This window comes from Orbicella faveolata, unplaced genomic scaffold (genome assembly GCF_042242905.1).
Source record: "Orbicella faveolata isolate gen_17 unplaced genomic scaffold, um_ofav_v1 contig_50, whole genome shotgun sequence".
NCBI lineage: Eukaryota > Metazoa > Cnidaria > Anthozoa > Scleractinia > Merulinidae > Orbicella > Orbicella faveolata.
This window is the reverse complement of record NW_028301581.1, coordinates 2,274,305-2,417,545: the sequence shown is the minus strand read 5'-3', so window position 1 is coordinate 2,417,545 and position 143,241 is coordinate 2,274,305. Positions and strand designations below refer to the sequence as shown.

Genomic DNA, 143,241 nt, shown 5'->3' with positions numbered 1-143,241 from the left:
GCACGTCCATATTGTTTGCTGACCGCTGACACAAATCACCTCAGCTATTCGTGCTTATCTCAAAGGTTACGCATCAGTTCATATGGACCTTGGTGATCTAAATTCAATTTGCAAAAACTTCAATTTCCAACTGTCTAAAGATATCACTCTCAATTTAAAGAAAACTTTTTGCAAGCAGTGTTGTAAACTTTTTGTAGGGGAAATCAAAACAGAACCTACTGCTATTAAGTCATAGCAGACAAATTGTCCTGAAGTTGCTGACAATTGGGTGAACTGTATCCAAAACAATTATAAAATCACTCGGGATAGTAAGTTAAGACAATTCTATTTCAAGTTGTTGCACAGAATACTAGTCACTAATAAAGACCTTAATTGATTTGGAATAACTGACTGTGTCTGTGTTCTGTGCGGTAAAAATGACTCTATTGAACATGCATTCTTTGACTGTCAATCTCTCTTGAAATTATGTGACGAGTCTCTTCAATGGTTCAATAGTTTACACCAAATCAATGTCAGCCTAACCCTGCTACAATGCTTTCTCAATTTACCAATACCAAACACCAATCTTTCTGATAACCAAACAAAGGATTTGCGTCCTCTTCTGTTATATGCAAAGGAATACCACTATGCTTGCAAAACAATGCAAAAGAAACAAGATACTTCTGAATTCATATCTAAATTTATTATCCAGCTTGAAATAGACAAATGACTTGACGTGACTATGTTGCCCTTTCCCCCAGCTATATACACTTTTACAAAGCTAGAGAGACATATTTTTTGTAATATTTACTGCCGTATACATTATTGACTATTTTTCATTAGAATATTATCAGTTGTAACAACCCTCTCTTCTGCACTACTTTTGTAATTTGTTGCAATATTGTAATATGTTTTTATAAATAAAATTAAATTAAATTAAAAAATAATAATTTATAAAACCTACTTTCACAGCAAAAAGATCAATCTGTTTGTTAGTTTTGATACGGAAGATTGCGTGACACTCACATCACGCCAATCAGCTGTCGTTGACAAGTACATGTATACACAATGAATATCTATCGACCGATGTTTATCTTGTTTATGTGACGTCAAAAAGCATGGGCAGTGTTGAGAAGTTGAAAACTATTTATTGATAGGTTACAAGAGTTGTTAACTTATTATCATTGTAAATAGTGCATATTTGTTATGAAGACAGAAATTATTCTTAAGAAGAAAACAACAATTAAGCTGTCTCTGTTTATGATAAGAAGCTTTATTCTTGGTAAAATGCTCAATTGCTCACACAACACTTACATGCAGTGTAGTAACACTTGTGCTGTGGTCATCTCGGGAAAGTGAACCAACGAGTGGTCAGTTCAAAGCTTGGTCTGATATTCTCTTTTGTGCTCGGAGTAGAACCAGTGGGAGCAGTTTAGTCTTTCTAACTGTTATGCTAGTTCAGGCAATCTTCCTGCAGGTGTCTGCAAGCCACAAATAACTGTGGCTCCTTTCAAATTGCAATGTGATGAGCTCCTAGAGCAGTTTTTACAATCCTTGCATGGATATGGCTTTGCTTCTTTCTGCTTCAAATTCTGCTTCAAATCTGCTGCTTATGGTTTCCTGTTCAGGTCCTGCTTGACAAGAAATAGATGATAATGTTTCAACTTTGGGTACCCTTTTCACAGAGTTGTCAAAATAATTTCTCATCTATTCTGCTAAGGGTAGCACTTGGTTTTACCTCATGGTTATTTTTTCACCCATCCAGTTGTTGAAGAAATGATCCATGCTCGACACGTGGAGGTTCTTTTGGTACCAATCTTCCACCCTCTTCCTCCCACAAGAAAAAACATTCTGTACTAAAAATTACAGCTATTCCTCCTCCTTGGAATCTCTACTGACCCTTTGGAAAAGGGTATTGCTACATGTATTTCTTGAGTTGCAGATAAGAAAAGAAAATGAAAGTTAACATTTGGTAATGACCATTTTGCTTCTCTTCCGAAGTCCCTCCAATGATAGGTAGCTCTTTGTCACCTTCTAGGTTATCTGAAAGTGAAAAGAGGAGGAATTATGAGAGATATTTCTTAAGTTTTGCCCCTATTTCATTTTCCCCTAAAGACCATTGTCTGGTCTCTATGTAGGTAAAAAAAATTAAAGTGTGTTGCAAGTCAACCACTAAACTGAGTTTCATTCCCAATGGTAAGTTACGGCTTCTTAAGTTTGGGCACACAAAAAAGCATAAAGTTTGGAGTTTCAAGGTCTAAGGCCTTGTAAATTAAACGTCCTATAAATTATTAGACTCAGTGTGGTTTGAAGTGAAGGTGAGTTTGGGTTTGTGGCGAAGCACTTGCATTGGAGATTTTCATTTTGATGATTGACACTAGACATTCACAGGACCAAGTGGTTTGTGGTTTGACAAATTTACTGGCATGAATTCTTTTTTGTTTGCAGTTAATGAAAAGGACGTTTTTTTTCTACAATTTCGTAAAGCTATTATGAAATGGAACCTTGCAGCAACAGTATTTTAAAAACATAATTTGCAATTTATGTTTTCTTAACATTATTTACCCTTGTCCATCTTGTTGTTACACTTTGGTTTTACATTCCTGAAAATCTTCAACCTACAAGTACAATAGATTCAGAAATTAACACATTCTAAAAAATACATTACAATAATTCTAATTGCATTTTGATACTCTCTTCGTTACAAATTGGGGGACATTAGGGGGTACCCAATACTGCAAAAACGCAAAACTTAGCAAATACCAAAATACCACATCAAAAATCGACGAAATACTGATACTGCATTTAGAGCCCTTTTTAATCAGTCATGCTTAATTGAAGCTGCATCCACCTAGCGTGTTTATTTAGCTCAAGCATGTATGCACCATATGTCCCTGTATTGTTGTTATTTTGGTAGTTCTGCGGTGAAGTTATTCACCACTTTTTTGCTATTTTTCACAAAAAGAAAACTGCATTCTTTCAACCTTCTGACTGGTGAATGCAAAACAAAACGCATGGAGTGAAGTGTGAGCTCTTATAAAGAAGGGTATTAAAGAGGATGTTGTTGCTGTTGTTATGTTGTTGTAATCCTTTCGTAAAGCTGAAACAATAACATAGGAAAACAAAACTAAGCAATTTAATTTACAATGGCATTGGGTGACTTCTTTCAACTTTGCGTTGTTGCTGACTCCTCAACGAGCTTTCTCTGTTTCAGACTCTTGTTTAACAACGTTTGCAGGTACACAATGTATATCAGCACTTCATTCCTGTGGGTAAATGTCCATGCTCTTGCAATGTGATGAGCTCCTAGAGCAGTTTTTACAATAGTTGCATGGATATGGCTTTGTTTCTTTCTGCTTCAAAGACTTATCAACCTTTATAGCTTACTTAATCTTGTTTTCCATAGTGTATTGACTCGCACGAGACAGGAGAGTGCTGAATCTACAGCACACACAGATAATTCATGTTGCAGGAAAAAGAGGATACATATATCACTTAACACACTTACCAAACCTTGTGCACCTCTTCCTGCATGGCAAGCTTGTTCCCAGGGTCTCTCTTCCCACCCCCAAGAGCAACCGAAGAGAGACCCTGATAGATTCTTAGGTCACATTAAGCGTGTCTTTTAGACCAAACTAAATCCTTAGTAGGTTCCCTTTATCTGAAGGTTTGGTCGCTGCTTCCTTTTGTCCACGTCAAAGCGAGGCTTTTCCAAATCGTGACATCTGCCTTGTTTTTCAGTAGTCCTCACTTCGCTATCATTAACAGTGGTTATTAGAACATCAATCTTAAAGCAAAACAACTGAAGAGCCTGGAGGAAATTTATTTAGGAAGAGACTCGATTGGCCTACTGCCAGCATGATATGGAAAATCTATTAGTTTTATCTTCTGCCGGGGTTGTTTTGTTAACATGAACACAAAACATAACAAGCACAAACACAAAGCCGAAATTGTACTTACCAAAGCTTCGTGAGCCAGGTTTTTGGTACACTTTCGCTGAGCTCTCTAGTCAATTTCTCCATTACAATAAATAAAGCTTGGCTAACTTAACTAAACAAAAATGAAATAATAGTGCAGTCCTTGATCAGAGGGTCAAAGTTTTAACAGCATTATGTATTGGGCAGCATAAATGACGTTAATTTGTCAAAACCGTCTTCTTTATACAATATGTGTGCTGGAATGCTCCAGGGTATGAAGGCGAAGATCACGTTTGGCTTTGCTTTAATATCAGCAAGGTAGGTTTTGCGAATGGTACCACGATCTCCATGAACCAATTTCGAGAAATCATCTGAAATGAAAATTGGCAAGTCTTTGTAATAGTTGTTCTTAAGCTTTCTTGATGCCATTTTTAGAACTTTCTCCTTGTCGGTGTACCTCAGTAAATAAATGTGTATTGGTCTAGACTTGGTGATGCAGTTTTTTTCTTAACATTTGTTCTGTGCTCTCTCATAATTTCGATCCCATCATTGGGTGTCTACAAAACGAAGACCTAAGACCCAAAAACGAAGACTTGTTTTTTCGCAGGCCTATCAAACCACAGACAGTCAAACCGGGTCAACGCTTTTCTTCAGACAACAACTGACACAAAATTAATGGGGTCTTGGTTTTGTAGATAAGACCGGCTCAAACTACAAAACGAAGACCCTGGCTTAAATGCTTTTTTTGTGTCAGCTGACGTGGAATCAATGGGGTCTTCATTTTGTAGATAAGACCGGGTGGAACTACAAAACGAAGACCCTTGCTTAAATGCTTTTTTTGTGTCATCTGATGCGGAATCAATGGGGTCTTGGTTTTGTAGATAAGACCGGGTCGAACTACAAAACGAAGACCGTCGCTTAAATGCTTTCTTTGTGTCAGCTGACATGGAATCAATGGGGTCTTCATTTTGTAGATAAGGCCAGGTGGAACTACAAAGCGAAGACCCTCGCTTAAATGCTTTTTTTGTGTCATCTGACGCGGAATCGATGGGGTCTTCATTTTGTAGAAAAGACCAGGTGGAACTACAAAACGAAGACCCTCACTTAAATGCTTTCTTTTGTCAGCTGATGCGAAATCAATGGGGTCTTCGTTTTGTAGATAAGACCGGCTCGAACTACAAAATGAAGACCCTTGCGTAAATGCTTTGTTCGTTGTCAGATGACTCGAAATGGGTTCTTGTATAATGTCGACAGTTTTTATCGGCTAATCCCCTGTAGACCCCACTTCTTGACAGTAATTGGAAAACAATAAAAAATAGAATAAAATCATGTAAACTTGCACACCTTCGGGGACGGTATGGACGCAAAACCATCGCCGCCCCCAATTTCAAAGGGGAGACCCTCTTTAAAATAAAGAAAATCAAATACTGTTTTATTTGCAATTGGAGGAAAACGTACAAACAGAGAATTTCTGCGATTCCCAATAAAATTTACAAACGGTTAATCTTCATATTTATAGCTGAATAACATTAACAAAGATCAAAATGGACACCAATTAAATGAAATAATTAGCTGACTCCCTTTTTATCCCTTTTAATACATTTGCATTGAAATGCAGGCGTGCTTGTTTGTAAAAATAAGGCATGACCTAGAATATTTTGCGTATATATGATTTATAAAATGTAAATTTGAACTGGAACAAATTCAGCAAAAAAATTGAAAGATAATCAAATAACTCGAAAAATTATGCAATATATAGAGATCAATTTCATTTCCTTTCATTCCGTGATCTGTATTGACAACAGGAACAAAGCGAATGCCTATAACGTAAATCCAACGAGTCCGCGTCGGGTGACACAAAGAAAACATTTAAGCCAGGGTCTTTGTTTTGTAGTTCCACCCGGTCTTATCTACAAAATGAAGACCCCATTGATTCTGCGTCAGCTGACAAAGAAGAAAGCATTTAAGCGAGGGTCTTCATTTTGTAGTTCCACCCGGTCTTATCTACAAAACGAAGACCCCATCGATTTCACGTCAGATGACACAAAAAAGCATTTAAGCGAGGGTCTTCGTTTTGTAGTTCGAGCTGGTCTTATCTACAAAACGAAGACCCCATTGATTCTGCGTAAGCTGACACAAAGAAAGCATTTAAGCGAGGGTCTTTGTTTTGTAGTTCGACCCGGTCTTATCTACAAAACCAAGACCCCATTGATTCCGCGTCAGATGACACAAAAAAAGCATTTAAGCGAGGGTCTTTGTTTTGTAGTTCCACCCGGTCTTATCTACAAAACGAAGACCCCATTGATTCCACGTCAGCTGACACAAAAAAAGCATTTAAGCCAGGGTCTTTGTTTTGTAGTTTGAGCCGGTCTTATCTACAAAACGAAGACCCCATCGATTCCGCGTCAGCTGACACAAAGAAAGCGTTTAAGCGAGGGTCTTCATTTTGTAGTTCGAGCTGGTCTTATCTACAAAACGAAGACCCCATTGATTCAACATCAGCTGACAACGAACAAAGCAATTTAGCGAGGGTCTTCGTTTTGTAGTTGGAGCTGGCCTTATCTACAAAACGAAGAGCCCATTAATTTCGCGTCAGTTGTTGTCTGAAGAAAAGCATTGACCCGGTTTGACTGTCTGTGGTTTGATAGGCCTGCGAAAAAACAAGTCTTCGTTTTTGGGTCTTCGGTCTTAGGTCTTAGGTCTTCGTTTTGTAGACACCCTCCCATCATGCAGTCTAATGTAATTTTTAAAGAGCTCAATCTCAAGGAACTCAACCATTGAATTGAAGCTCTTCTCGCTTTTCTCTTTGACTCCCCAGATAATGATATTGTTACACTTCCAGCAATTTTCCAAGTGATCCACCTTCATCACCAGGGCATCCACCTCTGTTTCCTTGGCTCTCAACACCAAGTCCGAGTTCAGCTCCAAAATTCTTAGGTCTGTATCTTTCAAGTAGTTCTTTAGTTCATTCACGTCCTTTACTACGGTTGCCTGGGTTTGCTCCAGCGTGTTCAACTTTGTCAACATTTCAGTCTTTGCTTGAAGCAAGACATCCATTTTGGAAAGAAGATCGTCAAGTTTACGGTTCGAATTCGCTTCATCGCCCAGCATAACTTGTTTACAGGATTGTGACCTAGTTCATACACTCATATAGCACAGAAAGACTTTTCCATTAACATTAATTTGTGCAAATGCAGAGAAAAAGGTAGAAAGCACAGAAAAGCTGTCTACTCCCTGACAAGTCTGTGCATGTCTCTATTATAACTTAATTGATCATGAGTCTCTTCTCCATCACTCACAATTACCACATCAGTAGTTCTAAACACAAAGAGGAAGCAACCAAGTAGTTTATAATTCTTTGCAAGCTTGCAAGCTTTAATTAGTTCAATGCTACTGTTCCAGTGATCACAGTTCTGGAAATAAATTTTTCTTTCCTATTTTGCCTGGACATATTACCTATTGGGTCAGTCGTTAGGTAATCTGCATACACAAATAACCTGATAACTCAATCCATAGGCATACATGAGACAAAAACGGTGCTTAGCAATGCTTTATATGTGGGGTTGTAATTTCCATTGGCCCTGAAAAGCTCCATTGGGGGAGTAGTCAATTATGATATTTATTTATTCATTTATGTATGTATTTATTTATTTATTTATTAGGGGGCAATTTTTAAAAGCGGATGTTCTGTTCATGTTTGTGCAACTCTAGAGAGTCTACTCAAGCAAAACAAACCAAAGATCCAAATGATTTGTAATTTTAACATGTTCTGGAAACAAGATCTTTAGGACTAAAAGCTAAGTCATTTTGGTTCTTTGTCACTGATGCCAAATCATGACATAACATTGGTTGGACAAATTCACAAATTTGGTTGGAAAAGTCCAATGACCAACTGTTATTTCCAGCACCAAATGAATGAACCACATGCTCTAAGAGCATTTACTCGGGCTTCGTACTGCAATACCAAATCATACATTACAAGTAAACTTGTTGAACACAGTGATAACAAATAAAAGAGTCAGTGCTGATATTTTTACTCAAGAGTTCCACTTAGATATTTACTATTCAAGTTACTTTGTTGAGTATCCTCTTTGTCCTATTGCATGTTGTTTGCCTCATCTTCGAAGTTCTGTTTACAACAATTCTTGATTTTTTCAACATCTGAGGTGTTTGTCCCAGCATCATAGTTTGTTTTTGAGTCAGCAGTCATAGTTTTTTTGCCAGTGTTTTCGTTGTTGGAACTCAGTTGTACATGGCTCGTTTGCTATCTCGTAAGAATGAGCATGAACTTTGCTTAGTTGGCAGGCTTTCAAGCAAGATACTTCATGGACTGTCCCATTCAGAAAACGATCGTCATCTTTGTGAGATAAACGTATTAGGCCTGGTTCTTTCCAAGACCTACTTCACAAAACACTGCATTCTGTATATTACGCAGTTCACGAAGAGAGATCACATGAGGTCGCATTCTCATCTGTAGTTTTCACTCTATGCATGGAACATCTGGGACCATGACCTTGACCCCCCTTTTGTCAACCAAGAACAGCTTGCATGTTATGACTTGGCTTTCCTACAGAAGCCTGAGTAATTAATTAATTAATTAATAATAAATGATGATAAATTTAATCATGATAATGCGGCAAAAGCTGATCCTCCAAGATGATTCCTGGAGAAACTAACACTGATCACCGTATTTATATTGATAAAGTTCCATGTAACATGTGCTCTGATTGGCTGAAACAGCGTGCTTTATCAGAGAAGAGAGCACGGGCTGATGACAGTAAGCTGGCTTTCAAATTTAGGCTTCACAATTTTGACAAATTTGACCCAAATTTAATATCCCCTGTGACTCAGACAAACAAAATGGAAACAAGCTCTTTGTCTGTAGTAAATATGGCTCACACAGACCATTTTTAGCAACAGTAGTGTTAAAACTGGACTAAAATAACAAGTTTTGCTAGATTCCCGCCGACAAACACATAACAAAATAAACAAATTCTCAACCTAACCAATGCTTTGATAAAAGACATATTTGTTATGAAGACAGAAATTCTACTTAAGAAAAAAACAACAATTGAGCTGTCTCTGTTTATGATGAGAAGCTTTATTCTTGGAAAAATGCTCAATTGCTCACACAACACTTACATGCAGTGTAGTAACACTCGTGCTGTGGTCATCTTGGCAAAGTAAAGCAACAAGTGGTCAGTTCAAAGCTTGGTCTGATATTGTCTTCTGTGCTCGGAGTAGAACCAGTGGGAGCAGTTTAGTCTTTCTAACTGTTATGCTAGTTCAGGCAATCTTCCTGCAGGTGTCTGCAAGCCACAAATAACTGTGGCTCCTTTCAAATTGCAATGTGATGAGCTCCTAGAGCAGTTTTTACAATCCTTGCATGCATATGGCTTTGCTTCTTTCTGCTTCAAATTCTGCTTCAAATCTGCTGCATATGGTTTCCCATTCAGGTCCTGCTCGACAAGAAATAGATGAAAATGTTTCAACTTTGGGTGCCCTTTTCACAGTTGTCAAAATAATTTCTCATATATTCTACTAAGGGTAGCACTTGGTTTTAACTCATGGTTATTTTTCCACCCATCCAGTTGTTGCAGAAAAGATCCATGGTCAACACGTGGAGGTTCTTTTGGTACCGATCTTCCACCCTCTTCCTCCCACAAGAAAAAACATTCTGTACTAAGGCCCCGTCCACACGTATCCGGATATTTTCGAAAACAGATTTTTTCTCCGCTTTAGCCTTCCGTTCACACGTATACGGCGTTTTCGATCACTGAAAACGGAGGTTTTCGAAAACGCTCTCCAGAGTGGAGATTTTTTAAAACAGAGATTTATCGTATTCGTGTGGACAGGCGAAACGGAGGTTTTCAAATACGATGACGTCATACTTAAGATCCAGTCCTTCCCGCTTAAAGTTTGGATCTTTAAAACCAATATGGTGTCCACTAAAGCTTTCCTCGTTTCATCGTTGCCTGGGCTTGTTTCAAGCCTAATAGCATACTTACAATTACAGGTCGCCTATGTAGATCTGCAAGCTGACTATACAAGGAGGCGACTCGGTATAATCAGGCTACTTTCGCTGTCTGTGTCAAAAACGGCGGCTGTTAAACAGCTCAGAGGATGGCCAGCTAGACCACGAAGGTTCTGGATGAGACCCGGGCGAACGAGTGCGTAGTGGGACAACTTTGTTAACAAAAGTGTCGTACCAGAAGAGTGGAAGGAGAACTTTAAAATGAGCAGAGACTCTCTGTACTCATTGGCAGAAGAGCTGTGACCACATATCAAAGGAAAAGACACAGTTATGAGAACGGCAGTCAATGTCGTGAAACAAGTGGCAATCACCCTTTATTACTTGTGTGACGAAGGTCGAATATGCAAGACAGCTAATGCTTTTGGGAATTCCTGTCAAGTTGTATCCAAAATTGTCCAAAAAGTGTGCAAAGCGATTACGGTTCATCTCGGAAGAAAGTATATCAAGCTTCCATTCACTGAAGAGGAGGTTCGTGATTTGGTTCAAAACTTTCACAAGACTTATGGGTTTACTGTCACTTTGTTCCATGGTCACTTCGTTCCAACCACTTTGTTCCATCAAACAGTCACTTCGTTCCACCAAATAGTCACATCGTTCCAGAGGCAAACTAAGCTATTAGACTTTTATTCTCAATAGATTTTCCCGAAAATTTGAAGTTAACGAATGCTTGGTGTGTTTTATACCTTTCTTTGTGATCGAATTACTCCGCGGCACAGCTAATACACCTTTTGCTGTTCATTTACAGAAAATAAACATTCATTTGTGTCCAAGTTTCTTTCATTATGATTATTAAACTCATTAACACCAATATGACCTTCATTTGCGCGTAAGGAACGTTCAAGAAAAACATTTACATATGCATTAACATTCAAAATCATCAAAAGAGAAACAATACCTTCATTTGACATTCATTGAGTGTAAATGTATCTTCATTTTGGTCGAAAAAAAATTGTTGTCACGAAACGACAATCATTTACTCTTTAGCACAATCAGTTTTCAACAAAAGACTTTCAATAACACAATTTGCATGAGAACTAACATTCAATTGCATTATTATGCAACCATATCCATGAAGGTAAAAATCTTTAATGCGGCGAGACAAACATTACAGCCATAATAACATTTATTTTTGAAAGGTAGAATATCAAATTCGCTGAACGATTTATCCTTCAACTGCCTCACTAGTAAATAGTAAATAGTCTTTGTTGCCATCTTCAAAAGCCCTGACTATCCCTTCGCGGTGTTCAAGTGCGATTCTATTTCTTCGTGGCATTTCTGGACAAATTGAACTGTCACTACATGTACATGTATGTCACACGGATACTGTAGTGCGCCCTCTGAGTTGTACGCAAAAAGTTTCGTAAGTGGCCGAATTTATATCTGCAAGGGGAGGATTGTGAAATTATGATTTGAAAAAAGTACATATGGTCCCTTGTTCTATAATCAAATTTTCGAGGAAAATTGGGCGAGATATCTCTGTTCAAAAGAATTACGCTAATGAGCAATTGATTTCTCTTCATGTTAGGTGAAAACACGGTAATGTATGTCTCTCTCTTGAATGAGTACCCTCCGAGTACCCTCCTTATTTTCTTTCCTTCTTTCTCATTACAGTCTGTTGAGAAGTTATTTGGGGCCATGGCTGGTTGAAAGTGTTTGTCGTAATCTATGGCAGCTGTAACCTTTTGTTCCCCAATTCTCTCATTCTTTAGCTCACAGAATTGTGTAACACAAAGCAGGCATAAATGATGTATGGCAGCTCATCCAAATTTATATCCATAGCTCTTTTTAAAGCACCAAATCCAGCTTTCAGGCGGCCAAAGGAGCACTTAATTACCATTCGTGATTGGCAGAGGGTCATGCCAAAGTATTGTTCCTGCACAGTGGATCCACCATTTGAGTACTCTTTCATAAGGTAAGGCATGAGGGGGTATGCAGGATCCCCTAACAGAAAAACAGGAACAGGATCCTCATCAGGCAGTAAGTTGCGTTTGCATGGAGGTATTTTCCCATTTTTAAGGGATTTATTTAAGCTAGAATTTGAAAACACTCTAGCATCATGGACACTGCCAGGCCACTTTACCACAACATCCAGAAAACAATATTTATAGTCACATGCTGCTCTCCTGATCCTGGCTAGGGCTCTCACTCTGTTCAGCTTCATTATCAAAGCTACTAGTCAATTCTGAACTAGCAGGACTGTTACTTTTAGCTTCTATCTCCTCTGGAATCTCTGTAGACTCTATTCCAGAGGCTATGGTCATAGTGGGAGGAGAGCCACCCCATATTTCTTCACAAGATTCAAAGTAAAGGAGGACAACCTGCCTGTGCCCACTCTTCCTACCAAGCGAAATTTTTGCCATATTGCCTTCAGTTTTGTTGTAAGAATCACCTTGGTTATCTCCTCCTCTTTGTGAGAGTAATCCTTCTCCATCATCTTAGCATTTTCGGGTGAAGGGTATTGTTCTAGGAAGAGATCTAAAATGTCTGAGTATTTCGTTTGACACGACTCCCAATCGATATTTTCGTATTCAAGTGGTACCTTCAATAACAGCTCCACCTCGTCATCTGTCCACACGAATGACTCTACTTTCCCCTTCCCTTTTGATTTTGATGTGGTGGTGGCTTTTTGACCAGACTTTGACGACATTTTGAAAGAGTTTAAAGTGGATAAAACAGTAGTATAGGGGGAGTCAAACAAATACCGTTTCGCAGAGGGAGCTTTATTTCACCTTATCGCAGCCCCCACCATCAAGTCCGGCCTCACATGCTCAGGCCGGTTGAACCTGGGGGCTGCGAAACGGTGAAATTCAGCTCCGTCTTTGAAACAGTATTTGTTTGACTCCCCCTATACTACTTACAACAAAGGAGGGCCCATATTAGAAACAAGCAAGCCCGCTGTTACACCGCCCAAGCTGCAATGACTCAAGTGCCAAACAAGTGCGGCTGGCTGATGTGGGGCCAGAAAGAAAGCTGGACACTTTCCGAGGCCATCCAAAATCTCCCTCCAGAGCTTCATGAGATGATACTCAAGGAGTACATCACGATAAAAATTAAGGAAAAAAAGGAAATGGGTTGGGATAAGGTACACAAGCATATTCCAAAACTGGGTTGGGATAAGGTAAACGGGCATATTTCAAAACTGCCTTTCTGCCAATACAGGCAGCGGATTGTACTGATGGCAATTTGCTTTGAATATGCAAACTGCCATTTCGAGGGATGTTGTTTCCCTTGTTACGAAAGTGGAACTATTCATAAAGCGACTCTAAACCCTCCGATGGAGTTAATACCTTTCATAGAAGCCACCCATGAGTACAAGAATTTTTTAAAAGTATGCTCATGGGATGGTTATGATTGGCACGAGTGGTTCCTTTTTGGCAGGGAGTGTTAGCGAAAAAGGCGGCGACTAACCTCCGTTTGAAGCAAAAGTTATGTTTTGAAATCTGCGAGTTGCGTGACATTATTTCTCAGAAAGACTGCAACCAAATATTCCCCAGGCCCCTTGGACGAGCAGTACTGAAAAACATGGAGGACAACTCAATATTTTTTTGTTTGGGCCAAAAATAACGAACCAGAACAGAATTTACCAAAAAAATACGCTCAGGCAATGCACTGTAAGTTATTTCTTCACCACAGAAGCTGCCGAAGTGAAGCGAGCAGGAGGAAACGAGAAAATAGCAAGATTTGATCACAGCGTTCAATCGCTCATAACATGTGATATTCCTTGAACAAGGCCTCGATCGAGCCTGTTTAAGTCTTCTCGGCTTCTCGCATGGCTTCAACAACTTGATATGTTATCTGTCTGATCTCTTTCTGCCAAACGGGTGTAGAAAGTTCCGTGAAAATGAAGCAAAAAGCGTGGAACAGCACAATCATTTTGGCCTTCAGAAGTGCTGTTGGGATATAATTTATTCATCCAATCTCTAAATATATCTCAAGCATGACATCATCTCGCCACCCAAAAGCGCATGCATATGTGTGAAAACCTGCAAATTTAGGCAAAGGACAGAGAAGCAACACCACAAGTGAAAGGAGAGGTGACTGGATCAATGTATATAGCTTGAGTAATTATGCAATTTATCAGCGAGCAAATGATGGTGCTTTTGGATGTGAGGGTGGCCACCTCTGATTCCTAATACGGCACGTACACGCGCTTGTCAGGGGTATGGTGTGAGACCGTCCACGGTGACAACCCCGGGTGAACCCGCCCCAGCCCAGTGGTGACTGGGGGGTGCTCAGAGGTCTCTCGGGATCTCAAACCTCTTCCAGAGGTAAAATGGGACAGCCGCCTTGTCAGCGGCGCAAAAAGTCCTAGCCGGGGCTAGGCAAAAGAACAGCCAACGAGCACCCCCCGACAGGGTTTTGGCTTTTTTGTGTGACCTGTCACGCAACATCACGCATGAAGGTAACGCGGTGTAACACAATCATCTGTTTTTAATAAGACTGAGAGAAAGTTTTGTGTTTTTTCTCTCAAAATTTAGTTCAAATCTGCTGTTTAATCTGCAAGTTTTTTTCTATATTCTTCCCGAACCTGGTTTCTTATTTTTTCAATATCTTGCTGGATTGGATTTGTTTGTATTTGTGCAAAGTTCGAGCGTAAAGTCTCTTTAAGCTGGTGATATTTCTGCATTTCATGTGTGATTTGTTGAAACTCCGTGTCAGAAACCCGATTATCATTAAGAGCCTGTGAGATGGTGAGGTTAATCGAGTCATGTTTTGCAATAGCCAGAGAATGGATTCTCGAGTGCTTATTGACTTTGCTTCTTGTTGACAACAGACAGGCCAGTGGAAACTGTGCCAGATAAAGCGGCTATCCCGGCAACAGGTGCACCGACAACAATTCCAACACCAGTGAGTGATGTTGCGACAGCCCCAGAAGACAGAACTGCAGTGACGGCGCCAAGGCCAACCAGGGAATAGTGAAGCGCTTTCCGGGCTTTTTTGTATTTTTTCAACACAAGCCTGTAATGCTCGACCTCAGCAGATATTTCTTTTTCAATTCTGCTTATCTCAGTTAGCCAGAAATTCTCGGCATTTGTAGTTTCGGGAAGGCTTGGGTAGAGTCTTCTTTCATTCTCAGCAGGCGGCACGCTTGGTGGCAACAGATTTGCTGAAGACATCGCGTATATATAGAAATTTAATTTAACTCTAATTCAAAAAGAAGAGGGAAGCCTTTGAAATCAAAGAGTTCGCCATTTTCATCTTTGACGCTAATGGGGATGCTATTTATGAACTCGTCTGTAGAGCAGTCTCGCGAAACCTGTTGCGGAGAACCCTGGTAGCTTACCTTTTCATAAGGCTTCCCTTTCACATCAAACAGGGCTAATACATCTGACCTTTTGCCATTGAACAGATTCCATTCTTTGTCGATCAAATTACAATGAATAAAATGTCATTGGAGCTGTAAGCCTTTTTACGAAGGTTATAAGACTCAACTTTTGCCCAATACCAAGCAAACCGGCTAAATCGCGATCAAGTTCTATCGGTTTTGCCCCAAAATTTCTGATTACAAGCTGGCCAAGACGTTAGTTTATTTCTGTTTCCAACTATTTATAGTGATATTTGTCAAACAGACTGTCTATTTGTTTTGCAAAGCTTTCTAAATTATAATGTCCTGGGAGTAATTTATTAACTGTCAAAGCTTTATCTTTGTTTTTATCTCCCAAGGAGGCCGAACCTTCTTTCTTCAAAGTGTCCCAGCTGTTGTACAAACTGCAAGAAATGAGTTTCATGAAATGCACTTTCGGTATCGGTTTTTCAAAAGATATTGTCCCTCTGTTCTGTTGCGTGACAATAGTGAGAACAACCATTTTTATATTCAACAAATAAAATTGTGTTTAAATACAATGCCGAATGTGTGGAAAAATCCCGTGCTTGTGATGGAAGCGGCAGTTGCCAAGGAAAAGGCCTGGAAAAACTTTTTAAACCACTTCCCCAAAGCGGACAAAAGCCATTTCATTTTGCAAGAAAGAATCGACGAGAAAAACCACGCAACCGCCGAGGTGTTCTTCAAAGAAAGCGAAGGCTTGTTTCAAAGCATCTTCGGCTCAGACAGAAAATATTGGAGCGCGGAAATGAAAAAGGCGCTTGGTTTGGGAGACAGCAGGGGTTTTCCTTACCAGCTGTCACCACTTGGCTCAAAAATTTCTTTTCCCATCCCTGCGGTACCTTTTGACAGCAAAGCGCCAAGCTTGAAAAAAATATTCAACGCAATCCAAATCTATGTCACGCCTGACTAATATTTCACGACAAAATTCCGAGAAATCTTTCAAGAAACCAAACTCAGGCACACTTCTGCAGTTGAATCAAAACACTGGTTAGGAGGGCCAGACATGAAATATTGACCGCACGAGCTCAACTTCACGCTTTTCTGCATGACACAAGGTTGCGGAGTTTCTCACAAAATCTGTGACAGCGGGGTGAATCTCCCCCCGCAGAGAACAGCTTTCTACAAATTCCACGTGTATTTCACGGTCAGGCGCATTTTGTACCAGCTAGGAGGAATTCAGAGCATGAATGCTTTGCCCGGAGACCTGCCATTGAACCAATTCAACAATCATTACGACGTTGCTTCGTAGAAAAGGATATGCAGGGAGTTCGGCATTGACCCCTCAACCGATTTCCGCTTCACGCATGGGCCAAACCACGGTCTGGGAAGCGTTTATGTCTATCGGAGCGGCCCGGGCGTGTCAAAAACTAACTACCTATAGCCAGGATGGAACAAATTCAGTGATGAAGGTGGGAAAGCGATTCAAGGAAACCTGATTTATTACATTGAGCCAGGGGCCGCTTCTGATACCCAATCAGACTGGTTCGCGCCAAACACAGCATCAGGTTTGACGCAGGCGGGCTTGGTGCGAATCAAACAGTCAATCAAGGCTTTCGTTTACTGCATCCTGGGCGCGCAAGTCAATGTCCGCAGCAGCATTCTCGGTTCTGGTGGCCAGGCGAGAGAAGCCCAAAGCGAGTTCCTGGTGCTGATGGAAAGTGCGATCACACAGCCCGACCTGGCCGCGAGCGTGCAAAGGTACCATCTCGCGGTGGATCAAGCGAAGGTCAGGCTCAATCTCGCTGTTGCCCCCATGGCCTGGTTCATGCCCGCGCAAATGATGATAAACACCGCAAGCACAATCGGTTACAACAACCAGCTGAAACAGGTGGTCTCCAGAATGAAACTGGGGGTGAATAACGAGGTAAACCCGGGGACAAAAAAAGCTGCGCTCAAACTAATGGCAGGCGGCCCATCAAAAATTAACCCTCCCAACAGCCACCCGTCTAACCTGATTCACAAAGCCGCAACAGCCGAATCAAGGAAACCAGCTTCGTCCGAAACTCAGCAAGCACAGCCGACGGTGCAAAAAATTGAGCCCACGGCTCCAGATAAAACACCGCAACATGAAATTAACAAAACGGCGGTAATTGTCGGTGTAGTTGGATTATCGATGTTGCTGTTCATGGCTTGGAGGTAAAGTTAACGCTGATTCTTAAAATATTGTTCGAACAAAAAGGCCACCATGGCAAGAATGGGCAGCCGGGTGTGCTCAGCTAGAAACCCGACGACTTGGCCCACAGCTCTGAAAAGAAAGCTCACAATCAAGCCAATCAGCCCAGGCAGCAGAGAACCAAGTTTCGTGGCAATATCTTTGAGGCCATTTCCCAAAGCCTTACCGGTGGCTTTCAAAGCTCTGGTGAGGACCCCGATGACAGCGCCGATTCTGGTCCCAGCAGCGAGAAGAATAGCGGCCAATGTCACGCCATGTTTTTTGAAGATTTCCTTGACCCTTTCCAAGAGAGGCTGCTCCCTTTTCCTTTCCACAATCTGAGTTTGCAAACACGCGATCTCGTTTCTTTCTGCCACTCTGTCTTCTGCGGCTTCTTTTTCGGAGGGCGAGGCATTCTCATCTTGGATGATTGCCTGGTCTTCCTCGTTTTGGCACTGCAGCTCGCTTTCCTGCTCTTTCAGGTCGTCCAGTGGTTTTGTTTGGTTTAGCCTTTCTTCGACGGTGTTTCTTTTGCTTTCTTTTGCCGCGAGGCTTGCTCTAAGTCTGTCGACCTTTGCTTGTTCTTCTTCTTTGTTTTTTGCTTGTTTTTCAAGCGCAGCCACCTCTTTTTTTGCGTTTTCTAAATCTGTTCGTAAATTCTTTCGCAGTTGCTTCAGCATGCGCAGTTCTGCTTCACTTTCAACATTGGAACCATACTCATCATGAAATGCATCAATCTTTGTTTGGTTTCTCTCTATTCGTTGCCTAAGCTCCTGCAACTCTTGTGAGACTTTTTCCCTTTCCGCGGCGAGAGTTTCTGCCTCTTTCAATTGTTTTTCAGCATCTTTCAAATTTTGTCGGACGCTTCTTAGGGCCTCATTTTCTTGATCAATAACTTCTTGTGCCATCGGGCAGAGAGAGGCTTTGATCTCTTGTAAAAGATTTGGGTTTAGCCTTGTCCTGCCTGTACTCTTTTCTTTGGTGAAGAGTTTATGAAGTTTTTTGCCAACGCCCTTCATTTTGACATTCAGTTCGCCCTTTCTGTATTCAGTTTCTAGATTTATTGCGCTTGCTTTCAGAAAAACCTTTGTTAAACTGTCCCATGATCTTTGCTGTTCACCTTCCGCTCCTAACAAAGGGGTTTCTTCATAAGAAGTGTCAGGCAGGCCAGACTGCTCGTGCTGCATTGTACGCATTTCTGTTTGTTTGCCCCCATGGTAGGGGTCGCCAGGTTGGTAGGGAGTGGACGCCACGCCTTGCTGAAAAGGATGGGTTGTGTCAACCTCTTGTTCTTCATGATCATCGTCGTGGTCAATCTGGTTATCAAGGCCCGTGTCTTCGTAACCGAATTTGCCGCCTTCCGCCATAGCGATATATTTGAAGCCTGTTATTTTTTAAATTAGAAAATTACCACAGCATTTTCTACCCCCAGGCCCTTTACAACGACTTCACCTTCGATGTAAAACTTGCCGAAGCTATACACGTGGTCAAAGGCACCGACACAACCCAGCTGAAATACAAGCTGAAAAACATCCAGCTCGAGTACAAAATGATCCGCAGCAAGACTCTGGCAGACGAGGCGTGGAGCATTCACTCCAGCGGCAAAGAGTTCCTTTACGACCATGTGATGCATAACAAAGAGGTGGCCTTCAAAAAAGACATTGACCCAAGGCTCACCATCAAAGTCAACGCCCAAAGAAGGTCGCTAAAAGCCCTCCTCCTCCTGTTTGTTGAGCCGTATACTGCTGGCAACAGAGATTCGGAAAAATTCATCTTCCCGGATCTGGTGAAAATCAGCGTCACGGTCAACGGCTTGCCCAACATGCTTTACAACAACGGCATCAAAGGCAAGGATGTGGGAAGAGGCCCGCAACTTGTTTGTGAAAGAAAAAAATAAAACGGAGAACATGGATATGACAAAGTTTTCCACCGGTGTAAGTTCGGGCTTGTGATTGATATGCGCTCCATGGTTAACCAAGACATGCACGGCAGCGGCACGCAGATTGTGAACAGTACGGACAGCATCCAGCTGGAAATTGAGCGGAAAACCGAAGGCTCAGGCGACGTGAAATGCCATGTGTTCATCATCTCCAACTACCTGTTCAACCTTAAGGACAGACAGCTGGAATCTGAACAGAATTGAATATGAACATGGACCTGAGCAAGATACTCTTCAACGCTCTCATTGTGGGGCCGACTAATTCTGGCAAATCAAGGTTCGTGGTGGACCAGCTTTACGGCCTGTTCCGCGGAAAGTTCAACTACATTGTTCTCATCTGCCCAACATTCACACACAACAAGACCTACCACCAGGTTGGCGAAAACGATCCAAGAATGGATGTGATAGTCTGCGAACAGCACTACGTGGAAAAGTGGTTGAAGCTCATGAGATGGCTTTCCGAGGGCACCAACACGCTCATAATCCTCAACGACTGCGCAGCCTCCAAAGATGTGAAAGGGCGTACAGGCAAGCTGGTGAATCTTGCCTTTTCTGCCCGACATATGGGCATCAGTGTTTGGGTGGTGACCCAGAAGATGACCGGCATAACATCTTCCTTCCGGGAGAACATGGCGGCGATCGTCCTCTTTTACATCCCCTCGGCCAGGACAACGAAAGCCATCTTCGAGGATTACGCCGGCGAGCTCTCCCCAGATGAGTACAAAGGTCTGGTTTCAAAGCTGAAAGAGCGAAAGTTCTCTTATCTTGTGTTCTCGCTTCGCCACCCCTACGGGGTAAAGTTATTTGAATAAAAAAATGAAAGTTGTATATAGCCTTGAACAATGGCTAGAGAAGATGCTGCGTTAGCAGATGTTATGAACCTTCTTCAAACCGAGCCTGAGCCGTCGACTGGTTCCGCAGGTGGCCTTGTTCCAACCGCCCCCGGACCTGACATTCCTGCTCTTCGCGAGCAGCTGGCCGTGCTCGTGTCCACAGGCAAAGCCAAAGAGGCCATCGGCGTGCAGCTAACCCACGAGCAGGTGAAGCGCCTGAGCGACAAAGAGGTCGAGAAATTCACCAAATGCTATGAGACGTACGTGGGCTCAAAGACAACGGAAAGCCTGATCGACAGCTTTATTTTTCTTGAAACCAAAGTGGTCGGAATGACCGTCAAAATCAAAGACATCGACACTTAACAAAAAGAGCTCAGAAATGACTACATTTTGAACAAAGAGCTCTCCAATCTGGCCGGCAACCTTGCTTTAAAGTGCGGCCGGTTTCTTGCTGCGGTGAACGTGGTGTTCATCACCACTAAACATGTTGATTTTAGTCCACAGTTGCTGGAGCAGAGCCATCCTTCTCACGATGAACACGGCTATCCGCTTGAGGGTGTTGATGAAGTACCTGGCTCAGCAACTGCACAATAACCGGTCAGCATTCATCAACAACTGCTGAGGGCTTGCTGACAAGTTTAAACAATTAAACTTTTTTCATTTGCTTAGAATACGGTTCGCTTCAGAATGTCAACCGAACAATCTGAGAGCACACCCGCTGTCACGGCGCCTCAGGTCGAGACCCAGGCAGCACCTGCCGCCAATATCACACAGCAAGCGACAACTCCGACTGCAACCACGCAGCGCATAAAAAATCCAAAGTGTGTGGTTCCTGGAAAAATGGTTGCCGAAAGAATGCGGCTGGCCCGGGAAGAACAGAAGAAAGCAGCCAAGACTTATCATGTGGAAAATAAAGCGAAAGCCACCACAGTGGCCGCTGAGCCAGCCCCGACTACAGAGGGTGAAACCCCAAAGAGCGAAAGCCCAAAGAGCGGCAGCCTCAGCACCAACCAATGGATTGCTATTGGCAGCATAGGCGTTTCACTGCTCGGCATTTATTACAAACAGGAAGAGCTCAAGGCAATCGCCAAGCCCGCTTTCAACAAATTCAAAATGCCAGAGTCCGAGCCTGAGCCCGCACGTGTTGAGCCAGAACCTGCTCGCGCGACACGGCCAAAGGATTAAAAAAAAATGCTTTGAACATTTGCGTGCAATGTATATCCACGATGTCTGACTCAACCATTGCTCATACTCTCATCCATGCAGCCACAATTGGCAGAATTGGGATATTTTGGCTCCAATTTACTGCAAAAGCTGTCAGAAAGGTGGTACAGCTTTCCAACGAAATGTTTGCTGATAAGGGCGCAGAAGAAAGAAAAAGACAAAGAAAAATACAAGAAGTAAGAAGAAGACTATCAGAAATAATAATAAGAAGAGAAGAACAAGAAAAAGAAGAAGCTGCGGGGAAGGAAGATTAAATGCACACAGTGCACTGTGTGCGGAATCACCAAAACAAAGTTTTTGCCTGGAATTCCTAGAAAGAAGAATTAATTTTGTTTTAAACTTTTGTTCTTTTCATATATCAAATGTGCCATGTCTGACAACAAGCTTGTCAAGACTCATTGACGCCGCAACTCTCACGGGATTAGCCGCGGGCATCGGCTGGGTGGCAAAAAAGGTTGCGAAAGAGAATTTCACTTCTGATCCCAGCAGCAGTTTTATGAATTACGTGAAGTTCACAGCCGTCATGGCAGGCAGCATTGTGCTCAAAAAGTACCTCGAGGACCAGAAAATCCTCCCCGATAGCATTTGAATAATGATTTGAAAAAAGCTTCCGATAATATATAACACCATGGCGAGCATCGCGATCATGATTGGCGGGGCTGTGTTGAACCCCACGTGGCGGGGACAACAAAGCCGCGCTTGAAGAAAAAAAGCGCCACAACAAAGCTCTTGAAGATTATCAAGCGGCTTATCCCACATACACGTGCGACCGAACACAACTTCTCAACTGGATTGCAACCAACGCCCAAGAAAAGGAGCAGGCCAAGCAGAACTTCACCAACACCGACTATGCCTTCAAACTCTACAACCAGGCGCATCCTGACGAACAAATGGCACCCCTGAAGGAGCCCAGTTCTCAGATTTCTATCAGCCAAGTGAGCAGCAGAAAAAGGGTGAACTCGTGTTAGTGGGTGCCGGGGCGCTCGCTCTGAGTTATGCGGCCTTCCGGTTCCTTTAAACTTTTTTACGCCTTACTTATATGGATGCCAAACTCACAAAGATTTACTACGGCCCCGGGGGCTACTGGAAAAGCATCGCCGCAATCAAAAATTTAGCCAAGGCCGCCAAGGTACCTGAAGAAACTGCAAAAAAGTGGCTGATCAGGCAAGCGCTCTGGCAGATATTCCTCCATGCGCCAAAGCGAATTCCTCGGCCGAAATTCGACGTTCCAACACCCAACAAGGTCCATCAGACGGACCTTCTTTTTCTGTCGCATAACAAGCTCCCTCGTGGCTGCAAAGTTTATAAATATGCTCTTACTGTTGTCGATGTGGCCAGCTGCTACAAAGAGCCTAAACCCCTGACTTCGAAAAATTCTGATGAGGTCGCCAAGGCCTTACAGAAGATTTACAAGCGCGGGCCTCTCAAATGGCCTGAAATGCTGCACGTTGATCCTGGGCGCGAATTCATGGGCGCTGTCACAAAAGAGATGGACAATCACAAAACATTTATCTGGTGTGGGCGCGTTCACATTCATCGCGACCAGGCCATTGTCGAATGTTTCAACCGCACCCTGGCAGAGCACTTGTTTGGCCACCAGTACAACGTGGAAATGCGACTCCCTGAGGGCCACTGGTCCACTACCTGGGTGAAAAGACTTCCTGAAGTTGTTTCGGCTTTGAACAACGAGGTCATAAGCCTTATTGGCAAAAAACCCGCCGTTGCCATCAAAGAAAAATCTGTTTATGCGAGGCCGTCGACACCTTATTCGAGGCCTGTTGGGAAAAGCAAAAAAATACTCCCCTCTCTTGTCCAAGTTCGTTATTTCTACCAGCCCGGCGAGCTTGAAGGGGGCGTGAAAAGAGCCACAGATCCAATCTGGTCTTTGAAAGTTTTCGGCATTGAAAGATCTTTTTCCAAACCGGAACAACCTGTTGTCTACTATCTACGTGACGGCCCCGAGCGTGGCTTCGTGTATGAAGAGCTGCTGGTTGTCCCTCCGAACACTACTCTTCCTCCGGCTGATGTGAACTAGATGTGATATTCGATTGCTTCGGTGTGTATCCCGTCGGACAGCACCCACCACTTGTCATAATAAGTGCTCAGCCCCAGCTTCTGCTGACGATCTGCCCGTCCCGCATCCTGAAACCTCTGTTGGTCGCCATGTCCTTGCTTCCTTCCAGCGCTTCCTTAAAACGCTGCCACATTATCTCGTTCTGCTTCTTTGACATCCCCTTCATGCTTAACTTCTTTTTTTCGCCCTCTCCTTCGTCGACATAATAACACTTCGAGCAGAGCGTGATCATCCGGCTGCCCTCGCACTCAAGCTTGAAGAGACCTGGGCTGCGGACGCTCCACTTGTCCCAAGAAAGCCACTGATTTTTTTCCACCTTGAATTCTTGCTTCAGCTCTGGCTGGACGACGTCTTCGAGCCGCTCACCCGAGATTGCCATGTAGTTGCTGTGTGTGTCCATCTGGATCAGCTCGAAATCTCTTCTGTCGACGTACTTGTCGAGAAAGTCGTAGTAGAATTCCAACATCTGCAGCTTCGTCAGCTGGTAGACAGCGATTCCGATCTGGAAAGGCCGCCTTATCGTGATCCAGGGCTTGCGGCTTTCCAGCTCGTAGGCCTCCCCGATTTCGTCGAGGTCTTCGAAATAAGCACTCCGCATCACTCTGTCGACAACCTTCTCATCTTTCGTGTATATCACATTCGTTTGTCGCTCCTGCGCTTCGATGATTTTCCCATACACACTGTTTCCGAGCACTTTGAACACTTCGGCAAGCAGCGCCTTGCTTCTGTCCACGTCTCCTGTCCGGCGCACCTCTGTCACCTGCTCCACGAACCAGGGAAAATCTTGCCTGGTTCGTAGTCGATTGTTCTGGAAACCTTCGTGACAACCGCCCCATGGTTCACGTACCACCGAAGCAGAGGGGCGTACACCAGCATCCGTTCTGCAGACAGAGCGCCTACAAGCTTTCTCCCATCTCCGTACTGTCTGCCCGTTCTCGCCAAGTACTCTTTCATATGTTGCGGCACAGCTTTGGCGGGAACATGTTTGTTGTAAAAGAAAGGGCACATTTCCTTGAACATTGGCCTCAAATGTTCTGGGATCTCTCTGCGAACTTCGGTGAAGCCAAACCACTCCCCGGCTTTCAACCGGCGAATCAGAACCTCAGCCGCTTCTGCTTGGTGGTCATCGTCGTAGTGCACGACCTGGTCCTTCCCGCAAGGCATTTCTCTGAGCAGGGTCGAGAGATAGGGAGCGCTGGCATCGAAACCGAGAATCTTTTTTCAAAGACGCGGTTCTTCGAACTGATGCGCCCTTATCCGTGTCACACCGGCCTCGTGCTGTCTTGTTAAAACCAGGCTTGGTCCGCCAACAACTGCCCCTTTGAGCATTTCGTAAGCCTCTCTGCCGGGGCTATAAAGGTCTATGCCGCGCTCAATTGCTCCGCGGAGCAAATAGTGAAAACTGATCCCTAGCATGCCCACCGCGTCTTTCAGAATGTCGATTCCCTTTTCGGTGTAAAAGTTTCTCATCTTTTTGAGCGCCTCGAGGCCGGGCTCCACATCAAGATTGTTGTAATAAAGCAGCCAGTCTTTGAAGGTGCACATGCCGTTTTCTTTGAAGAGCCGCTTGCACCCCTCCCACTCTTCCCGCGTGAGAACGTAGCCGCCCTTCAGCTTCAAATACCAGGCCTCGTATTCAGGGAGCCCGTGGTAATCCAGCTTTTCGTAGGTGTCGAACCATTCGTAGGGGAACCACGATTTCACTGTCTTGCATCCGTAAGCTTTCACCCATTTGTCATAGCTCGTCCCCGGACCGAGATAGTTGATGATGTTGAGGAAACGGGCCCCCCTGCTGAGCAAGAACATGACTTTGTTCCCCTTTTTGCGACCCTGATCTTCTTTCCTTCCTTGGCAAGAACGCTGGCAAAGTAGTTTTTGATCAGATTGAGGTCATAGGTGCCCGAGTTGAACCCCAATATTGGTACCTGGTCGCACCATTCGCGAATTTTTTCCCACTGCTCTTTCGGCAGCAGGTGCACGTCTTCTGGAACGAGCTCCGCGCGCACCTGGTCCTGGATGTCTTTCCCGCGCCTCTCCAGCTCTTTCATGCACTTTCGGACCAACTCCACGGGGTTTCTTTCGCAGATGTGGGTGGGCTTTCTTTCAAGGGTGTTGCCAATGTTGACCGAGATCGGGATGTGGGCGTTTTCGATTGTCAACGCTCCTGTCGGCTCTTTTCAGTAATTTTTGTCACCATACGACTCGAAATCATAAATTATCGCGTACGGGTACGTTTTCGTTTCCTTCTTCGGGAGTTCCCCCTTCAGATGCCCAACTTTGCAAGACCACGCCTTGACTACTTCATAGCCCATCTTCCGCAGAAATGCAGTACGGTTCATGGTGGCTTGGTACAGTTCTTCGGGTGTTTTCCCACCATTAAGAATCATTTGTTCTCGATAGCACGGGTAACATTTTGGGCATCCATGCAAGGGGCAGCCGCGGTATTGGAACACTGTCCTCGTTTCATAGTTGTACCCATCAACAGGAGAGGCCTTCATTTTTCCATTTCCCTGCTTTAGCCATCTCTCACCCCCATGCCCGCACATCGCGTGGTGGATGTGGATTCCCCAGCCCTTCGCTTCCTGCTCCAGCCACAGAATTGCTTGTTTCAATACTGAGCCCTTCGGGGGGTACATCACTTTCTCGAAGGCCATCAGTGCCACTTCCACTTTTGTCCCCGGGAAAAACATTACCGTTTTTCCTGTGCTGCAGGTTTCGTGATGATGTTGCAGATTGCAGGTTTTTGTGAATCTCTGCCCGCAATGGGCGCATGCATATGTTTTCGCCAGCTTTGCGATGTCTTTTATCAAGAAAGCGTGGACGTCGTAGACACCTACTGTCAAGATGTTCTTGATTTTGGGGTTCGAGTTTATTCTGAGATGCCACACCACTTCACCGCCAACCAAACGCTCAGGCTCGTAGACACATATTCCAAACCAAGATGAGACGGGCGAGCCCTCGTTCAGATGGGCTTCCACCTTGTCCAACTCATCTAGAGACGTTTTTCTGAAGTTTGGTGGAATAGCATTGAGCTTGTAGAAACTCTGGGCCAGTCTTTGGACTACTTTTGTGCAACGGTCTGTGTGCGCCCCTCGGTGCACAGCGAGGCACCGCCATAGGCACAGGTTGCCGTTATACACGTCCAAAGATACCATCAACCAGCTATGGGCAAGGTTGTGCAGCCAGTCAGGCAAAGGCCCTGTTCCCACCAACGGCTGCCTGTCAAGCACAACCTTCACATCAACGTTGAAAAAGTTCTCAAAAACCCACTTCGTGCTGGGCCTTTCAACTCTTTCATTGTCGAGACGCAGTTCTTCCTGGGTGATAAGCCATTTTTCCTCATCTTCCAGTTTGTTGAACCACTGTGAGCTCTTAGGGTTTGAGTAGAAAACAATTATCGTTCCATCCTGAATGTTGTGCAACTGGTACGCGAAAACGTGCCTCAGATAGAACGACGTGCTTACTCTTTCGCGTATCTTCGCCATAAATCTGGTGTTAGGTTTCTCCCCAGAACTCTGATGATGCGCCATCGAATGTAACGTCAGCCTGTACTCTCTTTTCCTTCGTTCTCTGCATCGTGGAACAGATCCAGAATCTCCTTCTGGTAGTCTGTCACTGTTCTGGTTTTCCACGCATGGAAGGGGTCGTACTCCCTCAGAAGCTCCTGCATTTTTCTCGGCTTTCTTTGGCGTGGAGGGGCTCTTGGCTGGTAAGGCTTCGGAAGTAGTGGCTTTCGCAGACGCGCCTGCGTTTCCTCAGAAATTGCTTCTTCCAGCATGTTCTGGACAACCTTTCTTACTGCTGGCGAGTTTTCCGCAAGAAGTTGGTCAAAATAACGCAATACTGCGGGATCAATTTTTGCAAGTTCTTTTAGTCTTTGATTGTTGGAAGTCATTGTTCCTTACAATATCACCAAAGGTTGCATTTCTCTAATCGGTGTTGTTTTGCTTCTTTCAGCTCGAACAAAACCTGTTGAAAAATTCTCTTTGCTTTTTTGCGCTTGCGGATAAGCCGCTGTTTTAGCACGTTACTGCTGCAGGACTTGCAGAGACGCTAGTCGCACAGAAGACCGACTCTGCAAACTCTGCAAGGCTCTGGCATTTTCATTCCTTTTTTCACTTGATAGTTGTGGTCACCGTAATAAACCCCGTAACAATGCTTCCCGCAGCATTCTTTCCGGCCCCGCATCAGCCACCCGCACTTGTTTGGCGCTTGAGTCATCACGGCTCGGGCAGTATAACAGCGGGCTCGCTTGTTTCTAATATGGGCCCTCCTTTGTTGTAAGTAGTATAGGGGGAGTCAAACAAATACTGTTTGAAAGAGGGAGCTGAATTTCACCGTTTCGCAGCCCCCAGGTTCAACCGGCCCGAGCATGTGAGGGCCGGACTTGACGGTGGGGGCTGCAATAAGGTGAAATAAAGCTCCCACTGCGAAACGGTATTTGTTTGACTCCCCCTATACTACTAAAACAGGTTACAACCCACACGACCCGACGAGAAACAAACAAAGATGGCGCCAAGAAATGAATTTCGCGGGCTCCAGTCTCTTCCACAGAACATATTCTATTGGTTACAGCGCATGCTCTATAGAGAGAGCTAGCATATTTACCTGGCTTTAGCGTATTTGTGTGGACGGGCGAATACGATTTCAAAACGCTACATGTGGACGCGTATTTTTTTGAAAACGAAAGAAAAAATCTCCGTTTTCAAAAATATCCGGATATGTGTGGACAGGGCCTAAAAATTACGGTTATTCCTCCTCCTTGGAATCTCTACTGACCCTTTGGAAAAGGGTATTGCTACATGTATTTCTTGAGTTGCAGATAAGAAAAGAAAATGAAAGTTAACATTTGGTAATAACCATTTTGCTTCTCTTCCAAAGTCCTTCCAATGATAGGTAGCTCTTTGTCACCTTCTAGGTTATCTGAAAGTGAAAAGAGGAGGAATTATGAGAGATATTTCTTAAGTTTTGCCCCTATTTCATTTTCCCCTAAAGACCATTGTCTGGTCCGTATGTAGGTAAAAAAAATTAAAGTGTGTTGCAAGTCAACCACTAAACTGAGTTTCATTTCCAATGGTAAGTTACGGCTTCTTAAGTTTGGGCACACAAAAAGCATAAAGTTTGGAGTTTCAAGGTCTAAGGCCTTATAAATTAAACATCCTATAAATTATTAGACTCAAAGTGCGGTTTGAAATGAAGGTGAGTTTGGGTTTCTGGCGAAGCACTTCCATTGGAGATTTTCATTTTGATGATTGACACTAGACATTCACAGGACCAAGTGGTTTGTGGTTTGACAAATTTACTTGCATGAATTCTTTTTTGTTTGCAGTTAATGAAAAGGACGTTTTTTTCTACAATTTCGTAAAGCTATTATGAAATGGGACCTTGCAGCAACAGCATTTTAAAAACATAATTTGCAATTTATGTTTTCTTAACATTATTTACCCTTGTCCATCTTGTTGTTACACTTTGGTTTTGGATTCCTGAAAATCTTCAACCTACAAGTACAATAGATTCAGAAATTAACACATTCTAAAAAATACATTATTACAATAATTCTAATTGCATTTTGATACTCTCTTCGCTACAAAGTGGGGGACATTAGGGGGTACCCAATACTGCAAAAACGCAAAAATTAGGAAATACCGAAATACCACGTTGAAAATCGAGGAAATACTGATACCGCATTTAGAGCCCTTTTTAATCAGTCATGCTTAATTGAAGCTGCATCCACCTAGCGTGTTTATTTAGCTCAAGCATGTATGCACCATATGTCCCTGTATTGTTGTTATTTTGGTAGTTCTGCGGTGAAGTTATTCACGAGTTTTTTGCTATTTTTCACGAAAAGAAAACTGCATTCTTTCAACCTTCTGACTGGTGAATGCAAAACAAAACGCATGGAGTGAAGTGTGAGCTCTTATAAAGAAGGGTATTAAAGAGGATGTTGTTGCTGTTGTTATGTTGTTGTAATCCTTTCGTAAAGCTGAAACAGTAACATAGGAAGACAAAACTAAACAATTTAATTTACAATGGCGTTGGGTGACTTCTTTCAACTTCGTGTTGTTGCTGACTCCTCAACAAGCTTTCTCTGTTTCAGACTCTTGTTTAACAATGTTTGCGGGTACACAATGGATATCAGGACTTCATTGCTGTGGGTAAATGTCCATGCTCTTGCAATGTGATGAGCTCCTAGAGCACTTTTTACAATAGTTGCATGGATATGGCTTTGTTTCTTTCTGCTTCAAAGACTTATCAACCTTTATAGCTTACTTAGCTTACTGTATCTTGTTTTCCATAGTGTATTGACTTGCACGAGACAGGAGAGTGCTGAATCTACAGCACACAGATAATTCATGTTGCAGGAAAAAGAGGATACATATATCACTTAACACACTTACCAAACCTTGTGCACCTCTTCCTGCATGGCAAGCTTGTTCCCAGGGTCTCTCTTCCCACCCCCAAAAGCAACCGAAGAGAGACCCTGATAGATTCTCAGGTCACATTAAGCGTGTCTTCCAGACCAAACTAAATCCTTAGTAGGTTCCCTTTATCTAAAGGTTTGGTCGCTACTTCCTTTTATCCACGTCAAAGCGAGGCTTTTGCAAATCGTGACATCTGCCTTGTTTTTCAGTAGTCCTCACTTTGCTGTCATTAACAGTGGTTATTAGAACATCAATCTTAAACCAAAACAACTGAAGAGCCTGGAGGAAATTTATTTAGGAAGAGACTCGATTGGCCTACTGCCAGCATGATATGGAAAATCTATTAGTTTTATCTTCTTCCTTACAATATAACCAAAGGTTGCATTTCTCTAATCGGTGTTGTTTTGTTTCTTTCAGCTTGAACAAAACCTGTTGAAAAATTCTCTTTGCTTTTTCGCGCTTGCGGATAAGCTGCTGTTTTAGCACGTTACCACTGCAGGGCTTGCAGAGACGGTAGTCGCACAGAAGACCGACTCCGCAAACTTTGCAAGGCTCTGGCATTTTCGTTCCTTTTTTCAGCTGATAGTTGTGCTGACCATAATACACTCCATAACAACGCTTCCCGCAGCATTCTTTCCGGCCCCGCATCAGCCACCCACACTTGTTTGGCACTTGGGTCATCGCAGCTCGGGAAGTATAACAGCGGGCTCGCTTGTTTCTAATATGGGCCCTCCTTTGTTGTAAGTAGTATAGGGGGAGTCAAACAAATACTGTTTGAAAGAGGGAGCTGAATTTCAGGTTCAACCGGCCCGAGCATGTGAGGGCCGGACTTGACGGTGGGGGCTGCAATAAGGTGAAATAAAGCTCCCTCTGCGAAACAGTATTTGTTTGACTCCCCCTATACTACTAAAACAGGTTACAACCCACGCGACCCGACGAGAAACAAACAAAGATGGCACCAGGAAATGAATTTCGCGGGCTCCAGTCTCTTCCACAGCACATGCTCTATTGGTTACAGCGCATGCTCTATAGAGAGAGCTAGCATATTTACCAGGGTTTTTTTGTTAACATGAACACAAAACATAACAAGCACAAACACAAAGCCGAAATTGTACTTACCAAAGCTTCGCGAGCCAGGTTTTTGGTACACTTTCACCGAGCTCTCTATTCAATTTCTCCATTACAGGCTTGGCTAACTTTACTAAACAAAAATGAAATAATAGTTTAGTCCTTGATCAGAAGGTCAAAGTTTAAACAGCATTATGTATTGGGCAGCATAAATGACGTTAATTTGTCAAAACCGTCTTCTTTATATAATATGTGTGCTGGAATGCTCCAGGGTATGAAGGCGAAGATCACGTTTGGCTTTGCTTTAATATCAGCAAGGTAGGTTTTCCGAAGGGTACCACAATCTCCATGAACCAATTTCGAGAAATCGTCTGAAATAAAAATTGGCAAGTCTTAGTAATAGTTGTTCTTAAAACAGCATTCAGAATAATTCCGGAGCTTCAAAATAAATCCGGACTCCAGATTAACATTCGTATGATGCGCTATGATACCGTTATTATACTTACTATTCATGCCTTTTCAGGTTAATAATCGTATAATGCTGTGTTTTCAGTTTGTTAAACTGGAAACCACGCCTCTTACGAATAATAAACGTGACAATGTACGAATAATATCAGTATGTGGCTGTATTTTCAGGATATTATTCGTACATGTAGCAAAGTTTACCGACGAGGAATTTACGATCTTCATGCCGCCATTACAGTCAAAAATGTAATGGGTTAGAACTTCTAAACTGATGGCGTTTACGGCCAAAAAGTTATCTTCGTTAATTGACTTGGCCTAAAACCATTGATAAATCTAATCAGTGAGTTATATTTTCCCTAAACAACTTTTTCTTGTTTGTAAAATAGTTGTAGCCACAAAGGATACACGATCGATGTGAAGCCATGTCACCGATCGACCCGCTGCGTATTTTGGTATTTCTTCGAGCAGTGTTTATGGTTTCATATGAGCTCTTTTTACAGTTAGAAAGTATTTCATAGTGTCCCAAAAATGAAAAGTAAAAGGAACAGTCAATTAGTTAAAATAAAATGTTCAGTGGCCATGGGTTATTTGAAAGCGAAACCAACAAGAACAGTCAATTGTTTAGCTCGTTACCGCGGGACATGATCTGGCGTTCGTGTTTCTTCTAAAAGTTATAACTTGGAACGGACTTTTCTCATTTGCAATCACACAGGGAAAATACATTTCATGTCCTACCGAAACTTAAAGTGAACAACAACGGTTGATTTCATGCTTTTCAGGGGTTCATTCGTAACGCAATCAAATTAAAACGAAATCAACAACTTTGCAGCAAGTATGCAAGTTCGATGTGTCAAAACATTGGCGGTCAAAATTCGTCGTGTTTATGCGAATGGTTGGCAAATAGTACGATTTAAGTGTACCTATGGAAAGTATGGCTTCTTTGGTAAAGGTATTATTTATTGAATTCCTTAGCAAAGCAATGAACAGGCATTTCCGTGAAAGATAATTATTTCGTTCAACTGGCTATTTGTTACTATAATAAATAGCCAGTTGAACGAAACGTGCAATGAGCGAAATGTATTATGGAAATAAGGTTGGAGTTCCCAAGGAACTGCTGGTGCTGAGTTGGCCCAATTGGCTCAATTCTTTGTTTGTTTTAGAAAACGAAGTACATCGACATTGATAAACTGAAACACTGTGATAAATAGTCAAATATTTCTAAAGCTCTTCTAAAGCCACAAACGTAAACGCTTACAAGTCACGTTTTTTACAAACTCAGACGATATGATCGATCGCAAATACTTTGTTCACTGTGTTTTCAGTCCAAGCGTGCAACATACGCCGCGGAATAATAAACATTGCATTGTACGGTTAACATCCATATCCGTAGTTTCCTGGTTATTTAACGTATGTGAAGCAAATTTATGTGGATCCGATGACAGTAATTTAACGGCGGGGAAAAAAAAGCGTGACAATTCGATCGCTGGAGCTAATTCTTCGACTTTGGAGCACAGCTGAGCCCAAAAAAATTGCAAATAAAAGTAACCGTAGAACAAGCTTTGCTGAAATCATGTTATCTGAGATCTTGTGATAAATTCTCCTTGACACTACCGACAAAGATTGGTATAAACTAAAAAGCAAAATTGTCCCACTTTTCGCCAAGTCACAGCGATCGATATTGACATCGCAATGCCCCGTTTTGTGAACTCACAGTGTCTGAAAACACAGTTTCAAAAAACTAGAAAGACCAACCAAAAATTAACCAAAGCGGGGGATTTCACTTAAGCTTATATACCTAAAAGATGTAGCTTGTCCAAGATCATGATTTAAGCTCGCACTGTAAAAACACGGCAAAATCAACAACTCCCAATCGACGGGTAAAATTTAACCATTCTGCAAATGTTTTTAGGCGCCAGAATTAGATTTTCGACGGCAAGCTATTGTGTTCCGGTGACAGTATTTGAACTTCTTGAGCATGCTCAACAAATTGAGCAAGGTTATTTACAAATTTCAAATTGTGACGTTTCAGTCTATACCTTAAAAGAGATTTGCAAGCAATACAGAACAACGACATTCTTATTTGATCATTGTAGTTCAACCATGGATGATAGATTCAAGTCCATTCAACCGCACGTCAAAATGGCGGGAAAACGGTCTCGAAGATTCGGGGTCGGACTAATCAAACTGCAGATGAAGTTCACAAAAAAAACAAACGTACCAGTATATTTGTGGAATGAGTTTCTTTTTTAAACTTTTCATTTTAGCATCTTTAGCGAGACCACTCAGACCACAACGTAATTTTCTTGTATATGAGAAACAGGTTTTCCTACTGACTTCTGACTTTTCCCGTTGATTTTGTGATGAAAGACATGAATAGCGGTGCCAACTATTTTAGATGTTCTTTGTTCTCATTTACGTGTGACCTTTTCGAGGAAGCACAGGACAAGATAGCATGTGGGAACTGTTCATAGGATGTTTTGATTCAAACCCCGAGCAAGAGTATTTTGAAAGTGTTCCATCGGCATCAGTGAAATCAACAAGTCCGACGCGTAAAATTAGTGTGGGTTCAGTTCAAGAGCCTGAAAATGTTATAAGCTCAATTATCGCCGAAAATGGCTATGTTTTTGGCGTGAAATTTAACATCTACGGTTCCGAGTCGTTAGGGTTACACTTAAAGTTTTTATTGTTTTTAATTCGTATTCACTGAGAGACACAATATTGAATATAACTTGCTCAAAGGCTGGCGAAGGTGCCGCGACACGACACCGTAATCTAAACCCAGTTGGGAAAAAATACTCCAAACCTCCTCATGATATATTCCCCTTTTCTTTGTAAGATTTAATTCCTTAAGCCTGCAGAAACTCCTTGCGAGAGTGAAGAACTTTTAGCTGCCATTAAAACTCGGAAAACCAGTTAACATTCCAGAATTAGACCCTTGCTAACATTTGGCGCCTTTTTTTCGCGGAAAAAAATTTCCCCAGCCTTTAGGGGCACTACAGTATCATTTCAACATCGCGACATCCACCTTTCTAGAGTATTTTTAATAGATTTAATCTCACCTCTATGAATTCTTTATGGCATATTGTGCGGCATATATTCCAGCAGAAGCAAAATCAAAGCTAACCTGAACGTCCATGTTCCCTCCGATAATATTTATCAAGTTCTGCACTCATGTCATTGTAAACCCATCTGACAATCATAGCAACTCCTGGAAAGTTCTGTGCTGCTTTGAGCAGCCTTGATTCAGCAGCAATACCAATTTTTGCCGTCGTCCACTCCACGTGGTCATCATGGTGAAAGCCTTGTGTGATCGGGAATAGCAATTAGCGAAGAGAATCACTGTCACATAAATAAGCGATGAGATCAGTTCTCAGTATAGCATGAGCAAATTTCATTTCAATTCCGTCGAAAAATACAAAGGTAGAAGGTACAAAGGTAGAAGGTACAAAGGTAGAAGACTTGTCAAATGTTTCATGTCACTGAAATAGCCAATGATAGAAATGGACGTTTGACAGCTGTCAGAATTGTTTTCTTTTAAGCCTACACGAGCGTTACTCCTTAGCGTAACGCGACACTAAAACGTGACAACTGTTGTGGACAAGTGGAAAGCAATAAAGCCACCATTGGCCTAAACCGGAAGAAATTTATGATTAATAAGCGTATCTTTACCAAGCGCTCTTTGTACTCTGTGATCAATAATTTCATTTTATTGCATTCCATGTTTGTTGAGGGCTTAAATCTCTTTAATTTCACCTTATGAAAACGAAATTCAGAAGTAATAGATTAACACTGCAGATGCGACTAGCTGGTAGCCATCATTGCCAGACAGAAATTATAACCTGAAGGTACTGAGTACAAAAATTGAAGGGAGCATGTACGATTATTAATTGTACTTAGTTTCAAGTACGATTATTAAGCGTACTGATCACTTAGTTACATGTTTGCATGTATAATCTCTTTAATTTCACTTTATTAACAGGAAATTCAGGGAGTGATAGATTGAAACTACTGGTAGCCATCATAGAAATTAGAGAGAAGACTACAGCGATAGATATGTCAAGGGTGGAAGTGCGATATATTTAGGTCACTGTTGTTTATGGACTTAACGAGGGCCAGGTGATTACAAGGAAAAATTACCCGATCAGAAGGGGGGCAACACATTGTTGGAATTTTTCAGACTCGCTCATAATTCTGCTCCTCAAAACAGCTACTGCGTAGAACGAAAATTGATCTCTGCCTTTTCCCGTCCACACATTTTGGTAGGAGAACAGCTGGATGAAACGGATTACATGCAGCAGTCATAGTTTAGCAAGCGACTTTTTAATGGAAATAATGTATCTCCTTATATCATCAGTTGATCATTGACTTTTCGGTATATGGTGGCCTAAAGGAGCCATTTTGTTGTTGTTGTTTTTTTTTGTGAGTTTTTATTTTTATTTTTTTTGGTAGTTTTTGAATTTTTTGATAACAATGAGGACTTGCACTCCTTCCTGATACGTCTGACACTCTGTTTAAAGAAAAAAAGTAATGAAATTAAAATGCAGTTTTTCTGAATGTGGAGTTTATGAATAATTACTGTAAGTTATACTTGTCATTTTTTTATAGCACTACTCCCTAAGGCAAGACTACTAGAAATCTGGCAACCAAGGTGTCGTAAACCAGAGGTTGCACTGGTAGTCAAATACTAAAGTATGATCGTGATCACTTTATTGATCAAAAATACAGCTGAACACAGCTATCTCCAACAAAAAAGCTAATGTAGCTTGAGATGTTCAAGATGACAAGGCTTCGGTGGGTAAATGACTAAAAACGATATCAGTCCAAGTCTACTCATCACTTGCACTGTCTTCTAATTCAAGCTTGCTTTTTCAGTGTACGTTAATACACCTGATCCTTTATCTTGCATTTTGTTTTTGCAAATTGCCTCGCAATTTTGTTGCAGCGTAGGTTGCATGAAGAATGGCCTAGTGTAAATAGTACAGTGTAGTAACGTGCACGAAGTAGAACTACGTTCTAAATTTCGCAATGATAAAAACGAAAATGTTCAAAGTTCATTTCAAGGCTTGCTAGGCTATGATCATTTCATGCAGACTTTAACGCAACATTAAAACAAAGTTTCTAGATTCTAACAAGATATGAATTACCATGATTTTTTGGTCCTTTTGGTCCCCGTTTTCCCTTGACCATTGCCGCTTTTCTTTCTCTTTCGTCCAGCACGCACCTAACATGAAATTAAGGTACATTACTTAGTGTATGAGTATACGTTTAAGACATTTTTTTCATTTACTGGCCTCGTATAATGTCTATAATTCCTGGACGATCGATGAGTAATTAAGATTTCTTTTCATGTACCAATCTACACCAATGTTATGAATGTGAAAATGCCCCCGTCTATAAGGTGAAAGGTTTTTTGCTTCAAACTTCGTTGACATACCGAGTGTTTTTAAAGCATGTGCCACCACGGTTGTAGTTCACTAAATCTTATTTCTGCAGAGAAAGCCTAGCCCCTCTGTATGACCTTGTGCTGATCTTTAAACTAGTAAAGCTTTTACCTCTTATTTAAAGCTTCGAGTGAAGAGCTGCGTACGTATGAAAAAGTCGTTATAAATTTTACGACATTTCAGTGGACTTTGGATGAAAGCTCGATTTCCAGCCGCTGTTCGGGAAACGAGGTGCGCTCCTCCCTCGAACAAAAGACCGGACGTGAGAGGACGACGAAAATCGAGCCTATGGACTCAAATTAATGCGATGATTATATATTCATCATGTGTTTCAATCACGTTTTGGTTTTACATCCTAGCACTTTGCAGGCTGTCATGCTAAATTGAGCATGCTAAATTGAACTAATGAATAGAAAATTACCTCTACATCCCTTTCTTCTCTTTCAATTAATCGAAAGAGTTCATCGGTCGTGTCGCTGACTTGCAATGGTCTGTTCGGGATCTCTATTTGCTTTTCCAAAAGTGGTAAAATCCATTTTGGATTTACTTTTCCAGTCATTCCTTTGCATTTCAGGAAGTTTTCCCACCATACCCTCGTGTCTTCGTTGAAGTGGAGCCTAAACTTCAGTAGATCATTCTTGATATTTTCCAAGTTTAATTTTGCTCTGTTTCTTTCAAGAAGCTGTTATCAAGAAAAAAGGGGAAAGAACATAATTCAGGAAGCACGATGACAATGCTTTCAGTATTTTCTTTGTTCTTCATTCCACAATAACTCAGTACGACTGTGGGCCCAATTATACCTACAATGAACAATAAGTCACACATACGAAAAAGGTGGATCCATTTGCCAAGGTTTGGACATTGTGCTGTTGTTGTTGTTGTTGTTGTTGTTTTTATAGTGGTCAATGCACTTAGCTACACCAAGCTAGTTCACAGGGATGCCACTTTAAACGAAGGAAACAAATATATCAACTAAACGTAATAGGCTTGAAAATCCAAACCGGAGGGAGGCAGACTAGTTGGCTATTTACAAGCATGACCGAGGAGTTGAACTAGGGTCTACCGAAAAACAACTCCAGCTAAGTAGTCAGAGCGAGACTTGAACCCGCGACCTCCAGATTTCAAGCCCGGCGCCCTAACCACTCGGCCACGCTGTTAGGTAGCGGTGCTTCATGATATTAAACCTTCATACCTTTGGGGCTCCTCTTGGGAGACCTTTTAGGAGTTCGATGCCCTCTGAGTCCTCGGGGAGCCAAGTTGGAGATGTGGACCACTTTTTGTATTTCATTTTGGCCTTTCCGTCTGACCTTCTGACGATCTGAAGTTTTCGAGAGAAGATATTATTTAGTAATTAATGAAAGTTCTCTATGCTTGTTATGTCTCGCTTTAGTTGCAGTACCAAAACAGTATGTGTAAAGCAGTTAAAGTTAGGAGCAAAAAAGGTTAATAGGAATCTGTTCATGTCTAACAGCAGCGCATTGTCATATTTTGAGTCACTATACAAGTCACCGATGCAAGACTGGACATGATACCGTTATTTACGTTGATGTAGGTAAATCAGGAGGGTTTATTCTAGGAAATAGTATCTAGGAAATGACGAGAAGAGAAGCAATTGGTTATGATGAGCTTAGGGCACCTCAGGTGGTGGTAGAGTGACCCTAATCATACCGTATAGTACCTTGAATTGGTGCTGGTTGACGTGACCAGAGAGACTAGTCTCAGTGAAACCCTCTATCCATTGCTTCACGTCATACATGAATGTAAGAAGTGAAGCTTTTATGGATGGAGAGTAACTTCAGCCAATCTCTCTGATCAGCTCCAGGAGGGTCAAGACGTTGATCTTTGCCAGATGCCGTGAAATACATGAAAAAAGCTGGTCACTATCTTCATGGGTGTGACCCACCATTAGGAAACACAACTTTATCGAAACGAAAAGGAAAAGGTTGTTAACTTCTGAAAGATTTCGAGTAAGGAAAAGCTTTAAAGTAGATCATTGGTCGGGAGTTTTCAAGCTAGTCATTGGCATTACTGCGGTAAGTTCCACACATTGAAAAAGCAACTCTGAGACCGTAGTTATTGGCTGCTGTAGGACCGTTGTTGTAAGGTTTTAGTTTGTATGAGGTGAAAGCTGGGATCAACAGATTCTAGTCGTTGGGGACAGGTAATAGCCAAATGGAGGCGGCCTTTAAGGGTACGTTCTAATGTTACACCAAGTAATCAAAGCTCCCACGGCTTAGATAATAAATTCAAAATCTTTCTATTGAAAAGCTTGGACAGTATACGAGACGTAAGGGCTTACCTTCTTGAAAATTCTCAGCTCCACCAACAACGCAAGAAAGGCCAGCACGAACCTATTTTTGCATTCCCTCCAGCAGTTGTCCATCTGGAGGTAAAGCACAGGTGGTAAATGTCCAAGCTACCAATGTAATAGAATAGAAAAAGGGTTAAATTTTGCTGCCTTCATGTTTTGTATATTTGTGATAGATTATTTTCGGTGAGTCTATCGCTCATGCATTGCTTTCCTTTTTCTTTAATCCCCACTAGGTGCGTTGCGCATTGCGTACCTTTGCACTTAGACGTGAGGGGAAATACAATTAATTTTGCCGATTTGATGCTCATGCACACGTGATCACGTCAAGAAATAGTATTTATAGCCTGACTCGTTCTACTAAAAGCTTGCTGTTATTTCCTATATATATCATGGTTATTAATTTAGAGTGGCAGGCAAATAATGGCTGCGGCCACATCTGGCCTACTAACTACAGTTAAGATGGGGATGAATATAGTCAGCTATTTCAGTAATGTGATCGCTTTTCTGTTCGCTCTTAACTATAGTCAGTTAGAAAATTCACACCTCGGTGATCCATAACAATACAGACTAACTATAGTTATACCTAAGCAAGGTTCATGGGTTAATCTTAAGTTTACAAACAAACAACCAAACAGAATGTCAGTGACAATTCTTTTAGCGCGTGCGAGATGTGACCGCAGCCAATGTATCAGACTAGTCCTTTTTCATTGGAACCACTCCTTTTAGAACATTAAGTGATTTAATTTGAAATAAATTGTTATCATGGTTATTATTTATGCGGTGATAAAAAATAATGGCACTGAAGTTTTAATGACGGAACTATTAATATGTTCAACTGGACCATGGAATCTCACCGTTGTCTGCATCCACAAAAGGACGTACAGCAATATGTTTATTGTCAAATTTGAATCATGTGGCCATTCACACATGTCAACATAGGCAGCACCGTCGCTGTGGTGGTTGATCAACGCGCCTGTCACGTGCGTCTTGAGGCGCCACGCACTGCTATCGATCTGAACAAAAAAGTAACAATGACTGCAAGCTCTCATTAAAAGATTTTTTTCAAACTATTCAATTTTACCTTTGTGCTCGTACTGAGATGGGGAATGTTGTGTTTGTTTTGGTCCATGCCGTCTAGTGTTACAGACAAGTACTTTTTGGGATTGTTTTTTGCCTTGAGGCCGTGTTTGTAGTACTTTCTACGTTCAGCCCTGTGGATTCAGTACGAACATAAATAGTTAGCCAGTGCCAGGTACCAGCCGCGTCTTAAGTGTGAAGAAATAATAGGAAATCTGTATTTGAAAGAAATTTATTTAGAATTCTGCAACATGGTTGGATTTTCACCCTCGATATCAATAACTTTAACTTTCAGACTCGTAAACTGTCTCCCCTCTTCGTGAAATTCATAGTCAAATTGTTCAGTAATCAGACTTGCCGCGAGAAGGAATATAGTCCAAAAAACGTTCCGGTTTTAATTTCTTGATTTAAATGTTGAACTCCGTTTGAATTCTGAGTCACTGTAAAATGGAACGTTATGAATTAAATGTTTACACTTACATTTGTTGTGTTAGGTGGATCTTTCTCATGAGCCCAAGCCGTTTCCTTGACTCCTGGTCCAGATTCGACCCTACCAGTTTATTTTTGATGTGAACACACACAGCACATTTACTGAAACGACTTTGCTGTAAAAATAAAGAAAAAGGAATAGGAGAATGTTATTTTTTTATGGTGTGAATAACAACTTCTTGTCCTTGGCTAAAGCCACCCTCCCCCTCACTGTTAACCTTTTTATAATTCCATACTTTGGATAACAACTGAAGTGACACGTGTCCAGTGTGAGTGAATTCAGGTTAAGCTAACCTTAGGAATGATGACGTTTGGAAATTTGGTTTTCCACAGGCTGTATAAAAACGTGGTTTTCGCCAGCAAAGGTTTCCCTGCCAACTGCTCTTTGTAAATTTAATACACTGCCATTTTGGTTAGGCATGAAGGCAGTGTCTTGGTTCCGCAATTGGGCATACTGTCCGCACTCAGAACGAAGCCTTCAAACCACTTGTAGGCAATATCAAAGGACAGACTTCCTCCCCTTCCATTCACATCCTCTCCGTCTTCTCTTAGTTTCCTTGCTCTCTCATAAAAGCTAAATTGAAGCAAAGTATTTGACATTCTTAGAAACGTTACACCCTTATTGCATTTCAAGCGCGTTAATTTTGATGCGGACATGATGACTTGATCTTGAATACCCGCAAAGATGCAGTGATAAATACAATGATATAACTGATTACGCGTCAACATAATGCAAACATGCTGGATTATTTTCCTGGAGTAAACTAGATCATCGATGATCGGTTTCCTTGCCAATAGTAAAACAGGCTAATGACAGTTATAAACTCTGTCACAACGGCATTCTCACACCTATTTGGACTGTTTGCAACCTTTATTTTTTAAGCGAAGCCTCGCTTTAGTTTCTAGGTCTTTCACTTTTCCGCTAGTTTGTTAAACAACACAAGGAAAATAGGCCTTCTAACAATCTTATGCTATTATGATAACAATCTTATGATATTAGTATTTATTTTGTGTCCCCAAATTACAGGCTACAAGGCATTGATACGTTAATAACGTTTCTATCTATCTACGTACCAAGAAAACGTAATGCCATAAATCATGCACCACGCATGAATACAACATGGCACACCATCAATCATGAATCTTTTCACAGACGGGCTTCTCCCTCGATGCGATGTCTCTATCGAATGACTGCTTGCTATAGCATTATCTAAAAATGCCTTGCAGTCATTAAGGTTCCTCCCCCAGTAGCTTGTCCTTTTTGACTTAATGCTGCTGAGGGCTATCTTTTTAATGCATTCTTCTCTGCAGCCTTTCTCAACATCAAGCACTATCTTGGCAGCATTGCATTTTTTATTTAGGCTTGTTTTGGTAGACTTTGAACCTAACAAAGGTTTCACCAAAAATTAATGCCTCTGAAGAAAACTGAATAAAAGAATCTAACACATGTCAGCTACTGAGAATAAGTACCTGCTACGCTTTCCTGCTGGTCAATGACTGCATGATCCTAAAGTTTAAAACAAAGAGATTTTGTAAGTGTACACTCGCACTCAATACTGTATGTTAAGCACTGGTCTTAATTCTTCGGGGCCATGCTATATCATTTTTCTCTTAACATGACCAAATGGATGAGTGAGTACGAGAAACACAATGCGCGCATATGTTTATTAATCGTACAATTGCCAGCACGCGTACAGTTATTAAGCGTACATCTCAACATGACCGAATAGATGAGCGAGTACGAGAAACATTGCACGCATATGTTTATTAATCGTACAATTGCCAGCACGCGTACGGTTATTAAGCGTACATCTCAACATGACCGAATAGATGAGCGAGTACGAGAAACACAATGCGCGCGTATGTTTATTAATCGTACAATTGCCAGCGCGCGTACGGTTATTAAGCGTACATCTCAACATGACCGAATAGATGAGCGAGTACGAGAAACACAATGCGCGCGTATGTTTATTAATCGTACAATTGCCAGCCCGCGTACGGTTATTAAGCGTACATCTCAACATGACCGAATAGATGAGCGAGTACGAGAAACACATTGCACGCATATGTTTATTAATCGTACAATTGCCAGCACGCGTACGGTTATTAAGCGTACATCTCAACATGACCGAATAGATGAGCGAGTACGAGAAACACATTGCACGCATATGTTTATTAATCGTACAATTGCCAGCACGCGTACGGTTATTAAGCGTACATCTCAACATGACCGAATAGATGAGCGAGTACGAGAAACACAATGCGCGCGTATGTTTATTAATCGTACAATTGCCAGCCCGCGTACGGTTATTAAGCGTACATCTCAACATGACCGAATAGATGAGCGAGTACGAGAAACACAATGCGCGCGTATGTTTATTAATCGTACAATTGCCAGTGCGCGTACGGTTATGAAGCGTACATCTTAACATGACCAAATTGATGAGCGAGTACGAGAAACACAATGCGCACGTATGTTTATTAATCGTACAATTGCCAGCGCGCGTACGGTTATTAAGCGTACATCTCAACATGACCGAATAGATGAGCGAGTACGAGAAACACAATGCGCGCGTATGTTTATTAATCGTACAGTTGCCAGTGCGTGTACGGTTATGAAGCGTACATCTTAACATGACCAAATTGATGAGCGAGTACGAGAAACACAATGCGCACGTATGTTTATTAATCGTACAATTGCCAGCCCGCGTACGGTTATTAAGTGTACATCTCAACATGACCGAATAGATGAGCGAGTACGAGAAACACAATGCGCGCGTATGTTTATTAATCGTACAATTGCCAGTGCGTGTACGGTTATGAAGCGTACATCTTAACATGACCAAATTGATGAGTGAGTACAAGAAACACAATGCGCGCGTATGTTTATTAATCGTACAATTGCCAGTGCGCGTACGGTTATTAAGCGTACATCTTAACATGACCAAATTGATGAGCGAGTACAAGAAACACAATGCGCGCGTATGTTTATTAATCGTACAATTGCCAGTGCGCGTACGGTTATTAAGCGTACATCTTAACATGACCAAATTGATGAGTGAGTACGAGAAACACAATGCACGTATGTTTATTTGATGAGTATGATGGCAATGATAGCAAGAAAGGAAATGAAATGTCATTTTGTCGTACCTTTTTTGGTACTGCATTCCAGAATTTGTCGTGGTGGTCCGCCTCCGTAAACTTGAATGAATCAGTTTCATCTTTGTCCTGTGATAGGAAATATGAAACTTAAAACCTGTTTTTTGTAATGGAAGGTAAAGAGAGTTTGTTCGAAGTTTTTCTTACCCAAGAAAGTTCTCTTTCAAGTATTCTAAGTGACTCTTCTGCCTGGCGTACACACTTGCAGTTTTCTGCACTAGGCCCCAGAGTACACTCGCAGCTGTTCTCCCACATCTGAACATCATCATCGTAATCCTTGTCATCCAACTTAAATAAAAGGATGTTTGTTATTAGTTTCTTTATCTGTTTTTTTTTTCTCGTTGAGACCGACAGTATTACCTCAGTTGTAAGAGCAGAATCCTTGATGTCGATTTCCATTTTTCCCGCTTGAAACTAAGCTTCGGCAAGGAAAAATACTCTGCGGAGAGTACCTGCACGGGTAGTGCGCGCGTTAATGGGCGGGAAGCCAAACCAGTTATAACCGGTATAACAGGTTCTGATGAAATTTTCACGTTTGGGAAATTTAATGCCCATGAACCATTTGAAACCAGTATAACAGGGTATAACCGGTTCTGATGGAATTTCGAATCCATGTTTGAGCTTTGCACTTTTTGTCGTCTAGCTTTGTGAAGCATGGAGAATCCGACAGGCATAGATGAGCGCTCGTGGTTCTTAGCACCAGACGACGAAGATTGTCTGTATCTCTGTTTCGTAGACGGTGAAAAATTATTACTTCGTGGGTATGAACACGACGAAGAAGAGAAAATGGATTGTGTCCAGGTAATGTTATTCAAATGAGTTATTATACTTAACTCAAGTTTACGCGTACTGAAAAAAGGGCTTTGTTCTTTAGTTTACCATAGAAGAAAACCTTATCATTTGGGTAAGGATAAAAAATGTCGCAAAAGAACACCCGTTTGCCAGCCACTTCCAAGAAGAAGACTTAAACAACAGCCGTGATTTTGTAGATAAGCTTGAGGAAGTGCTGAACGAAGAAAGTTTAGAATTTGTGGCACAAAGCGGGAAAGACCCTGAAGACCGCATGGCGAAGGAAAGCAAAAAAAGGAGGCGGCGCGCAGGGGAGTTTTCCGGCAGGCAGCTAGCCTTAAAAAAATTGGAAAAGGAGGGAGATGGTGCCGTCTTAAACACAGGGACATGGCCTCCCCCATTCTTGACTACTGTTAAAAGTTTGCGAGGAGTACTGTTAGAATTTGCAGAAGGCAAGGAGGACAGCTTCACCGAGGATAACGCTACAGCCATGCGCGTATACTTCTCCAAGAAACTCAATGTTTCAGGGAAGGTGAGAACATTTTTTTATTCGTCATAGAGCACTTTTAATAGTTGACGTTAGGAATAAATTTGATAAGACTATGGATATTCAGATTACCCCTGAACTAGAGCACTATCAGCTCTTTTATCAACACCTCAGGGTGGGAGGACGGAGCAGGAAAATAAGCTTAATATCACTTTGCTTAATTAGAAATAAACGCAATGTGTCTTGTAGATAATTGAGGGTGAATAGGGGCATTTGAATTCTTCGAACTGTCAAAATGTCCACCCACCAATGGCATGTCTTTTTTTATAAGTCCGACTCCGCACGCAATTACTTTTCTATCGCTAGGTAAAAAGTTAGGCATGAATTATGCTTCTCATAAAATAAAACGGGTTGGGCGCACCGAAATCGCTCCCAAAATTTGCTCCAACAAAAAGATTTGATGGCCCCTCACGAAAAATAGTGACTTCGTTCAGCAGTTAGGTTCATTTTCCCCAATTAGATCATCCCTCCGCTATGGTTCCCAGACGCGAAGTGACTTTGCCTGCAAGAGAAGTGACTTCGCCTGATCCACCGCATGGAGCAAAGTCAGGCGAAGTCACCCCTTGAAGGCGAAGTCACTCCTCGTGTGAGGCGATCTAACTTCCAATAGGAGCAACGAAAAAGACAGACATAAGCATATAATCGATATCAAAACAGGTGTTCTTTTCTTTATAAGCTTGTCATTACGTATTCGTTGGTGAAGAATTTTTTAGTCTTAAGCTAAGTGGCGGATGTCAACTGTTCCCAGGAGTGTTCTTTAGTTTTTTTAGACTTCTAAGGATATGTATGGTGGAATGTTGTGACGCGACTGTCGTCCCGTAGTTAGTGCTAAATGTAATGCCTGAAGAGAAATTAAAGAGAAAAAAGAAATTCTGTCTCGCTGCAGAGTCTCGCTGTGTAATTTTGTCCTCACCAAGCTTATGCAACTTCTATTTTTTTATGGAAAATATTGTTATTGTTGTTGTTTTTATTGATCCTTGCAGGTTGCTGGCGCCAAGGAGTAAGGTGGCTCTGAACCCCATGTACAGAATTTTTTTAAACTTTGCCAAAAGTTGCGTCTTATCATGCTTATCAAAAGTTGATAATATAAAAAAATTTCACCGTGCCGTTTTTGAATTATAAGCCCCTAAAGCAGTAATTAAGGGTGTTTTTAGGAGGTCATACTGTTGCTATGGTAACCTATTGTGTCACGAAAATGATAACAACGTGTTCACCAATGATTCAGCAGTTTTTTGATACCATGATTATTGCATCAAGTGATAAAGAGTGGTTATAACGACCCATCCAAATATAAGTGCTAGAAACTCTTTTGAGCCACCTTAAACGTAAATGCTCTGGATACCCGTGCACATAACTTACTGTGTCATCTGCTCATAAAACTCTTTGCTAGCTGAACCATGTGGTAGTAGAGGTACAAGTTCTGGAATCTTTTGTTGTACACAAACAGAAAATGCAATCTGCAGTTCCACTTTGTTTTTACCATGGAATAATCTTCTCAAGTCACCATTATAGTCTTCATACCAAAAGCAAGAGGAGGTCCACAGAGGACGAATGTTCTTTATGCAATCATGTAGATGAAGGAGACAGTGAACATTAAAAGTCTCGTACTGGCTTCCGTACAATGCTTCAATTCTTGGACAGAAGTGCTGTAATAAGTTCCGTGCTTTTTGTAAGCACTCAGGTGAAACTGAAATCTGATCTAATAGCCAGATTGCTTCCACAAGAAGAATAAAGTACTGAAAGTATTTATCAGATAAATTTTCCACCGACATGGTAAATAAACATCACAGGTTGCGTGATTCAAAATTTGGCCAGGAGGAAGTTTGGGTCTGGTCACCGACAAAAAAAAACGGGGTAGAACATAAACCGTGCTCGGTCCATGGCTGCGTGGTTAATTACCAGCAAGTTTATTTTAGACGCTCTCAGGGTGCTTGGAATAAAATTACGACGCACTTTACTAAGATTCTCATAATCATAGCCCTCACTAGAAATAATGGTTACACAATTTTCAACAGATGGGGAATTTTTGTTTCAGTTTGAGGTCCTTTTTACTTAGCCACTTATTTTTTACAGGCAAAAACCTAAGCAAAACAATTTTCCAGTATTTAAAGAACTTGTTTTCTTTGATTTGTGGATTCTGGTTTCTGGTTTCTGGTTTCTGGATTCTGGTTTTTGGTTCTGGATTTTTGATTTGTGACCGTAGTGTACGCAACCTGGCATACTGTTTCTCTCTGTGTGTTTGTTTTTGTGTGTGTAGTGGGGGGAAGGGGTTAAGCAAGAGACCATAGGTTAGCAGCAACTATAAAAGAGACCATGGGTCACTTGTCAAGGGAGGGGGTGGGCTGTAGTAGAGACCATGGGCACTTGCCAAGGGATGAGGGGGGGCTATAAAAGAAACCGTTGGTATCTGGATTAAGGTAGGGGGCTACAGAAAGAGACAGTAGCCTCAAGTTATTCAAGTGGGTCCTTTATAGGCATAATAGTTTTGACCGCTTCCCTAACTGTAACTAGCCGAGGCATCATACTCTTTAATTAGCATGAGAATAGACTGCACACAGGCTAGCACAAGAGGCTAATCTAAACTTTGAAGCAATAAACTTTTTTATAAGGAACTTTTTATAAGAACGTTGAAGCAGAGATTAACCAATATATACAATCCTACAAAATATTTTAAAATATTATTTAGACTTCAGTTCCAATTAGAATAAAAACTATTGATTTCATCTTCAGCTATTTGTCTGCATAAATTTGAAATTTCAACATTTCCTCTATGGCAAGTCCCCTGGCATTTGAACCAGTGAAACTTCCCATCAGCCGCTAGCTGATGGAGGGAATACAAATATTATAGTCATATATCCTCGAGCTCCCGTACACGTTCCCCTCCTCTGTCCTGTTTCTTATACCAGAATAATCAACATTGTTAAATGTTGACTCATAATTTTTGTTTTTATTTCACAACACAAGTAAAGGAGGAACATGCAAAAACTTGAACTATTTACAAATATTAAAAAAAACACTAAAACGATGAAAAATGAAGACAAATTGTGACATCATTATAGTATTTTTCAACAGTGACAGAAAACTTTGCAAAAAAAATATTTCTTCTCATGTAATAGTATTTACAAAGAAAATCACAGGTTATTTCACATTAACATAAAAAAGACCAATAAGTGATTTAATCAGCTGATTTAATACAATTTGGCAAAAAGAACATTACATTACTTCCTTACTTTTGGAAATAATATTTACAAAAAGTTTTCGTGAGATTTATTCAATAGATTCAATGAAAACATCAAAGAGAGATATGCAGACGTCTTGCACTACAAACCCAACAAACAGCTCTAAACTACAAAAAAGTAATGTTGTGAACAAATTTACAGAGCCAGTATGGAGCTGCCATACTGAGATACGTCATGTGAAAGCAGATGGAAGAAAAAAGTGTTTGTTGAGAGCTACTGCCTAGGTATAGTTTAATAACAGAACTCCTTGTAACATATTGAATTGGCAAATAAATAAATGAATAAATGAAAATAAATGAATAAAGAAGCTTCAAGATTACATCACCCCCAAGCTTCGTTAAATTTCTCGTTGTCCGTAATCTTTGCAGCTCGAACATCGCTTTTAAGTTCTTAAAGTTCTCTTCGACGTTTCACCCTTCTGTTTCTGAACCATGTGCCTACTTGTGCTCCACAAAATTCCCAGTGAATGCGTAATTTCGTCTCTGTCTGACAGGGAAGTAAATTTTTGGAGTGCAAACCGTGTTTGGATCTGAAGTATTTGTTGATTGGTAAAGCGTCTTTTCGGCTTCTGTGTTTTTCTGTCGTTTTCTGTGTTTTCTGCAGGAGACTTCTCGTGCGGCCAAAGCTAATGACAAATCTGTTATTCAACGTTTAAAAGACGCATCGTTGTTAAATAATCGCGGATCTTGAATTTAAAAAGTAGCAATGTATCAATACAGTATTTGTTTCATTGTGTGTCGGAAGTTCAGAATGCTTTGCAGGTTGAGCAGTGTTTACACTATGGTTTTGCAAATGAAATGCCCTGGGCGCATCAGCTTCAAAATTTTGGCAGTCTTGTACAATGTTTATACGTCCTTATGAATTGACTGTCTGGAGAAATAAGTTGTGCAGTTATCAATTTAGAATTATGCCACAAAAATCTAAAAAGGTTAAAATTGAAGTGCGTGCCAGATTTCACAGAATTTAAGCAAAGTTTAATCACTGTATTGGGCTTGAAGCAACTGTGCGCCTATATCTTGTTAAATTACGCAAGAAAACGTGCTATTGCAAAATAAAAGATTAAATTAGGTGTGATATATATAGTTAGGGGTTGGGATTTCACAATACTCGTGACTGTAGGGAAAGCACTAGTTACGCAAGACAAACTATTAAACTGTAGTAGAGTTGATGATAGTATGACATAAGGCGTTAAAATTTTAGAACACTGGAATTTAGAGCAATTGACTATACAGTTCTCTTTAAACAGAATGAACAGCGAACGTCGTGGTTAATAAATTTTTCATCGGTACCAATCTATTTGGTCACCATCTTGAATCCTTCGTATAATTATTCAAGTTTATTCAAGTTTATTGATGAGTGTCTTTGATTAGTCAATTTCCTTTTCTTGGATAAAAGTTCAGGGGTTCAGTTTCTGGACTTCATTCACTACTCAGCATCGAATTAAAGTCCTGATTTTTTTATCCAAGACGCTTCGTTCTCATGTTTTGGCATCTTTTAAGGAATTTGTGACTGACAAACAAAAAAGTCAAATTTTCAACTCGATGGCCTCCTGCGGGTCTAGTCTAAAAATTTTAGGCTTTCATGAATAATAGGGCTGATAGAATTTGCTAGAGAAACAATATGAAGCCTTTTATGTTAGCTTAAAATTAATACATTCCAATTCTTTGTACCTGTTTTCTAGTTGGAAAAGAAATAAACGAAAAATTGCATTTGCGTGAGGCCAGGCAACAACAGACTGCAGAGGGAGACCTGTACCATCCAGGAAAACCGATCCCTCTTGTGGATGTCATTGACAGTGCTTCTCTCAAGTCGACAACCACGAAAGACAAAGGATACTGGAGGCGTTCAACGGCATGGGGGACACCAGCAACCAGAATCTTTACCTCCAGGGCTTAATCATTGGAAAGGACCCGAAACGTCTTGGCACAGGTGGATGCCTCAACATGAATAAGCCAGGAAAATACAGGAAGCATGTGTTCACGTAGGAGTATTTTGTACAAACCTCGGACCTCAAGAGAATACCGGTATGTGACTTAGTCAACCTTAAAAACTTGCTTCCCTTGTTTTGTTAGTCACTACATTGTTTCTTTTTATAAGGACGTCTAGTTTTGAAGCTCAGTAGTATTTCGGTCAGTTTTACTGTTAGACTACAGTTTCACATTCACTTTGTCTTTATTGATACGACCCATTTTAAAAAATAAGAAATGAGAAAGATAAAGATGTTCTTAATTGACTCTTAGTCTTGCTACGAGTTTTTAGTACGTTCTTAAAATTGAGCTTAATCTCAGCCTCAACCCCGGCTTTTGTCTTTGTCTACTTGTTAACAGCGGAGCTCCGGCAGCCCAAAGGGCCGCCAAGTGGAGCCCCATACTCAAATAGGAAACAAAAGGAAACCCATGAGTTGATTTTCTCATGGTTATCATGGCTAGCGGTATTGCTGGTGGGCACGTACACACAACGGCGATGACAACGGCGACGACGGAGTCACGCAACATGGCAACTACATTCCAAATAATAGGTTGACAGAGACATGCAGCCTTGGTTTACCATGTACTTCTTTGATATTGGACATCTATGTTATGATCACTTGACACCTGTCAAAACAAGGTATCCGCTGACCAGTAACGTGACCATATTGCAGGCTCAAGGTTACAGCTCATCGAGGTTGCATGTTTTTTGAAGTTGACTGCTGACCAAGTGCTGGTTTTTGATTGGATCACAGGCACATCTCAGGTTAACTTGTTGAAAACAGGGCAGGATTGTTTGGAAGCCGGTTAATGCTAACCCAGGATTAAAAGTTAACCAAATTGTAACTTTTTCTTCTATACAAATGTTTTTTGCTGGTTTGTTTTGTGTATATAGTGATATTAAAACTCAGAACAGAAAGCCAAACAATATACAGAAAACCTCAACACAGTTACAAAACTCAAATTAATTCCTACCTTTTCCTGAGTTAGCTTAATTTGGCTCTGAACAACCCAGCCCAGGAGCTATGCTTTTAGGCTGGCCTAAATCTATATATTAAGACTGTGACAGTAAAGCCAAGTTTCACGAAAAGAACACTCAAAGTTAAAAATCCTTGAGAGAACTATGTATCTTTCTTCATACATTGATTCTCACTTCGCTTCATGTTACGATTTCGAACGAAAAAAATAAACGTCTAAAATCCGGACTTTCGGCCACATATTCTATTTTACTTTCCATTGATACGCGCAAGACACCACCGAAAAGTTTCTTTGTTATTCTTGTAAGACTCGCTAAAATGCTGCTTTAGAAGACGTTTTGTTTACTAAGAGAATCAATGTTGGCTTTCTAACGTTTTGATTATGTGGGACACCATGGCCCCCCGAGAGGCTGTACAAAATCAGCCTGCACCAGGTCCCTTTGGGTTTAAAGCTTCAAGAAGCTTAGTACCCCAGAGGGCGTTCTGCCATTTTAAACGTAGAAGAGAAGAAGGAGGAGGAGGAATATCTTCCTTTGGCTCATCCATATCGTAAATTGAATTGTCTTGGGAACAGTGTGAACTACATACAGGATGTAGTCACGAATACATATGGGAGTGTATTTCATGTAAGCGTGCGCATTGGCGAAGCCCCATAACCGGGTAGCTCAACTGTGTTTTGCTTTGCTTAATTCAGTTGTTGGTTTTCTTGGCTGGGCGATTTCGAACTAAAAATAATCAGCAATAAAAGGAAAAAAGCCGTCCAAGACGGGTTGTCAAGTGTAGGGAAAATGTCTAAGCCAGCGTTGAACCAGCGGATCTGACTAGCATTGTCTCAACAACCCAACGTCTTACAGATTGAGCTATGAATGTTAATGTATAAGAATTTGTCTGCGTGGCATGCATGTGTGTTTTTACACCATTCAGCGAAGTGATCGCAAAATCGATGATCTTTTCAAACAGAGCTTGATGACGAACCAGAGCAACAATCTGCAGAAGATTGTTTCAATCAATTAAACAAAAATCCGTCCATGACAGGTTGTCAAGTAAAGGAAAAATGTTGTGTCAAACCAGTCTCTCGACAGAACGTTAGTTTATTTGAACATGACCAAAGGGCATTAATTTTGTAAACGTAATATATACTTTTATCGGCTTGAAAACCTAGCGGTCGCTGATTTTATTTCATTGAATTTGCTTCTTGAAGATGCTACATGCTAAAATGCTCAAACTTCACTTTAAAAAAAGACCTTGAAAACTTTAGCGACAACGGCATAGATCATTGGGTGAATCTTTCGATATACACAGTACTTTATTAATCAAAGGTGTATTTCAATGTGAACTTAACGGTTTATTTTAACACTAGCAGCATCAATAGTACGGCCTATTTTAATGTTTTGGTTTCAAAAAGGAGAGAGATTAACAAGAAAAAAGGGGCTGATGTTGTGTCGAGCCGGTCTGACGACAAAATATTAACGTTCACGATGCGCGGCGCAGGGCTTTTATTGCTTGTGCTAAGGGGACAACATGACTGCCTTCCATTAATTTTATAAGAGCAATGCTTGTATAGGCTCGAACAAATGGGTCGCTCATATTCGTTTTTTGAAAACGCTGCATGTTCAAACGCTCAAACTTCACTTTAAAGAGAGACCTTGGAAAGCTTATCGACCACGGCCTCGATAAATGGGCGAATCTTCCAATGCACTCGGAATGTTATTAAGCAGCATTAAGTGATTTAGGGCCTCTTTATATGAGCCTGGTAACCAGGCTGGCTCGACTGTGTACTGTGCTTTGCTTGTTTCAGTTGCTGATTTTCTTGGTTGGGTGAATCAGACTTCGATTTCAAACTAAAAATAATCAGCAATAAAAGGAAAGAAAAGAAAAGCGGATCAATTTTTGTTTCTGGGCAACCCACCATGATAAAATATGATCGAGTACGAAAAACAATTCGTGCACAATACAATTACATCCACCACGATGATTTTTACATCGAGGTCGATTACTTTTAATCGAGGTGGATTACTTTTAATCGACTTGTTATGGAGGTGGATTACTTTTATCGAGGTGGAGTTCTTTTTATCGAGTTGGATTCCTTTTCATCGAGGTGGATTGTTATGGAGTTCGATAAAAATCATCTTGTTCAATACGTTTGATTTTCGATAGTAAAAAGAGACTGGTACAGATAACGTGACATCTCACCCGAGGTAGACTGGTGAAGAAACTATTTCTCGTTGTTTGTGAGCCCCTCGTAGAAAGAAAATGGGATCCAGAAATTGTACAGCCGAAATAAGTATTTCCGTTGGACTTTGCCGTGTATGTAACATGGGCCTCATTCGTTTGAGCTCGAACTTGAAGTAAGTTTCGTTGGGAAAATTTACCAGTAAGGGTCTGGCAGCAAGTATAGATAAAATGTAAATTAATATGTGTAAATACTTATTCGGCTCAGCTTTAAAAGTAACGGTCATGTATATTCTCCTCTTTAAATAATGTATATATTTAAAATTCTTAAAAGTATGTTGTAGTTAAGAATTAAATTGTTCAAATGTAAAGAGAATAAGACTAGGTAAGGAACTGCCTCTTTTGATACTTTGCAGACAACATATTCGGGTTTTTATTCTTGTGCAAAGGCAGAGTCTGTGCTGGTGTGTAATTAAATTTCAAGCTTACTATAAGGTTTTTGCAAGTTCAAGTAAGCTTAAGCTTTTTTTGGGAAAATCTTCATAATAGTATGTTATATGCAGGTTGCAACTCTCTGTAAAATGAGGCATAAAACAATAATAATTTGTCAGGTATTGTCCTGGGTCCAAAAGAAGACTTGCAGTGAGGCATGGCATTGTCATCTTCCCATCCACCTACCCTCCCTGCCACTCCAGAGTAGCTAGCGACAAGTGTACAGAAAAAGTCACACAATAACAAGTACATGCAACGGTTCATATCTGCTGAGAACGTTTATTGCCAACATATACTTATCAGTAAAAATATTAAGTTAGAAATTTAAAAAAAGGCTACTAACAACAAAGTCTCTTACCTAGAGATAATCAGAGATAGAAATCACTCATCCGGAAAAAATATTTCTCATAATTGATAAAGTTATAATGAAATAAATTACTTGCAGCTTTTCTGACGTTAACTAGCTATGTTCAGTTGCAACAAATATCAGTTAATTACATTCCTATTTCAAAACATGGTTAAACTAGATAATGAAAACTACATATGTTCTATATTCATCAGGTTAATTGAAATAACTCCATGAATTACAACTCATTGCAATTTAAAAAAAGTGAATTTAAATCAGTTACCTGCATCTTTTATTACTTTAACTATAACTTGCACATTGTGTTCAGGTGCAACAAATGTTAACAAATAATATACAATGAAGACAAATTATTAAAATGAAGTAATTAATTATTAAATTGAAGTCTATGACAGTTTTCATTTGAGTGTAAAAAAAAAACCAAACTAAACACCCTGGCGGATCATAAAGGAGGCAGACAATGTAGTAATTCCAAACCAATACATGTACATGTAACTAAAAGGAAAAGGTGAAGAAATTAGGATTATGAGCAACTACTATCAACCTTTGCTTTTGTTTCTACATTTACAGCACATAAGACTTGATCAAAGAAAGAAACAAACATAAAATTAACTTACTTAAACGTATCTCTAACTATACACAACTAGATTTTCATTGCTGAAGTACACAAACCATGCACTTAGTACTTAGTACTACTTATTACTTTTTTTTACTCCTAAACTAATCATTCAAGAACACTGGACATGCCCTTCCACATGTACACTTGCTTTTTCACAATATAAATTACTGGCAGCTTTTATAATTTTACAATTCCAACGTTCAATTGCAATATATGTCTCCAAGCTACTTTCCTTTATCTTAACAGTGATATACTTAATAATAAACCACCTAGATAACTATGTAATTGTTTATAATTAATCACTCGAGAAATATAACTCATTGCAATTAAAAAAAAGGTGAAATTAAATTAATTACCCACAGCTTTTGTAACATTAGGTATAATTTTTTTTTTAATCAGCTTTTAAATGCTTTGCCTTTTTTCTTTCTGCAGTTGTTCTGTCCTTTTTTCGTTTCCTTTTTCTGCTCTTCTCTTCCTTATATTCCTCTTTCTCTAGGACTTTTTCGTTTTCTCCTTCAGTTTCTTCCATTTCTTCTTCTATTCCTTTTTCTGTTTCTCCTTCCTTTTTTGCTTCTTCCGTTTGTTCTTCCTCCTTTTCTATTTCTTGTTCGTCTGTTTCTTTTTCTTTTTCTTTGTCCTTGTCTCCATTTTCTCTTTCTCTTTCCTGTGCTTTCTCCTCGATTCCTTTTTGAGGCTCATCTGTTATAAAAATGTACAATTTTTTGTTAGTCCATTCAATTCTTCTCTTTTTGTTATTTTCTATTTTTAGCCTTCCAATGTTATTAATGTAATGTCATTATTTGCCGATTATGATCAGATAAACATGATTTATGATTAGCTTGGGAATTTTTAAGTCAGCCTTTGTTAGTTCACCGACTGTATTCTGAGGTATGCTATCATTTTTCTTAGCTCAACTCTAGCCTTCAGTATAGATTAACCTTGGATTTAATAGGTTCTATTTACAGTTTTGTATATGTTGTAGTTAAAAATTAAATTCAGGTAAAAATTAAATTCCTTTGTCTCTTAACCACACTTATTCATTGAGTATGGATAATTAGGGTTAGAAGACAAAGAATTCTGTATCGTAAAAAGAATCCTTTGAGTCCCAGCAGCAGTTAGTCAGGTCAGGAAGAAGTCGAATGGGTGAAAGTGACGTGAAGGTAAGTTTTCACGAACGATTGCACCCATTTGACTTCCTCCTGACTTGGCCATCTGCTCCTGGGTCTCTGAGAATGCATAAAGAGTTGATTTTTACTTACCCAGTAGTGTAGCAGATAGTGTTACATCTTGTAATTCACCTTGAGGGAAATTTCCTCTGAAGGAGACCTGCAAGTCAAGGTAAGGAAGGGAAGTGTGCTGTTCAAAGGAGTCACGGATAACTTGTTTCAATGATGGAATACAATATGTTGTAACCATCACTGAAACAAAGTTAGCCATTTTTTTCCATTTGAGCAGCCCACCTCCCTTAAGATGCCTACAGTTGCCTATTGACACTGTAACCACTGAAATCACTATTAACCACTGTCAGTGTTGGGGTAGCCTTTTTCTGTCATTGTCACTGTTAGTGTTAATCGTTCCGTTATTGTTACTTTTTCTGTTGTTGTTGATGCTTGTGTTGATGCAGTTAACGTTGATGTTTTAAGTGTTAATAATATTGTTACTGTTAGTGTTAGTGTTTCTTTAAGTGTTAGTGTTAGTGTTTCTGTAAGTGTTAGTGTTAATGTAATTGTTATTGTTAATAATAGTGTCAGTGTTAGTGTTTCTGTTAGTATTTCTGTAAGTGTTAGTGTTAGTGTTAGTGCTAATTGCTAGTGTTAGGGTGTTAGTGTTAGTGCTAATTGGTAGTGTTAGGGTATTAGTGTTGGTGTTAGTGGGTGTTCTGGTCAAGTTGGTCTGTCTCAAGTGTCAATGCTCTAGAAGAGCCTTGTCCCAAGGGATCCGGTCAAATTAGTCTGTCCCAAGTGTCGATGCTCTGGAGGAGCCTCGTCCCAAGGGAACCAGTCAAATTGGTCTGTCCCAAGTGTCGATGCTCTGGAGGAGCCTCGTCCCAAGGGAACCAGTCAAGTTGGTCTGTCCCAAGTGTCGATGCTCTGGAGGAGCCTTGTCCCAAGGGAACCAGTCAAGTTGGTCTGTCCCAAGTGTCGATGCTCTAAAAGAGCCTCGTCCCAAGGGAACCAGTCAAATTGGTGTGTCCCAAGTGTCGATGCTCTAAAAGAGCCTCGTCCCAAGGGAACCAGTCAAATTGGTGTGTCCCAAGTGTCGATGCTCTAAAAGAGCCTCGTCCCAAGGGAACCAGTCAAATTGGTGTGTCCCAAGTGTCGATGCTCTAAAAGAGCCTCGTCCCAAGGGAACCAGTCAAATTGGTGTGTCCCAAGTGTCGATGCTCTAAAAGAGCCTCGTCCCAAGGGAACCAGTCAAATTGGTCTGTCCCAAGTGTCAATGCTCTAAAAGAGCCTCGTCCCAAGGGAACCAGTCAAGTTGGTCTGTCTCAAGTGGCGATGCTCTAAAAGAGCCTCGTCCCAAGGGAACCAGTCAGGTTGGTCTGTCCCAAGTGTCGATACTCCAAAAGAGCCTCGTCCCAAGGGAACCAGTCAGGTTGGTCTGTCCCAAGTGTCGATGCTCCAAAAGAGCCTCGTCCCAAGGGAACCAGTCAGGTTGGTCTGTCCCAAGTGAAAAGCCCCGTCTCTGGATAGTTGGTAGTGTCAGTCTTCCCCCAAGTATCAGGGCTCTAGAAGGGCCTCGTCTCTGGAGAGTTGGTAGTGTCAGTCTTCCCCCAAGTATCAGGGCTCTAGAAGGGCCTCGTCCCTGGAGAGTTGGTAGTGTCAGTTTTCCCCCAAGTATCGGGGCTCTTGAAGAGACCTCGTCCCAAGGAAACCATTCAAGTTGGTCTGTCCCAAGTGTCAATGCTCTAGAAGAGCCTCGTCCCAAGGGAACCAGTCAAGTTGGTCTGTCCCAAGTGTCGATGCTCTGGAGGAGCCTCGTCCCAAGGGAACCAGTCAAGTTGGTCTGTCCCAAGTGTCGATGCTCTGGAGGAGCCTCGTCCCAAGGGAACCAGTCAAGTTGGTGTGTCCCAAGTGTCGATGCTCTAAAAGAGCCTCGTCCCAAGGGAACCAGTCAAATTGGTCTGTCCCAAGTGTCGATGCTCTAAAAGAGCCTCGTCCCAAGGGAACCAGTCAAGTTGGTCTTTCTCAAGTGGCGATGCTCTAAAAGAGCCTCGTCCCAAGGGAACCAGTCAGGTTGGTCTGTCCCAAGTGAAAAGCCCCGTCTCTGGATAGTTGGTAGTGTCAGTCTTCCCCCAAGTATCAGGGCTCTAGAAGGGCCTCGTCCCTGGAGAGTTGGTAGTGTCAGTCTTCCCCCAAGTATCAGGGCTCTAGAAGGGCCTCGTCCCTGGAGAGTTGGTAGTGTCAGTTTTCCCCAACTATCGGGGCTCTTGAAGAGACCTCGTCCCAAGGAAACCATTCAAGTTGGTCTGTCCCAAGTGTCAATGCTCTAGAAGAGCCTCGTCCCAAGGGAACCAGTCAAGTTGGTCTGTCCCAAGTGTCAATGCTCTAGAAGAGCCTCGTCCCAAGGGAACCAGTCAAGTTGGTCTGTCCCAAGTGTCGATGCTCTGGAGGAGCCTCGTCCCAAGGGAACCAGTCAAGTTGGTCTGTCCCAAGTGTCGATGCTCTAAAAGAGCCTCGTCCCAAGGGAACCAGTCAAATTGGTCTGTCCCAAGTGTCAATGCTCTAAAAGGGCTCGTCCCAAGGGAACCAGTCAAGTTGGTCTGTCCCAAGTGGCGATGCTCTAAAAGAGCCTCGTCCCAAGGGAACCAGTCAGGTTGGTCTGTCCCAAGTGTCGATACTCCAAAAGAGCCTCATCCCAAGGGAACCAGTCAGGTTGGTCTGTCCCAAGTGTCGATACTCCAAAAGAGCCTCGTCCCAAGGGAACCAGTCAGGTTGGTCTGTCCCAAGTGTCGATGCTCCAAAAGAGCCTCGTCCCAAGGGAACCAGTCAGGTTGGTCTGTCCCAAGTGAAAAGCCCCGTCTCTGGATAGTTGGTAGTGTCAGTCTTCCCCCAAGTATCAGAGCTCTAGAAGGGCCTCGTCCCTGGAGAGTTGGTAGTGTCAGTCTTCCCCCAAGTATTGGGGCTCTAGAAGGGCCTCGTCCCTGTAGAGTTAGTAGTGTCAGTCTTCCCCAAGTATCTTAGCTCTAGAAAAGTCCCGTCGGTGGAGAATTAGTAGTTTCGGTCTTCCCTCAAATATCAGGGCTCTAGAAGGGCCGTGTCCCTGGAGAGTTAGTAGTGTCAGTCTACCCCAAGTATCGGGCTATAGAAAAGTCCTGTCCCTGGAGAGTTAGTAGTGTCAGTCTTCCTTGAGTTTCATGGCTGGGAAGGGTTTTGTGGCACTTAGGACAAGAAATTAATCCCAATTTTTACATTGTAGCATGCTTAACTCGTAGCCTCACTAAAAAAGATTTTTGGATGTATGTCCTTATTCATGTTATGTTAATGTCGTTTTAGTTTTACCTGGTGTCATAATCACAGTTATTACTCATTTATGAAATTTTCCCTACCTCACAATTTAAAAGTGTCTTGACTTCTGCCTCTTCTGGAAAATGTTGAGAAATACGAGATAAGTACAGAGTATGGAACCTTTGTAATGATATCTCAGGTTATGTTCTATCAAGATTATTCTGGAATTCTTAAGAGTAGGTGCACTCAAATATGCACATGTCAGATTCTATATTCAAATTTTATTATTAATGCATTCGTATGTTTGAAACTTGCCAGGGGTGCTCATTGAAATATCCCCTATTTAACTTTTTTGTCACATAATCCGATTCAAACACTAAAAGTAACACCACAACAATTTGCTATTAATTAATTAAATAATTAGTACAAAATCATATAATTATTTGACAGTCATTTCTCAATCTCATCTCACGAATGTATGATCATGTTACAGTTCCTGATGAGATCAGTTATGTATCAGCTTTTTAATTGTCAAATGGAATATTGGATTAAGACCCAGATAACTTGAAACCCTGCTAACTCGAACTGATTTTCACTTCCGTTCAGATTTCAAGTTATCAGGGTTGCACTGTATTTTTATTTTGATACTTGCATTCTTTCCTAAATTTATAGGTGACTATCATACTTCACACTTGGGTTGCACAATGAGTGCAAGATGGCTGATAAATTACAGTACAGAACCTCACATTGGTATGTCAGTGTTCAATCACCATTTCTTAAGTTCTCTGTTGGATAACATGTAACTTAGATTTTTGACATAATGTTAGAGAATCTACTTACTCTTCCATAAACATCGAGGACCTCATGTCCCTCTATGGGGTCCAAGTGCAACACCACTTTGTTTCGCCATTGCAGGGTAAAGTGGAGTGGCATGCATCCCATACCCCCTGCCCAGTCATATACTTCCTGTTATTCACATAGACAAAAGTAAAATCTTCTCAAAACCTGTCAGGTACAGGCCAAATATTAAGACAAAAGAACAAATAAGAGAGGAAAAGGTCTAGGGAGGAGATAGTTAAATGTTGTTGGTATGTGGTAATTATGCTTGCAGGGTTATGCCTCGCTCAAGTTTAGATATGCTTAGTTAAGTATTGTATAAGCATACTAGGTAAAATTAAATATAATAACAAGTATGAAATGAGTGAGTGAGTATGAGTGCCAGCTCCTAATCACATGTTTTACAGACCACCAATGGCTTCCTTTGGTTACACATAATTTTAATGTAGAGTATTGTATAAACCTGAAACAGAGCTGTTTCCTTGAACTTCCGCCTTGCTTTTATTTCACCAAAGCGAAGGGCAATAACAATGCCTTCTTTGGGCTCTGGAGCCACACGTTTTCTTCTTTCCTCTCTTATCTAGACAGACGAAAACAATTAAAATAATGTTTTTCACTAATTATTTCCCTTATTAATCGTTGCCAGCCTATTAAGTTACACATGTAATTTCCATATGTACATTATTGTGAGTTAAATAAGATACACTCTTCAATAGACAGTATCTGTTGTTTGAAAACTTACAATCACTTCTGTTTGAGACAGTTTTTGCAGCTCTTTGTCATCTTTCTCTGTTTTGTTCTCCTGCTGCACTTCATGCTCATGCTCCTGTGTTTGACCAACAGACATTATTTGTTTGTAATAAATACTAAAGAGACAAATTTAAAGCCCAATGATAAATGATAAAGATGAAATTTTCATTATGCCATGGGCAAGGGATTAAGAGAAAATCTGAGTCCCCAATGGGAATAGATGCCATGAACTCTCAGATACCTCTGAGCTAGGAGACACTTGTGGAGAGCTGGGCAAGTTTACTGGGTTGGTATGTGGCATGCGTCCTGTATACATTGCTGATCATAGCAGTATCTGGGAGGCCATGGGTTTGATTCCCTTCAGGGACATAATGAACATTTCATGTTTATCATTAGAATTGTTGTATTTATTGCCATGTCACTGGAGTAGAATTGAGTTTTTAAATCTGCAGCACTCTGCATCTTTCCTTTTGTCGTGCTTTAAAGGTGTTTTAAAGTCCACTAAGTAAAACATTTTTTCTTCAATAACTGGTAGCATTTGTTGTTTGAATACTAACTTTGTCTGATGACTGATCAGTTCCCTCACATGCTGCAAGCTGGCGCTCTTGCTCGCGTCTCTCCTCACGCCATCTTGCAAGTTTTGCTCTAAGTATAGAAATTTACACCAAATTTGCCTTAATCATGCATGAAATGAGTGCTCAATGATTAGACTGTTATTTATGATTGGTTGTTAAATATGGTGTCTGTGATATGTAAGTTACACTACATAATAATTCAAGAAAGCAATGAAATTACCTCTCTAATGCAAGCGATTCAATCATAAAGGTTGCTCGCTCACATATGCTCATTGTTGAATGGGACAGCCAATCATAGTCGTCCATATCTGATGCTGCAATTGATTTACAAATAAACAACATGAAAGGTTTATATATTTTTAACTATTACTCCTTGCAAGCCTACTTTGGAAAATGTCTGTTGGAAGATAGAAGATTTCTGATTTTTTCTAAAATTCATTCATACTCTCTGAAAAAAAAAACGTTTTAAATCTAAGACGTAACCTCAAAATAGTAAAATTATTAACAGGGCTTTTCAGGACCAATGTTAACAAACACAGTTAAAAGAAACAGTCCTTTTTTATAAAGGCTGTATACTGGCAGGGAAAAGCTCAATTCAAAAAAAATGTTTTAATAATCTTACAGCATTTTATCTTTTAAAGATATGTTCTTTTAATAAAGATATGTTACTCATACACTTTCAAACCCATTAAAGGCTCTGAACAAAAGCAGTCTTAACTCCAAACTGTTAGCCAGCTTACATTGTAGTAGCCCATTTCAATATGTAAAATACCACATAGGCACCAAACAAAACCTTTTGAAAAGCTTTTCGCCGGGGAACAAATAAATCACAAATGGGTTGGGGGTACACAATATGTAAGTTATACTTTAAAAATGCAGATCAATACAAAACAATTTTGGAAAATTATTTATCAAGTAACAAAATGAGGGTGGTTAAGTTTTCAGAGCAAACCATACTGATTTCAATGTCAAAAATTGTGTCACCTTCAATCCGCTCAATGAAGGTGAGATTTCTTCCGGCTGATGGAGTTAAAAATATCAACTGGTCCACATCATTACTTCTGTTCCCATACAATTTGAGTGCTGTTTAATTAAAAAGGACAAGGAAGTGTTAGGATAAGCAGAAAAGCAGTTTCATTAACAGAACTTGCTATCACACTTTTGAGATGTCATACAAATACAATTTGGCTTACTGTTAAAAGGGTTTCAGGAAATTCCTTGTTAACTATGTTTATGTTTAACCAACCTTCTTGGCCATCTTTGGATGTTGTTTCCGCAATCCAGAAGAGCCAACCTTCCTGGCATTGCCCAAGTACCCTCTGAAAAACCCTTGACAAAATGATAACATCTGAGTTAGTTTTAAAAAGTGTGCATATACAGTAAAATTTAAAATTTATTATTATATAAGTTGGTCGTTCCGTCGGTTGATCGGTCGATCCTTCTTTCCTTCCTTGGGTCGTAAACTTTTGTTTGTATTTCCGCTGACGAAGAGAAAAATGTGGTCGAATGAAATGTGTTTAATAACATGATGCATGCAATGCATGAATGTCGAGCAAAATAATAAATTATTATAAATGGAAAGCACTTATTAACTTCTTGGGGGAAAAAGAAAGAAATATCACATCAGAGGGAAAAGAAAAAGAAAAAAAAATTTGTGCGTTTGCACGCCCGAGTCCTGAGGTTTAAATACATGTAAGGAACAAATGTAAAAAAAAAAATTTTTTTGCAACAAAGCCAAAACATTTTCATCTTTCTGCATATACTCATGCATGTACTTCATCGTGCAAAATAGTCATAGCCTAAAGGCCTTTGATTTCTTTGTGCAATTATTTACTGATCGTAAATTCAGTGCTGAGCATGGCCAAAGAAAATTTTTTGTTCAGGAAATTTTTCATGAATTTATATTGATGCACACCTTTACATAATATTGATTATTGCTCCAGAATTCACACCTTCATGCAGTAACAAAAAGGAAAGACAGTTTAATGTTGTCTTATGTTTTATTAGTACTCAGAAAAAAGTCCAGATAATGGACTTCAGACTTGTAACGGATACCTTGTAGATTTTATTTTTTCAGAATTTTTCTTTACTCCTTCCTCCAAAAAAAATCTGTTTTTTTTCCATGGGAAATGGTGGACAAATCATAATGTTGATTTCTTTTGAAATTACATTAAGCTGTATTATTTTGCAATCAAATATCTGGTTGAATTAACAACAAACAGTACAATAATACTATACAATGTACATCCAAACCTCAACGTTGCCTCATTCAATTTCCCATGCAAAGTTGTATTGGGGCGCAGTAATAGTGCCACTACAGGTTTTTTATCCTCACGAGCCTGCCAGCATAGCTACATGTATTTGTAAATCCAGAACAAGAACAAGTTTAACTATGCAATAATCACAATTTTAAATTGGGGGCTCACGGTTTCAACATTAAAACCCCCACATAAATCGCCCACTTTCTAGCACAGGATTTTAGTCATTTCCCGCACGTATTTCTTGTAGGTGTTTTGTTGTTCACACCCTAATTGGAACGTTATTTGTACTACAAAGCTCTAGTATAAAATAAGTTCCATTTATGTATCTTGTAGTTTTATCCTGATGAAGTCTCAGTAGCATACGAAGCCGGTCGATTAATAAACTCAGTTATACAAGGCAAGTTGCTGTGTGCTGCTCTTAAGTTTTTTTATTTAAAAAAGAAAGCAAATAGATTAATTAAAGATTGACTGACCGACTGACAGATTGACTATAACAGCAACAATATACATGTATCTTTATTGCTTCTAATTCTCCAAAGGGAGACGTTGGTCTGATTGAATGAATGAATGAATGAAAGAATGAGTGAGCGAGCGAGCAAGCGGGCAGGTGGGCGGTCAGGTGGGGGGAGGGGGTGAGTGATTGAGTGAGTGAATAAATGGAAGACGGATGAATTTTCCACCATCATTGCCCGAATGTCATTTTTGAACTTGAACTTTATTACGATAATCCAAGTTCAGGTTAATCCTGATAGCCCAATAAAAAGTGTTTGTCAAAATGTGCTCTCATTTACCTCTTCAAAACTGTGGTTTAAAAAAGATGGTAACCGTTCCTGAACATTGACACAGGATGCCTGAACAGCGGATTCGCATCTAAACACTTCATTCACGCGACACTCTCTACTGGAGACCCCTAAAAACAAACATTACATTTTGCATTATTTGAAAATGTGATAGAAAACCATTATGGAAAAAATGTTTGTTGTGGTTATGTTATGTACCTCCTAAGCCATGTGGAGACATGTCCATTGTAAATGCCCCAACTGTAAAAAAAAGGCAGTGCAAAAAAAATGTGCCATACAAAACTTTTTATTAGCATAAAGTATTAAATTACACACATCATCATCATCATTATTACCAGCAATATGTTATTATTATTATTATTATTAATGTACAATTTTTTGGCTTGAGAACAGCTAGGCAAAACTTGTTACAAAAATGAAGTATGTATACAGAACATGACTTAAAGGCCCAAGAAACTATGACATCACAGAGAACCCAATGAAACATGTTCAAACTGCAGAAAAATTAATTGGTCTCAACTGACTGCAGCAAATATTTAAGATAAAAACACTGTACTTACCATTTATACCAACTCCGTGGAAAGGCTTGCCACTTATCCCTGGGTGTAAAGGAGAGATTATTGCAACTATGAAGACCGTACTGTGCCACTGTTCAGTTATTGCAAAAAGTAAAAAGGTAACTGTAATTGAAATACTGTAGCTGTCCTTCTAAAATGGGATATTGATCCCTTCTTGTGGCAATGTGTGACCTTGGATACTGGTTCTTTTTTCTTGACAGCTTTGGACATTTCATGTCTACAATTGTCAGTTAAATTAGCCATACACAGTGTTCAGCAGATTTCATTTGAACTTTGAATTTGTGCTGATTAGCTCTTTATTAGCTCTTTCATAAGCTCTCTATACATTTGAAACGAAATCAATAAAGATGAAGAATAAAACTGTATAAAATTACTTTTAAAATCTTTAGATTTTACCTGAAGTAGTACGGGTAGATGATGTTTGCCTTGCACGTCTGATGAATGATTTTCGTGTTGGCACTTAAATGCAAATGATAAGTGACATCATTATCAGGGCTTCTTTCATTGTATCATTCTAAGGTCATAAATTATTGCTATGGATACAGAGTTGTTCTTGCCTTGCACAGTGTTTACAATCACTAAATCATCATCTTCGAAAGGACTTTGAAATAGATCAGTGTCTGTGGGAGTTCAGCATGCAAACAATGCATTAATTTTTATTTAATGTATTTTTAATTAGTTACAGTTAATTCGATCAATTTCCCTGAACCTATTTGGATTGTCTTTTGTTGCTGTTATTAAGGATTATGCAGTATAGTCCTGTTTCTCAAACCTCCAGGGGAAAAAACCCACCACAAAAACACTAGCATGAAAATATATAATGATTCATGATTGTCTGCAAGTGGCCCATCAGGCTGGAGCTTATCCTGGTTTCCGTGGCATGAAACAACTAGCAGTATTTCTATTCCCCCCTGGATGGGATGCTAGTCCATCACAGGGTTACCCCCAGCAGTAAATTTGCCGATACCCAAGAGCACAACAACCTGGCACAGGGTTGCAAATTTTTTATTGGTGACTGCTACAGCAGTGGTCTTGAACAAGGGGTTTGGTTTTTAGTTATGGGTAGATTTGTTGTCAAAGTATAAGAACTGGAAAAGGTTGTCAGCAACCTTAAAGCAGTGAAATGGGTAGGGGGATAATTCATTGTATTACTTTGTATTACATGCAGCTCTCATAGTTAGTAATAACAACTATTATTTTGTTTTTACTCTGGTGTTTGTGTTCCACGCACTTATACTAATTATGTAAAGTAAGCACTATGGCACAAAATCTGACATTTTTTATTTTATGGGCTGTGTGTACTCTTAGTGTTGCAAGTAACACCTGAAATTTACTAGCAGGCTGCTAAAAGTGAGATTTTTTCCTTTCGAGCACTTTTACACATTACAACGTTATTGCACACAAACCTTAAGATAATTGCGTTAATAAAATTTTATTTTGAATCATTTCACTTACATTCACTTCTTCTAGGTGACTGGTCAACCCGGACAGGTGTGCTGGCCAAAGGGGCAAGAACTGATGATGGAAGAGGCGATGAAGAGGGTGATGTAATGGCAGCAGGTGTTGCGTAGGTGACTTGTGTAGCAGTTGAAACAGTTGTGTTGGCAGCGATGGCACTGGTGACAGGTGTAGTGGTTGAAGCAGTTGCGTTGGCAGGGATGGCACTGGTGACTGGTGTAGTGGTTGAAGCAGTTGTGTTGGCAGGGATGGCACTGGTGACTGGTGTAGTGGTTGAAGCAATAGTGATGGCAGGGATTGTACTAATGACTGGTGTAGCAGTCGAAGCAGTAATGATTGCAGAGATATCACTGGTGACTGGACTAGGGGTTGGAGCAGTAGTGATGGCAGGGTTTGAAGTGGTCACAGTCTGACCTCGTGTCAAAGTGTTGTTATTGCGGCGCGGTCTGTCTGTAAAGGAGAAGAATGCAGCTTAATATTATTATTGGAAAGCACATCTGCACACAATAATAATCTTTATTGAGGAAACCTTTTCACATACATGTGGTTTTCGAAAAGGACCTCAAAGATTAATACTAATTAGTCTAACTAAAAATATGAAATTTATAAAACACTTAAGTTAAATTTAAAATCTGTCTCTTAACCATGGAACTTTGTACTGGTCTTACTAGTCCATGGCACAAATTACATACGCATGTACTAGTGCCTTGTACAGTACAAGCCTATATATAAAAAACCACAGAAACAAATTGAAAATGTAATATTAAAAATCTGATGTTTAATTAATCTGCAAGCAAGCCAGAGTGAAATACAGGCTAGCTTCATTTTGTTCTGTGGTTACTTTTCTGGCAGACAACCCAACAGACATACGGACAAGCTATGCAGACTACTCGGTACTCCGTTAAGTGTTAAAAACAAATTATAAAAATGGAATTGAAGTACAGTGAAGTAAGATTACTTTTCTATGTCCTATTGAACATTATTTTCTATTTTTTTTTCTATTTTACAGTCAGATTATTATTTCATTGGTAAAATCAATGTACTAATGAATTTCCAGGTTACATCAATAAAGATATTACCGGTTAATTATTCATTCGTTGCTGGTACTGAGAAAGTCTTTTTAAATTTCACCTTTTTTCTGATGAAATGTAATTGTAATGAGTTTATGTAATGTGATGTAATGTATTGAATTGTATGTCTTGTAAATTGTTTGCAGGCCCCCATTTAAACCAGCCTACGCTGAATTGGGTGGCCTGTTGAAATATTGCATATAAATAAATAAATAAATAAATATCTGGTGGTATTTAGGGTGTATTTTATATTTTTAAATTGTGTTCGATTTAGTTCGATTGGGTTCGATTAGATTCGGAAATCGAACTCTGTCACACAACCCAATCGTTCGACTAAGTTCGATTGAGTTCGACTACCGAACAGTGGGAAATAGGTGAGTAAGTCCGATTGATCTCGAGACAACAATTTCGGGCATACGACAAAATGAAATTTGGCAGTTATACGAGCGACCAAAAACTAAAAACGCGCGGGTGGCAAAGCTTTGAGAGGCGCGGCTAAAGAGGCCTCGCCATGCGCACGCGCTTTTTTCCCCAAATTAAAGGCTAAGTTACTCACCTTTTTTATGTTTCCAGTGCATGAAAACTTTTTTCTTTTTGCTCCCACCGAATAGATCCAATATCTTGTCGCTACTAGGCACTCCCACGTGGACGACTTTCATAGCCTGTCCTTTTGTGTACGATGAAATGAATCTCAAACTGTTGAAAGGAAATAAACATAAACTTTCTGGCTGTTCGAGCATGTATTGCTATACAGCAAATAACTGTTGAATACAGTGATCAATAGATAGAGATTTACTAGTAAACAATCTAGGCCTGATTTGTAACAATAGTTATTATTGGATTTCCAGTTCAAAGCGATCACTCACCAAGATAGGTCTAACCCTTGTGAGATAACTTTAAGAATTCCTAGGAATTCCTAGGAAAAAATTCCTAGGAATTCCTAGGAATCGAAGGTGTGAATTTTCACGGTAATTCGGACTCGGAATTCCTAGGAATTCCCAGGAATTCCAAGTTTACATGGAGCCGACTTGGAATTCCTAGGAATTCCTAGGAATTCCAACTGAAATATACTCACCTTGGAAATTCCTTAAAATTCTAAAAAATTCCTAGGAATTTCTGAGAATAACTTGGAATTTGTAGGATTTTTTGAGAATAGGTTGGAATTTTTTGGAAAATCTGAGAAAAAGTGGGAATTTTGTATCATTTGTAGGGCAGACAAAATTTTGATGATTAATATCCAGCATTAAAATAGCAAATAAAGTCACTGATATCACATCAAACAGGTTTTAAATCAATGGTTTATTACATTGGCTTTCATGAATTTAAACATAAGAATAATAATATTATCCTGTTTCTTTTCCATTACATCAAGAGTAAAAAGTAAAACTGAAAATTAAAAAAAGGCTGAGTTTGGGCAAACTTAGCTGCTGTTCAGTTATTTCTGTTGATTCCACAGCTTCTTTTGTTGCCCTCTAATTAGGGTGTCAACAGCTAGCCTCTTCATGTTCATCTTTGTTGTATGACACCTAAAACAAAATTTAAAAAATACATTACATTGCGATATATATGAGGTACTGTAAGACTGAGATCCAAATACTTATGTGCTCACAGTTTAATACATGCAGCTAATTAAGACCTGACTGTAAGCTGGTTGAAATGTTAAAAGAGAAGACTTGATAATTGTGAAGGTGCTTGTATACTATTGATAGATATGTTACATAAATCTTGTGCCTACAGTAGATTAAATCAAGGTTTTCCTTCTTCTATAAGTGTATCAACAACTCTCGAATTGGAGGATACACTGTATATATATCACGGTTTTTAGCCAAATTTAGACATTAGAAATATTAAAAAAGACACTTAAAACATTAAAGGAACATTTACACTGTAAATAATAGAGTAAACACAAAAGAATATACAGATGGACAAAAATTGAAGATCAACACGGATTGCCATACAGTCGGGCTGAAACACACAGGAGACATCAAACTCATGCACACTGTGGCTGCCTCGTTGGAGTTTTTGTCAAGAACTATGACTGGGATCAGAGAGAACTGCTATATTTATTTCGTTTGAACAAGTGAGGCGAGAGAAACGACTTGTTCCTCGCAAATCAAATTGTTCAGGCACGCACTCTGGGCAACCTAAATTGTTTCAACTTTGCATTAGCCAGAATTCATTTCATGCCATGACTGAGTGACCCACTCGTGCATGATTCGTGATGATAAAGTTCATTCAAAAGCTTTTGTCTAAATACAAGAATTTACGTTGTATAATATAAGGTTACTTGAATTCGATTACTCACCAAATAATTCTGTATACGGCTAATCTGCCCTTTGAATTTTTCTCCGTTGAAACATCCACAGGAAGACTTTCTTTTAACTCCAAATCTTCGCCAAGAATAACTTGTTTCTCGTTAATGACACTCACGCTGTTTTCTTCTGATCACAGGACCGCAGCAAAAACCATTTTGATATAATTTTGGAAGTGAAATCTACTAAAACGCACGAGCGATCAACCGTTAACGCTGAATTCAAAGATGGGCGCTAAAAGAGAATGAACAACGCGATCTTTGTCACGTTCAGTCACCAGGATAGTCACGTGAAAATTCGCGTGCTGTGATTGGTTCAGTTGATCAGTTGAGGAGAGAATGGAAACTAGAGAAGAAGGAGAGAGAGACTGGCAACGAGGTTGCCGGACCAGTCGCTTTCGATGGCAAGTCTGTTTCCCTTTCCACGCTGTTTTGGTGGTCTTTTGAAAGATGGGTCTTGCTTCAAAAGGAAATAACTACACAAACTTTTTACGAAGAAATCAAGGAGGAAAATGGAACGTACTTTAACTGGTTGATCTGTTCTCGATGGTTGTCAAGATAACAAAGGATCGTGAGGCACTTAAATCAAGTTCACTGCAAAGGTAAGGAATCCAATTTTATAGGGATTTTCTGTTGTGATGAGCTATAATTGTAAATAAATCAAACTAAGCAATGCATTGTGTGCTCTTTAAAAACCCCAAAGGCCGAAATTCACCTAAAAGGTTTCAGATCGACCTGAGGAACCGAGATAAATTCTGCGAAATAAGCTTAAGCTTGTTGTATTAGTCCACCAAATCTATTTTGAGAGCCCACGTGTTTCAACACCCAGTCAGCACAATGCAGCAAGTATAAATTTGCAACGCTTGTCATTTTTCCTTTGAATTATTTATAAGGATTAACATGATATGAGATCTATAGTCTTTTCAATACATCAAGATGTAGGTTTTTTTATTTGTATTGTCATTTATTTATGTCAGTTATTTATTTGTTTCCCACTGACTCATAATCTCTTTGATTCTTTTGATTTTGTTGTGTCATGAATTAAAGTGACCACGAGGACAAGGAAATGCAAGAAACATATTGATGATCCCACTATACCCATACCAAAATCTACAAGATTCGACCACATAAATTGCTTAAAGCAGTCTTCACAGACCAGTTGACGTCATCTCCCTCTCTTGCATCCCTTTTTCTTGGAGATCATTTCCAGCACATGAACAGAAGACCTCAGAGTTTTCGGCTCACCTGAGTGAGATGGCTGTTGGCAAAAATGTTGTGGATGACTTTGATGGATTATGGAGTGAACCTTTATGCAAGAATTGAAGCTTCACAGAAGCATTTGATGAAACCGAGTTGCCTATACCTGAAAAGACTACAGAAACACCAATTGATGTAATACACAACAACTCAGATTTGTCCACAGACAGTGATTCAGGTAATGATGTTGAAGTTTCAGTTGCGACTCCTCTGAAGAAATTGAGAACTCTGACACTGATGGCCATTCACTGGACTCCCCTGATGAAAGTGAAACTAATGGTTCCCAAGAAAAAACATTAATTTTTCTGCCAAAGAATGTGCCTGTATGGCCTTAATTTCAAGACATTGTATGACAATGAGAGGCTGCTAAAGATATCCTTGTTTTAATGAAACTACTGGTAATTTGTCCAGAGAATGTCACAGTACAGTTTTACAAATGTACAGCAAGTGTGTGGAAACTGTGAGCTTTTCATTTATGACATCTGTGAGAGATGTCTTCTTTTTCCTAAAGTCATAAAGGATCAAGTCAAAAATTGTTCAACAGTGGGCTGTGATGGGTATGTGTGTGAATCTACAATTATATTAAATATATACATGCATATATACTTTTGGTTTTATTGAAATTGTAAATAATGTATATTCATTTATGCTGACAGAATTTTTTGCTTAATCTATTTATCAAATCTAAGAGCATCCATTTTTCTATCAGTTAAACTCTGGGTGTTTGATTTAAGGGTCCATACGGGCACATATACACTAACAAATCATGTTGGATCTAAAAAGCAATGTTATCAGTGCTATAGTTTTATGTTGAGTTGTCAGACTTAAACTGGAATTAATGTACATTTGTTTGGAAATAATTATCTTGGAGCTTGAGAACAATAAAAAGGTATGGAACTCCAGAGAAATGATTGTGTTGATTTTTACTAATTGACAGAAACTGATTCATGCACTGAGTTCATCTTTAATTTTGACATTTTGAGAAATTTATAGAAATTTCCAACAATATTTCATGTGTTTTAGCTATTCCCAAAAATTCCTAGATATTCCAAACACATTTTTTAAAACAGTCTGGGAAATAATAGGAGTTCCTAGGAATTCCCAATAATTCCCAGTCATACTTTTCACTATTCCCAAATATTCCCAGAAATTCCAAGGTCTTGGATTAAGCATAATTTGTATGGCTTGGAATAACTTGGAATTCCTAGGAATTCCCAATAATTCCCAGTCATACTTCCACTATTCCCAAATATTCCCAGAAATTCCAAGGTCTTGGATAAAGCATAATTTGCATGTCTTGGAATAACTTGGAATTCCTAGGAATTCCTAGGAATTCCCAGACTACTGGGAATTTATTTCGCAGGGGAAACCCGCTAAGGTTGGAAAGGCAGCAACCAAGCTGTCTGTTATGGTGGACGCCGCCTCGCTTCTTCTAAAACCAACATCTTTTACTCTGCCAGCGTCAACCAGCTTTTTGAAAGCTGTTTTCCTGGGGACTGTTTGAATCCTTTTAGGCCGATGAATAAAAGTCCGCGTCAACGCTCGACCGGCGTGGAGAGGCGGATCGGCAACGTTCTGGACGTCAGAATCGCTCTCACTGGAGCTCTCACTAGTCGAGCGATCACTGTTATCATTACCCATCATGGAAAAAATAAATGAACTTGTCAGCGACCAGAGGGTTTGTGTCTTGCTGAATGCAACGACGCTAACTTACGAAAGACGCTTATTTCGCGGCGTCACAAAGTAACTTGATACTACGTTATAACTTGTAAGGGGCGGTACGCTCTAAAGACACTGACAATGATACCATATAATTTGTGTTACAAGAGGTGGCAAAAATAGGATAATTTTCATGACTTTTACTGCCAGTCACAATGACAAAATCTGAGGATTTTTTAAAACAAATCGTTTCTGTGATCTCTGCTGTCGTCAAACGAAGCGAAGTTGTATTAAATACCGGGCGGTGCTTAATTTGAAACGACAGAAGAGGTGTCACAATTTTTCTCAACTTCAACTTTGGGTGCTCTTTTTTTTCGCGGCAATAGGAAACAGGAATAAAAAAACGCTTGATCGCAGTATATTCTCAGGCACTCTGCGTTGTGTCTTCAGAACCAGTTTTCTCCTATCACAATGGGGTCATTTGGGGAGGTATACAGAGGGTTTTTGTGTGAAGCCTGATAAATGAAAAGAACGGAAATCGCAAGGTGGTGCGTGATTACTGGGCGAGTTCCCGATTTCTAGGCACGTGACGTAATTCACCTGTTAGATTTCAAGGATAAGTAAGGCTTTCTCTGGGCTATAACAATACCATTAGATAGAAAAATACAGTCCTTATAAATAAAACAGAGTATTAATTGAGGTCAAACAATGAATTTTCTCTATTTATGTACGTCCAAATGTAATCAATATGACAATTCGGCGATATGGCAAGAAATCTGATCAACTTCTTTGAATGGAAGTGAAATTTGCATCACAAAAGAGCTGAGGTGCGACAGTGATTCGGCGAACGTGTATTGTAGCTCGTTAGACCGACTGGAGTCTTCAACCTGAACATTGCAAAATCCGCTTTTGATCAGTATTGGAAATTCGTGCTTGGCATTACGATATGAATTTGAATTTGTTTATTGATTTGGAAAGAGGACCGCGATCTGCTTTGGTTCGATGGCTCCAAAGGCGACGTTTGATAGCAGATCCTCTTTGGTGTGCGCAGTGTAATATCGCGATGGAATTAACTGAGAGAAATGGCGAACATGTAGACGGGTTTCTTTGGTGAGTACAGAGTTGCATCTACTGAATCAGTGCGATTCACGTGAAATCTAATGTAGTCTACTATAAAATTGCTTATACACGAAACGAACGCTACACTTGAACAAGAAATAATGACGCGCCTTCAAAGTTATGCTAACTGTTTTAGCCAATAGAGAAAACAGAAAATTTCCATCATTCTTACTTGTTCTTCGAACGTTTTTTCTCTATGCTGGCGTAACTAGAATTAAAATTAGAATTAAAAATCTGAAACCCTGAGAAGAAAAAATGTAGAGTCTCGATCATGCAAACATATCATGAGCCCTTGTATTCGTAGAATCACCATTTCTCGGGCCATTTAAAAAAGGAATTTCTAGCATAAATGGCCACATCCATTAAATAATTCCCAAAACAATTGATGTCGTACCTCTAAAAAAAAAAAACGGCAGGGACCAAAACTGCAACAGTGAACATAAATCATGTTTAGACTCTCTTACGGGAACGGGGCGCATAGGTCAATTAGCAATAGCGTGTATTTCTTTTTGTTTTATTAGGAGATGTAGTGGGTGTCGCAAAAGACGAAGCTTGCGAACGAACAGCTTTTTCGTTGAATTCCCGAAGATCCCTTTGGGAACGCTTCTTCGCGTAATGTTTTCCTTCGTGCACGAGGAGTCACAAAGTAGAATTGCGGAAACGCTTGCCTTAAGCCGAAGTTTAGTTTCTCGCATTTATAGGCGACTACAAGATCTGTGCTCAGTGGATCTCGAAAACAGGTCAATCCTACCGTTTGGAGGACCCGGAGCTGTTATAAAGTGCGACGAAAGCAAGTTCAACCATAAATCCAAGGTAATAAACTTAACCCAAACTGATCCTTATAGAGCTACCTTATCTCAAGAAAACGCACGCAAAAATCCAGAAAGGAAATTTGGGATATATGAACAATTTATCGCTCTTGCCACTATTGTTGTCCAACTAACTTTTGTGACTTTCTTTTATCACCGGTGAATATACGACCATAGCATCTCGTCCCCTCTTTTATGCTAAAAATTAGTTAAAAATACCAACGACACCTTTTGGGATTGTCGCGTAAACTTTCTTTCACCTTAATTTAATTTTAGAAACCGCTCCGGAGAAAGTCGTTTTAATTTTGCCAAAAGCTGTTTCGTTTTGACTGGAAATCGGTTAACCTATCGTCATTTATTAAATGCACAAAAAAATCTCAATTCGGAGATAATGCACACAACCGTTCTTAACGTTCGATGGGTAACATCTTGGTAATGCACATAAAGACCGTCAAATACTAATAAAATGATAAGCACAAATTTAAAGGATAATCTTTTTCAAAAACTCTATAAGAAAAAAGCGACCGAGACAAAACTTACTTTGGTTGTTTATTCCAGTATAACAGGGGAAGGAGAGCAGCCCGTGACTCGTGGGTGTTTGGCATCATAACCACAGAGTATAGTCCCGCGCGGGGTTACTTTAAGGTTGTCGAGAGAAGAAATGCGGCCACCCTTCTACCGATCATCAATAGATGCGTCCTGCCTGGTAGTGAAATCCATACAGACGATTGGGGGGCATACAGACGAATAATGCAACTTCCAAGCGTCCGCAGACATAGAGTTGTCGTGCACGCCCACAATTTCGTCGATCCACGCACTGGAGTGCATACACAGGAGGTGGAGTCTTGCTGGAGCCAGCTTAAACTCGGGCAAAAACAGAGAAAGGGGCTGAGAAGAGAAGATCTGCAATCCTACCTCGACGAGAGAATGTGGCGGCAGTGGAGAGGAGACCATACGCAAATCATGGCAAATTTTATCGCCATCATACCCCTACAATTCTCGACTAACCAACCAGCTCTATAATAAATAATTATAATCTTCTTAAATAGTAATTTTCAAGTTGCTTATAGAGTGTTTTTATTTAAGGACGTTCGCGCGTAAATTTTCTACTCGATAGATTTTTTTTAAACTTCTACTACAGTGAGACTGATGACTTACTTGTTTCAGAAATGAAATAAAAATAGGGGGTCACCGGCTTCGTTTCAGAGATAAGGCGTGTGGAAAACTAGTCTGATTTTGATAAATTGGTGCGCGTAATTCAGCATGCTCTCCAAGTTCTTTAGGTTAAAATATCAAAGATAAGTCAACAGTGGCAAACTATCCTAAGTGAATCTGTGGCGTTCATAATTTCAAATATTTCCATTATTTTCAGAGACCTTAACCCAAAATCCACGCAAAGTCAAAGCGATGGCCATTTGCCCTATTATTCTTCACTTTACTACTTAGCGTGCGCGCTCGATGCATGACGTGGCATGTGAAATTCGTGCGCAGTAAGGATGCACAGAAACAATTAGCACGAACGTCCTTAAGGGAGACTTATGTTTAGTGGCCCAATATTTTATTTTAAATTCGAACGTTAACAATTTAACAGTTCAAACTGCAATACGACATTTGGTACCCCAATACACAGAACACCTGGCTACGCCCCTTCTAATTATATATGTTTTAGATATTATGGTGGCATACTTCAGTTTTAAGAGATTCAAGAGTGCACGTTAACATTTTCTTGTTAACGTCAATGTTGCACGCGCAGCTGGCAAAACTTGGCCAAAAAAAAATTACACGGGAACCACCAGTTACGTTTAAACAAGGGCACTAAACATATTCTTTTCTGCCACATTGTCGTGTCACATTTACGTCAGAGTTTTGTTAGCCACGATATTAGAATATAGAAGAAATAACATTAATTAATGTAAATTGAAGTTTAGCAACTTTCTTTTTTAAAAACGTTAATTGGAAACGGTTCTTTTCGTGCCCTGGTGCAGCCTATAATCTGGAGTTTAATGGGGACTGTGGCGGTCAGGCGGTTGTTTTGTTTTACACTGTGGTAAAACACGACGGGCATTTGAGAACAGTAGGGAAAAGTAGAAAGGACGAGCCGCAGGCAAGTATTTTCTACATTTCTCGAATGTTCTCAAATGTCCGGAGTGTTTTATCACAGCGTAATAAACGTCTTAGGCTTCTTCATTTGCTTTATGATATAGATTTTACACGCGCAAAACAATGACACACGCTTTTTCTATGCTTTATACTCTGATAAAACATAGGTTTTTGACCAATCAGAGCGCGCGCAGGGTCCTATCTATATTGTAATTGTTCATAGATCTAGACACTGTTTTGTTTAAAATATGAAATTGATGTTCAGTGCAATAAAAGTCAAACAAGATACAAAGATATCACTTAACGTTGCGGGCTTTGTCTCGAATGTAACAGAGCATTTTACGTGGATTTGGCACTATGGCTGAGAAGGAGGTGGCCTGCAATCTGCCGGGAACTTGATGCTAAAGGGTGAACGTTATTCACTCACTAACAGGCAGAGCTGCTGCTCGAAGCTATCACAAAAGGGACAATTGTCGTAAACGAGTCGTAGTCAATAGTAGTTCGACAACTCAGTTTGACATACCTAAAAAAAGCAAATAGAGATAAGGATATTACTTTGCACGCCCTTAGAGCTTAGAGCTCATTTCTTATCCGAAAGCTTCGTTAATCGCGTTCATCAACCTAACAGATCTCAGTTCAAGGCCAGGCAAAACGAGGATACATGTTTTCGGAAATTCAGTTGAACGCAACGTTTCTTGGTTTACCCACACCTTAAGTCACGGCGCGCGGCTGACGCAAGGTTGCTGCATGCGAGAAAAGTATAACAAAGTTTTCAGACCATAGATATGAAAACATGAAATGTTCAATACTGAAGTCGTGGAATGACAAGCCATTAGGCGAGTTGTTTTAATGGGGCCTGGTTCTTTCTTCGTAAGGACTACTCCCTACCGGTCAATTCATCTTTGTTGCTGTTTATAACACTTTTTTGACTAAAAATTAAATGTTAAACGTCCCAACCGAATTCAGTGGCAGCTGAAAGAGATCAAACAGGTCGATCCACTTTTTTCCTGAACTGAACAAGAATAAACACAATATGTGCTAATAGATCGTGTCTTCGGCATTGACTAAGATTCCATTTCGAAGAAACATTAGTTTAAAGGGAAGTATCACAAGAGGTCTTCTAAGTTTTTGTATAAACTATGCCAGCGTTAGAAAGGTTCTCTTACTGATCGCAAGAATAACCTTTAAACAAAAAAAAGGCATAAATTCACTCATTAAGATGTGCACAAACCACAATCAATGGCTTTTTTGTGATTTTACTCCAGGTGATACTTTCAAATTTGAAAACGTAGGCCCGACGTTTTCAAACTTTAGACCATTACTTCTACCTGTACGAAGCCAAACCAGTTTGAAACAACTTTCGTGACCAGTATAGCACGTTTAGCAAACGTTAGGCGACTATTAGTAGACTTCCAATTAATTCCATCGCTTTCATTGGATTTTCAAGAAGCACTAACTCTTGGTGAGACTACCCCTTTAAGTTATATGGTCTAATATGGCTGTGCCCTATATAGGAATGGTGACGGTGAATGGTTAAGCTGAAATTTTCAATAGAAGAGAGAGGGGGGGCGATCCAGTTCGCCCATGGGCAAGGACTCGTGGGGCGAGCTGGATGTCAGCAAATGTGTTGACTCTCTTTTAGAAAAAGTTGTAAAAGCTATATTTCACATAACCTGGTGTTATCCCGATTTCATTGTAATGCAGATGTTAACTTCAAAATGATTGATTCTTACAGAATAATATTTTTTTATTATTTTTTTCCAAGCGGGCACGGTAACAAATCCTGCAATCTGATTGGTTCTTAGCGCGGTCCGGATTTTCCTATCTATGACCACGGTCACAGTAACGCTTGCGTAAGTTTTTTTCCCTGACTTTTTTTCGTTTGAGAGCTTGGAAAAAAATAAATAAGTTATTTACCGGCTTAGGGTCGGTCCGTATAGTGAAAAACTGTGACCTCGGACTTGGAAATGCTGCCCTCGGCCTGCGGCCACGGGCAGCATTTTCAAGACCTCGGTCACAGTTTTTCACTATACGGACCTCCCAGCCGGCAAATAACATATAATAGAACTGAAAATTTCTCACTTCGCGGACAATTCTACCCACGAATTTGCTCGAAAACACATTGCGTTAAATTATCTTTCCTGTCACGATCTTTGTAAAAACCCTCCAATTTTTATTTTTAACTTTTTTTTAATGCTATTCAACGTATTTTTGGCCGTTCCAATTGTGTCACGCCTAGGGTCCCATCTTCAAACTTCCTAAGGATTAAAGGGAAACAGTTTTTAAGACCTCGGGCACAGTTTTCCTCAATACGGACCTCCCGGCCGGCAAATAACATATCTATATTTTTCGGGACATTGCATACGAATTAGAAAACATTGTTTTGGTAAGGTTTAAAGGAAAATCAAAAGGCTCTTTGGGAGTACCCCCCGGGTGGGGGGCTTGTGTCACTTTTTATGAAGCTTTATTTGAAACTGAACGCTTTTCGCGTCTTTTTATTGCCTGCTGGCAACCTTGCTCCTGGTTTGTTACAGTGATTCCGATATCGCAAATTGGTAAAAAAAAATAATAATAATAATCAAAAGATAATTTATGTAGCTTCTTGTTACTCATTGAAGGTTGCGTTACATTGTAGCGTGACCTTTACAACACGATATACGATACACGTGTAAGCCAGGTCAATTTCCCACGACAATCTTTAGTCAAGAAAGATACACGTTTCTGTTTTTCAAATCGAAGAGAGCGTATGGAATATAATTTCTCTCTTTCGATTACACTTTCGTGTAACACGCGTGAAGAGGAGAGAGAAAAAGAGAGAGAAAAAAACCGCTAAAGGTGCAGCCTGCAATCGCTCCAAAGCCGGAAGCCAATTTCATTTTTTGTGCTGCGCCGGAAACATTATCATTGTCAAAGTAATTCCATTGATGATTTCCAGATTCCTTGTGAATTGTTCCTTTCCGCCTATTTGTGCTAGCTAGCGTGTTCGTGGTCGACAATCCCTTTTCGACAAGCTAAATATTCAAGAGAAAGTATCTTCTCAATGATGTCTCTGGAAACGGCTTTTAACTGTGCTTTTTTGGAGAAGGTGGACGCGAGTTTACAGTGCCCTATCTGGTGAGTTTTGAAATTCTAATATTGCTTGGTCTAAGAATAACCGTTGTTGAATGCATTGCCATGTTTCTTTCCAGTTTAAATGTTATCCTGAAACCCGTTACCCTGAGCTGTGGGCATTCTGGCTGTGAAAAGTGCTTAGCTAATCTGGCTAGAATCGCTACGCCAAAGTGTCATACATGTCGCACGCCATTCACAGCGAACGGCCTGAAGCTTAACGTCATCATGGACACCATGACCAGAGATCTAAATGTAAAATGTTTAAGCGGAGGCTGTGAGTGGAGTGGCATTTATCCCGAAGCAGAGGACCACTATAATGAATGTCCTAAACTAGAAGAAAGGTGCAAAAACGAGCACTGCACACATGTGGCCGCTCGGGAAACGATGCCAGCCCACAAGGACGTCTGCCCGAAACAAAAGCTCCCGTGTATGGACTGTAAACTGCTGGTACTTAGAGATGGCATACAACATCACCACGACTTTATGTGCATCAATTCGCCAGTACAATGTCCGTTGGAATGCGGAACGCTGTTACCACGGTATGTTGATTATTCCCAATTTCTGGCCGGAACAGTCGATTTCTCGAAACAATGTGATATGGTTCATGAGAGGGATGCGGGATTGTCACTTATTTTCACGATATTTAAATTACACGATGTGCCAAAAAAAATGCTAAATAGGCGACCTGCGAAAGAACTTGTTTCACGTTTTTAACGTTTTTTTAAGCCAAAGCATAAAAATAAGGTGGTCGGAATAGCATGCTTGATCCACTTTTCGAAATTGCGATCCCACGAAACAGGCAGCCATAGAGGATCAACATAACATACGAATAGGTTATTGCTTGAGGTGAGAGTCAAAAATAGTCACTTAAGAAAACGAAACCTGGTTGACCGTTGACAAAGAGTGAACTGAACAAGGAAAACCGTTCTAAGTAGGGGATATATATGCACCCCTTGCGAAGGTAATAGAGTTTTGATGGTATGCAAAGACGCAATATACAACTTTTGCTTTAAATTTCATTTAAACTTCAAAAAACTCAGTTAACCTGATAGAATTCAAAGTCCTTTATAATGTCGTTATATAGCACTTGCTTGCAAATCTGATGGCACAAAGCGACGTTCTCGAATACTGGTTTCCATCCTATTTTTCTCTTCGGCGTAGAATTTTCGAAAAACAGTTCCAAGTCCTCCGCTAGTGGCAGGATCAGGATTTTTTTTTGTCTTGAAGAGAGTACAAGATACACTTTCACAATTGAGAGACTCCTCTTCGTTGCTCTGTCAGTGTTTCGACTATCCTTGTCTTCGATCTAATAACTTGGAATTTTTTTCCTCTTTGTATTGATGAAACCTTTCGGTCATTTTTGCGATTTCAGCATCAAAGCCGTTTTTGCGTGACGTCAGTCCTGAATCATCTAATAATTTTGGTATTATTAAGACAACTATCCAATAATAGAAACGTCTTCCAAATTTGGTCGTTGCCAGCCGGTAAGCTGGAATTGTTTTTTTAAGATGCTCTAGATCGGGGTTACTAAATTTTTTTACACAGCGCTACTGAGTTAAATAAGTAACTAAACAAAAAAAATGGGATTCTGTCTTGATGCTTTAATCTATGTGAGGACATTATAATTTAACAAAAGGACACGGGTGATTAAAACTCTAAACATGGTTATCGGCGAACGCATTTAGTTACTTAGAATCTGCGATAAATTTATTTATTAGTGGAGAAAACAGTTGGCGGTGTTCGACCACCTTGTTATAACTTCTTGATATATTGTAACAAAAGGTAATATCCCATCCCATTTTCAGGAACCATGTAAACCTACATTTGGAGCTTTGCAGCAACAAAGGTATCGAGTGCCAGGTTCCTGGCTGCAAAAGAGTCGTGGAGAGAAAACACTACCAGCAGCATGTGTTAGAGGCTGCTGAAAGTCATTTCAACCTGCAGAATGCAGAAATTCAACGGCTTAATAGGATATTAAACAAAGAGGTAAAAAATAACGGGCTTTAATTTATACCATTCAATATATTCCCATGAATAAAAATTTCTTAAGTTTAATGTTTGATCAATTTCCCTGCCCTCATCAATAGTCAAATTCACATATTGAATAGTATACAGCATACACATTTTATAATTGAGCATGCACATCTTTAATACATTGGGGTAACATTAAAATAAGCTGAACTAGTAGTAGATGTATACTTTATTCACCCTCGGAAATGTAGAGTAGCTTTAACAGCTAATGTTAAGGAGCATTTCAACAGCACAATGGGCAAAGACCAGACCACAACACCGGGAACTTCCCTGCTTTTGCGAGCAGGAGTGTGTGGGTTCTTTAACGTCCCCTGCTGACCATAACAGTGAAGATGCAGGAGACGGGGCCTACGGTTTATCGTCCTTATCCGAGAAGACTAGAATATCTAACCATTTGCAGATGTCATTGCAAAGGAAGCATATTCTCCTCAGTTATTTTAAGACCCTGAGTGTTGGTCCGGTCTGGGGCTCGAACCCAAGACCTCCCGCAGTCTGACGCTCTACCAACTGGGCTAACCGGTCGGCAGTGGTAACTGCCTCCCCTCTTTTGTTACTCACTCACTCACTCACTCACTCACTTGCTCGATGAAATTCACGACGACTCCCCTGTTCATGTGGCAGAAGCACAAATTTGCATTCTATATTATAGAGGGTCATCCAAATATAAAAATAACTTGGTTAAATGCCGGCTGTTAGTCATATGGTCATAATCATTGACAAATGTAATGAATACCATCATCATTACAGGATTACAATGCAGAGAAAGAGGAACCAGAAGCGGACAAGGTTATCTCTTTTAAATGGGAGATAGAAGAGTTCCCCACCAATATGGCCCTTCTGAACACGAGACAGGAGCCACTGACCAGTAATGTTTTCAGGAACGGGAGAGACAGTTGGAGGGTTCTGCTGACACAGGACATGGATTTGTTCCTGCAACTTGTGTCAGCAGCAAACCTAGTGACAGTTGAGATAAGGTAAGAAAATATAATTAAAAATTATTCAATGAGTGCATGATGGATTGGAAATGGCAGATAGCCAACGAGGCATAGTGCCAAGTTGGGTATAACTAACTCATATCCAACAAGTGCTTGTGGAAAATTTGTTTTATTGAAAACATCCAAAGAATTGCGATTAAAAGAATTGAAAGAACTGCAACCAAGCATATTTGTGGTCCATGGAATATGAAATCACATACAGGGAATAACTGAACACTTGATTGATCTGGTTAAAATGGAAAACCATATGTTCATTCCGTAAAAGTGTATGATTTGCATTCAAAATGTAAGGCAGTAAAATTATGCAGTCAAAGTACCGGTACACCTTTAATCGTCACTCGATCTATTAGAAGGTCTAGCTGCTGGAAAATGATGAGTATTATTCAATACCTTTGAAACTTTATTTCTTAATTAGGTTTGTGATGATGCCTGGAGGAGATAAAGAAGAGGTTTTTTTCCTCAGCCACACTACCCTCAAAGAAGGGCAAATGTGGGGATTAAATTTACAAAGAATAAATAAATGGGTAGAACAAAATGGGAAGCTGAGAATCAAGTTTATAATTTATTTTCTTAGATTTTAATCACTTTTTTGGGCTACAGTATACCTTTCTAAACTGAAACAATCAAAACATTAAATGAGAACAAAGGATGTTGCCTTTTTGCCTAAATAAATCAATGACATTGAATAAAAGAGACAGTAGTCCATCGAAAAAAGATGCAGACCCATAGGAAAACTTGCCTAGTCTCAATACTTTTGCGTGGCTTTCAACATAGTGGGTTTTGCATTCATACAAAGAGACTTTGAATGATTCAAGTAAACAGTTATGATACCTAACCTAACATGCTTTAACATCGAAGATCAGTTTTAGAACAACATAGCCATCCCCGATCTATTGTTCTCAATTTACATTTTGATTGGTCTAACCTTCTTCTTGGCTTGTAGGCCAACCGTAAAATTTAATTTACGCAATGTAAAATGTAAAGAAGCTTTGTTGCGGATTTTAACAGATTTTCGAACAGTAGAAATTTAAATTTGTGGCATAGGAAACCTTAAAATCAAGTGCCATTGTTACTAACAATTGCCATAATAGAGCCCTGAACCTGTCAGCAACCATATTTGTGACTGTGGATAGATTTGTTGGAAATGGATTGTAAATTGAAAATTAATGCTAAACTTTTCAGGTTGTTTCAGAGCGTGGTAAAAATCAATATTTATAACTCTAGTTTGATTTCAATCAAATTAAGGTCATGTCTTAACTTCCTTTATATGTTCAAAGATAATATTTTTCATGGGTTAAGTTACCTACCACTATAATTTCAGAACAGTTTAGCCAAAGAAATCTGTGAAATCCCTGTGACATAGCTCCTTTAGCCATATAGACATAGAATATTGATCAAATGTATGTATCATTTTAACAGAAAATATAATTGTAAATTCCAAGGTGGGATGTCCTATTATCCTGCCGTGAATACATGCAAAGTAATGTATCCTACAATCATGCTGCATCAAAACAATTGAGAGTTTTGCAAACTTAACATAAAAAAGGAGGCAGCGTTTAAGGTAGCCAAAAATGTTGTTCCCAAGAAACGTGTTGCATTTAGTTGCATATATTTGGTAGAATTGTAATAACTTGATTACTTTTTTTGCTGCCCTCAAACATCTTGGCAGACCTCATGAAAGGAAGGCAAACGTAAAAACCATTTTACGCCTCTCCATTTGGAAGATTGTGATCCCTTTTCTTAGTTTTTGTTTTCAAGGTTTATTGATTGCCATCATATGTATGCATGAGTGTCGTCAGAGTAAACCGCAATCTATAGTTGATACTAAAAGGCACAATAAGGTTGATAATATTGAACCTTAATAAAGGAATCTAGATTTGTAAAAAGTGCATTATTGTTGAGTTGTATATGTTGTAGTTAAAAATTAAATTCAGGTAAAAATAATTTTAACCTAGTTCAATTCTCAATTTCCCTTGTCTTCTAACCCTAATTATTCATAATCAATGAATAAAAGGGTTATGAGACAAAGGAATTTAATTTTTGCATGAATTTAATTTTTAACTACAACATACTTTTAAGAATTTTAAATATATACATTATTTAAAGAGGAGAATATACATGACCGTTACTTTTAAAGCTGAGCTGAATAAGTACTTACACATATTAATTTACATTTTATCTATACCTGCTGCCAGACCCTTACTGGTAAATTTTCCCAACGAAACTTACTTCAAGTTGAAAAAACAAAAAACAGCTTACCTTATTCATGTTACATACACAAAGTCCAGCGGAAATTACAAATTACCACGCAGTAACTGCAAAATTTTCCCTTCCCCCCGTCGTCACCTCTCCTTATTTCGGCTACACATTTTCTGGATCCCATTTTCTTTCTACGAGGGGCTCACAAACAACGAGAAATAGTTTCTTTACCAGTCTACCTCGGGTGAGATGTCACGTTCTCTGTACCAGTCTCTTTTTCCTATCGAGCTGGACTTTTTCGATAGTCTTATCAAACGTATTGAACAAGACGATTTTTATCGAACTCCATAACAATCCGCCTCGATGAAAATCCAACTCGATAAAAAGTACTCCACCTCGATAAAAGTAATCCACCTCCATAACAAGTCGATTAAAAGTAATCCACCTCGATTAAAAGTAATCGACCTCGATGTAAAAATCATCGTGGTGGATGTAATTGTATCGTGCACGAATTGTTTTTCGTACTCGATCATATTTTATCATGGTCGGTTGCCCAGAAACAAAAATTGATCCAGAAAAGCTGTCCAAGATGAGTTGTCAAGTGTAGGAAAAGTGTCTTAGTCAGTGTTGAACCAGCGGATCTCACTAGCGATATCTCAACAACCTAGCGCCTTACCGATTGAGCTAGGAGCGCTAATGATCCATTTGCGATGAAATTTTGAGTACGTAAAAGAATTTGTCTGTGTGGCATGCATGTGCGTTTTCGTGCCATTAAGCAAAGTGATCGCAAAATCGATGATCGTTTCAAACAGCTCAATGACGAACCAGAGCAACAATTTGCAGAAGATCGTTTCAATCAATTAAAAAAAAATCCGTCCATGACGAGTTGTCAAGTAAAGGAAAAATGTCAAAGCCAGCATTGAACCAGCAGATCTGACTGGCATTGTTCAGCGGTTTAAATTGACAACTAGGTTTTTCTTGTTAACAAAAATATAATAAAATGAAGAGCCAAAAGAAAGAAAAAAAAAACAGGGGAAAAATTCGGGATTTGAACCGACATCCTATACCAAATTTTACCGCATCCACACGCTTTAATCACTTGCGCCATGTAACACATGCTAACAGAGGCTGGCAAATTTACATAATGACTTCCTTTTGTTTCGCTTCATTGCACACCATTCAAGGACTCTTCGTCCATTTTCTCGAAAGCGAAAAGCAAACAGGTGAAAAAAACAGCAAGGCATTGTTAAGTAAGTAAATTGAAGGCCATATGCAAAAAATCAGGCACTTTTGATGAAAAAAGTTTTTGACCTAAATAGTCACTTAGGAGGGTTTTCCACTAGCATCTTCAAATAGCCTGAGTGGCATTACACGACGAGGTGTTCAAAAGAATATTCGAATTTTACGCTGATTTATTAGATCGGGAAGAGTTCGAAAGGAGTGGTCCTATGTGACTGTGTTCAACGATTTGAATGTAGTTACCTCAACTGGTTCACCAAGTTGCAAACCATTTTCTGATTTTAGCATGACTTATGGTTTTGATAATTTCTATGGTGAAATGGATGTCGAACTTGATATGACCAAAGATTATACAATTTTTGCTGGTGTCAAATAGATTTCAATGTTAGGAGTGATATTTATTTGGGGATTTGAATGGGTAAAAGGAAGGTGATATATTGATATCATATTTCTTTATGAAAAGTAACGGTGTGTTTTCTTGAATGCAACATTGAAAGGAACAAACAATTTCACATTTTTAACCGGCAATAAAAATAAATTCATAAACAAGCAGATAATGTCATGGAGTACTAAAACGGGTAATAAATTAATCACTACTATTGCTGGAATTGATCCGATAGAAATCAAAGAAACAGATCCCCCATCCAAGATACAGAAAACTTCATTTACGATTGATAAAGTCTGCTCATCTTTTGAGAATGGGTTTCACAATGAACTCTTATGCAATTGGTGGAGATGCTTTTCATGCTATGGAAGCCGTAGAAAAAAAGTTAGGAACATATTTCGGGTTGGACTAAATAATATGTGACCGTGCACAGGAAAACATACCCTAACGCTTTTCCGTTAGATGGGCAAAAGTGTTAAGCATCCGTTAGTCATCCGTTAGTCATCCGTTAAAAACGTTACAGGCATTAGCCCAACCGTTAGACGTTAGCATCAGGCCGTTACAAGGGAGACTACAACCATTAGCAAGAGACATGTATCCATTAGCCATTAACATTAGACTGTTAGACGGAACAGCATAACCGTTAGCAAAAACTCTGTATCCGTTAGCATGGCTAGAAAAGTCATTAAGATCCATTAGAGTAAACTAGCATACGTTAAACAGGTAATGATTCCATTAGAATGGCATGACACGCATTGAAGTAGAAAGTGGTATGTAGTGTGAACGAGAGCAGCTCTTGGCTTCCATTTAGTTCAAAACAATCATGAGAGATAGCTATCTCTCGACGAGATGTTTTTGCAATTATTATTTTTTGATGATTAATAAATACAACTTGATTGAAGTTCAATAAAGCCTTCATACTATAATTGTTATACGTGATCCAAACAAAACATGTTTGCCACTTTCAAGAACAGAAACGACATGTAAAATCATAACAACACTCATCATCATCTGAACTGTTTTATTTATTCCACAAAGTGCGGTTGTTTTGAGAGCTTGTAATTTGTTACTATAATTCGTGAGCAAACGAAAGTTTAAAAATACCTTACAAATGCCATAGACGGATGAAACAAACACAGAGAAAACTCAACCAAAATGGCCATGCGATGAATAAAGATGTTCTGTGAAGTAAACACTGATCACGTGTCAAGAACTTGTGCTTGTGTGTCAATTCACAGTGCGGGTTCAAAAATTTGCATAAAGTTGTTTACATCTTCCAAGATGTGAGAAACGACCATATTCTGGTGGAAAGCTTGATAAATATTTTGATAGACTGTTGTCTGACTCTGAATCAGATGAAACCAATTTAACTACATGTATGTGACAAAAACAACGCCAACAAAACACCTGTCACTTCAAGACTAGCTTCGTGACTTTGAAAGGTACCGCTTTTCACATGCTCTGTCAAGAAAGCGTAATCTTTCGTGAATCCACAGCTAGATAAAACAGTTACTTTAAAAAAATTCTATACAAAATCTTTGTGTAACAATAAGTACAAGTGACAAATCCATTTCAGTAAAACAAAAAATGTTCACCCTACTCGACTGGCGAGTTTTAAAATTGTTTACATGCGGGTTTAGCGACGTTTCACTTCCCACACGATAATAAAGGACTCGAATTCTGAGTTTGTCTGTCTCGATGAGGAAGTGATAGTTCATATCACTGAGTTTTGCTTTCAATGTTCACCGTGGAAATAATTTTTTAATGTTTGTCTCATCGGCACTTTGTGATTCGTTGTTTTAGAAATCGTGAGTGTAAGACTGATAATGGATTGGCATGATTATGTGTTTATAACATTGGACTCAAAGCTACACTGTTCATGGGTTAAAAGCTCTTAGAGGTAAGCTGTTAGACAACCGTTAAATGTCCTTAGTTGTAGACCATTAGACAACCATTAAATGGCTTCAGTCATCCATTAGAACAAATTGCACAACTGTTAGAACGTGTTTTTCATCCGTTAGGTATACTTAGTTAGCGTTAGAACATTACGAGAGAGTGTTAGAACACTTTGATCTTCCGTTAGGCACAATTAGACAACTGTTAGAATGTTAGGACAAAACGTTAGAATGCTGTAAAGGCCATTAACTATCCGTGAGCTATCCGTCCGTTAGCGAACGTTTGGCGGATAAACGTTAAGGTACGTTTTCCCATTCACAGTCATATCTAAACCATATATATGCAAGCATCAAAGACTATTTTCAATCTCAATCATATCGATAACAATTTCACCAAAGCTGAGATATCAGAATTGAAAGCTTTGTACAAATACTGTCATAAAAAATACTGGCTATTCAAGATGACATACAAATATTTCAAAAAAATGGACCTGATGTGTAAAATCGGATCTGTTGGATTGATAGCAACAGGGACAATAGTGGGAGCTGCAACACTAAATCCCATTGTTCCTAGGACAATATCAGGTGTTCTTATTTTGAGTACATTCACAGAAGCTGAAAATTACAAAAGAAAGATTGAGATGAGTGAATTTGCTTACACTTCATATGAAAAAATATTGACCAACATAAGGTAATTTCTGAGAGGATTAGAATTTGATAACAAACGATTTCTAGACTACATCAAAGTTGTCGATGAAATTGAAGGGGTGAGTGCAAAACCATGCTAAGTGACGATTTGGGTGAAAAAAAAAATTTTCGCGAAAGGGCTTGAATTTTTGCATGTGGTCTTCAATGCAATAGAAAAACGCGGCCCTGTATTTTTGTCGCTGGTTTTTGCTTCGTTTTCGAGTTATAACGTATGCAAAAATACTTGGCTTTTCCTAGCCATGTCTTTAGGAGTTTATTTGTTGAACAGCAAACAGGCAGACTGTTTATAGTGTATGAAGTCAAAATCAAATCTCACAGCATATATAGAGCGGAAATCTGGGAACAGATTGTTTACATCGGCTATTGTGACGTGAGCACAACACGTGAATCGATTGAGCGGCAAACGAAATACCATCGAACTAAAAAGAGATGTGCCGCATTAGAGCTCTGTCAACTAATATCTTAAGCATTGTGTTAAAGTACCTTGTGTGCCTGCCTGGTGGTTGAGAGGCATCATAAAGCCTCGATAAACCTGTAAGTCATCAGCACGTTTTAAAGAATCAAAATGTGTTCTGAAACTTCGAAGGTAGCTGATATACCGTAATCGTGTTATCGGCGTTCGAAGTCAGATCGAGCCAGGCAGCAAAGTCCAAGAGCAGTTCTTGCCCAAGAAAAATACCCTCTCGTGAGTTGTGGCCCATTTGCCAAGCATTGCTAGTGTCAAAGTTTGGAAAGCAAGAACTGGTTTTAGAGTGATAAAATTTGTCTTGTATCGACCGCCATGTTTTCCCGCGCACGAGGTGTAAAGACCCTTCCCGGCATGCATTGCGATCATGTTCTGCTCACGTTTCTCGAACTGGTAACTAGATTGTTTCGGCTTTTTTCATTTAAAGATAATAATGGCCAACAAGTAGCGATCGATTGTAACATAGATCTGTGATCCAGGTTGCTTTGATTTTATTTCATATCAGCATGATTTGTAGTGTTTTGAACTTCTGGGATCAGCGGACATGCAGATGTATGGAGACCCGTACGTTGCGCAGAAGGGTTAATTTGTTAAACTGTTAGGCGGTGCGTGACATAAAGCTACGATCGCGTTGGTCGAAAAATATGTATTTATCTCGTGATTTTTAGCCATTTAAGACGTTGCTGTATTTGGAAAAGTGCTTATTTGATGTTTATTTGTTCAGTGCAGATAGTCATTGTCCCAGATAACCAAAGTAAGTTCCAGATGTTAACACTATTTTCCAGCCGCCATATTTTACCTATTTAAACCTGAAATCAACATTTTTGAGCTTATACGTTGCGTGAAATTAACATTTTGCTGTTTTCTAAGTGAAATCAACATCCTTGCCGTCAAGCGCTAACGTGAAATCAACATTTTGACCTATTTAGACCTGAAATCAACATTTTTGAGCTTATACGCTGCGTGAAATTAACATTTTGCTGTTTTCTAAGTGAAATCAACATCCTTGCCATCACGCGTTAACGTGAAATCAGCATTTTGACCTATTTAGACCTGAAATCAACATTTTTGAGCTTATACGTTGCGTGAAATCAACATTTTGCTGTTTTCTAAGTGAAATGAACAACCTTCCCGTCACGGGTTAACATGAAATCAACATTTAAACCTTTTTTGACCATGAGTCAACGTTTTAACCACTTTTGACCTGAAATCAATAAATTTGAGCTTATATAAGTTGCGTGAAATTGACATTTTGCTGGTTTCTAAGTAAAATCAAAGTCCTTGCGGTCGCGGCGGGCCGATCCTTTGTTATAATAAACCGAGGCGAGACTTTGACTTATAACAAAGGCTTGGCTTGGCTATTATAACAAAGGGTCGGCTCTGTTTATCATAACAAAGGCCCGGCTTCGTTTATTTGAAGACCTCGGCGGGAAAAGGGCGCTAGGTATTTTAATCAAAAGTGAACTTTGTCGAAAACGCTCCAAATTTCCCATACAGTTTTGTTTAGGTATGTTTAACAATGTCCCGTAGTTTTTCCGCTAAGCTTCGCTTCGTTTTCGAGATATTGCGTATGCAGAAAAACCACTCGGTTTTCCTAGCGGCGTCTTTATAAATGAAGCAAAAACCAGCGACAAAAATACAGGACCACGTTTTTCTATTACATTGAAGACCGCATGCAAAAATTCAAGCCCTTTCGCGAAAATTTTTTTTTTCACCCAAATCGTCACTTAGCATGGTTTTGCACTCACCCCTTCAATTATAATAGATATGTGTCCATTATACGACAAATTTGAGGATAAATACAATAAATTGTTTACAACTGAATAAGATTGATTGTTTTATTCCAATAATATTCGTATAACAGCAAAGTTTTTTGGACCTCATTATCGGTATATTATCAGACGGTAAATCCAAGAATTCGAAAAAATTTTTTAGAATAAAATTAATGTTAATCATTCGTTTACGATCACCATTAATTTGTGGCATTATCCTGTCTATTTTTCGGAAAATATCATGTATTCTATTAAGATTTTGTACTGATATTTGCCATCCATTTTTACTAGTGATATTGTTTAGTGCATTGCCTAAATGATACTTTCTTTGGGAAACCAATTTTTTACAATCTTGTACTTGTTTTCAAGAAAATCAACATACTTGTTGGCTATATCATAATTGTTAACTGTGCCACAATTACGGCAGACATCTGTACCCTTGTTATTTATCATGTCTTGTTTTCCACAACATGAAATTATTTTAATTGTTTGTTGTAATTCTTCATCGCAAAATGGGCAATCTATGTAGTCCATTTCGATCATTTCTTCGTGGATAACATTTCCACAATTAAACTTATTTGTTTCACTCAATTCCATACCAAATTATCTATATTGTTTCTCTCCATATGTTTTTAGTCTGAATCAGTTTCTTCATAATCTGATGGTAACCATTCTTCACCTGAAGATTGAGAATACCAGGTTGAACTCTGACTTGATTGGCTTGATTGACTTGATTGACTCAATATGCTCGATTGGCTTATACATTGGCTTGATTGACTTGTTTCCCGTGATTGACTCATATTAATAGAATAGGTAAAATGATGTGCCAATATTGTATGAACAAGTATGAAGTATACTCATTTGTATCAAGTAAATTTCGGAATAAAAGATTCTACTTTATTTTCAAAAAAGAATCATTATGGAAAAAATTGAGAAGGTTATTATGCAAGTAGTATATATGGAAGTTATTAGTTGTTTCTGTCTGTATTGTTTAGAATATTATTTGTTGGCATACATAGTCCAACACAAACTAACAATGAAGCATCAAACGAATAAAGTCGAGTTTGAGAAGAGATATGATGAAAAAAACTGCTTACAGGTAAGCTGAAATATTAAGCATTTCGTAGTTGGGTTGATAAAAAAAACCTGCTTACGCGTAAGCCAAAATTTGAAGCATTTTGTAGTTGGGTTGATTAAAAAAACCTGCTTACACGTAAGATGAGGGAAAGTCCCGCTGTCTTTCCAAGAATATCACGCATTCTTTATTCTACACAGGATGACGCCATGCGATGAAATTGCTCTTGTCAAACCATGAAAATTATCTACACTAATATGGTGAAATATAATCCACCATGGTACTGTACTGTTTGTTTAAGCAACAAAAATTATAAGATGACTGGTAAATACAGGCACCTCAGCACTAGACTGCACCAAAGAAATTTGAACATCACCAAAGATTTTCCAAAATTGGAGAATGAATTGATTGATGAACCAAAACCTTCAGCTGAAGTTACTGCTGATTTTATTGTATCAAACGGTGACAATAAGCATAAGAATTAATACCATCATCATGACGATATCTTTTATCATGAAAACATGATGGTGATACTTTATTAACCTCAAAACTGCCTAGTTGATGGTGATCAGATCTTATTGTTTTCATCTTATGATGTAACTGCCTACTTTTGAATAACACTTTTTTATAATCGCAATGTTTTAACTCACTTGATAACATTCTTTTTAATTCCTTCGGCGGTTTTACCATTTTCACCGTTGTCTTTGATCTATGAGTACATGTTACTTCGAAGACCAATGAATTCAGTTATTATTTCTCCAGCAGCTTCATCCTTGAGTTCGCCAATTACTTTTTTGTTTTATCGTAAAATTTACTGTTTTCTTGGTAATCACTAAAAGCAAACTTATTTTTGTCTTTGAAGAAATCCTTGTACGCATCTTTTGTTTGAATTTCACATGTTAAACTATCAGTGTCAGTGAATAATAACGTGGCTTTTGATTTATATTTTTGTTTGATATAATTATAATGGAAGTCGTACATCAAAGTCTTACTCAAGTCTAAGATGCACATGCCAACATATGCAGGTCTATTCAGTTTTAAGGTTTCTTTGATTTTGTGTACTGCTACCAAATTTTCATTGAAAATTTTGGATAAAACATAAGTTGGCTTACTTGCTAATTTGACATGCTGTTTTTCATCAGTGACAAGTTTGACATCAACACGTTTTTGCACATTTTCCATTGTCTTACCAAACACAGCATTATTCATCAGTTTAAAAAAATATTTTTCAAATGAATTCTTGGCATTAGTTCTTTTCTGTGTGTTGAAATCAATATAGCTCTTCAACCAGGGTGATTGATTGAATTTTAAAACACGATGGTTTTTGGTCAGCTTCAATCCCAAGGAGAGATACAATTGAAGATTTTGTTTGTCGCTTAGTGTAGGTATCAATCTGTGAACCTGCCCTATTGAGATTTTAAATTTGTCTTTTATCTCTTTGCAATAATCAGAAAGCATATTTTCTGTGACTTTAACCTGTTCAGGAGCAAGAGGAAAATCATTGTGTAGATCATGCAATTCATGAGGGTATACCAGGTCCACCTCTATAATCAATCCTGTTTTGCCATCATCTGTGTATTTACTGAGATCTACTTTATTAACCTGTTTGTCTGTCATCCATCTGAATTTACCAATTGAAAGATACTGACTCATAGCCCAACCATATAGGTTATTAGCATCAAGATAAGTGATGTATTTTGATGGTTTGGTCTGGTCATATGATTCCATGTACTTGTTATTAGCCCCACCAAATCTGTTGGTGATATAGCTTGTTCTTCCACGCATACCTTTTTCAATAAATTGAAACATATCATTCATCAGTTCCAATTTAATATCAGTCATTTTCAGCATAGCTTCCAATGACATTCCAGGAGATGTAAAATAATGTGCTGGATCAAGTTTATAGTATTCAAGGCATGTTCTCCTGAAATTTTCAAAGACATCAGCCAGTAACAATATCAGACATCAAATACAGATCATGATACTCACCCATATTTTTAAGCTTGAAACCCTTCCAAACTTTTTTTCAGCATGCTTATAATCATCATCAGTTATATGTTGATCATTTAGAATACTATAAAATTCATCTTTTGTTGGTAGCTTGGTTTCATTGAATTCTTCAAATGAATCCATGTAGTCATGAGGGTAAGCACCTTTGTCATTAATTCAAATGCTTTTGAATGAATCTTTTGATAAATTACTGGTAAGTTTATCCAAACTAGAGCTCATGAAGTGGAAGCCATCAATGAATACCAGATTTTAAGGAAAACGACCACTTTTTTAAGTTTAAAAAACATGTTTTGACAGAACTTCTGTCATCTTCAGTTGAATGAATGATTACAAAGCAAGTTGAATAATAAGTAGGCAAAAATGCTAATTAAGACAAATAGTAACAACAGAACGTGAAAAGGTGTAAGTTAAAAGGATAATTTTAGATTTACATGGTGTAATCTAAAATTATCCTTTTAATTTACACCTTTTCACGTTCTGTTGTTACTGTTTGTCTTAATTAGCATTTTTGCCTACTTATTATTCAACTTGCTTTGTAATCATTCATTCAACTGAAGATGACAGAAGTTCTGTCGAAACATGTTTTTTAAACTTAAAAAGTGGTCGTTTTCCCTAAAATCTTTACATGTCTGCTGCTATCTAGACCTTTTGGAAATACCAGATTATAACCAAGCATATAAATATTTATTTATTTATTATATTTATTTATGAAAGCCATATACTTTTCCATGTTACTGGTGTAAGTATTATTCTTTGTTATTTGACCAATCTGCTGCATGATAAAATGGCTCTCAACCTCTGAGATTATGGAAATGACTGGTATCTTGTCCGTCAATTGATAATTCAGATTGGAAGCTTTATGAGCTGATCCACGATATTTACCAGTTGCATGACAATGGTCTCTGACTCATTTGTCTTTATTGGTATACCTCTTGCCACAAATATGGCACACTTTTGTTTGTTTGAGATTCTCTATGTCAGCAGGAGTCATTTTCAATGGTTTATTGAATTTATATTTGATGGTATTTTTGCAATATTTTACCTCATCAAGCATCGTTTCCATAAACTTATACACAGCATTTGGTCCACCATAATACTGAACAGGTCTTGTATACTTGTCATCATAACTACATACTACTTTATAACCCTACCCACAATCTATATGTTTTTGATATGCTTCAGTACATGAATCATCATCATTTGGTTTGCAAGAATCTACTTTTTCTGTGATGGCTTCAAAATCTGCATATAACAAATGGTGCTTTTAATTGTCTATGATAATTTTTAAACATAATTTTTTCACCCTTCCCAGGCATTTTTATTGCTTGTTGACCATTGATCACAATACAGTTTTCTTTGCAATTATTGAGAACATCTTCAGATGAAAAACACTGGAGACAGTGCATGCAAAAATGTTTTCTCTCTTTGTGCTTTGTCTGGTTATACATAAATCTATCAAAGTCTTTGATTAACACATAATGTTGTTTTTCCTCATTGGTTATTAAATGTAATTTGTGATAATCAGTATTGACATAAATTAATATTTTGCCAACACAGAACAGAGAACTGGGTGGGAGAGTAGTATGTAAGGCTCGTGGGCAGTACGTTTGTAAAAAGAGACGTTTGAGAAACTTGTGACCTTCTACGGTCAGCCTTGCCACTAGCACTTTCCTATAAGGTTCATTTCTTCTCTTCATCACTTTTCCTTGGCTAGTTACAGATGAAGCAGGCATCAGGAAAGTCATTGCTGAAAACAACAAAGATCTTATCGTTCAGATCAAAGATCTCGTAAATACTTCAATTTCTGACCTCAAACAATCTAATGAGTCAATGGCTTCCCAACACATGTCAGAGATTAAGAGGCTGAAACGAGATTCCGTTTCTCAATTCAACAAAAAGAGCCATGAGGAGCAGTACAAAGCAAACAAAGCTATTAAAGATGCTGCTGAAGATGCCCAGATTGCCATCGAAAGGAACAACATTGAGAAGACTAAACAAGCCTTAGATAAAGGTATGGACCTGCTTCAAGAGCGTCAAAAATTAATCCTACTAGCTGATAAATCACAGTACGGGTGGAAGATGGTCCTCAAGTATAAACACCATGATCTCGCAGACGACGAAGAAGATCAGAAAAAGATATACAGGGAGAATCCAGAGCAGCTAGGTCCACGAAGCATTTTACATCTTGCTCGATCCAGCAAAGAAGTGATGTCATATCAACTTCAACTGCCCAGCTTTCCGCCTCACAGCTACCCAATTTGTTTTCGCATGTAAAACCCACAGCTTTGGTCTCAGAGATCAGCATCTGGTGCTTTGCTTGTGGCAAACGCGGGCATTGGAAGGCTTTCTGTCCTATTTTATGGTTTAATGTTCCTTCTAATACCGGTCAGAATCCCAAATGACCCACTTTGGATGTCGATTTGGAACAAGACCTTGTTCATGAGGATAGCAATGAATTAGTTTTTCTTTGTGTCAATGGAAATTCTTTTGAGGTTAAATACGGCTAGGACTATTTGTCCGTTAAAGGTCAGCTACGTGGAGCCCTAGCATTCTGGAATGACATTCACGCGCCTCAGTTTATCCTGGATATTATTGAATATGGCTATATATTACCGCTTCTTCAAATTCTTCTGCCCTTCACAGCTAAAAATAATAGTTCGGCTTTGGAGCAGCCAGCTTTTGTCGAAAGTGCTATCAACGATCTCATTGTCAATGGTTGTGTCACTGAAGTGTTTGAGGCTCCTGTTGTCATCAATCCTTTGTCCATATCTCTTCAAAAATCAGGCAAAAAGTGTCTAATTTTAGACCTTTGCCACGTTAATCAGTTCCTTTATAAATGTCAATTCGGGTGTGAGGATTTGTCTATTGTGAAAGAGATTTTGAATGCCGGAGATTTTATGTTTACTTTTGACTTAAAGTCTGGTTACCATCGCGTGGAAATATTCCCGGAGCACAGGAAGTATCTATCATTTGCGTGGACATTTTCTTCTGGATGCACCAGATTTTTCCAGTTTTCTGTTCTTCCGTCTGGCCTCAGTTCCACACCTTATCTATTTACTAAATTACTCCAGCCTTTAGTCAAGAAATGGAGATCTGAAGCAAAGTCGATCGTGGTTTATTTGGATGATAGTTTCGGGGCTGCTGCAGACAAGAATAAGGCAAAAATTGCCAGTTTGCAAGTACACGCAGATCTTAAATCTGGCTTTCTTCCCAACAAAGTCAAACGCATTTGGGAGCCTACTCAGGTTATTACTTGGCTCAGAGCCGTTCTCAACACTTCCACTTCTCAAATTTCTGCCACTGATAAGCGGATTACCAGTTTACAAGAAGACTTAGCGACTCTTTTCGCCATTTCCTCATCTTGTCATCCAGTTCGTAAGCTTGCCTCTGTTTGCGGAAAAATCATATCTCTTGGCTCCTGCATTGGTAAATTTAAATGTCTCTAGGCTTATGTCTAGAAATTTATTCACAGTCATCAATACCCCGCCAACCTGGAACTCTTATGTTCGTCTTTCATCTGAAGCTCTGGCTGAACTGTATTTCTGGAAATCTAATGTGGCAAGTTTTAACAGCATTCCTATTTGCCCTGTTGGGCACAAGCCTTCAAAGATTGTCTTTTCCGATGCTTCTGGCTCAGCTTGCGGCAGTTTCATCGAGTTTGAGGGGATGATGTTCCAGCAAAACTGGTCAGATTTTGAGAAAGCTCAAAGTTCTACATTCGGAGAGCTGTTAGCCATTTTCTTTATCAGTGAAAGCTTTCGTAGAGTCTTTGAAAGCCCAGACAGTCACGTGGTTTACAGATAATCAGAATGTTGTCAGGATTGTTAGTTCCGGGTCTAAGAGTCCAGCATTACAGGAGCTTGCAATGGGTATCCATCGAAGTTTACTTAATTCTATTAATATCGATATGGAATGGATCCCAAGAGACCTAAATAGTGTGGGGGATGATATAAGCAAATTCATTGATTATGATGACTACATGATCAACGATAGTCTTCAATGCTTTTGACAACTTATGGGGTCCACATACCCGTGATAGGATTGCTTGTTCCTACAATGCCAAAATCCAGTGCTTTAATTCAAGGTTTTACCAACCTGGTTTGAGTGGAGTTAATGCATTTTCTCAGGATTGGTCTCATCATAATAACTGGCTGTTCCCCCCCCTGTGTATTTAACGTGTAAAGTTATTAAGCATATGGAGCTTTGCAGTGCTCAAGGAACCCTGATCGTTCCCCTTTGGAAGTCAGCCCACTTTCAGCCCATCCTATGTTCAGATGGTTTTCGTTGGAGTACATTTATCCATGACTGGATTATTCTGCCTAACTTTCCGAATTTATTCATTAGAGGAAAAGCTAAGAACTCTATTTTTGGTAGCAAGCCATTGGCATTTGTTTTGTTAGCTCTACGTCTTGACTTTAGCATCATTCCCAGATTAGATTCCGAGTTATCTCATAAAAGCTTCCTAGTTCCTTGTGTTTGATTCCATTCAGGCTAGAGATTGCAGCTGTTTTTATTATGTGCCGATAAGGCATATTTGCGTGAAGTACTTATTATTTGTTAGTAATTTCAAGTTAAACGTGTTATGCCTCAGAGAGGTATCCAGGAGAGGCCCTAGAGGGGCGATTTATCATATGTATTTTCTTTTTTGTACCCTAGAGGGGTATATTATGTTGACTATGTGCAAATGCCCTAGAGGGGTACATCCACTAGAATAGCATGGTTTTTATTTTTGTATTGTGATACCCAAGAAGTGTGTTGCCTGGAGGGCAAGGGTTTTCCTTACTGAAAAAAGTGAGTTAAATGGAAATTCAGCATTGAGTGCATTGCTGCCTGTCTCATTGATATGTTTTTAGATTTTCTTGATATTTTTCCTTTTTCTTATCCTTAGATATCTTCACTTCCGTTTTCTGGTCTTCAGAGGCCCAAAGTTCCACAAGAGTGGTTCAGCTAATGGAGAATCTCAAATCTACTGTGCTTGCTTCCAAAGCGTCTGGGGCATCCAAAAATTACTTGAGAGCCTTTGCTAGTGATGTCTTGGGTACCTCAGAGTTGCCAGTCAGACCCATCGATTGTGCCCTCTACTTGCAACACCTCCTCGAGTCGTCCAAGTCCATTGCTATGATCAACTGCGCCTTCTATGCGTTCAAGTGGATACATCTTCTTGTAGGCATCGACTGACCAACATTACACCCTATTGTTATGGCCGTAAAAGAAGGAGCTGGTCGCCTTGCCAGTCAGCCAGTAGTCAATAGGAAGGAGCCCCTGGATGCTCAACACCTCAAGCTTCTTGCTGCAGAGACTAATCTAGAAGACCTTCTACAACTAATAAATTTACTTTTGTTCATTCTCCCATTTTCCAGCTTTCTTAGAAGTTTTGAGTTATGCGTTGTTCGTAGCAGAGATGTTCAGTTTAACGAGGGTTACCTTACAATCAGCATAGAGAAAAGCAAGACGGACCAACTGAGGGAGGGTAGATCAGTCGTTATCGCTGGATCCTCATCTACCACGTGTATGTGTTCTTTACTTAAGCTGTATATGCGGAAGGCCCAGTTTCCGGAAGATTCAGACGAGTATCTTTTTAGGGCCATTTCAGCTTCAGGCAATTATAAGCGCCTTATCTCTATAAACAAGCTGATTAGTTACTCTACCCGTAGGCAGTCGTTTAAAAGTCTTTCGTGAATATTGTACCAGATATCTTTAAGTTTAACACTCATTCAGCTAGGTCAGGTGGAGCTGCCAGCTCTGGTGTTTCAGAAAGGAATCTTCAGTGCCATGGTTGCTGGGCTTCAGTCACAGCGAAGGATTCTCTTGCCAGTAGGCCAGAAGTCTCTAAGGCTCTGTCTCTGTGAGCTCAAGCCATACCTTTAGCTCTCTATCTTGGGCCTGGCTGACCAACACGCCCATGCCTCAACCTTTGAGTGTGTTTGGTTGTGTAGTGAAGGCAAAGTCAATTTTTTTAAAAAATTTTTTTAAAAATAATACTAGTGAGCAGCACCCCAGCAACAGATCTTGTCAACTTGCTTTATTTTCTCCGACCGGTTTCGTCTGATCATACAGACTTCATCAGGGAGTTTGAACAAGATACATAAAGGAACTTATTTTATACCTATTCTTTAGAGTACAAATCACGTTCCGACCAGGGTGTGAACAGCAAAAAACACCTACAAAATTGCGTGCAGGATATGACTAAAATCCTGCGAATGTGCAATGTTTAATTTTGGGGCTCACAGATTTAACGTTAAATCTGTGAGCCCCAAAAACGTTTACTTACATAGATGTGCTAACGTATTGGTAGATTTATAACTAACAATAGAACTAAGGTTCGGTAAATGCTTAAGAATAACTTTTTTGATTCCAACATGACTGCAGTTAAACATGGATTTGAACACCACTGTCCTATGTCTAGATAACCGACCAGGCTTAGAGAACCATTTACTCCTGTTACTATAGTTTATCTCCCTGAAAACGGGTAGTAAAAACCTAGCTGGATAACCCCGAAGGCGTAAGCGCTTCCAGAATAGTTGACGTGTCTCATCGAATGAGCGAAAAGTCGAGCTATTTCTGGCGTAACGCATGAGCTCGCCTTTGATAAAAGCTTTCTTGTTGCTAGCGGGGTGAAATGACTCATATGGTATATACAGATACTTGTTAAGCGGTTTCTGAAAAGTAGAGTATTGCAGTTTGTTTATGACAGAATCTTTGAAAAGTAGCAAGTCTAGAAAGGAAATCTTAGAATCACTAATTTCGTAAGTTATCTTAATGCGTTCATCCTTAGTATTAATGGCACTGAGAAATTCAAGGAGGGTCTCCCGAGGGCCTTCCCAGATGACAAAAATATCATCGATAAAATGCTTGTAGAGGGTTAAATTTCGAGAATACAATTCAATAATATCCCTCTCGTGATAATACATAAAAGCGTTTGCGGCTGTAACTGCGAAGGGAGTACCCATGGCGATACCAAACGTTTGATGGTATATATCGCTACTAAATTCAGATTTAAGGAAATTATTTTCAAAGATTACACGAGTTAACTGTACCAAGAGAGGTGTTTGCGCTACCTTGCCCTCTCTAAGCAAGAGGTCAAGAGCAATAATTGCTTTCTTTGTGTCAATGTTTGGATAGAGTGATGACACATCCGCCGTAACAAGAAGGCAATTTGCGGGTAGCTCAACTTTCTCTAAACATTGGATCAGTTCACCCGAGTCACGTAAAACCGTAGGCATAGTAATGTTTGGTTTGACTAATTCGTCAACAAAAATACTAATGGGCCTAGTGATATAAGAGTGAGAAGCCGCAATAGGCCTCCCAGCTATAGGTGACTTATGAATCTTAGGAGTAATATAAAATTTAGCAGGATCGATACTCCTAGGACTGTCGTCTAGGCTACGGAGGAACTTGAGAGAGTTGGGTGGTAAAAATCTAGAGTAACTATTTACAAGTTTATCTCTGGTCTCAATTACCTTTTGACGTCTAAATGTCCAGTCATCTTTTGTGACTTTAGCATACGATTTAGTGTCATTGAGGTGTTTAAGAGTCTCTTTTTCTACCCAGTCTGTGGATACGAGAGCAGGTCCGAGGTTTTTGTCTGTGGCTAAGATGCGAACCGTGGGGTTTTCCTTGAGCTCGCGTAATCCTCTCCGTTCGCCAAACGTCAGATTGTTTGTCCAACGCGGCGGGGTCTGGTTAAAGGTCTCCAGTAGCTCTAGACGGATTTTATACAGGTTTTCTTCGAGGTCAGGATCTTCCCGAGGCGGATTCCATCCTGTTTTAACGTACAGTTTAGGATTGAAGTCCGGGTCATCAGGTTGATCAGCAAATTTGTAATGCAGACGGACGCTACGACAGAAATCCTGTATTTGATTGTCAAAAACACAAACGGCAGGCGGTCTAAGCGTAGGTCTAAATTTAAGACCTAAGCCAAGAGTTCGTGACTGCTCTGGGGTGAGAGTGACATTTGAAAGATTGTGAAATTCCAAATTCCGTGGTAAAAGGTCCAAAATCGGTTTTTTTGCCATTTTGTCAAGCCATTTAGAGTAACTGTCTCTCGCATCTATTTTACGACGCCGTTTCCACGGCCTTTCCCATTTTTTGATTTCTGGCGACGAGAAACAGAGGGAGAGCGGCTATCAGAAAACCTGACATTCATGGGTTTTTTGGACTGTCTCCGCTGTTTAGATCGACTTCGTCTCCCTTGTGCACTTTTGGCTGCGGGCGAGGGGTTACGCAGGTTACGGGCATCCTGGCTCGAATCTTGACGGCGTTGTTGTTTCCGATTTCTGGAGCTTGATCTATTTTTACCACGGCTTTTGGAATTTTTTCGGGGCGGTGGAGCTGTATTTCCTGGCGGAGAAGCTGGGTTGAGCTTAGAAACTTCCTGTCGCACGGCACGTTGCACCATGTCACGGACAGACTGTTCATTAATGGTAAATTGGGTATCCATTTGCTCTGTTCTTTTGGCCTCTTTAGAAGCTTTTTTAATGTTCTCCGCTACCCATTTAGAAGCTCGTGTTGCAGCACACTCGAAATAGAAGCTGTCGGCAAAACATTTTGCCGACTTGACATATTCGTCTGCTTCAGTGTTAAGAGAAGAATCACTAGATTGAAAGGAATTCCTCCAGGTCTCAATGGCAGTGAAGACGCTCTTCTTCTCTTCAGCGCACTGCACTTTTGCTTGCTGTTCTTCAGTTTTTAGGGAGTCGATAGTGGCGTCTAGAAGCTTTAATTCAGCTTCTTTGGTGATGGTGTTGAATATTTCTTGAAGAAGCTGGGTATTACGGCCTTTAGCGGTTACACAGCAAATCTTCAAACCACTGGGTACCTTCCTGTTGCTCTTGTTGGATTCAAGTCTCTGTATGCGTTCCTGTAGACCATAAAGCTGATTTTCAGCCTCGATGAAGCTCCAGACAAGATTTTTTAGCACGCGTTGAAAGTGGTCATCGATCCATATTTCGGATTCAGGTGATTCTTCGGCTGTTGTCGCTCGATGATCTTCTACGACCTCCTCACGCGCCTGACTTTGTCTATCTGTAGATTCTTGCCGTTTTTTAAGTTTTAAAGCACTTTTGGTCATCTTGAATCCAGAGCGATCTGAAGTGTTGCTGAACATATTGTGGCTTCTGCTAGCTGTGACTTAGACAATTTTTTTAAAAATAATACTAGTGAGCAGCACCCCAGCAACAGATCTTGTCAACTTGCTTTATTTTCTCCGACCGGTTTCGTCTGATCATACAGACTTCATCAGGGAGTTTGAACAAGATACATAAAGGAACTTATTTTATACCTATTCTTTAGAGTACAAATCACGTTCCGACCAGGGTGTGAACAGCAAAAAACACCTACAAAATTGCGTGCAGGATATGACTAAAATCCTGCGAATGTGCAATGTTTAATTTTGGGGCTCACGGATTTAACGTTAAATCCGTGAGCCCCAAAATTAAACATTGCACATTCGCAGGATTTTAGTCATATCCTGCACGCAATTTTGTAGGTGTTTTTTGCTGTTCACACCCTGGTCGGAATGTGATTTGTACTCAAAGAATAGGTATAAAATAAGTTCCTTTATGTATCTTGTTCAAACTCCCTGATGAAGTCTGTATGATCAGACGAAACCGGTCGGAGAAAATAAAGCAAGTTGACAAGATCTGTTGCTGGGGTGCTGCTCACTAGTATTATTTTTAAAAAAATGTGATAATCACTATTGACATAAAGTAATATTTTGCCAACACAGAACGGAGAACTGGGTGGGAGAGTAGTACACAAAGGCTCATGTGCAGTACATTTGTGAAAAGAGACGGTTGAGAAACTTGTGACATTCTACGGTCAGCTTTGCCACTAGCACTTTCCCATAAGGTTCATTTTTATTGTGTAATTAGCGTCGTATGATTTGTTTTTTCATTCTGTTGTTTATAGGTCAACCTTAAAACCCCAAAGGTGGTGCCACTGCAGGTACACGGTCCCTATTTTTCCTAACAAGAGGTTTTTGGGGCTCACGTGTCCGGCTTTGGCGCATGTAGGACGTTACTTGATGTATCTCTTGTGCACTTTGTTGTAGCAAAGTAAATATAACATATCTTGGGCCTGGCTGACCAACAAGCCCATGCCTCAACCTTGAGTGTGTTTGGCTGTGTAGTGAAGGCAAAATTAGAAGATTCAAATGATCATTGAACTTTTCTTTGCTAATGTAAATCAGAAGAGGTTGTTTATTGTCATATCTAAAGACATTAATGTTGATATTATTCTGTTTTTCAATTTTAATGTAATCATTGATTTTAACAGGAAATTCAACATTAGAATAATTTAAATATTTAACGTATTCTCGATCAATTTTTTTTACTCTTTCTTGATCTTTGTTTTGTGGATTAATATGTCTAATATGACACCGTCTGAAACATTCATTAAACTTATTTTTTATATTTATCAAACCTTTTAATGAGTTTCTCGGCTCTTTTGGAAGCTAGATATATGATTAACCCTTCATTGGTTTATATTTAACAATATTCAAATAGTGATCATCAATTTTATCGATTATCCAGCCAGATTCTTCAGATAACCATTGGCTGATTTTTTTCAAAATCTGTTCTTGAGCCATTTTTGTTTATTTAAATCAATGATATTTAGAACAGTCTGAGCTTGACTATTGAAGTAAGCTGTTTTTCTTTTAACATGATGCTTCCCACCAATAATATCAATTTCAACTTCAACATCATCATTTTTTGCATTATGAGAAACTTCTTTGACAAAAGTCACTTTCAAGGACTCATAAAATTCAAAATTTGTATTATTTTTCAAGTAACATTCATTAAAATAGTGTTCAATTGCTTGCCTGGTTGTTTGCAATTGAATTAATGGCTCATTTTTATTTTTCAAATTAATCTCATAACTTTTAACAGCATCTTTTAAAGCTTGAGCTTTGGTTGGTAGTCCAATTAGTGATTTATACTTATCATCTAATTTTCGACTCTCTTCATCCAACTCTTGGCTTTTCTTTTCAATATCTTCTACTGATTTATCCATTTGTTGCTCAGTAGCCTTTTTTAATTTTTCAAACTCTAGCCAAAAAAGCTTTGTTCTTTTCTGTTTTTTTTGTTTTTGAGTTAATTTAGGTTTGGGAACACTTTTAACAATAACTCTTTGAGGTTGAGTTGGTTTAGGACTTGGTTCGCTTTTAACCATAACTTTTAGTTGTTGGTTTTTAGCTGTAAGTAATTTAATTTTCTCAATTAATCGAGTCTGATAATTTATTCAAATTTGATTTATTCATCATTACTATATTATAGTTAGATAATTTATTTTCCAAATTTCTATTTTTCATACTCATTATTCCCATTGTATTAATGGCGATTTTTCTTTAATTGTTAATCAAAAGCTCTGCTTTGCCACTTGGTGAGCCATTTTTTGATTTGCGGAAGGCCTGGGAAAGCCTAATTGTGACTGTGAACGGGAAAACGTACCTTAACGCTTATCCGTTAAACGGGCGCTAACGGACGGATAGCTAACGGATAGTTAACGGTCTTCACAGCATTCTAACGTTTTGTCCTAACAGTCTAACGGTTATCTAAGTGTGCCTAACGGATGATCAAAGCGTTCTAACGCTCTCTCCTAACGTTCTAACGGCTAACTAAGTATGTCTAACGGATGAAGAAACCGTTCTAACGGTTGCACAATTTGTTCTAACGGATGACTGGAGCCGTTTAACAGTTGTCTAACGGTCTACATCTAAAGAGGTTTAATGGTTGTCTAACGCTTTACATCTTAGGACGTTTAACGGTTGTCTAACGGTTAACATCTAAGGACTTCTATCGAACGAATAGCGTAGCTTTCAGTCCGATGTTAGAAACACGTAATCGTGCCAAACCATTATTAGTCTTACACTCACGTTTTTTAAAAAAACCAATCACAAAGTGCCGATTTCATCACTCGTCGACGAGACAAACATCAATAAAATTATTTCCACGGTGAGCATTGAAAACAAAACTCAGTGATGTAAACTATCACTTCCTTATCGAGACAGAATAACTCAGAATTCGAGTCCTATATTATCATGTGGGACACGAACCTAACGCCGCTAGACCCGTGTGTAAACAATTTAACTCGCCAGTCGGGATGAACATTTTTTATTGTTTTACTCAAATGAATTTGTCGCTTGTACTAATTTTTACATAATGACTTTGCCTAGAGTTTTGTAAAAGTAACTGTTTTATCCAGCTGTGGATTCGCAAGAGATTAGGCTTTCTTGACAGAGCATGCATGCGAAAAGCGGTACCTTTTGAGGTCACAAAGCTAGTCTCGAAGCGACAGGCGTTTTGTTGGCGCTGGTTCCATCCGATAAAGTTGTTTTTGTCACATACTTGTAGTTTAAAATTGGTTTCTTCTGATTCAGAGTCAGTCAACAGTCTATCAAAATATTCATCAAACTTTCCGCCGGAATATGGCCGTTTCTCACATCTTAGAATATGTAAACAACTTTATGCAAATTTTTGAACCCGCGCACTTTGTGAATTGACACGTGATCAGTGTTTACTTCGTAGAACATCTTTATCCATCGCATGGCCATTTTGGTCGAGTTTTCTCCGTGTTTGTTTCGTCTGTTTATGGCATTTGTTAAGTATTTTTAACTTTCGTTTGTTCACAAATTACAGTAACAATTTACAAGCTCTCGAAACAACCGGACTTTGCCGAATAAATAAAACAGTTCATATAATGACGATCGTAGTTAGGATTTTACATGTCGTCAGGCTGTTTGTGGAAGCGGCAAACGTGTTTTGTTTTGGATCGTGTATAACAATTATAGCATGAAGGCTTTATTGAATTTCATTCGAGTTGTATTTATCAATCAGGGCATCAAAAAATAATAATGACCAAACTTCTCGTCGAAAGATAGTTATCTCTCATGATTGTTTTGAACTAAATGGAAGCCAAGAGCTGCTCTCGTTTCACACTATGTTAGGCTACCACATTCTACTTCAATGCATGTCATGCCATTCTAACGGAATCGTTACCCGTTCAACGGATGCTAGTTTATTCTAACGGATCCTAATGGCTTCTCTAGCCGTGCTAACGGATACAGAGTTTTTGCTAACGGTTATGCTGGCCCGTCTAACGGTCTGATACTAACGGCTAACAGATACATGTCTCTTGCTAACGGTTGCACTCTCCGTTTTAACGGCCTGATGCTAATGTCTAACGGTTGGGCTAACACCTCTAATGTTTTTAAGAAACGTTCTAACGGATGACTAACAGATGCTTAACACTTTTGCCCGTCTAATGGATAAGCGTTAAGGTACGTTTTCCCGTTCACGGTCACAATTTATGCTGTTTCTGGCAGAAGGATTTTTTTGATTTCCGGAGGGGTGGCAAGAGTATCTTTTGATCACGAGCTGGCTCCGTGAAGTGTTTCTGGCAGAAAGATTTTTGATTTCTGGAGGGGTTGGAGACATAAAATTTGCTCACGACAGGGCTTAGGACAGAACATCCTCTGAGAGGCCTGAAAATGCATTTTTTTTGAGTTGGGGCCCGGCGAGGGTATTTTTTTGGTTTGCGGAGGGGTGGAAAGGCCATTTTTTGCATAATGCGCTCGTACCCCCATTTTCTAACTACTCCAATCTGAAACTTTTCTCTTGTTGACCCAGTTCTGGAATTCATTTCGATGACAGAGTCCAACATTATTTATTTTAGGAAAATGACGAACTTTATATGGGGGTATTTAGGGTCTCAATAGACAAGAATTAGTTTTTTGATATAAATTTTATTTGGTCGATACTAGACGCTGACTCAGTTCAGTCAGCGATACAAGAGCCATCAGTTCAACCCAGAGTTCTTACCTACCGTGTTTATAGAGTTGTAACTAAGTTAACAACTTTAAATCCATAGGAACGCTTGAAAAGTTAATGCTTAGTGTAATTGTCAATAACTACAAATCCGTATGAAAGTGATAATTTTGCAGCTAAAGACAAGTGATAAAGTTACCTTTCGGTCGGAAAGAATCTTTAGTTTCCTGTGACATGATGCTGAATTAAAACTGGTATTAACTGTACATCAGGAATTCCAAAACGGGGGGGAGTGACACAGTTTTGCAAAACCTACACGCACACTATTTCCGTGCAGATTTACAGTGTAGCACAGCGAATACATGGTCGTTTCTCGGAAAGTTATTTTCAAAACTATAGGTACCATAAAAGTGACATCAAACACATGTTTATAAGATTTACTTTGCATGAGTTTCCTTATCTGTCGTCATGAGTTGTGTCAGTCAACCATATATCCAGGAGCTCTGAGGCAAGGACCCTTTGAAGATTTTCATCCCAACCATTCTGGGGTGCAGACAGCTCGCTCCCTAATTCCAGATTACCTACGGACTATATCCTCTCAATGGAACGCAGAACCACCCAGCAAAACGGGGGGGGGGGGGGGTCGTCACAGTTTCACCAAACTTACACAGGCACTATTTCAGTGCAGACTTACAGTGTAACACAGTGAATACATGGTCTTTTCTCCGAAAGCTATTCTCAATACTATAGGTACCTGGGGACACATTACTGAGCAGGGCTTACTCTTACGCCCCCCTAACAAGCGCAAAATTGGGATTTTCAACCTCAAAACTTTTAGTCGGAAATTATTCGCAGTGTTCAACTTAGTGTACACACCAAGTTTGGCGCTCTTAGACCATCATTAAGGGGTCTCTGTCCCTAAGGCAACAACACTGGGCATGGGCTCTCATTTTATGCACGGACCTAAGATTTTCACATTTTCAAAACTTTTAGTGGGAAACTATTGGCCACCTGCGGCTGCATGTAGGCATCAAGTTTGGCACTCTTAAACCATCGTTAAGGGGTTCCTGTCCTCTAGGAACCCAAAACCGGGCATCAGCTCTCGGCTAATCTATGGGCACCCCTAAGATTTTTACAATTTTCAAAACTTTTTGCGGAAAACTATTGGCCATCTTTAGCTGCGTGCAGGTGCCAAGTTTGGCGCTGAAATTCCATTGTAAGATTTTCACCATTTTAAAAACTTTTTGCACAAGACTATTAACAATGTACAGCTGCGTGCAGGCGCCAAGTTTGGCGCTCTGAAACTATTGTTAATGGGTCCATGTCCCCTAGGCAATAACACCAGGCGTCGGCTCCCTTTCTATACACAGACCTAACACTTTCACCATTTTCAAAAGTTTTTGCAGGAGACTATTGGCCACCTACAGCTGCATGCAGGCGCCAAGCTTGGCGCTCTGAAACTATTGTTAAGGGGTTCCTGTCCCCTACGCAACAAGACAGGGCGTTGGCTCCCCTTCTATGCACGGACCTAAGATTTTCATCATTTTCAAAACTTTTTGCAAGAAACTAGTGACCATCCTCAGCTGCATGCAGGTGCCAAGTTTGGTGCTCTCAAATTATCGTAAAAAGGTGCGTCCTCTAGAAACCGAAAACCGGGCATCGGCTGTCCGCTATTCTATTGGCACCTCTAATATTTTCACCATTTTTAAAACTTTTTATAGGAAACTATTAGCCACATACAGCTGCGTGCAGGCGCCAAGTTTGGCGCTCTGAAACTATTGTTAAGGGGTCCCTGTCCCCTAGGCAACGACACCGGGGTTGGCTCCCTTTCTATGCACGGACCTAAAATTTTTACCATTTTCAAAACTTTTTGGAGAAAACTATTGCCCACCTACAGCTGCGTGCAGGTGCCAAGTTTGAGGCTCTGAAACTATTGTTAAGGGGTCCCTGTCCCCAAGGCAATGACACCAGGCATCAGCTCCTCAACTATGCACAGAACTAAGATTTCTACCATTTTCAAAACCTTTTTGGAGGAAACTATTGGCCCCTCTCAGCTGCGTGCAGGTGTTACGTTTGGCACTCTCAAACTATTGCTAAGGGGTTCCTGTCCTCTGGGAACCTAAAACCGGGCGTCAGCTCTTCGCTATTCAATGGGCACCCCTAAGATTTTTACAATGTTCAAAACTTTCTGCAGAAAACTATTGGCCATCTTTAGCTGCGTGAGGCGCCAAGTTTGGCGCTCAGATTCCATTGTTAAGGGGTCCCTGTTCCCTAGGCAATGAAATCAGGTATCGGCTACGCTCCTATGCATGGACCTAAGATTTTCACTATTTTTGAAACTTTTTCCGCGAAACTATTGGCCACCATCAGCTGCATGCAGGCGCCAAGTTTGGCGCTCTCAGACTATCGTTAAGGGATCCCCGTTCTCTAGGCAACGACATGGGCGTCGGCTTCCCTTTTATGCACGGACCTAAGATTTTGACTATTTCAAAAACTTTTCGCGGGAAACTATTGATCACTTTAAGCTGCGTGCAGGTGCCAAGTTTGGCGCTCTCAGACCGTCATTAAAGGGTCCTTGTCCCCTAGGCAATAGGGAACTTAAGCACCAGGCTATTTTGCAAAGGCGACGGCGACCGGAAGTGACTTTTTGTTCTGGTAGGCGTTCTGGAGTTGTCTGTCAAGTTGTCTTCGTTTCACGCGAATGTGAAAACCTTGATTTTGGCGTTGTTTCCAGAACGTGAGTTTCTTTCCCTCACTAGCTTGTCTCAAACTTGTTTTAACATTTTATTTTGCTCTTGTTATCTTTTTAGAAGTATTTTCGTTGATGTTCAAATTGTATACCCAGACAGAGATAAAAACAGACATTTTCATTTCTCGTAGCTTTGAGCAAAAGATATCAGCACTGGCCTCTGATGGAAAACCAAAGTAAGCTGAACTACTGAGTGTTTCAAAGACATTTCAACAGAAAATATTTTGATGTACATCTTTATTAAGTTTACATTTTTTCGCGATCGTCGGTCAAATATACTGAATTGTCGTATTTTGCTTTTAGAGGTATGGAGTGGACTGAAGATCATGATGTTATTTTGCCTCGAGAAATCCTGGTGAGTGATTTGTTTTCATTCAGAAAAGGAAGTGTTGTGAGGAGAGAAAGGTAGGAATCGATTGCAGAAAAGTTAAATCAAGTGAAGAAAATCAGTTTTCATCTTAAAGATAAGAGGGCAGTAAGAGACCGATGGGTTCTTATCCAGAGGAAGTAGAAGGCCAAGATGCATCAAGAAGAAAGTGCAGGTGGAATATTCGTGGATGACATGTCTGAAATAGATGTTTTACTTGAAGAACTCGTCAGAAAAGAAGAGAGCTTAAACAAAGTTGGTGACGCTCAGGCAAGAGAGCAAAAAGAAGATAAAAGCAAGGCAGAGGACTTACGGCAGAAAGCTTAACAGCGATACAGCGAAGCAAAAAAGCGCAGGTCAACAGAGAATGGCGATGAATGCGAGAAGAAACTGAAGTGCTCACACTGAACCACTAGTTGAATTCATGCCAGAGAAAGCCAAGAATGAGTGAGAATTACGACAACAAGAGCAGAATCAGCAAGTGATGGTGACTGTCTTACAGCAACAACAACAAACAAATCAAGCTATTCTGTTGGTTATCCAAAAGCTTCTTGAGAAGAAACAATGACAATTTCCCCAACTATGAAGATGTAAAGTCAGTGTTTATTTATTTCAACAAAAAGACAGGCATTTGTTGAAATTGATGTCGTATTATTTACTTGTGTTTTGTGAATTCGAAAAAAAGATCATTCATTATTGTTGTTACAAGTTTGACTCTTACATTGGTGACCACCAAGAAGAATTCAAATACTTAATAAATTTGGGTTTAATTAAAATGGCCTCCATTTCTGCTCTGTTTATTTGAGAGAATTTGTCTAAAATAATACTGCAATGGAGGGTCTAGACCAAAAAACTCTGAGGTTTTGTTGCCATATAGGCAGGTAATAGCATTATTAAGAATTGCACATACAACATACATTTTTCCCACACTACTCATTCCAATTTTTAGGTTTTTCTTAAAATCCACAATTACTCTAACAGAACCCATGTCAAAATTTTATTGTTCCATCATTGGTGTTAGGACACCATGGCAAAATGGTGCCTGTAGGTGTGTTTGCAGGGGATAGGCGAGATCACCATAAACACTCATGGGCTGGCCTGTTGGGGAAAATGCATTCCTTTCCAATTCTTGAAGAAGATTGGAATCTACCAACATGCTTGCATCGTGTTTTGCTCCTCTGCATACCAAAACAGATAACTAAGATTAATAAATTAGTGAAACCTTAAGTGGCAGCTTATTTTTATGGTATCCTAGTGAACATAACTTACCGACAGGCCCACACACATATTTCCAACAAGTCCATTTGGTAGAGCAACAGACTGAAACTTGAGTGAATGTACCTGTTTATGTCCATTGTACACTATTCTTTGGTGTTGGCCTAGGCGAGAAATTGGTCTGACCGTCCCATCTATAAACCCAAAGCAATTGTTGAGAGGTGCACCTTTAGCATAGATAACATCTGCATATTCCTATAGCATTGGCGGACTCAGCATATCAAAATTCCACTCTGAAATTCGATGACCATGGCTCAAAAAAATATGATCCATCACTGTATTGGTAATCATGCTTATTTCAGGAACTAGTCTTACAAAACGATGAATCATGTCTGAATAGCGACATGGATATGAGAAGAGCTTCAGAAGCATACAAAGCCCTTCAGTTCGATCACAAGTTGTTCTTTGCAGACATCGGAAAGTGACTGGCAATTGAAGAACATTTGCCAATAATGTTGTGTCCTGTTTTCGCACTCTGAACTCCACTAAACACTCTGATTCATCCGTCTGGTCGTAATCAAACTTTGGGTAGGAGCTGTAAGGGAATTCTGGATTCTCGGAAGTACAACTTTCGTACCAGGTCAAAAATTCTTTATCACAGATGCTTTTACTGTCGTACAAAAAAAAGAAGCAGGTTTCTCATTTCACTGAAGGATGACATTCTCTCAAACAGCTTATTTTAAAAGCAAACAGTTTACTACCAACGTCGCTGCTGCAAACTCGTCTAGCTGCTTAACGTTTATATTTTGGCGGCAATGACATTCTTTTCCCAGGCTCTTTCAGTCACTAAAGTTGCCGTTGCCTTTAAAATGACCCATGTGTAAGTTCTGTATTGACACTGGCTGTCAGCTCCCTGTATGCACAGACCTAACATTTTCACTATTTTCAAAACGTTTTGAAGAAAACTTGGCCACTCTCAGCTGCGTGCAGGCAATAAGTTTGGTATTCTTAAATTATTGTTAAGGGTCCCTGTCCCCAAGGCAACGACACCGGCCGTCAGCTCCCCTTCTATGCACGAAACTAAGATTTTCACCATTTTCAAAACTTTTTGCAGGAAACTACTGGCCCCTCTCAGCTGCATGCAAGCGCAAAGTTTGGCATTCTCAGACGATCGTTTCAAGGTCCCTTTCCTGTAGGAACCCAAAAGCGGGTGTCGGCTCACTGCTATTCAATGGGCAACCTTAAAATTTTTACCATTTTGAAAACTTTTTGTGGGAAACTATTGGCCAGCCTCAGTTGTGTGTGGGCGCCAAGTTTGACGCTCTCAGACTATTGTTAAGGGCTCCCTGTCCCCTAGGCAATGACACCAGGAGTCAGCTCCCAAAACCGGGCATTGGCTCTTCACTTCTCAATGGACACCCCTAAGATTTTCACCATTTTCCAAACTTTTTGCGGGAAGCTATTGGCCACCCTCAGGTGCATGAAGGCGTCACGTTTGACCCTCTCAAACCATCATTAAGAGGTCCCTGTCCCCTTTCTATCATGGACCTAGCATTTTCTCAATTCGTAAAACTTTTTGCAGAAAACTATTGGTCACCTTCAGCTGCGTGCAGGTGTTAAATTTGGTGCTCTGAATCTATTGTTAAGGGGTCCCTGTCCCTTAGGCAATGACACCGGGCGTTGGCTCCCTTTCTATGCACCCACCTAAGATTTTCACCATTTTGAAAACTTTTTGCGGAAAACTATTGGGCACCCTCAGCTGCATGCAGGTGCAAAGTTTGGCACTCTGAGACCATTGTTAAGGGCTCTCTGTTCTCTAGAAACCCGAAACCGGGTGTCGGCTCTTTGCTATTCTATGGGCACCCCTAAGATTTTGACCATTTTCCAAACTTTTTGCAGGAAACTATTTGCCACCTTCAGCTGCATGCAAGCACTAAGTTTGGCACTCTGAGACCATCGTTAAGGGGTGCTTGTCCCCTAGGCAACAATACTAGGAGTTGGCTCCCTTTCTACGCAGACCTAAGATTTTCACCATTTTCAAAACTTTTCGCAGAAAACCATTGGCTATCTAAAGCTGCATGCAGGCGTTAAATTTGGCGTTCTGAAACTATTGTTAAGGAGTCCCTGTCCGTTAAGCAATGACACCAGGCGTTGGCTCCCTTTCTCTGCATGGACCTAAGATTTTCACCATTTTCAAAACTTTTTGCAGAAAACTATTAGCTCTCTTTAGCTGCGTGGAGGTGCCAAGTTTGGCGCTCTCAGACCATCGTTAACGGGTCCCTGTTCTCTAGAAATGTCCCTGTTCGCGAGAAATGGCGAATAAAGTACGCTTTTCCAATAAGAATCTCTTGTGCAAGGATGCTAAGGTCGATAAGATAACGTTCCCAACCTGATACTAAGATATATTTCTTAGAATTCCACTAGTATACTAATGCAAATGCTGCAATCTGATTGGCCAGACATTGCATGCTATTAGCCATTAGTATCATCTGCTAGCATTCTATCACAAATTGCATTCTCTGATTGGCTACGCTACTCACAATCTATATAAACAATAGCCTCTATTTGGCGCGAAAATATGCTAGGATATTTGTCCACAGACATCATCTGTTCCGAAAAGCAAACAGTTTTCCAAGAGCGTAGCTCGAGGAAAACTGTGAGCTTCAAGGACTCGGGGTGCATAACACATAGAAATCAAGAGTGAATAATCTAATTGTTAAATAGAGGATACTACATTTCCACACGTCGATACAAATTTTATCTTCCTCTATTCAACTCGATATCTCAGGACGAGTATCGAGTTGAACACATGAAAGATAGCTGGATGCTCTTTTCCTATTGGCTGAGACTGAAGTAGCCATAACAAACACCCATTCCAACAGTGCCCCAAAAGATATTATTTTGTTACCTTTCTTAGGTCTGCATTGCAACCAAATCACTAAGCAACTTAAATCCTGTATTAAACATTTCTACTCTTTTGTCAATGTCAAGGTTTATTTTTCAAGAACACTTGCCGCATCATATCATTCTTTCCACACAACAACCAATTCAACCGATCCTCCCTCCCTTTTCAAACAACAACAACAGTTTATTCATGTTTCTTGTCAGGGATCAAATACGAGTTGAAGTAGCCAGTCTTCTAAGGTCAAACCATTTTCTGTGAAAAAAATACACAATGAACAGTTAATAAAAGTGTCTATGGTTTTATTTATTGTGTATATTTTGTTTTGTAGCCCCCCTTAGCTGAGCCAAAATCCCCTTTCCAGGTCCTAGGTTCATAGATTGACAGCTGGTCTCGAGGTTGGCTCATACTGTAAATCCAAACAAATTAAAAAAGTCTAGTCTTGTGTAGTAGGAACTGTTAAGATTTGACACCCACCTGGCCTCCATTTCGCTCTGAAGGTCCGGTCTCCAGGGAGAGGAGATGGTTCGTACATAATGTTTTCTTAGCTTGGAAGCTGTTTGCACCCCAGCATGCGGTCAAAAATCATCAACAGTTTCTTAAGTCAGAGGCACTCAAGATACAGTTGGCGGAGAGAAGTCAGTAAGGCACACAAGAAAACTAACCGATGCAAATCAAGTCTTATTAAGATGTCTTGGATACTTGACTTTGTGGTAGTAATAGTTTCCAGACTAACTCTTGGAGAAATGAGCATGTATATATATCTGAGACTGTAAATCCGAACTGAAATAAAAAAAGTCTAGTCTTGTGTAGTAGAAATTTTTAAGGTCTGACACCCACCCCACCCCCTCCATTTTACTCGGTAGGTCCAGTCTCTGCGGAGAGGAGATGGTTCGTACATAATGTTGTCTCAGCCTGGAAGCTGTTTGTACTCCAGCATGTGGTCAAAAATCATCAATGGTTCCTTAAGTCAGAGCTGCTGAAGATACAGTCACGCAGGGAAGGAAGATTAAATAAAAGTTTTCTCCGAAAAACAAAAGCCAACAGAAAACGCAGCAAAAAACTAAACAACAGAAAGTATGTTACTGTGACAAGACAAACAGTTCTTTCCCAAATAAACTAACTTAGCTAGGTCAAGCTCGGCGTGTTTTCGGTGAGTTTGTTCCATTCTTTATCTCCCCCCAATTAGAATGATTGTCTGTATATATTCATGTAACCTGTACAATATAAATGTAAATTATAAAGAAAAATTATTGTTAGCTGTCAAACATACCAACTGCTCAAGGTCAGGGAAAAGTCAGGGAACTGTCAAATGTCAATTTTTCCTGACTCCAAATACAATTCCTGACCTTGAGAAATTGTTTGTGCTAATGTCTGTTTCACTGGACTGTTTACTGACCTGTGACAGAGACCTTTTTTTCAGGTGCAAGAGATTAAGATGGCAAATTGCTTCCCAGCCTTTCCTTCTAGTAAACAGAGGCAAAGCGTGACTCTTGTTTCTAGTTTATGCCACTCCATTCACACTGCCCCTGCCCTCTAGGGAGAGAAAAAAAATCAATCAATCAACCAACCAAGCATTAACCAAGCAACCGTATATAATCATGTGTCTTTCGACACTTGTGGAGATGTTATCGAGGAAAAGACTTACTACAGTGGAACCTCGATTTAACAAACCTCTATTTAACGAAGTCCTCGATATAACAAACGATATTCTATGTCCCGGCCAAAGTTACAGTAAAATGTATTGAATAGAACCTCGATATAACGAACCTCGATATAACGAATTCTTCGATATAACAAACATAATCCGGATGCCCAAACGTAAAATCTACCTCGATATAACGAATTACAATGTCAACATGCAACAGAAGATAAATGCTGAACAGATCAACAGTCAGCAAATCCTTGTAATCCTTATGGTACAGAGACAACAACCTTTCAGTCAACGGCTTATTATACGTCATAGACATTGGCACTATAGTATTTCGATATCAATTAACTTCTACTCTATCTTCTTTGAAGTCCAGAAATGTTGCGTAGTGCAACATAACAACACTAAAGCCCGTTTCCTTGTTTACACAGACAGTTTTCTGTATAACCTCTATTTTGCAACATTTTTAAATTGCTACCCTGAAAAGTGTCGTTTTTTTGTAAACAAAAGCTGCTCGTCTGCTCAAAAGTGAAAATAATTCATACTGAAAGCCAACATGCCTTTAATGAATTGCATCTCAAAACGCTGCACTTCTGGGTGACGAAAACTGCATTGAATTGCGTGACAGAAGTCACCTGTGTTACAAATCAATCATTAACTATGACCTTGATATAACGAACATTTTGGTCATTTCCCCTCAAATTCGTTATATGGAGGTTTTCGATATAATGAACCCTCGATTTAATGAACAAATTTGGCCGGTCCCCAGTGACTTTGTTAAATCGAGGTTCCACTGTAAGTAGGTTGATGAAAATATTATTCTTTTCAAAACAGTCACCAGACTAACCTCCACAAGTCAGTCTCTTCAACTGGTTACTATAGTAATTGTAATCAGTGCTGTGATTGGTGGATTTACTGGAGAAGACTTAAGATAATTGGCTCATTAACTGTCAAATTAGCAGTGTCCGATTACAACTTTGCAAATTAATATTATTAGAGCAAAATAGAGCCTCTCATGCACCAACCACATTATTTTGAGGAAATTGTTATTGTTATGATTAAGCTGACGATAGTTCATAAATTAAGTGAACCACTATCGTGTATGATAAATCTAACAATCATTACACTCAGGCAAAGCTGCCTGTGTAGACTTTAAAACCTCAGCGCTATTCATTGATACAAATCGGGTGATCTCAAAGATATTAGAGCAAATGCGTAACAGGCCTGTAAGATATCTTTCTTTACTTTTTCTTACAAGCCGGATTTTTTTTCTGCTGCCTAAATCTTCCTCCGCGGTAATTGTCAATCTTTTGCCTACTTTACTCATTCTGTACTGAAATGTTAGGGTACACTAAACTCACATGGCTTATACACAACAAATCTAAGTTTATTTCTTCACTCGCCTATTCCTTGAATTTCCCCCTGTCCCAGAGGACTAGCAGCTACCTAAGCAGCTCCAAGGACTCTAGGCCATGGCTAGAGTCAGAATACATGCCCAGCTCCACTTCGGTCAGCCACACCAAACACTTCAGTCTTAAATTTCCCCCTCTCCCAGGGGACTAGCAGCTAGCTAAGCAGCTCCCAGGAGACTAGCCATGGCAAGAGTCAATACATGCCCAGCTGCATTTGGGTCGGGCATGCCAAACATTTCAGTCTTGAATTTCCCCCTCTCCCAGGGGACTAATTGCTAGCTAAGAAGCTCCTAGGGGACTAGGCCATGGCTACAGTCAGAATACATGCCAAGCTGCACTTTGGTCAAGTGCACCAAACACTTCAGTCTTGAATTTTCCCTCTCCCAGGGGACTAGCAGATAGCTGAGCACCTCCCAGGGCACTAGGCCATGGCTAGAGTCACAATACATGCCCAGCAGCACTTCGGTCAGGCGTGCCAAACACTTCAGTCTTGAATTTCTCCCTCTCCCAGAGGACTAGCAGCTACCTAACCAGCTCCCAGGAGACTAGGCCATGGCTAGAGTCAGAATACATGCCCACCTGCACTTCTGTCGGGCACGCCAAACACTTCAGTCTTTAATTTCCCCCTCTCCCAGGGGACTAGCACGTAGCTAACCAGCTCCAAGGGCACTAGGCCAAGGCTAGAGTCAGAATACATGCCAAGCTGCACTTCAGTTGAGCGTGCCAAGCACTTTAGTCTTTAATTTCCCCCTCTTCAAGGGGACTAGCACGTAGCTAACCAGCTCCAAGGGCACTAGGCCAAGGCTAGAGTCAGAATACATGCCAAGCTGCACTTCAGTCGAGTGTGCAAAACACTTCAGTCTTTAATTTCCCCCTCTCCCAGGGGACTAGCAGCTAGCTAAGACACTCCACGGGGGTTAGGCCATGGCTAGGGTCAGAATACATGCCCAGCTGCACTTCGGTCGGGTGTGCCAGACACTTCATTCTAGAACTTCCCCCTCTTCCAGGGGACTAGCACCTAGCTAAGCAGCTCCCAGGGAATTTGGCCATAGCTAGAGTCACAATACATGCCCAGCTCCACTTCAGTCGGACACGCCAAACACTTCAGTGTTGAATTTCCCCCCTCCCAGGGGACTAGCAGCTAGCTCACCAGCTCCCACAGGACTAGACCATGGCTACAGTCAGAATACATGCCCAGCTCCATTTGGGTCGGGCACACCAAACACTTCAGTCTTGAATTTTCCCCTCTCCCAGGGGATTAGCAGCAAGCTAAGCAGCTCCCAGGGGAATAGGCCATGGCTAGAGTCAGACTACATGCCCAGCTGCACTTCCGTTGAGCGTGCCAAACACTTCAGTGTTCAATTTCCCCCTCTCCCAGGGGACTAGCAGCTGGATAAGACGCTCCCAGCAGACTAGGCCATGGCTGGAGTCAGAATACATGCCCAGCTGCACTTCGGTTGGGGACGCCAGACACTTCATTGTTGAATTTCCCCCTCTCCCAGGGGACTAACAGCTAGCTAAGCCACTCCTAGGAGACTACGCCATGGCTAGAGTCAGAATAAATGCCCAGCTCCACTTCAGTCGGGCGTGCCAAACAGTTTATTCTTGAATTTCTCTCTCTCCCAAGGGACTAACACCTAGCAAAGCAGCTCGCAGCAGACTACGGCATGGCTAGAGAAAGAATACATGCCCAGCTGCACTTCAGTCGGGCATGGCAAACACTTCAGTCTTGAATTTGCGCCTCTCCCAGGGGACTAGCACCCAGCTAACCAGCTCTCAGGGGATTAGGCCATGGCTAGAGTCAGAATACATGCCCAGCTGCACTTCGCTCGGGCACGCAAGACCCTTCATTCTTGAACTTCCCCCTCTTCCAGGGGACTAGCACCTAGCTAAGCAGCTCCCAGGGAATTAGGCCATAGCTAGTCAGAATACATCCCCAGCCCCATTTGGCTCAGGCATGCCAAACACTTCAGTCCCTAATTTTCCCCTCTCCCAGGTGACTAGCAGCAAGCTGAGCAGCTCCCAGGGGACTAGGCCATGGCTAGAGTAAGAATACATGCCCAAGTGCACTTCGGTCGGGCATGCCAAACACTTCCGTCTTGAATTTCCCCCTCTCCCAGGGGACCAGCAGCTGGCTCAAACGCTCCCAGGGGACTAGGCCATGGCTAGAGTCAGAATTCATGCCCAAATGCAATTCAGTCGGGCTTGCCAGAAACTTCATTCTTGAATTTCCCCCTCTCCCAGCGGACTAGCACCTAGCTAAGCAGCTCCCACGCGACTAGGCCATGGCTAGAGTCAAAATACAAGCCCAGCTGCACTTCGGTCGCGCTTGCCAGAAACTTAATTCTTGAATTTCCCCCTCTCCCAGGGGACTAGACTGGACTTCGGTTGGGTGCATCAAACACTTCAGTCTGGAATTTCCCCCTCTCCCAGAAGACTAACAGCTACCTGAACAGCTCCCAGGGGACTAGGCCATTGCTAGAGTCAGAATACATGCCGAGCTGCATTTCACTTGGGCACACCAAACACTGATGTCTTGAATATTTTCCCCTCTCCCACGGGACTAAAAGCTAGCTGAGCAGCTCCCAGGGGACTAGGCCATGGCTACAGTCAGAATACATGCACAGCTGCACTTCACTCGCGTGCACCAAACACTTCATCTTGAATTTCCCGCTCTCCCAGGTAACTAACAGCTAGGTAAGCAGCTCCCAGGGGACTGGGCCATGGTAGACTCAGAATAGATGCCAAGCTGCATTTCGCTCGGGTGCACCAAAAACTTCAGTCTTGAATTTCCCCCCCTCCCACGGGTCTAACAGCTAGCTGAGCAGCTCCCAGGAGACTAGGCCATGGATAGAGGCAGAATACATGCCCAGCTGGACTTCGGTCGGGTGCGCCACAGACTTCAGTCTTGAAATTCCCCTGCTCCCAGGGGACTAGCAGCTAGCTGACCAGCTCCCAGGGGACTAGGCCATGGCTAGAGTGAGAATACATGCCCACCTGCACTTCGGTCGATCGTGCCAAACACTTCATTCTTTAATTTTCCTCTCTCCCAGGGGACTAGCACCTAGCTGAGACAGCTCCCAGGGGACTAGGCCATCGCTAGAGTCAGAATACATACCCAGCTGCACTTCGGTCGGATGCACAAAACACTTCACTCTTGAATTTCCCCCTCTCCCAGGGGACTAGCAGCTAGCTACGCAGCTTCCAGGGGGCTAGGCCATGGCTAGAGTCAGAATACACGCCCAGCTGCACATCGGTTGGGGTGCCAAACACTTGAGTCTTGAATTTCCCCCTCTCCCAGGGGACTAGGCCATGGCTAGATTCAGAATACATGCACAGCTGGACTTCACTCGGGCGCGCCAAACACTTCAGTCTTGAATTTCCCCCTCTCCCGGGGGACTAACAGCTAGCTAAGCAGCTCCCAGGGGACAAAGCCATGGCTAGAGTCAGAATCCATGCACACCTGCACTTCGGTCGGGCACGCCAAACACTTCACTCTGGAATTTCCCCTCTCCCGTGGAAGTAACAGCTAGCTAAGCAGCTCTCAGAGGACTAGACAATGCCTAGACTCAGAATAGATGCCCAGCTGCATTTCGATCGGGCACGCCAAACACTTAAGTCTTGAATTTTCCCTCTCCCAGGGGACTAGCAGCAAGCTGAGCAGCTCCCAGGGGACTAGGCCATGGCTAGAGTCAGAATACATGCCCAGCTGCACTTCGGTCGGGCACACCACACACGTCATGCTTGAATTTTTCCCACTCCCAGGAGACTAACAGGTAGCTGAGCAGCTCCCAGGGGACTAGGTCATGGCTAGATTCAGAATCCATTCCCAGCTTCACTTTAGTGGGGAGCGCCACACACTTCAGTCTTGAATTTCTCCCTCTTCCAGGAGACTAACAGCGAGCTGAGCAGCTTCCAGGGGACTAGGCCTTGGCTAGAGTTAGAACACATGCCCAGCTGCACCTCAGTCGGGCACGCCAAACACTTCGATCTTGCATTTCCCCCTTTCCCAGGGGACTTGCAGCTAGCTAAGCAGCTCCCAGCGGACTAGGCCATGGCCAGAGTCAGAACACATGCCCAGCTGCACCTCAGTCTGGCATGCCAAACACTTCTATCTTGAATTTCCCCTTCTCCTAGGGGACTAGCAGCAAGCTAAGTAGCTCCCAGGGGTTTAGGCCATTGCCAGAGTCAGAACCCATGCCCAGCTGCACCTCGGTCGGCTACGCTAAACACCTCAGTCTTGAATTTGCCCCTCTCCCAGGGGACTAGCAGCGAGCTGAGCAGCTCCCAGGGGAGTAGGCCATGGCCAGAGTCAGAACCCATGCCCAGCTCCACCTTTTCTGGGTGCAGCAAACACCTCAGTCTGGAAGTTTTTTTCCTCTCAACAAACAAACATCGGGACAAAGTGTACCAGACAAATTAAGTGTGAAAGGTAGTAGAGCACTATGTTACGCCACAAAATGTAATAACTGACACAAAATGTAATAGTAACGCAAAATGTAATAACTTTTGCCACAAAATGTAATAGTAACGCAAAATGTAATAACTTTCGACGCAAAATGTAATAACGTCGGTAACGCAAAATGTAACAACTTTTGACGCAAAATGTAATACATAAAAGTAACGCAAAATGTAATAATGTTTTGGTTGGTATATGTTTGTTCGAAATATAAGGAATTACATGTGGGTAAGGGACAGAACATCTGTCTTTTTTTAAAACTGGCGGACGCCACGAGTTTTTCCAAAAGGCTACTTTGATTTTTCCAGGGTAAAAGGGGTGAATAGGTGAACTCTCGTGAAATTCCTGTAGAAAAGTATTTTTTCATACAAAAAAGCCCTCCAAATAACACATGCCTTTCTTTATTTTGAAATTAAGGTACAAAAACTACGATTTGTAATGGTATATATGCTAACTTTATATAGCAACAATGAAATATCATTCAATTCTTTATCCGTTATATTGTCACACTAATTAACATACTAACAAGCAAGCGACTTTGTCCAATTTAATGTCTTGCAATGTCACGCTAGAAGCGAGTCAGCTCCTTTTTTTAAATAAAAATTGGTAAAAGAATTATGCATATATATTTTAAATTGATGAAAATCTTATTTCAAACGAAATCTAACTGCAACTCTGAGGAAGGAAAAATGAAACTTGAAAATGTAAACTGAAACTTAAACTTTAAACTATTTCAGGGCTCTTTTAATTGCGGGTTCTCCAGTAGATCTTGGAGACACCGTACCACCCACAGCTGTAAGCTACTAAGCGAACCCAGGCGTTTGTCCAGTTCTTAGCATTAATTATGTGTTTTAGAGCGATTACTGCTCCACTGTTCTTTCCCTTTATGTTTATTATTTTTCGTATGCTTAGCTGGTGTATGTCGGCAACATCTGCTAGCTCTGGAAGGTAAATTTGTGGAAGAGGTACGTTGTCGACGATCCGTTTGAAAAACCTCGAAACAGCTCTCAGGGTCTGCCGCATCTGTGGATATCTCCCCACTGTTGTTTCTATAATGTTCTCCAAAGCATCTGGATTAAGGAAAGTTTGTCATACATGGATGGAAAGTTGCGTTTCCTGCCACATAAAACAATTAACGTTAACAAAATGGCAATGTTGCTCTAACATTGTCTTAAGCAGATATATTTTAGATATATTTATATCCCTTACCCTACATTGATAAAATGGCATATTCTTTTATATTCTTGCACAAGCCATCCCTTACTTCCAATTATTTTCCGAGTTATCATTTATGTATAAAATCAGGTTCTTTAAGATCTTAGTGTACAGCTTAATTTAAAGATGTGCATGGGAATTCAATCATTTTAAGTGGGAAGATTTTGCTATCAATTGTGCCTTGATATTGAAACTCTTGCCTAGAGCAAGTCTCTGATGGGTGCCTATTACGATCTTAATAAATAAAAAATAATTAAAAAATGAATAAATGAATATTTCCAACAAACATATACCAACCAAAACATTATTACATTTTGTGCTATTACATTTTGCGTTACTTTTATGTATTACATTTTGCGTCAAAAGTTGTTACATTTTGCGTTACTGACGTTATTACATTTTGCGTTGAAAGTTATTACATTTTGCGTTACTATTACATTTTGTGGCAAAAGTTATTACATTTTGCGTTACTATTACATTTTGTGTCAGTTATTACATATTGTGGCATAACACACTATATTTTAGCCTAACCTACCAGTAACTCGTAAGGCAATTTTTTGCCAGCTTCTAGCATCAGTCAACTACTTGTATTTAGGGAGCGTAAATTTAGCTGCTCATATTTTGAAATTCATGTGTGGACTGCTTTTCACATGTTGAATCAAAATTCTTCATGATGTAAATTTGTCATTAGAAGTGTGCACTGTTGACAATACTTTTTCCCCAATGTGTGGAAAGTGTAGTGAGAGGTTGTGCGGGGGTAGGAGCTGGTGGCCTAGTAATAAATCAGTTGGACTCTGAATTAATAGGTCCGAAATAGAGCCCAAGCCAGAGTTCCTGTGTCATATTCTCAAGCAAGACACTTGACTCTCCCAGTACCTCTCATTTCCAAAAAGTGAAAATGCTACCGACCAATTGCAAGAGCAACCTGACAAAAACAAGGGGTAACCTCTAATAGACTAGAATCCCATCCAGAAAGAGAGTGGCAATACCCCTGGGCATTTCATGTTGCAGAGACCAAAGGTAAGCTGCAGCACTGATGAGCCATCTGGCTCATCCATATCCCAAAGGGGCGGGAAAGAGTTCCCTGCCCTGCAGCTGGTGAAATAATCACTAGAGTGTTCTCATTCCGAGCTGCAAAGAGTAGACGAAAGATTTGATATCCTGTTTAAAGCAAACCTTTTCCCATGATAGTTTAACCCCCTTGACTGGATGTACCAACAAAACGTGCAAGTGAGGGAGCGAAAAGGACATTGGTTAATATGCATTTCAAACAGACAGCTAAACGGCAGATGGCTGGAAATGTAAAATGACAGGATGGGACCAGGGCAATGGTGGATCATGGAATGAGGAGAGGAAGTTGGAGAGTGATGCTCCTCGAGTGTGGCTGTACAGGCAAGTTGATTCAAGAACCCACAATAAAGGATGATCCCCCAGTAGTGATGTGGTCGGCATGTGGTGTTGTGATAACCAAGGCCACTGTTCAGATTTCTGAAGGAGCCGTTTTTTATTATAGAGAAAAGACAGGCAGCCTTTGTAACAGTTATTCCTTTTGATATTTAAATGCCACATCTGATAGGGATATAGGGATGAAACTCAGCTTTTGATATTTGTTGAAAATTGGGAGAATAATGCATTCAATGCCCAGTAGAAATAATGTTACCTGTTCCGAGCCATAATGGCAGTAGGTGGGGTGGAGAGTGAGACATTGTGGTGGATCTTTCCTTCTTGTAAGTGACATTTCTGTCCTTCAGGCATTCAGTTCAAGATGCTCAAGTGTATATCTTGCAGGAACTACAGTGCAAGGATTTTCTGACTGTGATGAAGCAAAATCATCCATGCATTCAGAAAAGGTACCAGGCAATAAAATGACACATCTTGATGAAGAGGTGGTAACAGCAATTGCATGAACTGAGGAGGATTCAGGTCATCTGCCCAACAGTGTCACAGCAACAAAGACGCCGCACATGCACCCCTGCCTACGCGTGCCAAACTTTGCCTCCAACCATGTGCTCCAGTGCCACGCCATCACCACATCTGCATTGCCTCCACCTTTGCTGCTGTAACACTTTTGTGCAAAAGGATGGTGAATCCTCCCCACCTCATGTGACTGATGTAAGCTACTTCTTTGTTGAGGTGTGTCACTTTATTGCTTGAGACTTCTCCTAAATACATGGAAGATAATGCTTCATCACAACTAGAAAATCCCTGCGCTGTAGTTCCTGCAGGAACACACTCAAACATCTTGAGCTAAATGCCAAAAGGATGGAGACATCTCTGAAATGATAAAAGGATCACCAACCATGACTTTCTTTCCACCCCATCTGCTGCTCTGTTATAGTATAAAAACATGTGACATCATCCCAACCAAGTGTGAAATACATCATTTTCCCAATTCTCAACAGCCATTCAAAAGCTGTGCATCATCCAAATAAGGTGTCTCATCTGAATATCAAGCACAAATAACTGTTGTTTTATAACCTATCTTTTTCTCATAACAAAAAGACTCATTCAGAGGTCTGAATTCTAACCTTGGTGACCACAATAACATGTGCTAACCAAATCACTACTGAGGAATTCTCCATCACTGTGGATTCCTGAATCAACCTGACTGTACAACCAAACTCAAGGGGTACCATTTCCTGATTTCACACCCCATTACACAATCCACTACTGCCCTGGTCCCAATCTGCCATTCCACGTTTCCAGTCATCTGTTGCGTAACTGCTTGCTAAAAGTGCATGTTAACAAATGCCCTTTCCCTCCCTCACTTAAACGTTTCATGGTATATCCAGTAAACAGTGTTGGACTTAAATGGTGAAAGGTTTATTTCAAACAGGACACCAAATCCCCCTGCCAGTCTTTGTGGCTAAGAATGGGTACATTCCAGTGATGTCTTACCTGGCTACAGGGCTTGAAAGTCTGTTCCATCCACAAGGGAACAGAGAAGGCAGATGGATCATCAGCATGGGTGCTCAACTCCAGTTTCTGTAACACGAAGTGTTTAGGAGTGTTGCTTCTCCCCTTGGATGGGATGCTAGTCCATTGCAGGTGACCCCCAGTAATTGTCAGGTTGCCCTAACAAATTGGCCAGTACCATTACACTCTTGGGTGGAGAAAGGCTTTGCAAGGGTAAGGTGTGGTGCCTGAGAACATGACACAGCAACCCCAGCTTGGGCTCCATGTTGGACGTATTGATCCAAAGTCCAACTAACTAACCATTAGGACATCAACTCACCACCCCAACCCACTACTACCAGCCAGCCCACCACCCCTTCCCAACATTGCCAAAAGTAATTGTTGACAGCGTACACTTGTGATAACACCTTTTACTTGAGAAGAATTCTGATTAAACATCTCAGTGACATGCGATATATTAAACTGGTTATTCAAGTAGCCAAATTTAACCTGCCTTGATACATGTAGTTGACTGTTAGAAGTAGTGAACGAACTAAGGGCTTACCAGTAAGCAATGTATATAGATTACAATCATTTCTCTTTTTGTTGCCTGGCTCGTTCTCAGCAGAGTAACCAGTGAAATCTTAACGTATTCTCTTCCTATGGGTTAGACATTTGTTTTGCTTTACCCTGTTAGTTTGGTCAGGGCTCGACACTAATGATAGCCAACTCACCGCAGACTAGAGTAGAAATTTAGTTTTGGCTACAGAGCTCGACACTAACTTTTCAACTTACTGGCCTAGTGGCTAGTGACAACTTACATGTTACTAAAGAAAAAAAAGATTTACTAGCCAAGTGTTGACGTTGACTGGATGCAATAAAAGCAGAATTACTTCAATAAATATTTTCACCCTTTCACTCCTTTCGAAGTGACTTTGGCTTTCAGTGATCAATTAAAAGGCTCTGAATTCTCTAAAATTATTTAATCGCCCTTCACAAGACCTACACTTCATTCTGAGGTAAAGATGAGTCAAAGATCTTCAATACACAGCCTTGGTTGCGGTGTGCAATTCTCCATTCGCCTTCTTCAGGAGATTTTTGCAATATGTAACGTCCTTCACTGAACCATACAACCTTTAGCAACTTGGATTTCTGCTATCAGACGATGGCCAAGTTTTCCTCGGCATTTGCAGAATATTACTGCCGGACATTGCCGCAGAACATATTGTTCTTGGTTTACTTTGGTGACAATACATCCCACACTCCCGTATGGTAAGTATATACAAAATTCCGACTAGGCCACCCATCCCTTCAATCATTTAATTCTCATCTCCCAGATTCTGGGAGACATGTGACCAGACCCAACCAGGGTCTCTCTTCGCTGGCTCCAGGGGGTGGTAAGATGAGAGACCCTGGGAATGAGGTTGAGTGTAGAGCCCTGTTGGTAATTTTTTTCATTCTTTTTCAGAACAAGAGCAAGACAACAAAACACAATTTCGGTATTCCATTTTTGGGGGGCTATATAATTTTCTTTCTTCTGCTAACCCTCTTCATTCACTTTCACCTATCTCTTTTGTGACTAGGTGTCACACAATGCCTACCCCTCTTTATTGCTGTATCTTATGCACAAAAAATTATTCTGTTCCACGACATATGGTTCTATACATGCTAACTTACAGGCAGCATCCACTACCTGTTAAGTAAACTAATATAATGCAATATCAAACAATCTAACGATCAGTGCGCAATGGAAATAAATGCACTCGAGGCAGGAAAGGATATTTTGCAAATCCACCGAAATGCGAGCAACAGCAATGAAATGCTGCAAGAGAACAAGGAACTTTGGGAGAAAAATCAAGAACCAACCAAGCAAATATCTACTTTCCATTGAGGTATGATGGATACTTCACTAAGACTGAATTAGTTTCCATATCGCTCAGGTATATACCAAATGGCCTACTTCACCAATTGGTAAACAGTTGATCTTGTGACCATAATTTTCAATGGAATGAAGCACTGCTTATAAAGCCCATAACCAAATTTCACTTGTTTATAACCATAATCTGCACAATTAAAAACATTTTGTGATTTTACCTTGAAATAGCACGCACAACGTGGGCCTTTCAATTCAAGCTAGGGTTGTAAAACAGCGACAGCTAGTGACCTGGTTAAACAGATATCAAAGCTAGACTTCCTTCAACTGACCGTAAACTAAACATGAGTAACATTGTCGAGGAAAAGGTTGTTGTTATCCATTGTGGTAGATGCAATAATAAAGTGTATTATTGTTTGTCTCACGATGTAGTCACTTGAGATGTAGATCGCGACGTTTCGACTGCTTACTGCTAGTCTTCTTCAGGCGATAAGGTCGACTGATTGCACGGTATCATTTATATCACAAAGGTCGACTGTGATTGGTGCATTTCGATCCCCCTATTGTTCCATTGTTCCGGCAAGTAGCTGTTCCCTCAGTGGTCTGCTGTTGTACCGTTCTCCTGTTGTTGTGTTTCTTGATCGTGGGTATCCATGCTTCAGGAATTTCAATTCCACTGTCCCTGTTGATGTTGTTAGGGTGAAGTCTTATGTGAATAGCTTCCTTGACCCTACGTGTGTACCAGTGAGGATCTCGATCAATAAACTTGACCTCATTCCAGATAGGATAGTGGCCGGTCTCGTGGGTGTGTTCAGAAACGGCGGAGGTCTGGGTACGGGCGAGTCGTATATCCCTGTCATGTTCTTTGATCCTCTCCTGCATAGATCTCCCTGTTTCTCCGATGTAGACTTTGCCGCACTCACAGGGAATCCTGTAGACAACACCATCTTGTTTAGCCGGGTTGACGGTGTCCTTTGGTCGCACTAAGTGTGACCGAAGTGTCGTGTTGGACTTAAAGACGGTGCGAATGCCTTGTTGTTCTAGGCAGCGGCGGAGAGACTCCGAGACTCCTTGGACATAAGGTAAAACGGCGGTGGATTTAAATTCCACGACAGGCTCTCTTCTTGGGGTTGTTCATGCCTTTGTGATCCTCTGTACAAAAGAGGAGGGATATCCGTTAGAAACAAGTACAGATGACAGATGTTTCTTCTCTCCAGCGATTACTGATGGTTTGGTGACGAGACGTTTAGCCCGGTTGTACAGACACTTTACAATACCGCGCTTTACTGACTGAGGGTGGTGTGAATCATACGCTAGGTACTGATCAGTATGTGTTGGTTTCCTGTAGACACTGGTGGTAAGGCGGCCATCAGGTTCTCTGTAAACTGACGTGTCGAGAAAGGCGATCTTGTTGTTGTTCTCGATCTCCATGGTGAAACGGATTGATGGTTGTTGACTGTTCAGGTGTTGCAGGATGACGTCAACTCTATCCCAATCCAGGATGGTGAAAGTATCATCTACGTAGTGTTTCCAGATCTTGGGCTTGCAAGGTGCGGACTCTATTGCTTGTTCTTCAAACATCTCCATGTAGAGATTAGCAATAACCGCAGATACAGGGCTCCCCATGGCTGTGCCGTCTCGTTGTTCGTAAATCGATCCGTTGTACTGGAAGTACGTAGATCTTAATACGAAATTCAAGAGGTCCGCGATTTGAGCTGGTGTAAGTGTCGTGCAGTCAGCCAGGCCTGCGTCGTTCTCCATTTTTTGTAGCGCGGCTTGTACGGCACCCTCGATCGGTACGTTGGTAAACAGTGACTCTACGTCGAAAGACACCATGATCTCGTGGTCCTGGATCTCTTCACTGGCGATGGTGGAGGCGAAGTCAGTTGAGTTCTTCACTGTGAAGCTCGAGTTACCTGCAAGAGGAGATAAAATGTTAGCCAAGAAAGCAGACAGGTCGTATGCAAAGGTGTTGACACACGACACAATTGGCCTAAGCGGTGTGTCGGCCTTGTGGATCTTCGGCAAACCATAGATCCTAGGTGGTTGTTTGTGTCGGGGTCTGATCTTATTAAAACCGCCTCTGATAGGTGTCCACTCAGTTCAGGGTTAGTAGCTTCTCAGATAGCTTCCGGGTCAAGCAGTCTGTCGGATCTTTGTTGAGCAGCTGGTACGGTCCGGAATCAATTAGCGCTGACATTTTTGCGTGGTATGTGTCAGCGTCCAGGATTACGCTGGCGCGTTCTTTGTCGGCCGGAAGGACCATGATGGAGTTGTCCTCTTTTAAGCTTTTAAGAGCCTCCTGCTGTTCCTTCGTGATGTTGCGCGTGGGTGGTTGTGCCTGTTGAAGGATGGTGTTGATGGATCTCCTGACTGTGTCTGCTCGCTCTGCATCTAGACAAACGATAATACACTTTATTATTGCATCTACCACGATGAATAACAACAACCTTTTCCTCGACATTGACCAGAAGTATCGGCGCACAGCCCTAAGGTTGATTCGTCGACATGAGCGTTGCTCACGCAAGCTTGCATGCTATACCAACCATCTCACCTTTCTCAGAAGGTGTATTAAGAACCACATTGTTCCAAGAGATCTGCAAGTTCGGCCGCCAGTTCCCACCAGAGGCGCACGCAGAGTCGCTGAACTAGCATCCATGAGATTCCTGAGGGAAAGAATCAGACTGACGCAGAGAGCCAAGGCAGATACGAAGAAAGAAGCCGAATCAATAGCACAGAGCATAACATCTGCTTTTCCTGTGGATGACGCTGCAGAGGTACTCGACAAGGTTAAATCCACTACCCAGTGAGTATTTAATACCACCAAAGACCGTCAACAGCGCAAGTTTGAGAAACTTTTGCGAGAGAAAAGGAGTCTCGGAGTCTCTCCGCCACTGCCTAGAACAACAAGGCATTCACACCGTCTTTAAGTCCAACACAACACTTCAGTCACACTTAGTGCAACCAAAGGACACCGTCAACCTGGCTAAACAAGATGGTGTTGTCTACAGGATTCCCTGTGAGTGCGGCAAAGTCTACATCGGAGAAACAGGGAGATCTATGCAGGAGAGGATCAAAGAACATGACAGGGATATACGACTCGCCCGTACCCAGACCTCCGCCGTTTCTGAACACACCCACGAGACCGGCCACTATCCTGTCTGGAATGAGGTCAAGTTTATTGATCGAGATCCTCACTGGTACACACGTAGGGTCAAGGAAGCTATTCACATAAGACTTCACCCTAACAACATCAACAGGGACAGTAGAATTGAAATTCCTGAAGCATGGATACCCACGATCAAGAACCACAACAACAGGAGAACGGTACAACAGCAGACCACTGAGGGAACAGCTACTTGCCGGAACAATGGAACAATAGGGGGATCGAAATGCACCAATCACAGTCGACCTTTGTGATATAAATGATACCGTGCAATCAGTCGACCTTATCGCCTGAAGAAGACTAGCAGTAAGCAGTCGAAACGTCGCGATCTACATCTCAAGTGACTACATCGTGAGACAAACGATAATACACTTTATTATTGCATCTACCACGATGAATAACAACAACCTTTTCCTCAACATTGACCAGAAGTATGGGCACACAGCCCTAAGGTTGATTCGTCGACAGGAGCGTTGCTCACGCAAGCTCGCACGCTATACCAACCATCTCACCTTTCTCACAAGGTGTATTAAGAACCACATTGTTCCAAGAGATCTGCAAGTTCGGCTGCCAGTTCCCACCAGAGGCGCACGCAGAGTCGCTGAACTAGCATCCATGAGATTCCTGAGGGAAAGCATCAGACTGACGCAGAGAGCCAAGGCAGATACGAAGAAAGAAGCCGAATCAACAGCACAGAGCATAACATCTGCTTTTTCTGTGGATGACGCTGCAGAGGTACTCGACAAGGTTAAATCCACTACCCAGCGAGTATTTAATACCACCAAAGACCGTCAACAGCGCAAGTTTGAGAAACTTTTGCGAGAGAAACAGTTTTCTGTTTCTCCTAAACCTTTTGTTGACAAAACAAAGTGGGTTATCAACTTGTCATCCAGGACACTTAACGAAGCTGAGGTGTCCTTACTGAAGAAAGGTCTAAATTTTGCCGTGATTCCTACGAGCGTCCCAGCCACCGAGATCATCGTCAAGATTGAGTCAGCAGTCAGGCACTAGATGCGGAGCGAGCAGACACAGTCAGGAGATCCGTCAACACCATCCTTCAACAGGCACAACCACCCACGCCCAACATCACGAAGGAACAGCAGGAGGTTCTTAAAAGCTTAAAAGAGGACAACTCCATCATGGTCCTTCCGGCCGACAAAGAACGCGCCAGCGTAATCCTGGACGCTGACACATACCACGCAAAAATGTCAGTGCTAATTGATTCCGGACCATACCAGCTGCTCAACAAAGATCCGACAGACCGCTTGACCCGGAAGCTATCTGAGAAGCTACTAACCCTGAACTGAGTGGACACCTATCAGAGGCGGTTTTAATAAGATCAGACCCCGACACAAACAACCACCTAGGATCTATGGTTTGCCGAAGATCCACAAGGCCGACACACCGCTTAGGCCAATTGTGTCGTGTGTCAACACCTTTGCATACGACATGTCTGCTTTCTTGGCTAACGTTTTATCTCCTCTTGCAGGTAACTCGAACTTCACAGTGAAGAACTCAACTGACTTCGCCTCCACCATCGCCAGTGAAGAGATCCAGGACCACGAGATCATGGTGTCTTTCGACGTAGAGTCACTGTTTACCAACGTACCGATCGAGGGTGCCGTACAAGCCGCGCTACAAAAAATGGAGAACGACGCAGGCCTGGCTGACTGCACGACACTTACACCAGCTCAAATCACGGACCTCTTGAATTTCGTATTAAGATCTACGTACTTCCAGTGCAACGGATCGATTTACGAACAACGAGACGGCACAGCCATGGGGAGCCCTGTATCTGCGGTTATTGCTAATCTCTACATGGAGATGTTTGAAGAACAAGCAATAGAGTCCGCACCTTGCAAGCCCAAGATCTGGAAATGCTACGTAGATGATACTTTCACCATCCTGGATTGGGATAGAGTTGACGTCATCCTGCAACACCTGAACAGTCAACAACCATCAATCCGTTTCACCATGGAGATCGAGAACAACAAGATCGCCTTTCTCGACACGTCAGTTTACAGAGAACCTGATGGCCGCCTTACCACCAGTGTCTACAGGAAACCAACACATACTGATCAGTACCTAGCGTATGATTCACACCACCCTCAGTCAGTAAAGCGCGGTATTGTAAAGTGTCTGTACAACCGGGCTAAACGTCTCGTCACCAAACCATCAGTAATCGCTGGAGAGAAGAAACATCTGTCATCTGTACTTGTTTCTAACGGATATCCCTCCTCTTTTGTACAGAGGATCACAAAGGCACGAACAACCCCAAGAAGAGAGCCTGTCGTGGAATTTAAATCCACCGCCGTTTTACCTTATGTCCAAGGAGTCTCGGAGTCTCTCCGCTGCTGCCTAGAACAACAAGGCATTCGTACCGTCTTTAAGTCCAACACGACACTTCGGTCACACTTAGTGCGACCAAAGGACACCGTCAACCCGGCTAAACAAGATGGTGTTGTCTACAGGATTCCCTGTGAGTGCGGCAAAGTCTACATCGGAGAAACAGGGAGATCTATGCAGGAGAGGATCAAAGAACATGACAGGGATATACGACTCGCCCGTACCCAGACCTCCGCCGTTTCTGAACACACCCACGAGACCGGCCACTATCCTATCTGGAATGAGGTCAAGTTTATTGATCGAGATCCTCACTGGTACACACATAGGGTCAAGGAAGCTATTCACATAAGACTTCACCCTAACAACATCAACAGGGACAGTGGAATTGAAATTCCTGAAGCATGGATACCCACGATCAAGAAACACAACAGGAGAACGGTACAACAGCGGACCACTGAGGGAACAGCTACTCGCCGGAACAATGGAACAATAGGGGGATCGAAATGCACCAATCGCAGTCGACCTTTGTGATATAAATGATACCGTGCAATCAGTCGACCTTATCGCCTGAAGAAGACTAGCAGTAAGCAGTCGAAACGTCGCGATCTACATCTCAAGTGTCTACATCGTGAGACAAACGATAATACACTTTATTATGAGCAATATTTTTGGTCAAAAGCACGATCAAATAACTGTAGCTTAGTTGATTTAAAAACTCCCGCGTCTTCCCCAAATTGAATATTTGGATGCATTCGAACTAATCTCCTCAACAGTACGCCTAAACCGAGTGGTTGCAAGTACAGTCTCGTTTGACAGCGGTTTCTCACGATGGAAAGGTTAGTACTAGAAATCTGACCAATCCTCGTTTAGCTTAAAATTTCCCAATCTAAATCCAACATGGCGGACGAATTGCTACTAATGGGTTAGTTTGTTCCCCTAATCCTTAAGCGTTTAAAGCCTGTTTCTTTGAAAGCTTCTTTCCTTTACAGAAGGGGTTCAAGAAGGCAAGTTATTTCTTTGTCCTTAGGCCGTCAGAGTAGTGGAGGAGCGGTTACTGCTCATGAAAATCGCCTAATACAGCAAGAGATATAGTGGACTGAGATCAGAGATCATCTTGTTTATGTTGCCATCGAGATATCTTCCCTTCCAACTGAGGCAGTTTGTATTTGGTGCCTGGAAACTTCAACTGCAATAAGATGCCATTACTGTAGGCCTCAAACGATTTTGTGTTCCGAATGCGCTAGGAAACTTCATTCCAGTATCACCACGTACCATGTTTTAGAGTTGTAGAAGGTACTGCAATGACCCGATTATCACTTTATTTAAAAAAATTAACTCACTTTACTTAAATGTACATGTATACGTACATGTAGTTGTTGCAAACTATTAGCTTTAATACATAAGCTTGCACCGTGTGTAAAACATGTGCTGTGTAGTAAATTACATTTTTTCTAAGAACAATCACACAGAAATTAATCTTAACCCCACCTAGTTCAGAAGTAACCTTATCCGTAAACACTATTAATTCAAGCTTCAGTCTGCCATCTGCTAACGACTGGCAGCGATGTAGCAGGATACATCCTGCTACATCGTGATAGTTTATATGTAAGCTGGTTTAAGGACGTTGACCGTACATGTTAGCCAATGTTATAAAACTAACAAATTGTAGTAGTGTACTAATTATAGCTAGAAACAACCAGAAACAACAGATCAGTTATAATTGCTGGCACTATATTTTTTTACATTGCCACTAAAACTTTTGAATGTTTCATCATAATCTATATACCCTTGTTTAATCATATGTATTTTTATTTAGCCTAGTATATTTCTTACTTCCGTATGCACTTAGGAGCCTGCCTGATTTCTTGCTAGGTTAGTTAGGTGCCCCAAATTACAGTGCAGCTCAGATATATGCAAACTACGCATACGCATATTATACAAGCGTATTTTGCGTATACGTGTATGTCAATACGCACACATATGTGCATATATATGCACACATATGCACGTATATACGTGCATACATGTCTCTTTGTTATGCATTCCCATAGGTTTCTTTATGTGAAGCATTGTTAGTCAAAGAAAGGACATTATATTTCTGGGAATGAAAATGCTTTAAAGCGAAATTTGCATATTGTTAAAACGTCATGCTGATCAATAAAAGCTATCATATTTTGACTTTTCGATCACTTCGCAAATTCACCAAGAAACTACCGTTTTTTAACACTTGCTTGATCTTTAGCTACCAAAAACGGAAAGAAAATTGAAACAGTCGCTTGAACTCCCTTTTTAACACGTGAACTTTATGTTTTTACAAGTAAAGATGTGTGTTTTGGTACGTGTCAGCAAGTTGTTTGCAAAATGTTTATTTGTCTGAATTAAGCGTTCTGAAAAAACGTCAAAAAAATGAAATCTACGGTTATATTTGAAACAGATCATTCATTCAAATGGTAAAATACTCTTTCCTTGATGAAAAAATTGTTTATTAAAGTTTCTATGGTGTGCCGCTCACATTTAGTAATTTTTTCTTCAAGGAAAAGTTTTGTGTTTCGGGACACGTTGGCAAGTTGGCAAGATGACTGCAAAATGTTTATTGTCTGAAGTGTTCCAAAGACCTTGTCGAAAAAATGATATCTCCAGTTATATTTGACACAAATCGTTCATTCAAACTCTAAATTGCTTTTTCTTTAGCCAAAGATTTGTTTATCAAAGTTTCTTTGGTGCTTCGCTTACATTTAGTTATTTTTTCTTCAAGGAAAAGTTCTGTGTTTTGGCATGCGTTGGTAAGTCGCTTGCGAGATGTTTACCGTTTGAAGGCTACTTTAAAGCATTCTGAAGACCCTGTGGAAAAATGATATCTCCGTTATACATGTATCTGACACAAACCGTTCATTCAAATGGTAAAATACTCTTTTCCAGACAAAAGAATTGTTTATCGAAGCTTCTATGGTGCGCCACTCACAGTTTGTTATTTTTAATTTTCTTCAAGGAAAAGTTGTGTGTTTTAGCACATTTCCAAGTTGCTTGCTTGGACCGTGATTACTTTGTGTCACAAAAATGTTATCTTTCGGTTTTGTTTGCTCCATGAAGATGAAATTGTTGAAGCGTGTATCCCCGGTTCCATTTGACAAAAAAAACAGTAAATTTATGATTTAACGGCAAAATACTCTCTCTTTTAATTAATATTCAGTCAGTTAATTTTCTTTTAATAACCCAATTGCAAAATGTTAGTTTCAGGTAACATTTTGCTAATAAGTCTAGTCTGAAGGCATACGTGCATATACTGTATACGCGTATTCAAAATAAACAAAACTCTTTCCTGCTCTGTGGCAAGCTGTCAAGCCATTGAAAACAACAATGACCTGTTAAGGAAAGAAAAAAAACAATAGGTTAGCTCATACATACTAATCAGGCATATACGTATATACTGTATATGTGTATATGCATAAACGTATGTGCGTATACATGTATGTATACGTGTATTGGGCTGAAACGAATTACGCATATATTTTGGTTCCGATATATCTGAGCTGCACTGTAGTTGTACTGCAGCAAGTTAGAATATGATGATTATTATTATGACTTGCTCAGGATGGAATGGTTGTTCCTCTTTTTCCAAATCATTTCATTTTGAAAAAATTTAACCACCACTGCTTGTCTGTGGAGATTCAGAGTATCACCTGTATAGATGAATATGGTAAGATATTATTTGGTATAAATTTGTATATATAATTATAAGTTTTGTTATTAGTTTAAAGTTGCATAACTGCAACATGGATAATTATTTACCAGTTTATCAATTACACTATTTTGCATGTAGGTAACCATCATTCCAAGAGAATTGTATTCTGTCAGTGTGAAGCTCTAATAGTACATTTACTGCACCTACAACTTTGGCCAGGTTCTCCTGACAGACCAACTACAGCTTTCCATTTTAGGCTAACGGACAGGGTAGTTGACATGTTTATACACTGTCAAGTTTCCCTTAAAGAATTCTCTGATGTTCTTGATCTGAAAAGGCCACCTTTACAGCCTAAGATTGTAAGTAGTTTTACAAGTACTGACTTTTGTGAGCAGTTTATGAAGGGTATATAGGCAGCCCTCTTCGTCTATTTTGCACCATGATCAGGACTAAGTTTGAATTACAATAAATATATGCAAAAAGTCTAATTCTGCCTGAAAGGAGAGACAGGCCATAATGAATCTGGGTGTTTATTGACTATAGCAGATGATTGTGACATGTAGTTTACTGGGATTTAATGTCATATTTACAAATATCTTGCACAAGGTCTGTGATTTTTTCTACTAAATATTTATGCTAATTAAACTGCACTTATTGAAACATTTAGCTATTTGGATAAGAATATGGGTGTTTGCTGCATTACCTATAATTTATGTAATTAATACAGACATGTTCAGTGGCAGATCCAGATCTTAAGCTAAGGGGAGAAGGGAGGGAGGGCTGTGTTTCTTCTTGACCTGCCAGCTTTTCTTCCTTCCTTCTTTGTTCTTTTTTACCTGAAATAAGGGGGGACGGGCAGCCCGGGACCCTCCCCTAGATCTGCCAGTTATGTTACTGGTTGTATACATGACTGTATAATCACAATTTTATTTTTTAACTGGAAAAAACAAAATAAAACTTTTTCAATTGGTTACAGACAAATAAATTATACATGTATACATGTAACTTGTGTATAATAATACAATTCCTTGCTGTTTAGTGTTAATTTGTCCTTTTTATTCCTTTAGGTGAACTCATTGTATTCTATTTTAAACTCTGGTTGTTTTGAAGAGTGCAGGTAAGGTCAGATTTTATGTTGTCTTGTATCTATCACCTGACATATTTTTAGTGTTACACACATTTCTACATGTATATTTTGTAAACATATGCAGTTTAATAAAGCTTCTTTTGTTTCAGGTTTTTTCAAGTATCATCTCCAGCACTTAAATAAATACTGTCTGGCAATTGATAGTGGCTCAAATTGCCCAATCTGTCCCCAGGTAATGAATTCATTTATTGTTAAATACAATTTATTGATAGATTTACTGTGCATGCAATTTCATTCGTGATTATTATTTTTTTCGTAGTCACTGCTTGTAAGAGTAACTGTTTTATGATCTTAATCCACTGGTTAGTCATGTGCAGTACATACTCTGCACACCCATAATATCAGGAGTTGACTTCAGTATTTTTCGGCTCTACGCTGTAGTTGCATTTTTTGGTTTGATTTAATACAAGTAATAGTCTAGGGTTCTGTTCCTTTTGTGTGGTACTGTAACTCTGAGGTATTTATTTTCCCAGGAAGGAGTGCTGATTAAGTGCATGGATGCTTGCTTTGGGCTGTCTCATAAAAATCTCAAGGGGAAGGACTTTTAACCCCAAAGCACGAAGACCTCTTCTTTGGGGATCAAGATGATGTTGACAACTTCCTTGACCATTATTGGGAGAATAATGTGTCTGAAAATGTATGTCTCTGTGGAACATATTATTTAATATTATTTTACCTCATGTTTTACGACCATTTTGCATGCAATACATTACAATGGACCATACAGCCAGTTTCTGTAGCATTAAGTGACTATCCTTTACGAATAATTATGTCTATTTACCCCTGATTAGAAGATTATACATTGTCTATCGCAGCTGGGCTACCCCCTGGCAGCATAAGATAAGCCACTGCCATTTTATAGACTCAATACACTTGGACAGTGAGGGGCTGTGAAAAAAAGAGGGCCTTGTCCAAGTAATGTACACAGGGCATTAAGGTTTATATATTTTCCCATTTGTACTTTGTGAACAACATCTATTTTCTGAACATCATGCAGTGTTTTCCTTGTAACTCCACCATTGCCTGGTCCCAAGCCCAAGATGTGAAAGGAGGAGGGCAGGGTTAACAATCACATCCTGCCAGTTAACAAGTTGACAAGGTATGGATTCAAAATCTAGAAGCCTGAAGGTAAACAGTACAGTGCACATCTTACCCCTCAACATGTAGTAATATAGGATAAGAAAGAATCTGTCAGTTAGTAATGCAGATGATGTAGCACATCCTTTGTTATTAAAATTAACTGCAGTAATAAACTGTCATTAATTGTCACTATTTCTTTTTTTCTTTTTTTTCTTTCTGTCTCTAGAAATATCCATCTCTTTCTTCTCTGGCCAAAATATCACTATCCATTCCCATATTCCACTGTTATGGACATAACGCACCCTGCCAGGTTAATTTTGTTACTACTGTTTGTTCAGTGGAAACAATTTGATTATGGAAAGGAAACCCTTTCGTGACATGTACTGTGTAAATCATGTCTGCTTGTTTTTGGTTTCTTCTTGGATACTACTTTCTTCTCCTTTTTGTTTGCCTTTGAACCAGAAAAGTTATTTAGCTGGTTAATAAAAAAAATGACTTGCAATAGGAAAGTAATCATTAATCTTCATGTACAGTAAAGTGCAGCTGTTATGGCAGTACCAGGGTAAACAGAAATTATGCCTTTATATGACACAATTCTTTTAACTCGATAAACAAAACATTTGTAGGTGAAGTTTAGTCCTCAAAGAACCAAAGTTGTTGGCCTAACAGATGGAGAAGGGGCTGAAAGACTCTGGTCATTCCTTCGTGAATTCTCAAGAATTACAAAAGAGATGTCCCAGGGAAGAGAACTGACACCCTTACAGATGGCCTTCTGCATTATGGAAGGGGAATAGTAAAGAAGCTACATGTAGGTTTGGCTCAATTGATATTGTTGTGTAAATATAATCATGTAATGGTAGAGTTCCAATTTTCTGCAATTCAGCCTGTATGTATTACTTTGTAATTGCTAGTTCTCACAATACTAAGTTTTTTTCTCCAATTTTTTATTTCTTTTTTTCCATGTTTATTTAATATTATTAATATGTCATCTACATGAACATGCACCCTGTAGTTATACATTTTCTTGACAAGGTCCTGTGCTGAAGTCTGAACTCTTGAAGGCAAAAGAACTTCTTAGCAAGACAAGCAAAGACCTTGACAAAATCTTTAAGAGCCTGCCAGGTATTTCAAGTAGACAATCATATCTATATCTATATATATAAATGTACTGAATACTACATGTACTAAGAGGATTTTAACATGTCAGAGAACGTCATACAAGGTATTTTCATTTGTGATTTCTCTATTTTTTATGTAGTTCCCTATCATCAGCAGACAATACAACAGTGGATGGATTTGGAAGATAGTGCCATAGATCCTGTAGAATCAGGTACATCTCTTCTATCGGTGGGTGTTATATCTCAGTTATGCTGTGTAAATTCTGCATTGCTCTCATAATGCAACAATTAGATTTGGCCATTGGATGGAGATCCATCATAATCAGCAAGGTTTAAATTTACCAGCCTGGTATGACTGACCAGGAATGTTATCCTGGTTTGTGAGATTATATTCCTTGAAACTTAAGAGTAGATGTAAGCATTTTAAGCTTTTATTGCACTGAACGCTGTGATGTTCTTGCCATCTGAACAGGCTTTAGAAGGAAACTCATATCAACCATTTTGCCTAACAAAACCATTCTCACCACGCAATTGTTTCAGTGTTATCACCACTAAGAGATTCTCACTAATGTGATAAATTGAGGGAGTTATGGCTTATCATCCTTTCTATAGCTCCTTTAGTGGAGACCTGTCCTTTCCTAACAACTTTCTCCCACATTCCGTTCAAGGGTTACATCTCTCTTGCAGCATTTATTCTTGTTGCAGTGAAAAATGATCAGCACGTTGAGATACAACGTTGTCGAAAGTTTAAAAACATTCCTCAGAGGGGATTCAGAGCCACCTTAAATTTTTGAAAATTGAAGGCGGTAGAACCGTATACTGTACGCTGTATCTCAACAGTGTATTAGGAAGCTCTTGTTGATGACCATCTTCTACCTTTTGCAGGCGAAGTTGCTAACAAGATTTCATTCTTGTAAGTCACCATCCTTAGTTATGACCATTCTTACCAAATCCCTGAGGTACCTGGACACTTACATGTACAAGAGCTTTGACTGCACCAAGAAAGATTTTGTTCTGTAAAATTCTTCGATTAATAAATTCAGAAGTTTCAGGTGTAGTGCATCAAGTATTTTGTACTTGTAATTGATTGTTTCTTTTTGAAATGTGCATTCCAGGGGTGTTTCAAGAATAGTTATTCCTATCAGTAAAGTTGGTGGGAAACAAAGGTTGGAACACTGCGTTAGTTTAAAAGCTGAATTACAGC

General features: G+C 40.3%; 7 protein-coding genes, 4 long non-coding RNA genes and 1 pseudogene across 14 annotated transcripts; 5 read left to right on the top strand and 7 right to left on the bottom strand.

Annotated features, from left to right (window-relative positions):
* Positions 1-660: 660 nt before the first annotated feature.
* LOC149095584 (uncharacterized) lies at positions 661-4,566 on the bottom strand. The gene is made up of 3 exons (XR_016204864.1): positions 3,488-4,566; positions 2,545-2,597; positions 661-2,022 (listed from the first exon to the last, which is right to left on the bottom strand). It is a non-coding gene; the product is annotated as an uncharacterized LOC149095584 (long non-coding RNA).
* Positions 4,567-27,641: 23,075 nt separating this feature from the next.
* Positions 27,642-38,505, bottom strand: LOC110066254 (uncharacterized). Of its 3 annotated transcripts, none has more exons than XM_089281910.1 (5): positions 37,296-37,384; positions 36,578-36,654; positions 31,020-31,101; positions 28,924-28,976; positions 27,642-28,401 (listed from the first exon to the last, which is right to left on the bottom strand). In XM_089281910.1, exons 2-5 carry the CDS (start codon positions 36,618-36,620, stop codon positions 28,277-28,279), a joined length of 303 nt encoding a protein of 100 aa, XP_089138036.1. In that variant the 5' UTR covers positions 36,621-36,654; positions 37,296-37,384; the 3' UTR covers positions 27,642-28,276. The 3 variants fall into 3 exon arrangements, with proteins under 3 accessions (XP_089138036.1, XP_089138034.1, XP_089138035.1); XM_089281908.1 differs by lacking the exon at positions 27,642-28,401 and adding an exon at positions 38,067-38,505 and having other exon boundaries at positions 28,791-28,976; positions 37,296-37,556; XM_089281909.1 differs by lacking the exons at positions 27,642-28,401; positions 28,924-28,976; positions 31,020-31,101 and adding exons at positions 35,858-35,940; positions 38,067-38,503 and having other exon boundaries at positions 37,296-37,556.
* A 1,705-nt stretch (positions 38,506-40,210) lies between these two features.
* LOC149095583 (uncharacterized) lies at positions 40,211-46,692 on the bottom strand. The gene is made up of 6 exons (XM_089281907.1): positions 44,058-46,692; positions 43,902-43,979; positions 42,222-42,258; positions 41,826-42,135; positions 41,046-41,325; positions 40,211-40,867 (listed from the first exon to the last, which is right to left on the bottom strand). The coding sequence occupies exons 1-5, from the start codon at positions 44,307-44,309 to the stop codon at positions 41,145-41,147; spliced, it is 858 nt and encodes a 285-aa protein (XP_089138033.1). The 5' UTR covers positions 44,310-46,692; the 3' UTR covers positions 40,211-40,867; positions 41,046-41,144.
* Positions 46,693-50,141: 3,449 nt separating this feature from the next.
* Positions 50,142-105,775, top strand: LOC149095575 (uncharacterized). The gene is made up of 3 exons (XM_089281872.1): positions 50,142-50,509; positions 99,883-100,503; positions 104,904-105,775. Exons 2-3 carry the CDS (start codon positions 100,194-100,196, stop codon positions 104,912-104,914), a joined length of 321 nt encoding a protein of 106 aa, XP_089137998.1. The 5' UTR covers positions 50,142-50,509; positions 99,883-100,193; the 3' UTR covers positions 104,915-105,775.
* LOC149095582 (uncharacterized) lies at positions 54,353-65,765 on the bottom strand. The gene is made up of 15 exons (XM_089281858.1): positions 65,722-65,765; positions 65,308-65,346; positions 64,946-64,987; positions 64,739-64,857; positions 63,940-64,037; positions 62,933-63,015; positions 62,671-62,769; positions 61,907-62,000; positions 61,669-61,756; positions 61,104-61,187; positions 60,825-60,941; positions 60,361-60,490; positions 59,626-59,657; positions 56,336-56,402; positions 54,353-55,775 (listed from the first exon to the last, which is right to left on the bottom strand). Exons 3-15 carry the CDS (start codon positions 64,971-64,973, stop codon positions 55,468-55,470), a joined length of 1,347 nt encoding a protein of 448 aa, XP_089137984.1. The 5' UTR covers positions 64,974-64,987; positions 65,308-65,346; positions 65,722-65,765; the 3' UTR covers positions 54,353-55,467.
* On the bottom strand, positions 65,827-68,512 carry LOC149095581 (uncharacterized). The gene is made up of 3 exons (XM_089281933.1): positions 68,410-68,512; positions 66,781-67,254; positions 65,827-65,945 (listed from the first exon to the last, which is right to left on the bottom strand). The coding sequence occupies exons 1-3, from the start codon at positions 68,510-68,512 to the stop codon at positions 65,827-65,829; spliced, it is 696 nt and encodes a 231-aa protein (XP_089138059.1).
* Positions 69,134-70,411, bottom strand: LOC149095580 (uncharacterized). Its single transcript, XR_016204815.1, has 2 exons — positions 70,159-70,411; positions 69,134-69,379 (listed from the first exon to the last, which is right to left on the bottom strand). It is a non-coding gene; the product is annotated as an uncharacterized LOC149095580 (long non-coding RNA).
* On the top strand, positions 70,563-72,329 carry LOC149095579 (uncharacterized). Its single transcript, XR_016204816.1, has 2 exons — positions 70,563-70,766; positions 71,212-72,329. It is a non-coding gene; the product is annotated as an uncharacterized LOC149095579 (long non-coding RNA).
* On the bottom strand, positions 72,945-86,059 carry LOC149095576 (uncharacterized). The gene is made up of 3 exons (XR_016204817.1): positions 85,505-86,059; positions 75,549-76,025; positions 72,945-73,045 (listed from the first exon to the last, which is right to left on the bottom strand). It is a non-coding gene; the product is annotated as an uncharacterized LOC149095576 (long non-coding RNA).
* On the top strand, positions 73,673-76,520 carry LOC149095578 (uncharacterized). The gene is made up of 3 exons (XM_089281857.1): positions 73,673-74,190; positions 74,721-75,012; positions 75,567-76,520. Exons 1-3 carry the CDS (start codon positions 74,027-74,029, stop codon positions 76,029-76,031), a joined length of 921 nt encoding a protein of 306 aa, XP_089137983.1. The 5' UTR covers positions 73,673-74,026; the 3' UTR covers positions 76,032-76,520.
* Positions 80,445-83,964, top strand: LOC149095577 (TNF receptor-associated factor 5-like). The gene is made up of 4 exons (XM_089281929.1): positions 80,445-80,758; positions 82,025-82,205; positions 82,998-83,224; positions 83,661-83,964. Exons 1-4 carry the CDS (start codon positions 80,445-80,447, stop codon positions 83,824-83,826), a joined length of 888 nt encoding a protein of 295 aa, XP_089138055.1. The 3' UTR covers positions 83,827-83,964.
* Positions 105,776-111,134: 5,359 nt separating the features above from the next.
* On the top strand, positions 111,135-112,652 carry LOC149095574 (uncharacterized; annotated as a pseudogene). Its single transcript, XR_016204842.1, has 2 exons — positions 111,135-111,685; positions 111,813-112,652. The product of XR_016204842.1 is annotated as an uncharacterized LOC149095574 (transcript).
* The last annotated feature ends 30,589 nt before the right edge of the window (positions 112,653-143,241 follow it).

Coding starts and splice junctions, on each gene's coding strand:
- LOC149095581 (XM_089281933.1), bottom strand. CDS start 68,512: ATGAAAGTCGTCCACGTGGGAGTGCCTAGTAGCGACAAGATATTGGAT. Junction 67,255..68,409: donor GCACTGGAAACATAAAAAAG/GTGAGTAACTTA, acceptor AATAATATTAAG/CTGCATTCTTCTCCTTTACA. Junction 65,946..66,780: donor GTCACCTAGAAGAAGTGAAT/GTAAGTGAAATG, acceptor GAACTCCCACAG/ACACTGATCTATTTCAAAGT.
- LOC110066254 (XM_089281908.1), bottom strand. CDS start 38,162: ATGAAATACAAAAAGTGGTCCACATCTCCAACTTGGCTCCCCGAGGAC. Junction 37,557..38,066: donor TCCCAAGAGGAGCCCCAAAG/GTATGAAGGTTT, acceptor TCTTGATAACAG/CTTCTTGAAAGAAACAGAGC. Junction 31,102..36,577: donor AAAAGGACCAAAAAATCATG/GTAATTCATATC, acceptor ATTTTTGTTTAG/TAAAGTTAGCCAAGCCTGTA.
- LOC149095578 (XM_089281857.1), top strand. CDS start 74,027: ATGAATTTGAATTTGTTTATTGATTTGGAAAGAGGACCGCGATCTGCT. Junction 74,191..74,720: donor CATGTAGACGGGTTTCTTTG/GTGAGTACAGAG, acceptor TTGTTTTATTAG/GAGATGTAGTGGGTGTCGCA. Junction 75,013..75,566: donor AGTTCAACCATAAATCCAAG/GTAATAAACTTA, acceptor TGTTTATTCCAG/TATAACAGGGGAAGGAGAGC.
- LOC149095582 (XM_089281858.1), bottom strand. CDS start 64,973: ATGGACATGTCTCCACATGGCTTAGGAG. Junction 64,858..64,945: donor GTCTCCACATGGCTTAGGAG/GTACATAACATA, acceptor GTTTGTTTTTAG/GGGTCTCCAGTAGAGAGTGT. Junction 59,658..60,360: donor CGATGTTTATGGAAGAGTAA/GTAGATTCTCTA, acceptor ATTTTCCAGAAG/AGGCAGAAGTCAAGACACTT.
- LOC149095577 (XM_089281929.1), top strand. CDS start 80,445: ATGGACACCATGACCAGAGATCTAAATGTAAAATGTTTAAGCGGAGGC. Junction 82,206..82,997: donor ATAGGATATTAAACAAAGAG/GTAAAAAATAAC, acceptor TCATCATTACAG/GATTACAATGCAGAGAAAGA. Junction 83,225..83,660: donor CTAGTGACAGTTGAGATAAG/GTAAGAAAATAT, acceptor TTTCTTAATTAG/GTTTGTGATGATGCCTGGAG.
- LOC149095575 (XM_089281872.1), top strand. CDS start 100,194: ATGGCCGTAAAAGAAGGAGCTGGTCGCCTTGCCAGTCAGCCAGTAGTC.
- LOC149095583 (XM_089281907.1), bottom strand. CDS start 44,309: ATGGAAATCGACATCAAGGATTCTGCTCTTACAACTGAGGTAATACTG. Junction 43,980..44,057: donor TTGAAAGAGAACTTTCTTGG/GTAAGAAAAACT, acceptor TTCCTATCACAG/GACAAAGATGAAACTGATTC. Junction 42,136..42,221: donor CCAGCAGGAAAGCGTAGCAG/GTACTTATTCTC, acceptor AACCTTTGTTAG/GTTCAAAGTCTACCAAAACA.